This window comes from Sorex fumeus, unplaced genomic scaffold (assembly GCF_029834395.1).
Source record: "Sorex fumeus unplaced genomic scaffold, SorFum_2.1 ptg000079l, whole genome shotgun sequence".
NCBI classification, from domain to species: Eukaryota; Metazoa; Chordata; class Mammalia; order Eulipotyphla; family Soricidae; genus Sorex; species Sorex fumeus.
In genome coordinates this window covers 4950506-5094684 of record NW_026606136.1, presented here as the reverse complement: position 1 = coordinate 5094684, position 144179 = coordinate 4950506, and the positions used below count along the sequence as shown (strand labels likewise).

Here is a 144179-nt window from a genome sequence, read left to right as displayed (position 1 = left end):
CTAGAGAGAGTACAGGAGCTAATAAGCACTTACCTTGTATGTGGCCAACCTAGGCTGAACCCCCCATAACCACAAATGGTCCCCTAAGAATTGCCTGGATTGATCCCTGAGAGCAGAGCTAGGAGTGAGCTAGGGGGGAACAAAAGGAAAAAGAAAAAATCACAGAGACTGAAGAGATAGTATGGGGCTAATGCACTCACATTGCATGCAGCGGATCTGTTCCCAACACACATATGGCTCCCTGAGCACCACCAGAGTGAGCCCTGAGCACTACCAGGTGTGGCCCAAATCACTCTTCCCTAGGAAAGAGACTCTTGGAGCACAGAGTTCTTGGTTCCTTTTGAAGTAATCTTGGTCACAAGGGACAGTTTTAAGGGGCAGACGCCCAGGACTTCTTCTCCCTTGCAAATGCCTCCATAGCAGTTCTGCAGAGTCCCTGGGGACTCTTGTTCCTGGAGTCAGGAGTGGCCAAAAGCCTATTTTTAGATTTGGCTTTGATTCAGGTTCAAGAAAACAAGGCCAGTTTGCATGGTTTAGGCCCAGTTACCGTGGCCTCTTAAGCAGACACATTGGATAACACATTCTCCAGCATTTCCAGCTGCATCCCGTGGCCCCCTGTAAGCCTGCCACACTTGCAACCATCTCCCATGACTGCCTGATCTCTCTTTCCACCTGACCAGGTTTGCTAGATAAGAAACACTGGCAGCTGCTATGGCAAAGCATACATCCAGCAAATTTCAGAGAAAACTGGATGGAAGCCAACAGAAAAATAGTTAGTATCATGTCTGCCTCTTGAGAAAATACCTAGCAAATCTACCAATCTTCTTGGCACCAGAGTGAAAAGCTTGAGACAGAAGCAGGCACGCTGCAAAGATGGTCTGGGTCTGGGTACCTCGGCACACTCAGAGGAGTGTTTTCGTGGCAGCAATAGCATTGGAAACTGCCATGTGCTGAGCCTCCGGGAAGGAGAATCACAGAACAGAGCCGGAAGAAGGAATGACTGCCACACATTAGCCTCTGGGCGTCACTATGCGTGTCCTGCAGACAAGCCCAGGACTTGTGTTCTCACTGCAGGATGTCTTGGCTACCAGCCTATCTGCCAACTATCCTCCTCAGAAACTGCGGGGCTCCAGGGTTTCCCAAGTACGCTGTGTGCGGCGCCAGGCAGGCACAGTGATGGTAGAACTGCATGAATAGAGCGAGGCCAGCGGCTTCTCTGTAGACCTGCCCCACCTACTTCTACTGGCTCCCCCCTGGCTCTGGGCTCTGCTCTGCTCAGCCTGTGCTCCGGAGGCACCAACACAACCGCAGCTGCTCCATGAGGCCCACACGCACCATGACCACAGGACAGGAATCCCTCTTCACAGCAGGCCCTAAGGTCTCCTATTTCCCCAGTAGTTGGCCTCCCTGCTGATGGTAGTGCTTGGGAAAGCACGTTTATTTACCTTGAAGGCAGAACCTAGGTAATTGTTGAGAGAGCTTTGTCACGCTTGACAAGCCTTTACATGAGGCTGAGTCACCAGATAGGCAAACACCGCACGGGGATTCAGATCTGGCACCAGCACTTGGACTTGGTCCGGAAGGAAGCGTTTCTGTGGAATTCTTTGTGGAAGTCGTTTTCCTGAGAATTAGAAAATGGTGAGAACATCACCTTTCAGAGCTGTCCATGTTTTCTTCTCAAGCTAGACAGACTCGTGTGGCACCAAAGTCTATCTCTTCTGTGTGAACATGGGAAGCGGAGGGTTAGAGAGGATAGCTCCTGTGGGAGAGCACACAAGCCCTTCCAGGGCACCACAGGAGGTGTGCCTACTGGCCTAGAACCACACCCCCAGCGCCATGTCACAGGGCCCATCATCTCATCAGTGCCTACAGCCGTCTGAATACCCCAAGTTCTGAAAGTTAAGGCACTTGACTAGAATGGGGCTCTGGCCCGGATCCTGGTTAGAATTCCAGGACCACTGAGCACCGCCAGGCATGGCCTGATAACAGGTGTGGCCTGTTTGTTTGTTGATAACAAACAAACAAAAGGGTGGGCAGTATGTGTGGAAAAGTGAATTTACGTTATGTCAAGCAATTGGTCACAACTGCGGTGTCTCTGGAGTCTCTATAAGGGCTCTTGTTCATGCTAAGATATTTTGAGAGTAAAGGGGGAAGTAATAATAATTGTCTTTGACTAACAGGCATCAGCTGTCACCATGCCAGCCAAACACAGGGGTAGCCTTTACAGAAAAGATCTGTGTGGTGAGTTTGTTTTAAAGAGATGTCAATCGATGAGCAAGAAAACACAAATACCTACCATTCAATCGACAAACTTCCATTGGTTATTCACAAGGTGCAGACAGTCCTTTTTTTGCAAATAATATTTTGCAGATACTCCCTAACTATTTGTTAGGGATTGCTTTTTTACCCACCCAACTTCCTTTCCTTCTGGGTACTATCAACTTGTTCTCGATATTTAAAACTTATTTTGTTTTGTTTTTCATCATTTTCACTTTTCCTAAACCACACTGGAGTGGAACCAGATGGCACTTGTCTTTCTCCCTCTGACTGACTTATCTGTGCAGAGCCCCTGCCTATCCATGTGTGTTGTCATAAACAGACAATTTAAATCTTTCTATGAATGAGCAGTATTCCATTGCGGACATATACCAAATTTACCATAGACATTTTCTCTGTTGAGGAGGAGAATAAGAGGGCATCAAAAATTGCAGCAATGTTTTTTGGAAAGTATTTAGAACAAATATGAAAAAAGAATAAACCATATTATGCGGGTAATCAATACCCTCAACTACGCTTTGGTGGGTGGCCAAAGTGCTAGTACAGTGGGTAGGGTGCTTGCCTTGTATGTGGCCACCGTGGGTTTAATACCTGGCACCACAGATGGTTCCCCAATCTCCACCAGAAGTGATCCCTGAGCACACAGCCAGGAGTAAGACCAAAACAACATCGGGTGTGACCAAAAAAAAAAAATTGTTTTTTAAATTTAGGCACCGTAATTCACAAAGTTAGTCATAGTTGACTTTCAGGCATACAACTTTTTTTTCTTTTTGGGTCACATCCGGCAATGCACAGGGGTTACTCCTGGCTCTGCACTCAGGAATTACTCCTGGCGGTGCTCAGGGGATCATATGGGATGCTGGGAATCGAACCCGGGTTGGCCGCGTGCAAGGCAAACGCCCTACCCGCTGTGCTCCAGCCCCTCAGGCATACAATTTTCTGTCACCTGTGCTGTCACCAGTGTCAACTTCCCTCAACTGATGCCCCCATTTTCTCCGACACCTCCCAGTCTGCCTCCTTGACAGACACATTTTAAAGTGTGGTTATTGTAGTTTGAATTAACTTATCCTAAAATCCTTGAGGTTCACCCATATTGTAGCATATTGCAAAATATCCTTCCTTCTTTTTTCTAGTGGGGGGTGGGTTGGGGCCACCCTTAGGGGCTATACCCAGTGGTGCTCAGGGACCATGTGGTGCCAGGAAACAAATGCTTGCACACAAGGCAAGCGCCTCAGTCACTGGACTCTGTCTCCACCCTCATTCCTTTTTAAGGTTGAATAATATTCCATTGTATGGATAGATCACATTTTTCTTATGAATAGACATGGGCTTGCTTTAAACATTAACTATTGTAAATAATGCTCCTATAAATGCGGGTGTATAAATGTTTCTTCAAGACCATTATTTCAATTACGTTGGATAAATAACCAGTAAAGGAACTGCTGCAGTATGCAATGTTTAAAATTTTACTTTTAGGGTCTGAGAGATAATTAAGCAGGTAGGGCCTTTCCCTCGCATGTCACCAACCTGCGTTTGATTCCTGGCACCCAATATGGTATCCTGTGTACCACCAGGATTAATTCCTGAGTGCAAACCAGGAGTAACCCCCTAATGTCAAAACAATAAAATTTTATTTCCTTAATGAACCACCAAACTGTTTCCTACTGCATTATTATCACTCTACATCCTCACCGTTACGTATGAGTATCTCCAGTTCTCCAACCCTCATCAGCAGTTGATGCTTCAGATTTCTTTTGTTTGTCTTTATAGTGGCCATCTAAATGAGTAGGAAGTAGTGCTTAGAATTTTTATTTCCTTTAATGATTGGAAATTTGAGTATTTTTTCCTGCACTTATTAATCATTTGTATGTTTTTCTGAGAAATATATTTTAAGTATTTTGTTCAGACTTGAATTTGGTTGCTCTATTTTTGTGTTATTGCATTGGAGTGAATTCTATCAACCCTTCATTTGATAGATAACTAACAAGTATCTAGTGGGTACTGTCATTTTATGCACAATTTTAAAACTTTTCATGAAGTCGAACTTGCTTTTTTGTTGTTCTTGTCTCTGCCTTTGGTATCACACCCAAGAAATCAGTCACTTGCAATGCCATGATATTAATTGTATTTATTCTTCTAATAGCTTCATTATCTAGGGAGTTATATTTAAGTTTTGGATAAGTTTAGCATTAATTTTTATGCATAGATTTAGACATTTTTGACATTTTTCTGTGTAGTTTCCCCAGCACAATTGCTAAGACGACTGTTCAGAGCTCCTCCCCTTGCCCATCCATTTAATCTCTGTAAAGACTATCTTGGGATCTTTGTTAAAAAAAAAATTATTCCCACACTCTCTATTCAATCCTCTTGAGTGATGTGTTGTTTTTAATGACTATCCTCCATTCTTTTGATTATTGTAGATAACTCTTCCGCAGTGCTCAGGACCCAATCCAGTTCTCCTGCATGCAAGGCATATATTCAGGCCTTATAAGCCAATTCCCCAGTCCATGATTATTGTAGCTTGTTTTAAGTCTTTTAATCAGAAAGTGTTAGTCATTTAATTTTGTTCATTTTCAAGATCATTTAAGATATTCAAATTTTCTTGAAATTCTATGCCAATTTTTGGTTTCTATTTCTGCAAAAACATCATTGGGATTTTGATAGGGATTTTATGGTGCTTGTACATTACATTTTTAAATAAAATACTTTATTTAAAAATCATGGTTTACCCAGCGATACCACTCCCGGGAATATACCCCAGAGAGGCAAAAATGTGTAGTCGAATTGACATCTGCACTTGTTTGTTCATTGCAGCACTGTTTACAATAGCCAGAAACTGGAAGAAACCTGAGTGCCCAAGAACAGATGACTGGTTAAAGAAACTCTGGTACATCTACACAATGGAGTACTACGTAGCTCTTAGAAAAGATGAAGTCATGAAATTTACATACAAGTGGTACAATATGGAAAGTATCATGCTAAGCGAAATGAGTCAGAAAGAGAGGGATAGACATAGAAAAATTGCATTCATCTGGGGGATATAAAGCAACAAAATATGAGATCAATACCTAAGAATAGCTGAGATCAACACCAGGAGGATTACTCCATAACTTAGAGGTCAGCCGGATATTCTAGGGGAAAGGGCAGTTCAGATAGAGAAGGGAACACCAAATGAAAGGTGTTTGGAGGATCCTCCCAGGAGGGGAAATGCATGTTGAAAGTAGACTATGGACTGAACATGATTGCCACTCAATGCCTCTTTTGCAGACCACAACACCCAAAAGGAGAGAGAGAACAAAGGGGAATGCCCTGCCACAGAGGCAGGGTGGGAGGGGGGGGTGGGGGGAAATGGGCACTGGTGGAGGGATGGGTATTTGATCATTGTATGACCGAAACTCAGGCACAAAGATTTGTAAATCTACAACTGTACCTCATGGTGCTTCACTAATAAAAAAAAAAATTTCATTTAAAAAAAAATCATGGTTTACAAAGTTGTTCATAAGACAGTTACTATGGGCGTTCAGTATTCCAGCACCAATCCTACCGCCAGAGTGACCTTCCCCTCACCACTGTCCCCGTTTTCCCAAAGTCCCCTTAGCAGGCACACAATAAATGATTTCTATAGCTTGTTACAACTAAATGGCTAATGAAATCACCAAAAATACTTCAGTAAAGGGACTGAAGCAATAGCACAGCAGGTAGGGCATTTGCTTTGCACGCAGCTGACCCTGCCAACCCAGGTTCAATTCCTCCACCCCTCTCGGAGAGCCCGGCAAGCCTGGCAAGCTACCCATGATGTATCTGATATGCCAAACACAGTAACAAGTGTCACAATGGAGACGTTACTGAGCCCGCTCGGACAGTGACCTTCTAAAGGATGCCCCAGAGTTTTCAGTTGGGAGATTGGTGTCCACAAAGTTTAGCTGCTTGGCTTGCATCTCCTCACATGAATGGGAAGAGCAGGGTGGACATGGTGACGGCTCTGGGAGGTGGCCCTACTTATGCATTATATTTGATAGTATTGACATTTTCAATTATTTTTTGCTTGTTTTTTGATCATACTCTGGAGTGCTCAGGATTTACTTTTGTGCTCCAGGCTCACAAGATGCTACACTCCAGGATCATTTCTGGCAAGGCTCAGAAGACCATATGGGGTGCTAGGGGTCGAACTCGGGTCACCTCTGCAAGTCCTACTTACTGTTACTATGATTCTCACCCCAAGTATTGTCATTTTACTAACATTTAAATTTCTAACTTGTGACTATGGAATGTGCTTCCTATTATTAATGGTTTTGTTTTCAGCAATGTTTCCAAGTTTTTATTGTATAAGTCTTCACTTGCTTGTTTATATTAATTTCTAAGCATTTTGGGTTTTGATTATATTGTCGATGGTATACTTTTTGTATTTCATTTGATGATTTTTCATTGATAAAGCATAGAAATTCAAAAAATTCAATTTTTTTGACTTTAAAAGGCAAAAAATAATTTTTTTATATATTTTTTTATTAGTGAAACACCATGAGGTACAGTTATAGACTTACACATTTTTGTGCTTGGGTTTCAGTTATACAATGATCAAGTACTCACCCCTCCACCAGCGCCCATTCTCCACCACCACAGGTCCCAGCATCCCTCCCACCCCCCATCCCCCCATCCCACCCTGCCTCTGTGGCAGGGCATTCCTCCTTGTTCTCTCTCTCTCCTTTTGGGTCCTGTGGTTTGCAAGAGAAGCATTGAGTGGCAATTATGTTTGGTCTATACTCTACTTTTGGCGTGCTTCTCCCACCCTGGGAGGATCCTCCCAACACCCTTTATTTGATGCTCTCTTCTCTATCTGAGCTTCCTTTCCCCTTTGTATCCTGAAACTTTGGTGAATTTACTTTCTTCATTCTTACAAGTTTTTGTGTGTATAATATGAAAGGTTTTATGCATTATAGTGTAATATACCCCGCTACAGAAAACATTGTCCTTCTAATTTGGATGTCACTATGTCTTCTTCTAAAATTACTCTGGGGATTAAATCAGTATTCTTGCATGCAAAGCATGCACTCAGCTGTTGAGCTATCCTTCTCACCTAAGTAACTTTGGATAAATGTGTTACTGTAGAGTTTCTGTATCACAAGGTCCAACCATAAACACTTCTTCTCTGATCAAATTATTACAATGATGCCAGAGAGGAAAATATGTCTAAACTTTGTTAGCAGTTGAGCAATAAGAACGATTTTATCCAGACATTTCTCTAGGGAGTTCCACTTTCCAGTAGAATATCTGCTTAATAAATGGAAAGTATGAATTTTGTTTTTGCTTTTTGGGTTTCACCCAGTGTTGCACAGGGGTTATTTCTGGCTGTGCATGCAGGAATTACTCCTCACGTTGCTCGGGGACTATATGAGATGCTGGGAATCGAACCCGGGTTGGCTGCGTGCAAGGTAAATGCCCTAACCCGCCATGCTATCGCTCTAGCCCCGAAAATACGGATTTTTGACCTTTACCAATAAATACAACTGTGTCCTCCTCCTCTGTCATTCTCCTTTACCCCTTTCTTTGAGAAAGGAAGGAGGGAAGGAAGGAAGGTAGGAAGGAAGGAAGGAAAAAGGGAGGGAGGGAAGGAGGGAGGGAGGGAGGGAAGGAGAGAGAGAGGGAGGGGAAGAGAGGGAGGGAAAGAAGGTAAGAGGGAAAGAAGGAGGGAAGGAGGGAAGAAGGGAGGGAAGGAGGGGGGAAAGAAGGAAGGAGAGAAGAAAGGAGGGAAGGAAGGAAAGAAGGAAGGAGGGAAGGAAGGAGGGAAGGGGAGAGGGAAGAGGGAAGGAAGGAAGGAAGTAAAGAAAGGAGGGAGGGAGGGAAGAAGGGAGGGAGGGAAGGAAAGAAGGAGGGAAGGAAGAAGAGAGGGAAGGAGGGAAGGAGGGAGAAGGATGGGAAGGAGGGAGGGAAAGAAGGAAGGAGGGAGGGAAGGAGGGAGGGAGGGAAGGAAGGAAGGAAGGAAGGAAGGAAGGAAGGAAGGAAGGAAGGAAGGACAGACTACCTTCTGTTAACCAGTGGCCGACATACCCCCAAGAGGTAACGTGGTACACAAGTTCCTGTCCTAGTTGTGCTTTCACTCTTGACTGCAGGGCATGGATGGACTAAAGTTCTCCAGGCCTCATCTGGTCTGTGATTGTTGGTCATCGTGAGGGGTGGGGTAGGTGCACGTGTTCAACCGTGCTTAACTTCTTTCAGCCCAGGCACCTGGTGGTGCACCGCCAGCCCCTTTCTGGGCCCACTGGGGCGGGTACTCAAGACGCGTTTCTGAGCACAGAGTCAGATCCAGACGGAACGCAGCCTCCTGACATCCAAACTGCGGAGCCGCCCTGCCCACTGCTCTGAAAGGTCAGCCTGACTTGGCACGGGCTTTAACACAAGAGATAACGTGATCCTTTCGCTGGTTTGCTACTTATTTGCAGTCCTTTGTCCAACTTTGGGGAAGAATTGGAAACATTTCCTCCCTCGCGTCAGCATTCCTAGGCTGCTAAACTGGCACCCACCCCCACCTCTGCTCCTCTGCTGTCTTGGTTACCGAATAAACAGGGACTGGACGGGACGCCCCGCCGGCCCTTCCCAGCCCCCGCCTGCGCGCGGACCCCGGAACCGCCGGCGTCCTCCTGCTCACAGACGTGTCCCTTCCGAGGGACACTCCGCGCCTAGGCAGGGACCGGGAAATGGAAGGAACCCGACGATTCCAGGCACACCGACAGTGCCAGGAATTCAGAGGGGGAGCGAGGCACCCGCGGGCTAGCTAGGGGCGCCTTCCTTGGGCCCCTCCGCCCTCCCCCCGTTCGGAGAAAGTGAGGGGATCCAGGAGGACAAAGGCGGGGGGAGAAGCGCCCTGGCTCGCCAAGTCCGTCTCGCAGCTCCTGGGTCCGGCGGGGACAGCCCAGTCACAGCCGCGCGGTCCCAGTGCCGGGTCCCCGAACACCCCGACGGGGAGGCGAGTGGGGCGGGGACACCGGACAGCGGGGCGGGGACACCTGGCGGGGACACCGGACACCGGGCGGGGACATCGGGAGGCGGCGCCCGAAGCGCAGGGCCGGGCGGACCGCGGCGAGGGCGGGGACCGCGCCCGCGCTCAGACTCCGGACCCGGCGGCGGGTATCGGGGCGCGGCTCCCGGCCTGGCGCGGACTTCGGCCGCGGCTGCCGCTCGGAGCACGTTCCCGCCGGACGCCGAGCCCCGCGGCTGCCCGCAGGATGCGCGCCCTGGCCGCCCCGGACGCCGACGCCGCGGGCCCCCGGGCTCGGGACGCGGAGGCGCCGCCGCGCCGGAGCGCGGCCGAGAGGCTGGCGGCCGACCGCGCCAAGTACGTGCGGGGCCTCGCGCCCGAGGGGCCCGCGGGCGACCCCCACGGCCCCGCACGCGCCCCCGAGCCCGTGGTGCGCAGGGTGATCGCGCGCAAGCCGCTGCGGCCCGACTCGCTGGTCATGTACCGGCAGAAGTGCGACTTCGTCCGCGGGTCCGACGCCGACGCCGCGCGCGCGGGGCTGGCGAAGAGGCGCGTCCCGGGCCCGGGCAGGGACCGGGCCGCGGGCCCCGCCGAGGAGGGGGCGGCAGGGGCGGCGGGCAGGGCCGGCGCCGGGGAGGCCGCTGCCCCCGAGGCCCCTGTGCCCCCGGCCCCCGGCCCGCGCACGGCCGCGCCCCCCGCGCCCCTGGCCCCCGGCCCGCGCCCCGCGGCGTCCCCCGCGGCCCCGGCCCCCGGCCCGCGGACGGCCGCGCCCCCCCGCGCCCCTGGCCCCCGGCCCGCGCTCCGCGGCGCCCCCCGCGCCCCCCGGCCCCCGGCCCGCGGGCAGCTGCGCCCCCGGCCCCCGGCCCGCGCCCCGCGGTCCCCGCGTCCGACCTGGCCCCCAGCAGCGCGGCGGCCGCGCGCGGGGGTCCGGAGCTGCGCGGGGCGCGGCGAGCGGGGCTGCGGCGCTCGCAGTCCGACCTCAGCTCCCGCTTTTCCGTGTCGCTGGCCGAGCTGGACTCCTTCTTCCAGTTCTGCGGCCTGGAGCCCGACGTGGTGGAGGCGCTCGGCCGCGAGAACTTCTCCGCCGACGGCGAGCGCGCGGCGCGCAGGTCCCGCTGCGTGAGCGTCGCCACCTCCGACAGCGGCTTCTCGCGGCGCAGCGACGAGGGGCTGCAGGAGGAGGAGCTGACGGAGCAGGTGCCCAGCACCACGTCGGTGGTGGAGAGGAACGCGCGCATCATCAAGTGGCTGTACACCTGCAGGAAGGCCAAGGAGGCCCCGCGCTCCGCGCCGCAGGGCCCCGTGTGAGCCGCCGGCCGACCCTCACCCAGACCCAGGTGCGCGTCCCGGGAGCCGGAGTCGGCGGGGGCGGGTTGGGGACGCGGGAGGCGGGCGGGAGCGGGTGGGAGCGCGGGAATGGGAGTGGGGGTGCGGGGGCGGGTGGGCGTGCGGGCGCGGGCGGGAGCAGGCCAGGCGCTGGAGTTGGGGGGCGCGTGCAGGCCGCACCTCTGGGATCTCTGCCGGCTCCCTTTGTCGCTTTCAGTCTTTTTGTCGCTTTCACGCTTAAGCTCTCTTTTGGGTGTTTGTGAAACGAGGAGGAATCGGGATTTTTAGGGCTCCACCTGGACGGTCTTGGCCATATGTTGACAGCAAAGGAGCCTTTGGGCCTGTTCTGTGCCTCAGGTGCGGCGCTGCCTGGGGGGAGGGGGCGCAAGGAGTGGGAGGAACTTTTACAGGTCGAGCCCCTCCCGGGCCCCTGAGGCCTTCTCCCCGCACTGTTTTGAGAGCTTTCTAAGGAGAGTAGCTTGCAGGATGCTAGAGGAACTGCTGGGCCGGTGGACCACGCGTGAAACTTACCACGGTGCAGAGAGAGGCGCTTCTCTGAGCACAAGTCTGGTCACTGGCCGCTGAGGAGTGTTTAGCCTTTCTGATCCTCCGGGACCTGGTAGAGTAAGCACAGGGGGGAGGGAAGGGTGCTCCTCCCTCCGCACAGAACGCGAGTGCTGTCTCCTTGTACCTCACAGATACTGTTGGTGTGCCAGGAAGTAAACAGAGGGGGTGCAGCGCCTTCCCCCCCCCCCCAGGAAGGGGCCTCAGATCTGTTTCTGCTCAAGCACCACGTTTTTAAATTTTTTTAAAATTTTATTGGGGAATCACTAGACACCCCTGCCATGGCACAGGGGTAGGGCGTTTGCCTTGCACGGGGCTGATCTGGTTGGCCCAGGTTCGATTCCTCTGCCCCTCTCGGAGAGCCCGGCAAGCTACCGAGAGTATCTCGCCCCCACAGCAAAGCCTGGCAAGCTACCCCTCATGTATTCGATATGCCAAACACAGTAACAATAAGTCTCAAAATGGAGACGTTATTGGGCCTGCTTGAGCAAGTCCATGAACAACAGAAGGACACTGTTTTTTATTTTATTGAATCACCATGCGATACAGTTACAAGCTTTTATGTTTGAGTTACAATCATACAGTGTTCAAACACCCATCCCTCCAACCAGTGCACATTTCCCAGCACCAGGCTCCCCAGTATCCCCCTCCTTTCTCACCCTCCCCCTGCCTCCCTGGCAGACAATTTCCCCCATACTCTCTCACTCTACCTTGGGGCATTGTGGTTTGAAACACAGATACCAAGAGGCCATCACTTTTGGTCCTTTATCTACTTTCAGCACACATCTCCCATCCCGACCTATCCTTCCAGCCATCATCTTCTTAGTGATCCCTTCTCTATTCCAGCTGCCTTCTCCCCCCTGCTCATGAGGCAGGCTTCCAACTATGGAGCAATCTTGCTGGCCCTTGTCGAGCACCACTTTTGAGGAACAAAACACTTCCCACTCTGGGATGAGGGAGGAGTACAGAGGTGATGGCTAACAAAGACATGTCAAATCTATCATTTCTTCTTGCACGTAGAAGGTTCAAGATTTCAGTTCTTCCTTCTAACATGAAGATTCTTCACTTTTTTCCTAGCCCAGTTTCTCATAGAATTTATATGGCATATGGGTAGTTTGGGCTGGAGCGATAGCACAGTGGTAGGTGATTTGCCTTGCATGTTGCTGGCCGGCCGACCCAGGTTCGATTCTTCTGCCCCTCTCAGAGAGCTCAGCAAGATACCGAGAGTATCCCGCTCACACGGCAGAGCCTGGCAAGCTCCCCGTGGCATATTCGATATGCCAAACACAGTAACAACAAGTGTCACAATGGAGACTTTACTGGGCCCGCTTGAGCAAATCGATGAACAATGGGAAGACAGTGCTACAGTGCTATGGGTAGTCCACACTTAAAACAATACCTTAGCTTATATTTCCTGCACGCTGTCTCTTGGAGCTGGGATACATGAACACTGGCAAAGGGGTTCCCAGGCAGCTTCGGGATGGAGGCAGAGGTGTGGGCACGCGGGAGGTGCCAGTGTACAGCCCAGAGTCTGCAGCTGATGCCCTGAAGCCAGCATGTGTCAGCAAGAACATTTCGACTTGCATTTTAGGGTTTGGCTACTCCTGGGCTTAAAATTCACCAGATGGTCTCTTCCCTCTGCACTTTAGGGTCCCGTCCGTCACCTGTGTATCTGTTTCGTGACTGGAATCTGAAGGAGGAAAATAGTGCTATGGGTGGAAGTAGGTAAAAAGTGAGCTTGGGAACTGCTTCTCTGTGTTGCCAGAGTTCCCTGTGTTTCAGATGGCATAGGTGGAAGGGCTGGTGTGACCACTACCCAGGTCACGGGCCTGCACATGGCAGGCCCAGGATTTTCTCCACAAGGAACCCTGTCCACAGTCCTTGCAGGCATCTTGTGTGTTGTTGCTTAACACAGCACAAACCTATAATCTCACAGTACCTCTTAGGGTTGAGTGTATGTAACCCATGTGGTTGGCTAGCCTGGGAGGGCTTACGCTTAAGACAAAAAGTCTTTGAGGGAGAGACTAGCAGCTGGTCTGGGAGCTCCAAAGGGGGATAGATCTCTGCAGATCAGAAGAGCCCAGCTCCCTACTTATCCCACCTACAGCTCACTTTCTTCTGTTCCACATTGGAGCATGTCCCTTGTTTGGGGAGGGACTGCTTCATGTCGTGGCTCTGAGGGGGCACATGACTCACACCTCACCTGGCCATTTTTCTGCAGGTCACCAGCAGTTCGTAGGGACAGGGATATGGTACTCAGACAGGGAGAGGGCCTTCTGGCATGGGGAGATGGTTCACATGGGTATGGAGATGGTCCACAGTGATGGGGAGATGCTCCACAGGGGTGGGTAGATGGTCCACAGGGATGGAGAGGTTGTCCACAGGGATGGGGAGATGGTCCACAGGGATGGGGAAACACTCCACAGGTGTGGGGAGATGGTCCACAGGGATGGGGAAGTGGTCCACAGGGACTGCGAGGAGGTCCATAGGGACAGAAGGGGCCCAAGGGGACAGGGAGAGGAGCCACAGAGACAGGGTCAGGAGAGGTCCACAGGGATGGGAGGGATCCACAGGAATCTAGCATATGGTTTGCATGAAGGAGCCCCAGATTTAGTCCTGGCACTGCATGGTCCCTTAAGCATCACGAGATGTGACACAGAAACAAATGAAAAGCAAGCAGTTACATCACAGTTTATTCCCCTAGACTCAAAACAGAGCTTACTCTACTTTGAATCTTGCTTTCAGGATCCCTCCTGGCAAGCTGCTGGGAGGACTGAGCACATGTGTGTCAGGCTCTTTCCAGCTCAGGTGCTGAGACCATATCTGCACCGGAACCACCATGCTCCTCTTTCCCCCCAAGGATGCCCAGTCATTAGAGCCAGGGGCTAGCACAAGATCTCTGCCAGCACTGGGCAGCCTGGCCGGGCAGCTTGATGAACAGTAGATGATAGGACCTTTCCTCACAGGCCTGCTTGCCTGACATAAGTCCCAGGACTTCTGCAATCTGTGGAAGCCACAGCCTCTCTAGTTTGTAAGGACACATATTTGTGTCCATGTGGGTTTAAATTAGGATTCCTTTGGAAAATCAGAGAACCTGGGATGTTGCTTTTATATAATTTTATTTTAATAGATACAGATATTATAAATTAAAATAAGAGCACCTTGCCTAGAACTAAATAACAAGTTTATAAGTTTTTAATCCATGGAAAATGTCAGAGCTGGAGAGTGGCACTCACAGTCCTATAGGGTTCCCCAAGGAACAGGGGCACTTGCACATGGGCACCTGTGGGTTTCGGTTTCTCCTGGTGTCAGACAGAAACTCTGCTGTTCCATCTGCCTGACTTCAGGTACCCTCCTGTTCCTCAGCTCCCTGAGAGGGAAGACCTGGATGATGCAGGTCTATTGAACACAGTCTAGAAAGGTGCACTTTTATACTGCTGGTAAAGAGTGGAAACTTGTGGATATTCTTTGAGGATATCAGGGATAAACGTTGCTCAGTTTCAAGGCCAAAGGCTCAGCTGTCCCATGCTCTGTTCACATTTCTGGGATCAAGGAGGGCACTGTGAAGGCACCCGGGCAGCTGACAGGTAGACTGAAGAGGGTGAGGCACAGATGGTAATTCGCACCTCCTCCTTCTCTTTGGACCATGCTGAGAAGTGTGTCAGTTACCAGTAAGGAGTCAAATGCTTGAATAACCATAGGAATAAACAGGTAGCTTGAATAACCATAAGGCCACCCTTTCTGTCTCAACTCGGTGCCAAGGTCATTTAGGAGGATGAGTGTACATAAAGGGGCCCGTCTGTCTGCTCCAAGTGCTCATCCGCCCGACTACCTCGTTTTCTATTTCTGGCCAGACCTAGTGATAGGTAGCACTGGTTACAACTGCTCGCAAGACAGTTTACAACATTCAAAGAAATTTGAATGGAGACAAACAAGTTTTTTTTTTTTTTGCTTTTTGGGTCACACCTGGTGATGCACAGGGGTTACTCCTGGCTCTGCACTCAGGAGTTACTCCTGGCGGTGCTCAGGGGACCATATGGGATGCTGGGAATCGAACCTGGGTCGGCCGCGTGCAAGGCAAACGCCCTACCCGTTGTGCTATCTCTCCAGCCCTGACAGACAAGTTTTCTAGTCCAGAAGAAGGCTGCAAGGAAGCAAGTGTTTGTTCTTCCAAGGAAAAAAAAAAAAAACAGATGATAGCTGTCTTTGTTATCAGCTTCTTTTCAAAACTCAAAATTGTAAAGTAAAGTAAGTAAAGGCCCTCCCGTTGATCATCGATTTGCTCGAGCGGGCCCAGTAACGTCTCCATTGGAGACTTTGTTGTTACTGTGTCTGGCATATCGAATACTCTCGGTAGCTTGCCGGGCTCTCCGAGAGGGGCAGAGGAATCGAACTCAGGTCGGCCATGTTGGCTGCATGCAAGGCAGACGCCCTACCCGCTGTGCTATCGCTCCAGGAAAGTGCCTAGGACCAAAGACTCAAGCCCATAGATGCTGTAGGCTGACTGCTATAACTTCATAGCCTTTGTCTAACCCATGTTGCTCACTGCGGTTTCCTCACTCTTCAGGATGCCAGTCTTCTTATGACGGGGCAGTGAAACATGCTGTGGATATTGGGGAACCAGGACCTTGCTCGCTGCCACCAGGTTAGCCAGGGCTCCAGATGAGCATCATTGCTGCTTCCCAGGAAAACAGCCTCCACCAAAGAAGGTCTGAGAAGCTATGCAGAGATGGGTGACGGACTTGGAGGTTCACTGGGACGTAGCCCTCGGACATGGATGCAGCTCTGTGCCTTTCCTTTGAGGAAAATCTTGTTTCCAGCAGCAGAAGAAGACAGGAAAGCTGCTGGTGAAGATTTTCAGGGGAGCCTTTTTAACTGGTTGCTAATGGAGAGGTATGATAATACATGTGATAATATCTAAATCTACTTATAAAAGAAAAATGGCAAAGACGAGAAAAGCCAGCCACGGCAGAGACCTCTTCGACCGTCTTAGACTGTTGCATTTAACTCAGTTCTGTGATCCTGAAAAGTGTCTTCTACTTGAATAGTATTTCCTAACAAACACTGAGCGCACATTCTTACACACACACGCACACACACATGCACAGCGTGTGTGTCACTGCTCTGTTAACTACAGAGAAGCATCACTGCTCTGTTAACTACAGAGAATTCCAAAACTTAATTCCAAAACTCTAGAACCACCTTTATTTACTGATATGCTTCTAAAATCACCTGAGACCTACAAGAACATTCTATTCAGTTCACTCCCATTGGACTGTAGGTGTGTAGAAACGTTAAAAGACATCTCGGAGATGAAACAATGCTAAACAGTCTTTCTCTTCTAATGGAAGTTTCTTCAAGTTAGTAGAGAATCCTGGCGTTTTCTTTTGATAGAACTGGAGCAGCACCCTCCTCCCCAGCTCCTTCTAGAATGGCCTCCCACAGACTTGGTCACAGTTCTCAGGAGATGGGAAAGCCTGTTCCTACAGAAGAGGGGCATATCCTGCTGGGGGCACTGCTCTGCATTGTGAGAATAAGATCCCAAGCTGCATCAGTTCTGTCATGGTGCAAATGGACGTCTGAGGATCTGGGTGTCCTCTGGATGGCCAGGAGACTCTTAACACCCAGTGTTGTGGAAAGTGGCTGAGACCCTGATTCCGTACTGGCCAGTGGGCCCCACAGAAGATGGGTTTCTGGTTTAACACCTTTTGTGAGAATGACACAGCAAAGCAACCTTGCTGTATGCTTCAAGGCCCACTAAGTTTGATGAAAATTGATCTTTTCAGGAATAAAATTATTACAGGAAATGAAAAACGAGTTTCCCAAGAGCAAAATATTTTATAAAGCAATCTATTTTTTACATCCATGTAGAGTGTATTCTATTTTTGTAACTTTTACTGTGAAAGTAGATCTTTGAGTTATTTAAATATTTATTTTACACAGATACTGGTTTTCAACTTGCTGTCCTTTGCTTCATATGGTGTTAATCTTCACCAGTCTAATTAAAAACAGTGCTCTCCTCTTTAGTTTCCTGGATACGTTGTGTAACTGGATTTTTAGCTTCCAATTTTAAGGTCTGTGTTAGACCTTAAACACAGTCTACTGTATTGCTGTTGGTGTCCACTGCTATCTTGACTATTCTTCATGGTCCCGCATCACTGTGGGGAAGGCTCTGTTGGCCCTGGATGTGATTTTCTGATTGTAGACTCTGTTTACAGAAAATATAGTCGCTCCTTTAGGCATTTCTTCAAGGATGTTCCAGCTGATAGTCTGTTGCTTACTGGATTGTATTTAGTTTTAAAGGATGTAATGATGAGAGTTTATTTTTTAATAATTTTTTATACATCCAATTCCATTATATACAGATATCACAGAACTTTAAATAAAATTTTCTACCTTTCTGTGGGTTTTAAATAACTAACTGAAACCTTATTTAAAATGATCTTAGATCAAAATGGTGGAGACTTGCAGCCATATAATAGATGAAAAACAAAAACAAAAAAAGCAGATTAGTGTGTATTTAAAATCTCTAAGATCTTCAAGAAGGTTTCACATTTCACTGGGATTGGTTGAAAGGGAAAAATTCTGCTGAAGGGAACTCAGGAAGTAGAACAGTGATGGTTGTGAAGTACAGGACTGGGAGACAGAAGATGGTGAGAGCCAGGACTGTGAGGTATCGTATTGTGGGATATGAACAGGAGTGTGAGTTATGGGACTGTGAGACATAAAACTGTGAGGTACAGAGCTGAGAGAGTTGGGCAGAGACACAGGACTTTGGGGTACAGAACTGAGAAATTTGGGACAGAGACATAGGACTGTGGGGTACAGAGCTGCAAAGACGGGACTGTGAGGTACGGGACAGTGCAGTACGGGTCCAGCATGTTCTGGGCTACTCCATCAACCTCATGTGAAAATCCACATGTGTGATTAGAAGTGATAGATCTTTCCCTAACTCTGAAATGCTTCCACTTGCTGAACAATTTCAAGAAAACTAAACTTACTAGCTTTAATCTGGATGGAACAGCTCATGGTTGCTTTTCAAGGATGAGTAGAGATTACAGACACAAAATAGTTTCATGAAAGAATCATATAATATAATTGAATACAATAGGAAGAAAAGTAATGGATAAAACAAGGATACTAGCTAGGCAGTATTCTAATTCACTAATACAGAGACATCTGTACCTCAAACTGAAAGATCAATTTATGTAACCGGAAAGTTTCCTCATTATGTACATATGTATCTAGTTCTAAACTACTGTCTCTGAGATGGGAATAAAAGGGTTTTCTTAAACATTGCCCCCTTTTAGGAGGTTCAAGTTCAATGCAACAGTTATATTTGGTAGTGTCCCAAGGTATCAGGCTCAGACAACTGTTTTAGAAGTTTCTAAGAGATTCTTCTGTACATGATTTCCAACTGTAGTGCAACACTTTATATTCTGCACAAAAAATACTTTACCACCTATTAATACTAATTTATGATGTCCAATGTGAAAATAATTGAGGCAAGAATATGCTTATTATACTCATTTACTTTCTTCTATAACTTTATCAGATTATCACTAAAACAAGAAAAACTTGCCAAAACTGGGCCTAGTAGGGTTTTATGCTTCAAATTTTTGCTTCACCATTTTCTAAAGGGTCAGGAACATGTTTCAGTTACAGAATACATGTCTCACACATGTAAGGCTCTGGCTTAGTCCTAAGTGCTGCCAAAAAATAAGTATTCAATACCATTATTGGAAAGGGGCACAGATAAGAGTGAGCACACACTCTGACCTCCCTTTTTTTTTCTTTATGGGTCACACCCAGCGATGCTCAGGGATTATTCCTGGCTCTGCACTCAGGAATTACTCCTGGTGGTACTTGGGGGACCATATGGGATGCCAGGGATCGAATCCAGGTCGGCCGCGTGCAAGGCAAACGCCCTACCCGCTGTGCTATCACTCTGGCCCCAAACCTCCCATGTTTTAACCCCTAATGAAGGCACTTCTGCAAATGCTGGGTCTGCCCTCGCAGCTGCTTGTGCTGGAGGTGGTGGGAGAAAGCTAAGAAGCAAGTCTGAGCTCTCAGTCCTGCACTGAGGGATCCTGTCCTGCTCTTGAAGCAATCAGTGCAAGTCCTCGACAGGCTTTCTCAAGGAACATGAGCACATCAGTCCGTGTTTCTAGGGAGGCAGGGACAAAGCCCAGGGATCCATGGAAGCTGTAACTGCAGAAATGGCCAGAGAGATCGCTTAAAGGACCATACTACATGTCCACATGCAGTGGGTCTGGGCATGTATGGGTGCCTGAGAACTACCAGAAATAGCTGCTGAGCGCCACTGATGTGGTCCCCAAAACAAAAGAGACAGAGAAACTATCCTGTTTTCCTTCTTGGTTTTGTTTAGTTTTTACAGTGTTGCCTTTTTCTTCCTTCAATTAATTAGAATACTTAACTTTTGGTTACACTTTTGAAAATTCTGTAAGACAGGAAGCAATAAAGTGATGCAGTGGCTAGGAATATGAGATTGTTTGCATTTTCAGTGATGAAATAGTTTTATATAACGATGTTTCACGTTGAAAATATTCAACAAGAAGGAGACTGAGCTGACATTCAGAGCTTCTAATTCTGGTAGTAAAAGAACCAGGGAACAGCTGATGGGGAGAAAGGAGAGATGCTTCGGACCCATACCCCTGCCAGAGGGACAGTCCAGAGGTTGAGGCATTTGCTCTGAACGTGGCTACAGCTGCCACACGGGTTCCACTCTCTGCACTGTGTGATGCTCTGAGCATGCCAGGTATGTCCCTAAGCACAGAAGTTGGCTCCTGCCTGGTTATTGTTGTCATCTACGCCCCCAAGGCCTCATATTCTACCATTGCTTGTCATCTTTGTGTTAACACCTTGAAGTTGCCTATAAACGTAGGAAGCTTTCTGGAGAGGAGATGGACTCAGCCACTGATTACTATTCACTGTTAGAATAGAATAGTATTTTTCTTAGGGTTTTTTGTTGTTGTTACTAGTGTTGTTTTTGTAGTACCAGAGATTGAACCCAGGACCTCATGCATGCCTGACAAGTGTTTTACCACCAAGCTACATCCTTAGTTCCAAGTGTTAATTATCTTAGTAATAGAAATAGATAAAGACCTGGGTCTTAGTTTCAGTGGGTCCCGGAGGAAACTTGGTTTTCAGCGTAAGTGGAGTGTGAGTTATAATTGCCAGACATGAAATTGTAGTACCAAACTAAGCCTACAATCAGCTGTCTAGTGGTATTGAAGCAATCTGAGAAATTGTGACTTTAAATAAGGACAATCTATGGGTAAAGAGCAGAAGGGAACCACATGTCACCTACTAAAGAGCTGGATAGTAGCCTAGGCAGTGGCAGAACCCCCAAGCAGCCTGCAATGGAGCATGCATTCTAGAAGAAGGGTCATGTATTTATCAGGGTCAGTAGATTAGAGATAATAATACATAGCAGAAGTAGAACACAAGTAAAAGAAAGGAGTGGGGAAAAAAGAAGGTAAGAAGCAAAGTAAGACAATAGTAATGGCGCTATAACTTTAATTTATAAATTCCACTATAACCCTTTTGGTGTATGTTTTCTATTTGGTGACCAGTTTGTCTGAAACATAAATAGGACCTAAAATCTAAATTATATAGAAAAGAACCAAGAAGCAGAGAAGCAAGACATGCAAATCATAAATGGCATAGTTTTCCCCGAGGTAATTTTAATCTCTGGAGCTCCTTCTTTCTGAAAGTTTAGAGCTTTGAATAATTTTAACTGGATAAAAAGCAGAAACCATTACATATTGTTCTTTGGACAGAGGTTGTTGGTAAGGGACACATTCCTTCCCTTACGCTTAGAGGAAGTCCACTTTTCTAGATCCAGAAGACGATAAGAGACATCAGCACAGCACGTACAGCAAGTCCCTGGTGACTCAGAGCCCCAGCAGGCCAGCTCCCATTAGAGCTGTGTTTGCTGAGTGACCTCTGCCACCCTCTTTAGCATTTGAAAGCAAAACACAGGCTCAGGCCCAGACAGGTGGGGCTGGTATTATCAACTCTCAGGACTATGTTCTGTGCCAAGCTCTTGACAAGGCATGGTGCATACATATCATGAGCACCGCACACTGATCCTGCAGGTAATGGTGAGCTAAGGGCATCTTACATGGTTCTTGCAGGTAAGATACCAGGAGGGGCACCCAGGTGCTGAGGCAGAGAGCATGCAGCAAGGGTCACAAGCTCAGGAAGCAATGCTGAAAGTCAAATGTCTCACTCTCACCTTCTAGAAGGGACTCAAGGCTGAGCTCACACAGCTGCCCTAGCTGTCTGCTGCCCTGAGTCTTACCCACAGGCCCTGTCATGCTCTAGGTCTTGCTCCTAGAGAGCTTTTCCCAACCCTGCAAGGTGACCCAACAACCACACAAGTTCTGCTTAGTGCAGGTTTCCATGTTGGCAAGGAGTCCCCAGCCCTGGGAGAACCTGCAGCCCCAGAAAACTTCGGGCAACTCTTGGGAAGGACTCTGAGTACACACCTGTGTGCCAGGCTTGCCTGCTAGTTCCTGTTCCCGAGAAAATGTCAACTGTGAGGATTGTAAGAGCCTGAGAATGTGGCATCTCTACTCTCCTCCCCAAACAGGGCAGTGTTTGGGGTTTCCTGACTGGGAAGGAGGAAGGTGGAGGAGGCAAGTTTCTCCATCTGAAGGGAATAAGGAATCTGGAGCTGAAAGGACTTGTCCCAAGAAAAACTATGTGGAATCCACACATTGGGAGTGCCCGCGCACCCATTTTCTGAGCCTCTCAGCCACAGGGTATGCCAAAGATTGCTGCTGGCTATCCCACTGAAGTCTCCTGAGGATCTATAAGAGTTGTCACTTTTCTAGGAGGAAGCCAGGAAGAAAGACTTTGAACCCAATGTATCTGGCAGGGAAGGCAGCACACCATTCTTTCTTCACCAGACTATTAAGAGTGATTGCCAACCAGGATGTTTAAGGATTTCGTAACTTCTCAGAGCATAGGCTGATTCAACAGGTCAGAACCTAAGCTGGATTCAGCTGCAGGTGCCACTCCCAAATTACCTGGGTGACCCAGTTCCAACCTGCTGCATGACTCAGTCAGGCGGGGCTCCCTACATCCTTCATACTGAGAAATCTCAAAGTGGTTGGCACGTGCTCACATCCAAGTTCAGGGATGCTGACCATCTTGAATAAGATGTGTTTTCAGAATGAGAATGATGAGATCAGAAGGAAAGCAATCAAACTCCTATCAGAGCTCAGAACAGTGCTGCAGTGGCCTTTGTTTCATTCACTGAAACAAGATGTCTCATTCTCCACCAGGAGAGGTGGCACCAGATGGGCTATGGATCCAGTAAGCAGCATCTGGTACATGGCACATGAGGATGGTTCACAACGCAAGATCTTGGGGGCTGGAGCGATAGCACAGCAGGTAGGGCATTTGCCTTGCACATGGCCAACCTGGGATCAGTTCTCAGCATCCCATATGGTCCCCCGAGCACCACCATTTCTGAGTGTACGAGCCAAGAGTAACCCTTGTGCATCGCCAGGTGGGACCCCTTCCCCCCCAAAAAAAAAGATCTTTCCAACCATATTTGAAGAGTCTGAGACCATCTCAAATGCTATTTGTTGACTTTGAGGTTAATGAGAAATGGCCCAGCATCTGTTTTCAGCTTGTTGGTATATTCGAGGCTTCGGACATGCTGCTCGGCATAGGTGAGAAGGGACCCAAGACAGGACCTCCCCAAGGCAGAAAAAGGCAAAGGACTGAGAGGAATATTTTCTGTTGCCTCTGGGCTGAGAGGATACAAGCCCTGGGACTACTGTGTTCGACTCAGGATGACCGTATTCAAGATCAGCAGCCTGCTGTCTACTGTCCTTCCTGGTCAGGACAGCTGACTTGTCACAACCCAGAATTCCACGACTTCAGGGCCTGTTCTACAGGAGCCTGTTCTAGGAGTTCAATTACAACCATGGAGTCAGGGATCCTATGTGACTGCAGAGCAAGTGGCTATTCATAGAGAAGATTCTTAATTCTTAAGGAAGTCAAGTGCCCGAGGACATAGAGCTCCCACATAAGAATCTGTCTTGGGAGCACTCACTTGGCAAGGAGTCAATTTCACTTAGATTCCTGTCTGTTCCTAGTGACTAAGCTTAGGGCTATGGTTAAAGTTCAAAGGGCTGGAGTGCAGGCTTTGCATGCACGAGGCCCCAGGTTCAGTCCCCAGTATTGCATGAACCTCAAGTACATCTAGGAGTGACCCCAAAGCAACGTGCTGGGACCAACCCCTGAGTACCACTGGGTATGACCGAAACAAAAAGTGACTAAGATGAGAGCATGTGGAACACTATTCCCTATTTTTTTAATAAGGAATGTAAGTCCCTTATATAAATTATAAAAGGTAAAGTAAGGTAAAGGCCCTCCCGTTGATCGTCGATTTGCTCGAGCGGGCCCAGTAACGTCTCCATTGGAGACTTTGTTGTTACTGTGTCTGGCATATCGAATACTCTCGGTAGCTTGCCGGGCTCTCCGAGAGGGGCGGAGGAATCGAACTCGGGTTGGCCATGTTGGCCGCTTGTAAGGCGAACGCCCTACCGCTGTGCTATCGCTCCAGCCCTAATTGGAATAAATTATATTCCAATTATATTGTCTGGGACTGTGGAGGACACAGGTGAAACATTATCTTCGCTACCTGGTGAAATGACCCTAACAGAACTCAGATGACCATTGGTAGCATTGCTGATTGGGGTCTGGCTACTGGATTTTCTGAAGCTCTTCATATTTTTTGTTTTGTTTTATTTCTGTCCATCTTAGAGGGCTGCATATCTACTTCATTCAGTCCAGTGAGCAACCCAATTAAATGTTGACATTCATCCTGTCTCTGAGCTGGAGCAATAGTACAGTGGGTAGAGTACTTGCCTTGTACCCAGTTGATTCAGACTCTATCCCCAGCATCTGGTAGAGTTCCCTAAGCCCACAAAAAGTGATCCTTGAGCACAGAGCCAGGAATAAGCCCTCAGCACTACCAGGTGTGGCAAAAACCCACATTCATTCTTTTCCATGAAGACTTTTGTACCTCAAATGTTATGCACGATGTGATTGCTCTTGTGACTCTTGGGTCACATGCACAGGGAAGTGTGTGTCTCAGACACTCCAAGTCATCACTTCTCAGCCTTTTGGTTAAGTTCAAGTGTAGTATCAGACACACCAGTCACTTTTTGCTCTAAGTCTAGAACCTCTGCCAGATTGCTTAAGGCGAGGCTGTGGTCACATCTGCAGAACACATCACCAGGGTTACCATGAACATTGTTGTCTCACTAGAAACAGGACTGCTAGCCTACGGCACAAGGAGAGTAAAATGAGTACAGAACTTTCAGACAGACTCAGAAATGTGTCACTTCCCATGTGACCCTACACTGATTCTGATCTTCCAAACCCATCCTGTGCCTGCAATTGAGATCCTAGAGTCCTTGCCTGAGTCTCTTTATTCTTCTCAATAACTCATGATTTTTTTTTTTGCTTTTTGGGTCACACCCGGCGATGCACAGGGGTTACTCTTGGCTCTGCACTCAGGAGTTACTCCTGGCGGTGCTCAGGGATCATATAGGATGCTGGGAATTGAACCCGGGTCGGGTGCGTGCAAGGCAAATGCCCTACCCGCTGTGCTATCTCTCCAGCCCCCAACTCATGATTTTTAAATTCACAATTTCTAGATATAAATATAAGGTACATGAATACAAAAATACGATACTTCATGAAAAGAACGCCGAGCCACTGAATCTCCCAGGCAAACTGATCCAGGCTGAGAACTCTGGTGCTTTCTCAGAGTGCAGATTCCCTGCTCCTGCTACCGGAAGGTTCAGCAGCCCACACCCACACCCAACACTTTCTACCATAAAATGGTCCAGCTTAACTGAACCTCATCAAGCCAGCAAGCATATGCAGCTGCACAGCACCTGCAAATTTCATAGTACATAGCAAATTTGATGTGAAAGTTGAGTAGAAGACCACCAAGCTCAATGAGTGAAAACAACAACACAGAAGGCTCAACTATCACCAACCAACTCAATAAATCCTCAAACAATGCTTTTAGTAACACCAAAGCAATTTATAACAATCATCACAAATTGATGTTTATTAATATATTTTATGATAATTCCTTGTTGTAACAAGCAATGTAAAATAAATTATTTTGTGCTGCTAAGGGGGTAGGCTTGGGTGGAGGTGGGGAATCCCTGTGTGTGCAACCAAAATAATGAGCAGTGCAGCTAAGTGTTCTCACACCACAGCTAATGCGTGCCACCTCAGAGAGCCAGCACACATATGACACCTCAGAGGCCCAGTACGCCCGTGCCACCTCAAAGAGCCAGTGTGTATGTGACCTCAGAGACCCCAAATGCATGTGCTACCCTGTCCATCCCAGCAACAACCCCTACTACAAAGAGAATTATTAATGGAAGAGTAATTAGTATTTTAGCGTGTCTGGTAACAAGGAATATAAAATAAACTATTTTGTGCCTGTTAAGAGGCTAGCCTTTTGGGAAAACAATACAGACATCTCTCAAAAAACTAGAATCGAGCTCCCACTTGACCCAGCAATACCACTTCTGGGAATATACCCTGGGGGCCCAAAACACAGCACAAACACCCTCTGCACTCCTATGTTATTGCAGCACTATTCACCATAGCCAGAATCTGAAAACAACCCAAGTGCCTGAGAACAGATGAGTGAATAAAGAAGCTATGGCACATCTACACAATGGAATGTTATGCACTGTCAGGAAAATGAAGTCATGAAATTTGCCTAAAAATGGATGGACGTGAAGAGTATCATGCTGAGTGAAATGAGTCAGAAGGAAAGGAACAGGTATAGAATGACTGCATTCATTTGTAATATATATGTATATATATATAAATATGAAGAATAATATCCATGGCAAGGGTAAACAGGGGTTAGGAGGGCTGGTCAATGGTTGGAACTAACCACAAGTGTGTGGAGGGCTGAGGGTAGGTAAGATATAAAAGAGACTGCTATGGCAATAATAGCTGGAAATCATCACACTGGACAAGATCTGAGGGTTAAAATTAGGTAAGGGATGTTCTTGATAACTTTTCAGTATCAATATTGCAAGCTGCAATGCCCAAAAGTAGAGAGAGAGAGAGAGAGAGAGAGAGAGAGAGAGAGAGAGAGAGAAGCACCTGCCATAGAGGCAGGCAGGGGGTAAGGGGTGAGGGGTGATGGGAGGGAACCTGGGGTCACTGGTGCTGGGAAATGTACACTGGTGGAGGGATGGGTGTTGGAATATTGTATGACTGAACTCCAATTATGAACAACTTTGTAATGCTCTATCCCACAGTGATTCAATAAAAAAGTTGTTTTTTTTTTTTTAAAGAGGGCAGGCTTGGGAGGTGGGCAGGAAACCGGGGACATTGGTGGAAGAAAGGTCACACTGGGAGTGGGATTGGTGTTGGAACATTGGATGCCTGAAACAACTATTATGAACAACTTTGTAAATTGTGGTGTTTAAATAAAGTTTCAAAAATACAACACTCCATAGTGAGGTCAACACTTTGTTCCTGATCTAATATGTCTAATCAGAAATTCATGTTTGCTTGCAGTAGATAAGAACTTTTGAATGTAAAAACGGTTCAAAGACATGTTACTGATTATCCCAAGATTTCTTAATTAGCATGAAAGCTTTCACTCTCTCTGGCCTGGCTACTCTGACGTGTGTGTGTGTGTGTGTGTGTGTGTGTGTGTGTGTGTGTGTGTGTGTATGACCTAAAGCTAAGAGGTTGTGCCCTTCCTGGACTGAAGCATCAGCCAGAGCGAAGGATGCAGGATTAACTATGCAGTTGGACACATCACTGGGCATCACCCAGTCCATTCTTAGTTAAAATTCAGAACCTCCTGATATTTGGGGAAATGCACATGTCATTTATTTATGTGGGCTGGAGTGATAGCATAGCGGGTAGGGCATTTGCCTTGCACGCAGCCAACATGGCCTATCCGAGTTCGATTCCTCCGCCCCGCTTGGAGAGCCCCGCGAGCTACCGACAGTATCTCGCCCGCCTGCACGGCAAAGCCTGGCAAGCTACCCATGATGTATTCGATATGCCAAACGCAGTAATAACAAGTCTCAAAACGGAGACATTACTGGGCCTGCTCGAGCAAATTTATTTATGTTTAAGAGGGTTCTATTGCATGGATTATTTTCTCATGTGGGAAGCCAAGAGCCCTCTCATAAACCTTGGCCGTGGTTCCCATGTTAGGAACTGCTTGGGACAGACATTGGTGACAGTCTCCCAGGACTTCCTGATCTCAGCGGATACCTGATCTATAGCCACACATCAGGCTGACAGCTTGTCTGGCCTTATCTATAGCAACCTCCAGGATGCATCTACTCCCTAAGCCCCTTTGATATACAAATGTAAAGCTCAGGATGCACCTACTGCCACAAGACCCTTTGATGTACAAATGTCTACCTTGAATGTTAGGTAAAGCTCTTGTTGCTGACCTTACCATATATGGTTATATTGCTTCTGCTCCTGACTGAGCTGCTTGGACCCTATATAAACAGCCTGTATCCCTCAGTAAAGCCTGTCCCTTTTTCTCTCTGTTTCTAAACTGTACTCTGTCTCTTGTGTCTCGTGTTCATTCGTTGGTCCCTCCTTGCACCATCGGATCAATTCTCGGGCCACCTCCGCGGGCCTGAGAGTGGTTACCGGGGCCCCCTGCATTCTCACATATTTTGAAGCATATATTTAAACTCAGGACCAGAAAGAGTAGCATAGACAAAAGAGGTGTGAGAAATGACATTTTTTGCAGGAGGTTAGTGATGGGTTTTACCTTTCACATTCTTTAGATGACAAAATCTTGGGAAATAGAATCATTATCTGAGAACGCAAAAACATTAACCAAGAGCAAGTTCCTCTGCCGCAGGACGAGCTCATTTTCAGGCCTGCAATGTGGAGAAGCAAGACCAGCCTCAGGCATGGGGCTGCAGGAGCGTCTTTGGGAAGGAGCTCCACCAAAGCCAGAGGTCTAGAAGAAAAGTCAGATGTTCTGTTTCTTTTCTACTGACACCTGCTAGCTAGCACCTCACAGGCACAGGGTACTAGAATAGCAGACAAGCTATAAAGATCACTGTCTACATCCTCAGTTTACACATGAGACAGGCCCAGAGAGCAAATTGACTTTCTCTTCACTCCTCAGAGCTCACTCAACAACTCTCAGCGTCGCTCCCTGACATGCGCAAATCTACACTTTAGAACTCTACCAGTGACCTAAAGAAAACTTTACATTTCAGAACAAAAGTAGGTTATCTTTAGTGTCAGGGAAACTAAACATCAGGAAATACAAGCGGGGATTATTCCCCAAAGTGCAAGTGTATTTACAACAACCAGTTCCTGCTTAATGTATAACTTAATGGCTGCACTGTGGTTAGTGTCACCTCTGCAGCCTTATACCACCTCCCTTCCTCCATGAGGTCCTTCCCCCTTTGACAGAATACAAGCTTGGATCCCACGCAAGGCCACTGATTCTCTCCTGCTTTCCTTAGACCACCACATTCTCTTCCTTAGTCGGAGCTACTTCCCAGAAGCATGAGTCCAAGCCTGTCCTGGATGAACTAGATTTCCTCTACACACACACACACACACACACACACACACACACACACACACACAAAACACACACACACATCCTTCCTTCCCTGTAATGTTATCTATCTCTGAGAAAGGGAAGTAGAGTAAAGATGTCCAGGCCACAGAGACAGCACACAATAAATTAAATTTTTTGATGTGTTAAAATTTGAGATGTACCTATATAAAATGGTGTTGGTATTTTGTATGGAAACATCTGACGGAAATAATAACCATTGTAAAAGTCAGTGGCTCTCACTGGTGCCACATGTTTTAACAGTCACTTTACATGACCACTGTGATTACCCTCGTGGTCGCTATATCACCTCTCCTAGACATCTTTCCTCAGTTTACTTTATTTCAGGTTTTCTGTATCATCTGTGCCAAGTGAAAACCTTTACATTCGAGAGAGATGTTTTGTCAGAAATCCAAGTATTCCTATCATGTTTCAGGTGGAGAAAGTCTGAAAAAAATATTTGCTTTTGTCAAAGTTTAGCATGACAACAAAAAAATCATTTTCTGTCAGAAACTCTTTCTGTTTGTTTTTTGTGGGCCACCCACAAAGATGCACAGGGCTTCCTCCTGACTCTGAACTCAGAGAGACTCAGGAGACTATGCGGTGCTGAGAATGAAACCCAGCTTGTTTTGGTCCCTCAGCAACTGTTTTTAAGGAGACAGGTGATCGGAACCAGATAGGATGAATGCACAAGGTGGAGCTTGAGTACGTGGCTGGGTAGGGAAACGAACATCCCACCTAGAGGTGTGACACGAGGCCAAGCATGCAAATCCAGAGAGGGTAAGAACAAAAGGACTTATCCTGGGAAACTGAGGTTCTAACCTGAGAAGGAGCCCTGAGCATAAATAGCTCTAGTGGTGGTGGCCCTGAGCTGAGGTCTCTCAGGAGAGTCTCCATCTCACCGGACACCAGTCCCATATGTGGGTCATTCATCTGAAATCATCCGATTAGGGTACAGCTTTATAACCAGCACTGTCTATGCAGAGACTGGCCAGAAACCCACAGGACTTACACTCAACCCTAAGACTTGACTAGGATCTGAAGCATCTATCCAGGCTCGCTGATGATCGAGAACAGCTTACAGAATTCAGGCTCAATTGGAAGAGTGACTAGGCTGGAGCAGATGGAGGGGAGAAATAGTTACAGCTGTCATCAAATTTCTGAAAATTACTTTGACCCTCAAGAATGAGCCACTGTTCGCCCATTACCTTACTCAAGGTAAAGATCTAAGTAGAATATTTGGCCCTAATTAATCCCTGAGCCTTGGCTATATTTGAAACCTGGTGATTCTACCTCCATAAAGAGATAGGAACCCTAACACCAGGAACAGGAGCACTTCATGCTATAAAATAAACAAAAATCCGGGAAAAGAAAGATGGCGGCCGCACGGGAGCCTTGTGGACAGCAGGTTTGAGCTGGGGGTGGTGGGAGCGGCAGGGACCTCATGGGAAGGGGGGCGTTCTGGGCCGTCCTTTACGCCCGACCGAGGTCACCAGCTGCCCCCCACGAGCGGCTCTCCGGCACAGCCATGACTCCAGAGCACAGAAACCAATCTCTTAACTATCCAACTTTTAATAGAAATACTTCCAGGGTCAATAAGTAAAATAGCAGAAATCCAAAACCGCGTGGCCATGACATCATTTTATTCTTAAACCAAGTTGTAGAAAGCAAATCATTTCACAACGCTGTTTCAGCATGTCTGATTGGGGGGGGGGTCGTAAACTCTAAACAATAATTGTGCATCTTCTATCGAAACAATGTATCTAGCCAAAGTAGATAGAGTATTAACTAGAACTCATCTGCCTCACAGGAATTGGGAGGGGTGGGAGGTGGGGTTCTATTGGGGTTCGCGGTTAAAAATAAGTATTGGTAAAGGGAAATGTGTTTGATATTTACATGACTGAGACCTAAACCCGAAAGCTCTGTAACTTTTCCCACAGTGATTCAATAAAGAAATAAATTATAAAAATAAATAAATAAATAAAATAAACAAAAATCCATTAAAGTCAGTGGTGAGTTTCTTTGTTGCCCAGTGACTTCTCTTAAGGAGGGTAGCTATCAGCATGCAACCCATAAAGCAACAGGACTGGAACTAGGGACACCTGGTGATTAAGCGGGTGTTGGCCACGGGAAAGTGAACCTAAGGCAGACTGGGAGCTGGAAGGCCAGCAGGGCTCCTAATCATGTCCTGACTCCAGCTCGGGGTTATGCCAGGTCTATCCCACTGGATACCAACTTCTGAGACTCTTGTGCTGGGATGAGAGTTGGGGGGCAGCTTCTTTCCACCAATACTGGGCCTCAGCCCCTCATGACATGGTCACTCTCCCTTGTTCAACAGTTTCTCTCCTCCGAGTGACCCAGTCATGTCCAATAGTGCTTTAGACAGAATTCTAAGAAGAGACTGGAAGAAGGGCTGGAGCCCATGCTTTGCACCTAACAATCCCACACCATCACTGGGAATAGGCTCTGAGTATCACAGGGTGAGCTCCTCACCCCAATCTCTGCCCCTTTGTAAATAATTGTCAATGGTTGCTAGTTGTTGGTAACTGTTACCTCTTCTTTTAGGGGGCATACCTGGATGCACTCAAGGCTCATTCTTGACTCTGTGCTCAGAGAACACCCCTGTCAGAGCTCAGGGATACCATAAGTGGTGCTGGGGGTCAAAGCTAGTTGAACTACCAGTTGAGCTAGGTGCAAGATAAGCAGCCTACCCACTGTACTATCTTTCCAGTCCTACCTTCTGTTATTATATTTGGGTGGGGAGTCTCTCAGATCTTTTTTCTTAATTTATTGAATCACCATGAGATACATAGCTACAAAGTTGCTCATAACTGGGTTTGGGTCGTACAATTTTCTAATATCCTTATCCTTCCTTTCACCAGTGTGCATTTCCCACCAACAATGTCCCCAGTTTCTCTCTGCTAATGTCTCCCCCGTCAAAACTCTGCCTCTGTGGCAGGCACTTCTCTCTCTCTCTCTCTCTCTCTCTCTCTCTCTCTCTCTCTCATTATCTCTTTCTCTCTCTTTCCTTTAGGGCATTATGGTTTGTAATACAGGTATTGAAATGTTATTATATTTATCCTTTTACCTACTTTCAGCACTCAGTTCTTGTCCAGAGTGATAATTTCCAGCTGTCATTGTCATAGTGGTCCCTTCTCTATCCTAACTGCTCTCTCCCCACCCTTGCTTGTAGTAAGCTTCCAACTGTGGTCCAGTCCCCCTGGCCTTGTTTCTACTGTCCTTGGGTGTTAGTCTCATACTGTTTTGTTTTTATATCCCACAAATGAGTGCAATCATTCTATGTCTGTCCCTCTCCCTCTGATTCCTTTTACTCAGCATGATACTCTCCATCTACATTCATTTATAGGCAAATTTCATGACTTAATTTTTTTCTTTTTTCTTTTTGGGTCACACCCAGCAATGCTCAGGGGTTATTTCTTGTTCTGCACTCAGGAATCACTCCTGGTGGGCTTGGGGAACTATATGGGATGCTGAGGACTGAACACAGGTTGGCCGCATGCAGGGCAAATGCCCTACCCGCTGTACTATCGCTCTGGCTCCTGATGACTTCATTTCTCCTGGTGGCAGCACAGTATTCCATTGTGTAGATATACCATATTTTGTTGACCCAGTCATCTGTTCTCAGGCACTTTGATTGTTTTCAGAGTTGGGCTATTGTGAATAGTGCTGCAATGAACATAGGAGTGCAGATGCATTTTCTGTGGTGTGCTTTTGGGACCCCGGAGTATATTCCAGAAGAGGTATTGCTGGGTAATATGGAAGCTCAATTTCTAGTTTTTTGAGGAATGTCCATATTGTTTTCCAAAAGGGCTGGGCTAGTTGGCATTCCCTTTCTCCCCGCATCCACACCTGCACTGGTTGTTCTTGTTCTTTTTTTTTCTTTCGGTTTTTGGGTCACACCCAGCTATGCACAGGAGTTACTCCTGGCTCATGCACTCAGGAATTACTCCTGGCATGCTCGGGGGACCATATGGGATACTGGGAATTGAACCTGGGTCGATCTCATGCAAGGCAAACACCCTACCTGCTGTGCTATCACTCCAGCCCCTGTTCTTGTTCTTTTTGATGTGTACAGTCTCTGTGGGATATTATCTCAATGTTGCTTTGATTTGCATCTTCCTGATGATTAGAGATGTAGAGAACAAAATTTTTCTAATATCTCATCTTGATTTACCTTTAACAAAACCCTAAACTTGTTTTTCTTGGAAATAGGAACACTTTTTCTACCACCATCTTCTATTGGTTTATAAATGAAATTATGTAACTATCACAAAATGTATGAACAGGTGTGAGGGAAAAATCACAGGACTTTGGTGACTATAAGCCTCATTGTGTCATCTGAAGTGTGCACCAGGGAAAGGAGCTGAGTCTGCATTGTACCTCCACAGGACAACCCAGCACCTCAGCCTGGTTACCTTGCACCCTGCCCGGCTACACTGTACTTCTGCATGGTCTTCACTGCTTCTTGGTCTGGCCCATGCTGAAGTTCCCCTGCAGACTGTACTGCACCTGCAACCATGTAGTTTACCTGGGAAGGAGTATAGACTGCTCTCCAAATCTATCATCGTGGGGCTAGAAAGGGCTCTTCTAGTACTCCATCTTGCCAACAGATACTCCAGTCTTGATTCTGTTCAGCCATTTCTAACATTCCATCTCTGGGTTTGTAGAAGCAATGGTCGCCAATGGTGCTCAGAACTGAAGTGGCTGATGAGCGGCCAACAGAGGTGTTATCTGGCCTTGGGTCTAGATATTTCTTTACAGTGTAAAGGCTGAGACAATGACCAGCTGAACTGGCTAGAGATTGGATTGGGCACTAATCCTTGTCCACCTGATAAGAAGCAAAAGAGAAAGAACCAACTTTGGTTCAGGAAGGAAGTCAGATTCCAAACAGGTAATAGTTAAGGGTATTCACCTACACAGGGGGACACAGTGCTCTCATGCTAGAGGTCAGTGACCACAGCAGCTTTGACCTTCCTGTGGCTACTTTAAGAGACTTTGGTATTTGAACTAACTCCAGCACCACCATATAAACTCTACTACTGACCTTGCTTCAGAGATCCATAAATAAATCTCGAAAGAGATCAAAAGCCGCAGTTAATTTTGGACCCAGCATGGCTGAACTGACCTGGGTAAATTGGAGGAGGGGCGGGTTGGCTTGTACCCACCCAAGCAGTGCCCCTGGCAGCCACTTGTTTCCACGTTCCAAAATCGCTGCCATACCCTTGGCCTGACTCCACCGTCTCAGGACGGACCTCACCAAGATATAATCTGCTGAAAATTCTGGTATGTGGGTTTTGTGACTGAAATCTCCAGGCTTTCTCGAGGTCAGGATGGGCTACCCCCCCCACCTCCCTGTACTTCTGGAAGCCTCAGCAGTCACATCCACACCCCAAAACTGCCACCCAATTGTAAAGCTACTCCAGCCTTACTTACTGTCCTGATAAAAATACTGAATGCCCTGAACAAACACCATGACCTCTTAGCACCTGTATTGCAAACCATGATGCATAAAAGAAAAAGGAGAGAGAGAGCAAGAAGGAAACTGCCTCCCATAGATGGAGGCTGGTAGGAGGTTGGGGTTGGGGAATGGTGGTGGGGCAAGGGGGGAGCATTGGTGGTGGGAAATGGACACTGGTGGGGGGATGGGTGCTGGGTCATTGTATGACTGAAACCCAATTATGAATAGCTTTGTAATGGTCTATCTCACGGGTATCCAATTAAAAAAAGTTTTTTTTTAAAAAGTAATGTGGAGTTCATGCCCAATTCAATCAGCATTAATCAATGACTGGATAAATAGCAGACTCCTACATTAAAAAATAAAAAGAGACTGTGGTGTTATCCTTTGTGCATTCAGAGGGCTCAAACTTGTTAGATTTGGATATAGATGATACTAAGTAGTGGCTATAATAGATTATTTTCTGAATTATATGTCATCTATTATTTCCATAGCTAAAATTATAGATGAGAGCCAGAGAGAAAACACAGAGGATACTATGTGTGCATTATAGTCGATCAGTCCTGGTTCAATATTCAGCACTGCATATGGTCCCCTGAGCCCCACCAGGAGTAACCCTAAGCACAGAACCAAGAATAAACCCCAAACATGATGGGCATGGTCCCCAAACCAAAATTAAATGAAGGAAAATAATAAAATTAGAAATGAGAGACTCCAGGCTATCAGAGTAAGAAAAGGACAGCTGATAGTCCTTTTCCTTCAAGCTACTTATTATTATGTATGTGTCAACAGATGTATGCACCATTAAAATTTTCTTTATTTGACATGTAAGTGCTGCAAACCTTCAGTAGCAATATAAATTGGAACTGTAGTGTTTAATTTCAAAATTAAGATGATCTTAGAGCAGGTAAGACACTTTGCCTTGCTTACTGCTGACCCAGGTTCAATTCCTGGCACCTTATATGGAGCCCAAGACCTGTCAGGAGTGATCTGTAAGCAAAGATCCAGGATTAAACCCTGAATACTGCTGGGTGTGGCCCCCAAAACAAAGCCAAAACACCCTAAGATTATTTTGTTGGCCCAAAGGTTTATTCTTATCTATACCACCCCTTGGCTCTTTGCATACACGGATGGTGTATAGCCACTACTCTTGGTATGTTCATGCTCAATTCTCATGCCTCTAAAAGACATGCAGTTGAAATCTGGATTGTTTCTTTAATATTCAACGACTCTAAAAACAATACCTATGCCATAGTTATCATCACTGTAGCACTGTCCTCCCATTGTTTATCAATTTGCTCGAGTGGGCCCAGTAACGTCTCCATTGTGAGACTTGTTGTCACTGTGTTTGGCATATCGAATACATCATGGGTTGCTTGCCAGGCTTTGCCATGCGGGCGAGATACTCTCGGTAGCTTGCCGGGCTCTCCCTTCGATTCGAACTTGGGTTGGCTGGGTCAGCCACATACAAGGCAAACGCTCTACCCGCTGTGCTATCACTCCAGCATAGTTACAACATACAGCATAGTTAGAGTGATAGCACAGCGGGTAGGGCGTTTGCCTTACACGCGGCCGAACCGGATTTGATTCCTCCGTCTCTCTCGGAGAGTCTGGCAAGCTACCGAGAATATCTCACCTGCACGGCAGAGCCTGGCAAGCTACTTATGATATATTCAATATGCCAAAAACAGTGACAAGTCTCACAATGGAGACGGTTACTGGTGCCCGCTTGAGCAATAGTTATCATCACTCAATACAAAATACAAGATCAGACACCCAGTGCAATAAAGCATTCTTTAATAAATAGTTTAATAAATAGCTTACTCCTATTAACCATCATCTCCAAAGTAAATAAAGGAATTTTTTTTAAAAGAAAGGATGATGTTTTTCTCTATGTTTATGTGTTTTGGGGATACAGTGTTTGGTACTCAGACATCCCTTCACACAGTGTTCAGGGAACCATGTGGTGTCAGGTACTAAACGTGGAACTCTTGTATGCAAATCATGCAACCCATTGACATTTCTCCTTCCCATCTGTGTTTTTATTTAACACTCATGATTCTTAAAAATAAAGTAAAGATATGAAAACACTGTAGCACTGTCCTTCTGTTGTTCATCGATTTCCTCGAGTGGGCACCAGTGAAGTCTCCATTGTGAGATCTGTTGTTACTGTTTTTGGCATATCGAATACGTCATGGGGAGCTTGCCAGACTCTGCCGTGCAGGCAGGATACTCTCGGTAGCTTGCAGGGCTCTCAAGAGGGGCAGAGAAATTGAACCCGGGTCGGCCACATGCAAGGCAAATGCCCTACCTCCTGTGCTATCACTCCAGCCCAAAATATAGGGTAAATGTTTTAAAAGCATTCAGTTTTTGAATTGGTACTTCAGATACCCATTTCTTTTTTTTAAATTGTTACCATTGAGGGAGCTGGGCCATACCCAGAGTGTGTAGGGTCTACTTCTGGCTCTATGCTCAGGGGTTATCCCAAGTGGTACATGGAAGACCATACAGTGCTAGGGAATGGCATTCCAAGTGCATATATTTATTTTTAAGATGACTTTAAGATTATTTCAAGAAGGATAAACAATCAATTCTTTTTTTTTTCTTTTTGGGTCACACCCGGCGATGCTCAGGGGTTACTCCTGGCTCATGCACTCAGGAATTAGTCCTGGCGGTGCTCGGGGGACCATATGGGATGCTGGGAATTGAACCCGGGTCGGCCATGTTGGCTGCATGCAAGGCAAATGCCCTACCTGCTGTGCTATCGCTCCAGCCCCAATCAATCAATTCTCAACTGTCTCTTCTGTATATTGTCCTTCCCTTTCATCTTTTATCCCTCATGAAGTTTGTTTGACATGTTTTGAACATCTAGCTGACATAGCAAATTTCTGTATACCCAAAGCACTCTCATTGTGTTGTTGAGGTTTCTCCTGGAAGGCTTAGGAGAAATGGAGCCAGTCGAGGGCTTTGTGACAAGGATTTGAATCTCTTCTGTGGGCTGGACTAGAATAACTGAAAAGTTCAGAAATAATCTTTCCCAAACAGATCCTCATTAATGCTTGGACAACACAAGGCCAGTGCTGCTTCATAAAGTATATGGGAAATGATTAATCCGCTCTGTACACATCCTAAATTCCTGTTTATTCCTTTTGTTAAAAAAGAAAGGGATTAACTACTTTTGATGACAATTTCTTTCCCTTGAAACAGAGCCAATGCAGTGGTGTTGCTTTGTTATTGTGTTTTATTCTGAAGTGTATTTCAATATAGATCAGAATTGTGTCTCTTTTTCTTAGATGTGTGCATGATTCAGACTATTTTCCTGAACTGACCATGTCCAGCACAACTTTTATTACACTTAGAGGTCTTTGATCACCATAAGAGTTAAACAAGTAAGTTTGCAAACTAGGAAAATCTGAAATTTAACACTTTCCTAAAATGAGGTGCTTATCTTTTATGGTACCCAGAAAGGTGAGTCTCCTTGCCTTGCATCTCCTACTCTCTTTAATGGTCATTGCTTCCATGGTGTCAAGGCAACAATGGGACTGGTATGCAGAGAATCGGGCTCTGTGCCTGGACTGAGTATGAGGTGTTGATTTTGGAGGAGAGACTTGGTGAAAAAGAATCAAGACAGGGGCTGGAGCGATAGCACAGCGGATAGGGCACTTGCCTTACACGAAGCTGACCTGGCAGAAATGATTTCTGAGTGCAGAGCCACCAGTGACCCCTGAGCATCGCCAGTTGTGACCCAAAAAGCAAAATAAATAAATAAATAAATAAAATCAAGACAGGGATCAGGGAGATGATACTCGATTTCCTTTTCGAGAAGACTACTACCAAGATCAAGTAGGAAGAATTTGGGAGAGTTGACACATGACACAGAAGCTCAGAGCTATTCTTTGCTCAGGAGTGACCCCTAGTGGTGCCAAATTGGGGACAGCTATAAGGCAAGTGATTAACCCCTGTATTCCCTCCAGTCCCCTCAATTATAAATAAACCTTTTTCCTGGAAATTTTGTGGGTTGGGCCTTCACCAGGTCTTCTCTTCTTAAGACTTAGTTATGTAGCTTAAAGCCAGTAGGATTTATAAAGTAGAACTGTTTCAGTATTATTAACTTATGATTTCAATTTGCAACCTCTATTTCAGTGTCAAATAAAGCCACAAGCACCAAAGTGTTCTGTCCAAATAAACTGCTGGAAGAATGAAGAATAAAGCTTACTCTGGGCATGAATTTTTGCATCATTTGTGCATGTACACACAGACCTATATGCACAAAGATTATTATAATAAAGTGACAATACCAACCTCTTATTTGCTCTCAGAAATCACAGCAGAAGCAATAGAAGGTCAAGAAAGTAGAAATAGTACAGAAATAGTAAAGATAGTACAATGCTTGTCTTGGTTTGATTTCTGGCACTGCATGTGACCCCTCAGGCACCTCCTGGAATAATTCATGAACACAGAGCCAGGAGTAATCCCTGAGAACCAACAGATGTGCTCCACCCTCCAAAAATAAAGAAATAAGAATAAAATAGCCATTATATTAAAAAGCCCCAATATCTTTATTACCTAATAAACTAACAGTCTTAATGTCAAATTTATCTTGATTCAGCATGATCGACCATATCCACACAGTGATGAAGCTCACTGAGTTTTCTCGAGAGTTCAAGATGCTGCTCTGTCTAACGTTCATCAATTTAAAGAAGGCCTTTGATTCTGTTGAGATGGAAGCAGTCATCAAAGCCCTAGCCAAACAGGGCGTTCAAACTCACTACATCAGGATCCTCCGTGAGCTGAATTACGGATTTACCATCAGGATCTCACCGTTCTACAAGGAAATGATCATCAACGTCAAGAGAGGGGTTCGGCAGGGTGATACCATTTCACCGAAATTCTTCAGTGCCACACTCAAGAACATCATGCGACGACTGGAATGGGAAGAAATGGAAGTGAAGATAGATGGTCGGCAACTACATCACCTCCGCTTCGCTGATGACATCATTCTAATAACACCAAACATTAGCCAAGTGGCACAAATGCTGGCCGACTTCGACCGTGAGTGTGGAAAGATCGAACTGCAGCTGAATCTCACAAGACAATGTTCATGAAAAATGAACTAGTCCCTGATGTTCCATTTGCTCTCAACGGAACGGACATCTCTGAATGAAGCAGCTATGTGTACCTGGGTTGAGAACTCAACATGAGAAATGACTTGGTGCCAGAACTGCGCAAGAGGAAGAGAGCAGCATGTAGCGCCTTCAAGAGTGTGGAAGAGTGCCTTCAAGAGGACGAAGAATCTCCAGCTCCAGGCACATCTTTTTGACTCCACCATTCTTCCTGCACTGACATATGCCTCAGAGACCTGGACCCTATGAAAACAGGACGAAAACACTATTCGGGTATCCCAAAGAGGAATCAAAAGAGCTATGCTTGGAATATCATATTGCACCTTGCCGACCCAGGTTCGATTCCCAGCATCCCATATGGTCCCCTGTGCATCGCCAGGAGTGATTCCTGAGTGTAAAGCCAGGAGTAACCCCTGAGCATCACCAGGTATGACCCAAAAAGCAAAATAAATAAATAAATAAATAAAAAGTGAGAGAAAGAATCTGTAGTTCCGACCTTTGTCGATGAACAAGAATCAGGGACGCTGTCTTGTTTTGCAAGGCGTCAAAAATCAGATGGGTTGGACACGTAATGCGATTTGAAGAGGACCGCTGGACTATAGTTGTTACCGACTGGATTCCACAAGATGTCAAAAGGACACGTGGCTGCCCACCTATGAGATGGTCAGACTTCTTTGTCAAGACCCTAAACAAACGGTTTGAGGCTCTTTGTGTTCTGGAGCGAGCAGATGCCATTGGGCTACACTAGCACGCGACAGGGATGATTGGAGACATTACTGGCGCCTGCTCGAGCAAATCAATGAATAATGGGATAAGTGATACAAGTTATATAAGTGGTTTTGTTTTGCTTTTGTTTTTTTTTTTAGGGGGCCACATCTGGCTGTGCTCAAGACTTGCTCCTGGCTCTGCTCAGGGATCACTCCTGGCAGGTTCAGGGGACCATATATGATGCCAGAGATCAAAACCAGGGTGGCCATGTGCAAGATAAGCACCCAATCCACTATACTGTCGCTCCAGTCCGCATTTCTCATTTCAGTTCTCATTTCTTTCCCCTAACATTATTATAGATACTGAGGAGATACTCTTTTTGTCTACACTTAGTGCCCTGTGCTTGGTGGTGCCCTCTGGTGGTACTCAAGTGATTGAACTAAGCAAGCAAAGAGGCACTTCACTTAATCACTTAATCCCCGTTATTCATCGATTTATTCGAGCGGGTGCCAGTAACGTCTCCATTCATCCCGGTTGCGTGCTAGTGTAGCCCAATGGTATCTGTTCGTTTTAGGAACATGTAGAGCCTCAAACCGATCATTTAGGGTCTTGACGAAGAAGTCTGACCATCTTATAGGTGGGCGTCCACGTGATCTTTTGATGTCTCGTGGAATCCAATCAGTAATGGCTCTAGTCCAGCGGTTGTCTGTAAACCTCATTATGTGTCCAGCCCATCTGATTTTTGATGTCTTGGCAAATGAGACAGCGTCCCTGATTCTTGAGCGTTGACGAAGATCAGAACTCCGGATTCTATCTCTCATTTGAGTGAATCGTGATATTCCAAGCATAGTTCTTTCGATTCCTCTTTGAGAGACCCGAATAGGGTTCTCATCCTGTTTTCGTAGGGTCCAGGTCTCTGAGGCATATTTTAATGCAGGAAGAACGGTGGAATCGAAGAGATGTGCTCGTAGCTGGAGGTTCATTGTCCTCTTAGTTATTTCTTCAATGCTCTTGAAGGCATTCCAAGCCGCTCTCTTCCTCCTGCGCAACTCAGGTGCCAGGTCATTCATCATGTTGATTTCTCGACCTAGGTATATATAACTGTTGCATTCGGAGATGGTGGTTCCGTTGAGAGCGAATGGAGCGTCAGGAACAAGGTTGTTTCTCATAAACATTGTCTTCGTAAGATTCAGCTGTAGTCCGACCTTTCCACATTCACGGTCAAAGTCGTTCAGCATTTGTGCCGCTTGGTTGATGTTTGGTGCAAAGAGGCACATGCCCCATTAATGAGACTGCAGATACAGAACACACACTGGATTTAGGACAAAGTGTACATGGCCCTCAACACAGGACAGAGAGTGTATTCAGTATACACAACCCTGTCACTGTCACTGTCCTCTCATTGTCTCATTGTTCATCGATTTGCTCGAGCGGGCCCAGTAACGTATCCATTGTGACATTTGTTACTGTGTTTGGCATATCAAATACATCACAGGGAGCTTGCCAGGATTTGCCGTGCGGGCGAGATACTCTTGGTAGCTTGCCAACCTCTCCGAGAGGGGTGGAGAAATCAAACCTGGGTCGGCTGGGTCCGCCTTGTGCAAAGCAAACGCCCTACCCACTGTGCTATCGCTCCAGCCCACACACAACCCTAGAAACAGAAAATTCAGGAAATTCAGTTTATTTCATGTACAGGTGTACAGGGAGTACAGAGCGACTGGAAATAGGCCATGCAGTGTATTCAATATATGCAGTGTTTAGGTGGCTAGAGAGAGAACACACAGTGAATTTAGTGTACACAGTGTACACGACCCTTATGGTACACATTGTACATGGTCCCTATAGAAACATGGGTTATTCAGTGTATACAAAGTACACAGAGACAGGACATACAGCATATTCAATGTACACAAGTGTACAGAGACCTACGATACACAGTGTATTCAGTGTACACAGACCCTAGAGACAGGACATGCAGTGTATTCAGTGTAGAGGGTACACAGACCCTATAGATAGGACACTTGATCACTTGATCACTTGACATCCCGTTACTCATTGATTTGCTCGAGCGGGCACCAGTAATGTCTCCATTTGTCCCTGTCACATGCTAATGTAGCCTAATGGCATCTGCTAGCTCCAGGAACACAAAGAGCCTCAAACTGATCGTTAGGGGTCTTGACGAAGAAGTCTGACCATCTCATAGGTGGGCGGTCACACGATCTTTTGACGTCCTGTGGAATCCAGTCAGTAACGGCTCTAGTCCAGCGGTCATCTCCAAATCGCATTACGTGTCCAGCCCATCTGATTTTCAACACCTTGACAAATGAGACAGCGTCCCTGATTCTTGACCATCGATGGAGGTTGGAACTGTGGATTCTTTCTCTCATTTGACTGAAGTGTGATACTCCAAGCATAGCTCTTTTGATTCCTCTTTGGGAGACCCGAATAGCATTCTCATCCTGTTTTTGTAGGGCCCAGATCTCTGAGGTATATGTTAGTGCAGGAAGAATGGTGGAATCAAAGAGATGTGCCTGGAGCCGGAGATTCTTCATCTTCTTAGCTATTTCTTCAACGCTCTTGAAGGCATTCCTTGCCACTCTTTTCCTCCTGTGCAACTCAGGTGCCAGGTCATTTGTCATGTTGAGTTCTCGACCTAGGTACACATAACTGCTGCATTTGGAGATATTCGTTCCATTGAGAGCAAATGGAACATCAGGGATTAGTTCATTTTTCATGAACATTGTCTTGGTGAGATTCAGCTGCAGTCCCACGTTTCCACACTCACTGTCGATGTTGGCCAGCATTTGTGCCGCTTGGCTTATGTTTGGTGTTATTAGAACAATGTCATCAGCAAAGTGGAGGTGGTGTAGTTGCCAACCATCTATCTTCAATCTCATTAATTCCCATTTCAGTCATCACATGACGTTCTCGAGGGTGGCACTGAAGAGTTTCGGTGAAATGGTATCACCATGCCAAACCCCCTCTCTTGACATGGATGATCACTTCCTTGTAGAATGGTGAGATCCTGGTAGTGAATCCGTAATACAGCTCATGGAGAATCCTGATGTATTGAGTTTGAATGCCCTGTTTGGCTAGGGTTTCGATGACCACTTTAGCTTCAACAGAATCAAAAGCCTTCTTTAAATCAATAAACATTGGACAGAGTGGCATCTTGAACTCCCGAGAAACCTCAATGAACGTGGTTATCATGTGGATATGATCAATCATATATATATATCATATATATATTCGAAGACAATAAAATGCCTGTCTTCAAAAACTCTTGAGCTCATTTGCCAACGTGGCTTGGTGCTTGCCTCAGGCAACCACAAGCGAACCCCAGAGCTCAAAAAAGAGTGCAGAGAAGCGATCAAGGAAGACCTCAAAAAGAGAAGAGCAGCAGTGCTGGTAGATGCAGCAGAAGCTGGGAAAAGCATTCGTAATGCCCGCCTGTCCTTCACTAACTACAAGACCAAGATGACTGCCCTCTGACATCCTGATAGATCTATCACATTTTCCAGAATGGCAATGGAGAAGATTATTCGTGACTTCTACTCAGATCTCTTTAATAGCCATATCCACTTGCCCACATACCAAATTCCGCAGGATGGATATGTCGTTCCCAACATTCTCCCTTCTGAAATCCGACACACTATCTCGTCAGTAAAGAAACAAAGAGCATCTGGCTTAGACAAGGTCAGACCTGAACGCCTGAAGTACCTACTCAGTACTCATCAATACACTGGCTTGGCTCTTCACATACCTGTCTGAATGCAAGGTTCCATCCTGCTGGAAAACCAGCAGGACTCTATTACTATACAAGAAAAGAGACATCCACGACATTGGCAACTATCGCCTGATCTGCCTATTGTCTGTCATCTACAAGCTGTTCACTCGAGTCATCCTGAATAGGATTGGTAGAACACCAGATGAAGGACAACCAACCATGTGAGCAAGCCGGGTTCCGAAAAAGTTTAAGCACCGTCGACCATATCCACACAATAACCAAGCTCATTGAGGTTTCTCGGGAGTTCAAGATGCCGCTCTGTCTAACATTCATTGATTTAAAGAAGGCCTTTGATTCTGTTGAGACAGAAACAGTCATCGAAGCCCTAGCCAATCCAGGTGTTCAAACTCAATACATCAGGATCCTCCATCAAATGTATTACGGATTCACTACCAGGATCTCACCATTCTACAAAGAAGTGATCATCGATATCAAGAGAGGGGTTCAGCAGGGTGTTACTATTTCACCGAGATGCTTCAGTGCCACCCTTGAGTACGTCATGTGATGATTAGAATGGGTAGGAATGGGAGTGAAGATAGATGTTTGACAACTACACCACCTCTGCTTTGCTGATGACATCATTCTAATAACACCAAACATCAGCCAAGTGGCACAAATGCTGACCGACTTCGACTGTGAGTGTGGAAAGGTCGGATTATAGCTGAATCTCACAAAGACAATGTTCATGAAAAACAGTCTTGTTCCTGACGTTCCATTCACTCTCAACAGAATGACCATCTCCAAATGCAACAGTTATGTGTACTTAGGTCGAGAAGTCAACATGACGAATGACCTGGCACCTGAGTTGTCAGAAGGAAGAGAGCGGCTTGGAACGCCTTCAAGAGTGTTGAAGAAATAGCTAAGAGGATGAAGAACCTCCAGATCCGAGCACATCTCTTTGATTCTACCATTCTTCCTGCATTAACATACGCCTCAGAGACTTGGGCTCTACGAAAACAGGATGAGAACGCTATTTGGGTCTCTCAAAGAGGAATCGAAAGAGCTATGCTTGGAGTATCACGCTTCACTCAAATGAGAGAAAGAATCCGGAGTTCCGACCTCCGTCAATGCTCAAGAATCAGGGACACTGTCTCGTTTGCTAAGGCATCGAAAATCAGATAGGCTGGACACGTAATGAGATTTAGAGATGACCGATAGACTGGAGCCATTACCAATTGGATTCCGTGGGACGTCAAAAGATCGTGTGACCGCCCACCTACGAGATGGTCAGACTTCTTCGTCAAGACCCTGAATGATTGGTTTGAGGCACTTCATGTTCCTAGAACGAACAGATGCCATTGGGCTATGCTAGCACGCAACAGGGATGAATGGATACATTACTGGCGCCCGCTTGAGCAAATCGATGAGTAGGGATATCAAGTGATCAAGTGATGATTGATTGTGCTGAATCCTTTTCAAAACCTGGCTTGCTTGCATGGTTGTCCTTCATCTAATGTTCTGCTAATCCTATTCAGGATGACTTGAGTGAACAGCTTGTAGACAACAGACAACAGGCAGATAGGGCGACAGTTGCCAGTGTCCTGGATGTCTCCCTTCTTGTATAGTCCTGCTGGTTTTCCACTGGGACGGAACCTTGCATTCAGACAGGTAGCATGTGAAAAGCCGAGCCAGTGTATTGATGAGTACCAACGGCAGATTCTTCAGGTGTTCGGGTCTGACCTTGTCTCAGCCAGGTGCTGTTCGCTTCTTTACCGATGAAATGGTATGTCGGATTTCGGAAGGGAGAATGTTGAAAACGACATATTTATCCTGCGGAATTTGGAATGTGGGCAGGTGGACATGGCTACCTAAGAGATCCGAGTAGAAGTCATGAATAATCTTCTCCATTGCCCTTCTGGAAGATGTGATAGATCCATCAGGACGCTGGAGGGCAGTCTTGTAGTGGTGAAGGACAGGCGGGCATTGCGAATGCTTTTCCTGACTTCTGCCACATCTGCCAGCACTGCTGCTCTTCTCTTTTTTGAGGTCTTTCTTTATCGCTTCTCTGCACTGCTTTTCGAGCTCTGACGTTTGCTTGCGGTTGCCTGAGGCTTGCACCAAGCCATGTTGGCAATGAGCTGGAGAGTTTTCGAAGACAGGCATCTTTTTGTGGCTATCTCTCTCGGCGTTCTGCGCACAATCATGGAGGTGCTGAACCAGTCGATCATATTTTTCGTCAATGTTGTCAACGAAGGCATCTTCCCATGTTGCAGCAATAGTGCCAAAGAGCTCCCTGTTAGTGGTTGTTCTGGGAGTTCTCTTCTTAAACTTTGCAGCCCTTTCTCCCCACTCTGTGAAGTAGAATTTTGCACAAAGGAGATGGTGGTCTGATCCCATTTGGAATTTTGGGACAACATCGACACAGGTCAACAAAACCATCGATTGAATATGATGTCGTCAATTTCATTTTGGAACCGTCCACCGGGAGACTCCCATGTCTGACATTTAGATTCGACCTTCTGGAACTGTGAGTTACCATGGATGGTCTTGGTGGACATGACAAACTCAGTCAGTCTCTCACCCTGTTCGTTCCATTCTAGGCCATAAGTCCCAATGTGGAGTTCTTCGACTGATCTTCTCGGTCCTATCTTGGCATAGACAGGGCACACAGAGTATTAAGTGTACACTGCCTTTAGACACAGAAATTTAATGTGTACACAGTGTACAAATCCCCTAGAGACAAAACACACAATGTATTTAGGACACAGTGTACATGGCCCTAGGTACAGTTCATGCAATGTATTCCATCTTTAATGCCCCTAGACACAGAACACACAGTGTATCTAGTGTACATGGTGTGTCCTGCATACACTTAGAATGAGCAGATGTTAATAAGTTATTTTATGAGGTCTAGTGTTCCTTTTCCTCTCTCAGAGAGCCCGGCAAGCTACCAAGAGTATCTCGCCCACACGGCAAAGCCTGGCAAGCTTCCCGTGATGGGTTCAACATGCCCCAAACAGTAACAACAAGTCTCACAATTTGTTATGAGATGTTACTGGTGCCCACTTGAGCAAATCGATGAACAAACAGGAGGACAGTGCTACAGTGCTTCAGTGTTCCTTTTATGATAGTTGAGTCACTGCTCTTTTGTTTTGTTTTGCTTTGGGACCACACCCAGTGGTGCTCAGGGCTGACTCCTGCCTCTGTGCTCAGGGATCACTACTGGCAGACTTGGGAAGCCATCTGGGGTGCTGGGGATAAAATCTGAGAATAAAACTAGAGCAAGGCAAGTACTCTACCTGCTGTGCTATCACTCTGACCCTGCTCTTTTAAAAACAAACAAACAAACAAAACATAACAAACAAATCAGGTACTTTAAGTAATCTGTTAAAACATTAATAGGGTTTATGTTTCATTGCAAATCTGTATTCATATTTGGCATTTATTTTTTAATGCTATTGCCTGTAGCTTAATTGGACAACCTTGGCTATAAAATGCAAGCTTGTTTATAGGTTGTACTAATAGATTAATTATTAATTTAACTCATTAATTTGTCAGATAGAATGTGGGTTTTTCACCTGATTGCTTTCTTATTGCCTCAGGATCTGACAGCTTTATTCCACTGAAGTTGTTCCTTAGTTTGAGAGGTTTAGTTAAGTGGGCATGTGGCATTATCCCTAAAATATTGGCTTGGAAAGCTTGCAAAGTGTTTTCTTCTACATATTGTGTGTTACAGATATATATTTTTTGGGGGGAGTCACACTCATTGGTGCTCAGGATTTACTCCTGACTCTGCACTCAGGAATGACTCATGGTGGGTTATGGGGTATCCGGATTTAATCCTAGATCAGCTGCTTGTAAGGCAAGTTGCTACTTGTTATACTATCTCACTGGTCCTTATTAACAGATTCTTTTTTGAAGTTCCTTTAATAGAATTTTTAAAAGGTCGTGTCATTTATTGCTAATGTTAATCTTCCTTGTGGGCTCAGATAGTATTGACATCTGGGCTTAGCCATCTTTCATCTCTCCAACTTCCATAGCAGCTCTTGGCATAATGGTTGGCTCTGTGGGATAGTCATTGATCGATCCTGGAACTATTGATTCTCGTGACATCCCTATGAGGTCAATTCTATTAAAAATTTAGGGCTAATACATAAATTGCCCAAAATCAAATGGCGGACTTGGGGAAATGTAACATTGTTTGACTGTCAGAAGTACATTTCAGTTTCATGTGTTTGGTCAGAAGTTTATAAAATGCCTGCCAAGAACAGACAGACAAGATTGTAAATGGAGGGATAAAATCAATAGTACAGTGGGTACGGAGCTAGCCATGTATGTTGCTGACATGGATTTGATCCCTGTCAACACAAATGGTCCTACAAACACTGCCAGGTGGGATCCCTGAGCCAGGAGTAAACCCTGAGCACCATGCAAACAAAAAAAAAGTAAATGGGGACAATTAGCACAAGATCATTTAAATGTTTGACTTTAATCTTCTGTCCTATGTCAGTTATTATCAAAGTTGCATTTCTAGAGCAGTAATATGAGGATCTTGGAATTTGTTAAAAATGTACTATCTGGGCCAGAGTGATAATACAGCAGGTCATGATGTTTACTTATATATTATATCTTACCTTTCAATTGCTCGAGCGGGCCCAGTAACGTCTCCATTGGAGACTTTGTTGTTACTGTGTCTGGCATATCGAATACTCTCGGTAGCTTGCCGGGCTCTCCGAGAGGGGCGGAGGAATCGAACTCGGGTCGGCCATGTTGGCCGCTTGTAAGGCGAACGCCCTACCGCTGTGCTATCCATAGCTATCCATAGCACAGCGGGTAGGGCGTTCGCCTTACAAGCTATCCATAGCTATCCATAGCTATCCATAGCACAGCGGGTAGGGCGTTACTGGGCCTGCTCGAGCAAATCGACGATCAACGGGAGGGCCTTTACCTCTTTACCTTTACCTTTCAATTAAGAAAATAATTCAAGAAAAATTACAGCCAGAATATTTTCACACATTCCTTGACATAGTAAACACAGCCCATTAATTTTTGAAATTTCCGGCTTTATCGGGAGACTTTATGAAAAGTCTGATTCTTTCCTGGAACCGAAATGAAAATTATACAGATGAATCAATCACTGAAAGTCTGAGTTTTGCTTAAACTAGGTTTCTAGTCATAGAATCAAATGTCAATCAAACATTGACACAAATGTAAATTCATGTGAAGCAGACTGAGCAGATTCTGAAAGCTTGGGGCTCTTCTCATACAGATACGTTGCTAAGTCATTAAACCCTACTATTAATATCCCTAAAAGTGTTTGCCATAGAGGCAGGGAAGCCTGTCAGGAGGAAAACTGGGCACACTGGTGGAGGGAAATGTGCACTAATGAAGGGATGGGTGTTGGAACATTGTATGACTGAAACTCAATTATGAACAGCTCTGTAACTGTGTATCTCATGGTGATTCAATAAAATTTTTTTAAAGGAAAAATATCCCTTTGATAATATTAGGTCAACTTTTCTTCATTATGGATGTATTAAAAGACTAAAAGAAAAGTATTAATTGCAAGACCTTTCTTTTAAAAAGTAGACTCATTGCATTAATAAAAAGGACACGAATTAAACAAAATTTCCATTCTCGTTTAGCTTTGAATTGGACACAATGTGGCACAGAGAAGTCAAAGGCTGATGCAGATTTTAGTAGAACTCTCCACCTTCATGTCCCCAAGTTGACTTTCTTGCTATCACCAGGCAAGCTTGAAGTATCCCACATAGATTCATCAAATACTCAGGCTCTTTGAAATACGAGTGTTATGATCGGTGCATTCCAGCTCTGGATGCATGGCATCTCCTTTATAGCACGCCACCCTGATGTTGCCTGTGTCCTTCTTCAGGACACAATTGCCCTTTATGTTGACTTTTTCTTCGCCATCTGTCTTTCCTCTTTTCTCTTCCTTATTTCTCATTCTACCTTCTCCCGTAGATTTAGTATCCCTCCTTAATGAAACTGTCTTTTTAAAAAATGCTAAAATTAGATTTATTTGATAAGATAATTGGAAGCCTGTCTGGTATTCTGTTTTGCATGTCTTCATTTTACTTTGTGAACCAGAAAGAATGTTAGGCCCGTATTTACTTGAACATAACCAACTTTCAGAGCTAATTTCATTCTCTGCTTGGTCAAGAAGTTTGCTCAAATGACTGGATGCAAGGTTGCAGATGCAAGCCCTAGGCTTGATCCTCAGCCCAAGAACGGGGGTGAGTCCCACCAGGTTGGAGCAGTGGGCTGGCACCTTGGGTGTGAGAGCGGGCTCTTCTGCATCCCCACAGCTCTGAAGGTGGAGCAATTTTTTTTTTTTAAGTATGGAGGGTCCTGGGAACCAAGAAGTTTAAAAAGCAGTGCTCTGGTCTAAAGTTAGTTGTGCCATCTCAGCACTGAAATTCTTTCTTTATTTATTTTATTGAATCACAGTGAGATAGTTGCAAAACTTTCATGTTTGAGTTTCAGTCACACAATGATCGAACAACCATCCCTCCACCAGTGCACATTCTCCACCACCAATGTCCCCAGTATACTGCCCCCTCCACCATTCCACCCCTACACCTGCCTCCATGGCAGACAGTTTTCCACATACTCTCTACTTTTGGGCACTATGGTTTGCAATATAGATATCGAAGAATTATCACGTTTGGTCCTTTATCTACTTTCAGCACACATCTCCCATCCCGAGCTATCCTTTCAAGCATCATTGACTTAGTGATCCCTTCTGTATCCCAATTGCCTTCTCCCCCACTGAATTACTTTTTTCTTTTTAAAAAAGGTTTATGGAATCACTGTGAGATAGTTACAAATTTGCATGATTGTGCTTTAGTCAAACTATGCTTGAGCACCCATCCTTCCACTAGTGCACATTTTCCACCACCATTATTCCCAGTGTCCCACCCGCCACCCCCACCCCACCCCACTCCCTGCCTCTGTGGCAGGTACAATCCTTCTTACTCGCTCTCTAGTTTTGGGCATTGTGATTTGAAATACAAATACTAAGAGGTCACTGTGTTTGGTCCTTGGTTTATTTTCAGTACACATCTCCCATCCTGGGCGATACCTCCAGTTATCATTTACTTAGTGGTTCCTTCTCCTTTCCAACTGCCTTTTCCCTCAGCACATAGGGCCAGCTTCCAAACCGTGGTGTGATCCTCCTGGCCCTTATCTCTACTGCTCTTAGTCATTAGTCTTATGTTATGCTATTTTATATTCCACAAATGAGTGCTGTCATTCTATGTCTGTCCTTCTCTTTCTGACTAATTTCACTTAGCATGATACTCTCCATGTCCATTCACTTATATGCAAATTCCATTATTTCATCTCTTCTAACAGCCACATAGTATTCCATTGTGTAGATGTACTAGAGTTTCTTCAACCAGTCATCTGTTCTTGGGCACTCGGGATTTTTCCAGACTCTGGCTATTGCAAACTGTGCTGCAATGAATATATAGGTGCAGATATCACTGTATTTTCTTTCATCTCTGGGAAATATTCTCAGGAGTGGTATTGCTTGGTCATATGGAAGCTCAATTTCTAGTGTTTTGAGGAATGCCCATATTGTTTTCCAAAAAGGCTGGACCAGGGGCTGGAGAGATAGCACAGCGGGTAGGGCGTTTGCCTTACATGTGGCCAACCCGGGTTCGATTCCCAGCATCCCATATGGTCCCCTGAGCACCGCCAGGAGTAATTCCTGAGTGCAGAGTCAGGAGTAACCCCTGTGCATCACCAGGTGTGACCCAAAAAAGAGAAAAAAAAAAGGCTGGACCAGTCGGCATTCCCACCAGCAATGAATTGAGGGAACCTTTCTCCCCACATCTGTGCCAGCACTGATTGTTCTTGTTCTTATTAATGTGTGCTAGATGATACCTCATTGTTATTTTGATTTGCATCTCCCTGACGATTAACGATGTAGAGCATTTTTTCATGTGCCTTTTGGCAATTTGAATTTCTTTTTTGTGGAAGTTTCTGTTCATTTCTTCTCTCCATTTTTTGATGGGGTTAGAGGTTTTTTTCTTATAAAATCCTACCACCATCTTATATATCCTGTATATTAAGCCCCTATCTGATGATTATTGGGTGAGTATTTTTTCCCACTTCCCCACTGATACTCTTATGTGGAGAGGCACCGTATAGCCCCTTTGGCCAATAGACCCCCGCCCCACGCCCAGGCCCCGCCCCACACTCAGGCCCCGCCCCTACCGGTCCGGTTGGCCACGCCCCCGCCTGGCGACGCCCCCTACTGCGCTCCATCTTGCGAGACGTCTGAAGAGAGTTGTGTGAAGCGTTTGTCTGGTGTGCTTATCTGGAGCGCTTGTCTGAGGCGTTTTTTTGTGGTGCGGGTCGTCTGAAGCGTTTTGCTGGAGCGTTTTTCTGGCGTCTGAAGCGTTTTGTCTGGAGCGTTTGTCTGGCGCGGGTCGTCTGAAGCGCTTGTCTGGAGCGCTTGTCTGAGGCGTTTGTCTGAGGTGTTTTTCTGGCGCGGGTCGTCTGAGGCGGGGCTCCCGGGCTTGGGCGCGGACCGTCGAGGCTCCAAGTCCCGACCCAGCTGGGGGCTTCCTCTTGCTTCAGTCGGGCCTGCGGCACGTTGGCGCGGTCGGCCCGCGCGGTAGGTGAGTCAGTGGCTGCCGTTAGCGCCCGCCCCGGGGGCGGCTGAGCCCAGGTCGGCCCGGCGGGGGCCACGCAAGCCCGAGGACGGGCCGGGCGGAGACGCTGGACAACGCCCGGTCCTGCGCGCTCGCTGCCGCCCGGCCCCGCCAGGTGGCTCCCGGCGCGCGCCCCGGCTCCGGCCGCGGGCGAGGGACGCCCCGTCCAGGGGCTGCGCCTGCGGCACCCGCGCCCGTGGCCGCCTCCCCCGACTGGCACCCGCGCCCGTGGCCGCCTCCCCCGACTGCGGCACCCGCGCCCGTGGCCGCCTCCCCCGACTGGCACCCGCGCCCGTGGCCGCCTCCCCCGACTGGCACCCGCGCCCGTGGCCGCCTCCCCCGACTGGCACCCGCGCCCGTGGCCGCCTCCCCCGACTGGCACCCGCGCCCGTGGCCGCCTCCCCCGACTGGCACCCGCGCCCGTGGCCACCTCCCTGCGCCTCTGGGACCCGCGCCGGTGGCCGCCGCCCGCGGCTGTGGTGTGGAACCTGCTGCTGTGGCTCAAACCTCCAGTAGGGGGCGTGCGGCGGCCGGCGCGGGTTCTTCCGACGCTTTTGGAGCCACCCCCGGAAGTGTGGGTGGGGGTTTGAGCGACTATTGGATTCCTGTGCATGTTGGTCAGAACACTCGTGGATGAGCCTTGCTTGCCTGCGCTGGAGACCCGAGTTCAAGGATCTTTAGAAACAGAGAAAAATGGGTGTCCGTAAATGTTTTTCCTTCCTTTTTTTTAAAAAAATAAAATAAAATGTAAAAAGTGAAATGGCATGCTCAACTTCTGTTAATGCCCAGGTTTAACGGGGCCACTCTTCTTTGTCCCTCTTTCCCACCAGTCGGGAACTGGAGTGATGGACATAGAAGCCATTTTGGATCCCAAGAAGACAAGCAAGATAGAAGGTGTTAGGGTTCTTTATTGCATTGAAGTCGCACACCACATAATTTCTTCTTTTTCTTTTCGTTTGCAGTGCCTGGGATGAAACCCAGGGACTTACACAGGTGAGACCTTACCCATGCAACATGTACTGGGCCACACCCCTGGCCGGATTAACACAAAGTGCGCCTATTGGTTTATTTAAGCTGTTGTGTTGCTAACTTGAATGTTTCCTCCTTAACAGAGCCTAATCCTAACTGAATTCATACAGGAGGAGTAAAGGGGCAAGGAGCTATGTCACTATCCCCTACAGTCAGGACTATGTTTTCAGTCATTCCCCTAACATCTCAAATTATTTCAAGAACACATTACAATTTGAAAAACACATTTTCAGGTTGGGCAGATGGTTCAGGGGGCTAGAGCACAGACCTTGCATGCCCTCAAACCACAGGCTCATTCTCCATATGGCACAGTCCTCTGAGCATTGCCAGGTGTAGATCTGCTGGTTTCCAGCGTCCCTGGGCCAGAACTGCACCACATCACCAGGTCTGATCTCTTGATCATCTGGCCCATGCCACCAGGAGCAGTAGTCTCTGGGCTTCTGATCTTAACCGGGGAGTCCCCACCCCATCTCCCACCCCTGAAATAAAATACATATTTGCACTTAGTATCCAGTTTGGTACTTTCAGAATTTGTTAGTCCTTTAGGGCATAGAATATGCCCCTGTTTTAGTGGAGAGTTGAACCTTGAATGATACAATGATTACAGTAGGCATTCATCAAGTTATTGGAGAAGCTAGGATAAAGCTTTCTCTGCACTGAATGTAATGCATGGTCTTAGATTATAAACTTTTATCCACCTGCTTTTGAAGAAACTACTCTATGCTGATAGTTTTATTTGTCTTCTAGCAAAAGGGTCAACTATGGCTCAGAGGCAAGATGAACAGCAGGACATTACAGGCCTTTCAAGAGTATGCAGTAGGAAGTGCTATCTTACCTGCATTACCGGCTGCTTGACCTGCCAATGGAAAGTCTTGGATGAGAGAAGATCTGAACGTGCAATCTGTTGCTGCTCCTGGGTACGATGAGAGGGGAAGAAACGATCACACTTTCTTATTTCTAGGGAGCATTTGGCTGGCCCCTGCTTCCAGTTGGACTCTCTTAGAGTCTCCAGGACTGAGTCACTCCAGGGCTGTCGATATTTCAGAATAGCCATCATCCTGGAGCCAAAACTAACCTGACTGGCACACCCACTTGTTCCTTTGATTTCTTTTTCTTCTGTTTTTCACTTTTATTTTCCCTTGTTACCACTTTTGTGCCATTTATTTACTTATTTACTTTTGCATTTATTCTTTCAGTGAACCTTGAAAAAGTGACATTGAGGTATTAGATCTTTTGGCCTAGGATTACAAAATGATAGACCTTCAATTCTCCTTTCATTGTGAGTTTCACAAAATGAGTAGTTTTACAACTATGCTTGTGAGAGAAAAGAAGGAGAAAATAAGTTTTTAATTTTTTTCATTTATTGATGAAGCTAGCGCTTGGTGTTCACTAGTGAGGAGCTGTTATAACTAGCTATATTGTAGCTAGGCTCACTTAGTGACTCTACCTCATATCATAAGATCCTCTGCTAACTATAATGTGTAAGAGATCAAATCAGTACATTGGTGTATATCTTCATTTATTTTTTAACAGTCCAGGTGGGGTTCAAAACCAACTGGATCACTAATGTTGTATATCTTGAGATGGAGAAACAAGGAAAGTAGAAGAAATAAGAGTGGTGTGGCCTGAGCTGTGTTTTTAAATGATTGTTTAATCATGTGTAATATGTATTTGAAGGGACAAACCTAATGCAGAGAAACATCTTTGCCTGCAAAGAAAAAGCAATGACCTATTCAAGGTAGTCATATGATTACATGGATTAGAGTAGAGCTGGTAGAGATGGAGAAGTGAATTGACTTAACAGGTATTATTAATTAGAGGTGAAGTACTAAGTCATATGAGAGCTAAATGACATAAAGGGAAAGACATTCATTGTTAAGGTGACATTCAAGGCAGTGAGGCATTTTGGAAAAATCTTTAGACCTGAGCTTGGGTCCTAATTCTACCCTGTATCATGTGATATTTCTGGGCCTCACTGCAGTTGGAAACTCAAACTATTTAACTACAAGTTCTTAGATAAATTTCAAAAAAATGTGGACTAAGAATGAGTTCATTGTGTTCTGGGGAAAGATATCACCCATTTATGCCTTCATCACTGACTATTTCAAATTTTGAGCCTGTACCACTGTGAGACCATGTGGGACATTGGGTAAATTACATAATAATCTAATGTTTTTGATTTCTCATTAGCATCACTGTAGCACTGTCCTCCTGTTGTTCATCGATTTGCCCAAGCAGATACCAGTAACATCTCCGTTGTAACTTGTTGTTACTGCTTTTGGCATATCGAATATGCCAGGGGGAGCTTGCCAGGCTCTGCTGTGCTGGTGGGATACTCTCGATAGCTTGCCGGGCTCTCTGAGGGGGGCAGAGGATTTGAACCCGGGTTGGCCACATGCAAGGCAAATGCCCTATCCACTGTGCTATCGCTCCAGCCCTTCTCATTGGAAATAATAATAATAATAAACATCATAAAAACAACTACAAAGTGTTCATTAATAAGGTTTGTTATAAGGATAGAAGAGGTAATGCAGTTAGCCTAAAACTCAGTTTATTAGTCTTATTATGGAATTGGCATACTCCTTAATAAGTTTTAGCTGTTTTACTACAGTTTGGAATCACTGGCTTGTAGGCATGATTGTTGTATATAATGATAGTACAGGGGATTCTGGGTACAGCAGATAAGTTATTAAAAGTCCAGAGACAGAGAAGCATAGAGATGTCTTTAGAAAAAAGTGAATTTCTGATGTTGAACTTAGAGGCAAGTAAGGGAATAAATGGTAGGTGCTACAAGGTTGAAGAGGAATGTTCTGATCAAAATATAAAGCTTCTTTATGTCAAATACAATACATGAATTTTATTTGTCAACATAGGGAGCCCTTAAATTTTTTAATTAGTGATAACAATGGAAGTCAAAATAAGGGAATAGATTTATTCAACACCAAGCTAAGAGTAGCCCCTGACCCTCAACTGGTATAGTTCCAAAACAACTAAAGGTTGATCACATAGGACCTTGTCAACCATGGCAGGCAGTTTGGAATATCTTCTAGTACAATAGGAAACTCTAAGGGGGTTTTGAACAAAGGAATGATACAAATTATTATTATTATTGTCGTTGTTGTTGTTATTGTTTGGGGGCCACACCTGGCACTACTCCGGGCCCTGAGTTCAGGGATCACTCCTGGCAAGGCTCAAGGGGTTATATAGGGTGCAGGGCATCGAACCCGTATCAGGCACATCCGAAGCAATGTATCTGGCCCCTCTGATGTTATTTTTAAAAGTTAACACATGTTTTGAGTAAAGGTTCAGTATTAATATCACAAATGCTGTGGTTGTCTCCCTCCGATCTTAGGAGATAATGTTTTAGTTTCTTGACACTAAAATTCCTCTTTTTTGGGAATGCCTTTTATATGTTTTTCATTTGTTAAATGGAAAAGACTAAAATTTCCTAGTCTTACTCTTCACAATTAGCCCATATTTTAAACAGGTTGTTTATATAAAATGAATTATTATATCCATTTTTTTTTCTTTTTGGGTCACACCCAGTGATGCTCAGGGGTTGCTCCTGGCTCTGCACTCAGGAATTACTCCTGGAAGTGCTTGGGGAACCATATGGTATGCCAGGGATTGAACCCAGATCAGCTGCGTGCAAGGCAAATGCCCTACCCGGTGTACTATCACTCTGGCTCTTATCCAGTTCTGAAAGATTAGCAAATGCCCCTAAAGAGGTGGGATTATAATTCAGATAGCAAATATATCTGAATTATACAACAGATATAATGTTCTGAATTATGCTGCAATTATACTAAATTATACTGCAAATATAGTATTCCTAGGAAGTTTGACTCTTGCTGACTTGTCTGGTTTGTAATATGACTTTCAGAGTTAGGGGTTGTTGCCCTCCAGGCTCAGTTTGAGTTTCCTCCTTGTTTTCGGTTCACAAATCTGTTCATTGGCCCTGCCACTTCTTGGATGTGTGATGTTGAGTCAATTATTTTATTTTTGTGAGTTTTAGTTCAGCAAAATTAGTTATAAATATCTCATTGTAACTATATGAGTAATGGAAGGAATGAGTGAGGTCTAAGTGAGGCCAGAGAGACAGGTGAGGAGCAGGACACTGGCCTTGCAGCTGTTTGACCCTGTTTGATACCCAGCACTACATATGGTCTCTTTAGCACCACCAGGAGTAACCTCTGAGCACAGATTCAGTAGTAAGACCTGAGCACCACTGAGTGTGGTTCCAAAATCAAAAAGGAAATGACAAAAAGTGGGAGGTCATAGCTTTCTTCTCATGTAAAATAGAAAATCAAAAAATCCCTATATTTCTTAATTCACTTTCTTTTTCCAATGTGAGTAAAAAAATGATTAAATGAAATGATGAATGATGAGGAAATGAATGAGTCACTGAACAGACATTTGGCAGGTGGAGAGGTACACAAATTCAATAATAACTTGATGGGTCCCAGAGTGATAGTACAGCAGGTAGAGCACTTATCTTTCATGGGGCCAACCCAAGTTCCATCCCCAGAGTCCTATATGGTCCCCTGAGCTCGAGGAGTGATCCCGGAGCACAGAGCCAGGAGTAACTCCTGGGCATCACTGGATGTGTTCCAAAAACAAAGCTGTGTATTTACCAAAGGGCAGCAATGTTCTGTCTCTCTTGCCGCTTGCATTCAGTGGTCTCCGCTTCCCCCACCCCGGGGAGGCCGATGGCAATGGGTAGGCAAAGGAAGGAAGGAGGATCAGGCTGGTCGGTATCAATTGCAGTTTATTCCAGTCTCCTCTCCGTTCTCCTCTGATTCCCCTTCTGCTTCTCTCTCTGGAGCTCCCTTCATTCTCCTTCTTGCTTGCCCTCATTCTGCTTCCGGATCCCAGCCACTCTTACAGCCTAGTTTATATAGAAATCATGTAGGATGGGGATACAAAGGTGGGTTGAACATTAACGAATCAACAAAGAGAGGTAAGGCCACTCTTCCAGGAGATTAACTCAAGGACAAAATCTCATCCAAGGAAATTACTCCAGGTTACTAGGAGATCTGCTTAAGGATCTGTGTCGCTTTTTTGTTTCTCATTTAGTAATCCACTTAAATAGTTGTAGTAAATCTGCTTCTAATATTTCTAGCAATGTCATTCTGTATGAGCACAGTAAGAGATATGTCAAGCTTAAAGTTTGGTTCTTCCTGAGGACATCTCACTATATATTCGAGACTGCAATCCTCAGGCCAGGTTAGTCTTCCTAACCCCAGCACAGTCCTAATCCTGTTACCTTTGGATCATGACAGCATTTATCTGTGACCATACCCTTAACTTATAGTTAAGTATTATGGCGCTTGGCCTGGCCCATTTCAATGCCAGGATAGCTCACAGCTTGCCCTGGGTCCATTCAGTCCCTTGTTGGGACCCTGCTTTTGGGGTGCTAGGTAACTAAGGGCGACTGAGGCGTAAGTCGAGAAAGCAGATGTCTAGGAGTGAATATTATTCATATTCAGTTAACTCCCAAGTTACAAAAGCTTAATATTAACTGTCTTCCTGTGTCCATACAAAAAGGACATTGCTTTAAAGTAAACTATGCAAAAGATGGGAAAAGCAGTATTTAACTTATAATACAAGTTCAGCATCCTTAGAAGGATCTGATCTTACAAGATAATGGAATCTGATTAGGGAAAAAGGTGATTAACTGGTTGGGGAGGAGAACACAGAGAAGAGTTTATAGAAAAACATAGGGGAATGAAAGTGATTCTGGAGCACTGTGATGGGTGTAACCCTATAAACCTAAGCTCCCTGTGGTAAGGGAGAAAGGACAAACCAATGTTATCCTACACAAAACAAATAAAAATTTGAAAAAGCCAGCTGCATTCAAAGAACTATGCTTGATCTTGACCATACAGAGATGTGTGAGAGATGGTCCTTTTCCTTAAATATTACATCAGATATATATTGTAAATAAACAGTTGCAGTTCAGGGTAATGAATGCTATAAAGAGGCATGTACCTAATTCTCACCTGTAGAGAATGATGCATGGCATTGCATTTATATGGGCCTCAAATGCTACTGAGATAAATGGAGCTAATTTTCACTTTTTTCTCTCCTCAGACAGAGCGATTGTTTTACCTACTTTTGGCTTTTGCATGGATTGTGTCTCTGATTGTTCTGTACATGTGGATAGAATCCTCAAATGAATACTTTGGCTTTGACTGGTGAGTTCCAGTTTTTGTAATTTTAGGCTCTTTGATCTGAAAATTACCTAGGTTGAAAGGATTATCTTGCCAGAGGAGGGAGGGTGGACAAAATTGAGCTTTCCATTGAGGGTGAGTGAAAGTTTTGATGTTGGAGTGGGGTAGTAATGCTCAGTAATTTTGCTTGTTCCATTTACTATTTACAGGTTCTCACTCTCACATTGAAACACAATCTGACTAACGGGTTCTTTCTGTGTGTTTCTAAAATGTAGGTTTAGACAAATAAAGGGTGTTGGGAGGATCCTCCCAGGATGGGAGAAGCATGCTGAAAGTAGACTATAGACCAAACATGATTGCCACTCATTGCCTCTTTTGCAAATCACAACACCCAAAAGGAGAGAGAGAACAAAACGTTCTCACAGAGGCAGGGTGAGATGGGGGGATGGGGGTAGGAGGGATACTGGGATCCGTGGTGGTGGGAAATGGGCACTGGTGGAGGGATGAGTATTTGATCATTGTATAATTGAAACCCAAGCACAAAAATTTGTAAATCTACAACTGTACCTCATGGTGTCTCACTAATAAAAATGAAAAAAAATACTTAACATGTACAATATTAATAATTAACCCTAATGTAAACTTTGGATGGTGATGACACATCAATAAAGGTTGACAGATTGTAAAAAAAATAAATAAAATAAAATGTAGGTTTAGCGATGTTGCTCAGTGGTAGTGGCCATGCAACATAAATGTGAGGTTTTTTTTTTAATTAATGAATCACCGTGAGGTACAGTTACATACTTACAAACTTCCATGCTTATGTTTTAGTCATACAATGATCGAGCACCCATCCCTCCACCAGTGCCCACTCACCACCAATATTCCCAGTATCTCTCCCACCACCCCCACCCCCATCCCCCACCCCTCTCGCCTCTGTCTCACATTCCCTTTCACCCTTTTACTCTCTCTCTCCTTTTGAGTGTTGTGGTTTGCAATACAGGTATTAGTGGCCATCATGTTCAGTCTATAGTTTATTTTCAGCACACATCTCCCATCCTTAGTGGGCCCTCCAAGCATCCTTTACTAGGTGGTCCCTTGTCTATCTGAGCTGCTTTTTTCCCAGCATGTGAGGCCAGCTTTCATGCCATGGAGCAATCCTCCTAGTCCTTATCTCTACTATCTTTGGGTGTTAGTCTCCCATTCTGTTACTCTATATTCCACAAATGAGTGTAATCCTTCTATGTCTGTCCCTCTCTTTCTGATTCATTTCACTTAGCATGATACTCTCCATGTTGATCCACTTATATGCAAATTTCATGACTTCATCTTTTCTAACAGCTGTATAGTATTCCATTGTGTAGATGTACCAAAGTTTCTTTAACCAGTCATCTGTTCCCAGGCACTCGGGTTTTTGCCAGATTCTGGCTATTGTAAACAGTGCTGCAATGAACATACAAGTGCAGACATTATTTCTACTGTACTTTTTTGCATCTCTGGCATATATTCCCAGAAGTGCCCTTCTGGAAAATGTGATAGATCTATCAGGATGTCGGAGGGCAGTCATCTTGATCTTGTAGTTGGCGAAAGATAGGCGGGCGTTGCAAATGCTTTTCCCAGCTTCTGCCGCATCTGCCAGCACTCCTGCTCTTCTCTCTTTGAGGTCTTCCTTTATTGCTTTTCTGTACTGCGTTGTGAGCTTGGGTGTTCGCTTGCGGTTGCCTGAGGCTTGCACCAAGCCACATTTGCAAATGAGCTCGAGAGTGTTTTCGAAGACAGGCATCTTTTTGTGTCTCTTTCTCTCTTGGTGTTACTCGCACAATTATGGAGGTGCTGAACCAGTTGATCATATTCTTCGTAAATGTTGTCAATGAAGGCATCTTCCCATGTTGCGGCAATAGTGCCAAAGAGCTCCTAGCTGGTGGTCGTTCTGGGGGTTCTCTTCTTAAACTTTGCAGCCCTTTCTCCCTGATCTGTGAAGTAGAATTTTGCATGAAGGAGATGGTGGTCCGATCCCGTTTGGAATTTGGGACAACAGTGACATCAGTCCGGCCAAAACGTCAATTGAATATGATGTGGAACCATCCACCGGGAGACTCCCGTGTCCAACGTTTAGATTCGTGGCCTTCTGTACCTGTGAGTTACCATGGATGGTCCTGGTGGACATGATGAACTCAGATAGTCTCTCACCCTGTTCATTCCATTCTAGGCCATGAGTCCCAATGTGGAGTTCTTCAGCTGATCTTCTCGGTCCTGTCTTGGCATTAAGATCACCGACAATGATCTTGTAGAAGGTGTGGTCTTCAGCTATAAACCTCTAGCTCCATGTAGAACTTCTCAATTTCTCCTTCATCATAATTGGATGTTGGTGCGTAGACAACCAAGATAGAAACTGCTGGCTGTGAGCCACATGTATTCAAGTCTAATTGTCCCATTGGGTTGTTAGGCATTTGAATGAATCAATGCTCATGGCCAAGTTCATGTTGACAAGGACACCGACACCACCGACGCCTCTTTTGTCCCATGTTTCGAGGAACAGTTCTTCTCCAGTGTCGAAAACCATGTGATGTGATTGATGCCTTCACGTCTCGGTCAGACCAATGATGTACTTGATCTTTCGTGCTTGTACCGTCAGGTCCTCAATGGATGCATATGATACCAGCATAAGTGCATTGAAAGTACAGTCATTTTTGTCCTTCTTTGTTTTGCAGCCTAGTTTGGCCTTGAGATTTTATCAGCCTCTCCTCCTCATCCTTCTTAATGCTGCTGTATTGGTGGCTCTTTCAGGGTCAGGGGAATGAGACCCATTGTATTTACTGGTTTTGGCATATCGAATACACCACAGATAGCTTGCCAGGCTCTGCCGTGCGGGTGGGATACTGTTGGTAGCTTGCCAGGCTCTCCGAGAGGGATAGAGGCTTTTAGGGCTGCCTCTAATCGCCCTTGCAGGTATTCCCATGATTTAAACCATATTTGAACCCCATCAAATATGGTGCGGTAATCTTGGAAGATGGGCATTAAGTGTCTTATGATGGTCACAGAGTTCCATTTACCTGGTACTGTGAGGCTTCACTCATGCATGAGTCTCGGCCCGAGCATCTGGAAAGTGTCCTGGAGCATGGCGGCAGCTGGGTAGTGGAGGTAGTGGAGGTAGTGGAGGTCTGCCAATGAGGTATTTATCTGGTACCAGTAGGGTGGGTCTTCTGTGTGTAATCCCTGGGTCACCGGAGATTGTTGGAAGCAGACAGGGCAGGGTAGGGTGTGGCTTCTGGATTTAATCTCTGGGTCTTGGAGATTGGTAGGAGCAGGCAGAGGATCTCTGTTCCTGGGTCCTGTTAAGCCTGGAGTCCAAGGTCGCAGAGTTCTGCATACCTGTGGGGCTTCACTCGTGCGTGAGTCTCAGCCTGAGCGTCTGGAAAGTGTCCTGGAGCGTGATGGAGGTTGAGTAGTGGAGATAGTGGAGCCTCCCATAGAAGGGGAATAACTAATGCATGATGGCAAGAGAAATGAAGAACAGAAGTCGTTTTCAGTAGGAAGCTTGCCACTGTGGGGAGGGGGGATAAGTCAGGGAAGAACCATTACGACAAAGATAGAGTCATGTAGTCAGTCTCGATAGGGTCTGGGTGCTGAAAGTGGGTAAATGATACGTATGATCAGTAACCATGTAAACCACTGTGTCTAAAAGGGAAAAGAAAAAGATAAAAGTGCTTGTCATAGAGGTGGCTGGGGGTAAAAGGAAAACTGGGGTATCTGGTGTAAGGAAGTGAACACTGGTGAAAGGATTGATGTTGGAACATTGCACACCTGAAATGTAATCATGAATAATTTTGTAACTTTGTAATTCACAGTGATTCAATACAAAAATTTAAATATAACACGAAGACGTCATAATATACTTTACCTTTTTTTTATTGTTAGGCATCATGACTATTTCCATTTTTCTCTTTTTCCCCTTTATTAAAGAACTGTGATTTACAAAGTTATTGATAGTTGAGTTGTAGGCATGCAATATTTCAATGCCGATCATCATTTTTTTAAACAAAATAATTTTTATAAGTTAAGGATGCATGAGCTGGGGATGTGGCTCAGTGGTAGAGCATCTGCCTTGCATGTGTGAGACTTTGGTGTTGATTCCCAGAATCACAATAATACATTAGAGTGTAGAGCAATTTTTGTATTTTGACTTGTGTTACAATAGACTTCTACAAATGGCATTGATTCAAAGAAGATAATCACTGGTAAAACTCACTTTGTCTGTTGCCCAAATACTTTATCAAAAGGCAGTAGCAATTTCTATTTAAAACTGAAGTATATGAGAGTTTCTCTTTGAGCCTACTATGGGAAACACTTAACTATTGTAATACTGAATAATTTTTGTCATTTTATGGATGGAGTTTTCTGATTTAATCACTGATCAATTTTTATATTTTAATTATTAATTTATTGAGGTAAAATACTATTAAAAGAGTAAATGTTCCTATATTTTAGGGGTACAGTTTTACCACACCACACCCACAACCAAAGTGCTGATAACCCTTTACCACAGTCCATTTTCTAAACATGAGATATGCCTTTATCATTTTTCATTATGACTTTTTGTACAATAACATTATTTAAGTAAACCATCATTGCTTGGTATTTAGATCAATGATTTGAAATACAATATAAATTGAATGTAGAGAGCAAAGTTAATGGAATGGGTAGCTTTTAAAGACTGGGCAATAGTAATTTTTTTAAATCTATGTCTTTATTCTTTTAGTAATTTTTATTTAATTAAAGAACGATGATTTACAAGGTTATTACAAGATTGAGTTTTAGACATATAATATTTCAACACCATTGTCCTCACCAGCATCAACTTCCCTCTACCAGTGTTCCCATACTCCATTTCCCCCAGCTCTAGTACTGAAGTACTAAAAAATCTTAGCTGGGACTGTCGAGGTAGTATAGGGGTTAAGATTTGTGTTTAGCATACAGCTGACCAAGTCTGTTTCCTGCACTGTATACCCCCATTACTGCTAGGTGTAGTTCTGGATGCTTCCCCCCCCCCCCCCCCCGCAACACACACACCTTTGGGTAGCTCATGTAACCCAAGACAGCAGGTCCAGGTGAGTGCAGCATCCTTGAGCTCATGCATTGAATCTCTGACACAGATCACTGAAGTCTCCAGGAACTTCCTGAGACTACCTGAGAACCCCTCCAAAATTTAATTCATATATGATTTGATCTTTATGAATTATAGTTTATAGATCACATACAAGGCAAATTATATTATTTTTCCAAAACAATAGCAATTTTCTCACGGGTATTGATATATATTTTCTTGTATATCTATGTTTTTGTGTTTTTTTAGAGCTTACGACTGATAAAATTGTAACAGGCCTGGGCTTAGGCCAGAGCATTAGTACAGCAGATAGGGTGCTTACCTTGCACACAACTGCCCAGGTTTGATCCCCAGTCCTGCATTTGGTTCCCTAAGTCCACCAGTAGTGATCCTTGAGTGCAGAGCCAGAAGTAAGCCCTTAGTATCACCAGGTATGGCACAAACAAACTAAATCATGACAGACAGGCTGTGTTGGTAAAATTCCAGTTGAAGTCAGTATATTTGCCTGTTTTTTATTTTAATTTAAATTAATTTTTTATTGAATCACCATGAGATTCTTACAAAGCTGTTCGTGATTGGGTTTCAGTCATACAGTATTCCTATACCCATTCCTTCACCAATGAAAGCAGGATAATGAAATCATAACCTGTTAAAGATAATATAGATTGAATCATGGTAACTGTTTTTTAAATATTAAAAAGACCTGACTCCAGATATATTTTTGTCCACTCTATCACTCATCATCATTTAGTTACCAAAAATATGAACACTTAGCTTAAAGCAATAAGTAAAATCAGAAACAGTTTATTAAATGTGAGTTTCAACTAAATGTATTGAAAACTGGACAAAATTTACCACTTGCTGGCAGCTATAAAGTTCTGGGAAGTGGTAAAATTTGAAGTCAGTATATTTGCCTGTTTTTATTTAAATTTTATTTTTAATTTAATTTAATTTTCCAAATGTGCCTATTTAGATATATTTTATAATCTATTTTACTCAGTGCTAAAGTTCCTGGTAAACAAAGGTAATGATTTACCAGCTGTAGGATCACATTGGTTTGTCCTTTCTGCCTTGCCGCAGAGAGCTTGGGTTTATTGGGTTGCTCCCATCACAGTGCTCCCATTCCTCTGTATTTATTTCTAGCGGGTAGGGCGTTTGCCTTGCAAGCGGCCAACATGGCCGACCCGAGTTCAATTCCTCCACCCCTCTCGGAGAGCCCGGCAAGCTACCGAGAGTATTGGATATGCCAGACACAGTAACAACAAAGTCTCCAAAGGAGACGTTACTGGGCCCGCTCGAGCAAATCGACGATCAATGGGAGGGCCTTTACCTTTACCTCTTTCTTTGTGTTCTGTTGACTTATAAGTATTGTTTTTCTCTTCTCCTTAAGTTAAGAGGATGGTCATGGACAAATTCTGTCGTGATCCAAAAAGTAATAAGTAGAGTAGAACCCTGCTAGGATTAGGAATGATTAATCTGGCCTGAGCACTGTAGTCTGAGTCTATGGTGAGATGTTCCCAGGAGAGTCACCCTACAAGCTCAGTTTATCTCTTACTGTGTCCATACAAAATAACTGTCGCTGTCACTGTCACTATCCTCCCGTTGTTCATCGATTTGCTCGAGTGGGCCCAGTAACATCTCCATTGGAGACTTTATTGTTACTGTGTTTGGCATATCGAATACATCACGGGTAGCTTGCCAGGCTCTGCCGTGTGGGCGAGATACTCTTGGTAGCTTGCCAGGCTCTCCAAGAGGGGCAGAGGAATCGAACTCGGGTTGGCCATGTTGGCTGCGTGCAAGGCAAATGCCCTACCACTGTGCTATCGCTCCAGCCCAAAATAACTAATATTAGGAAATAGAATTAAGATGTTACTTAAGTTATTGGACTGAGGAAAGGAGAAAAACACCTCTAAATGGTATTTTGCCCATTAGAAAAGGAAGGGCTTTTATATGTTGATTTTGCTACTGGACTGGGTATGGTGTCTACCCCCAATGCTGGAGTTGGAGAGAGATGAGAGCGTTGGAGAGCGATGAGAGAGAGCAGGGCAGAAGATGGAGCACAGAGAGACTAGCAAGGGGGCCAGAGGGAGAAGAATGTAGACGAAGAATACAGGAGCAGGCATGTGGAGAGAGAGAGCCCAGGCTGCAAGATGGAACATGGAGGGATGAGTGGGAGAGACAGGAGGCCGGAATGAGGGGCATTGTGAGACTAGAATGGGGAGCTTAGTGAGACAGGAACAGGCGCACGGGGAGAATGGAATAACAGCAACTGATCAATCAACTGGCTTGTCGCTCGTTTCCTCCTTTATCCGCCCATGGCATCAATTGTCCTGAGCGGGAAAGCGGCCTGAGACCACTGAATGTGGGAGGGGAGAGGGAGGGCTTCTGGGGCTCTCCCTAGCCGCCCTGGAGATTATACAACCAGCCACCTTGATTAATTCCCAAATGGAGTTGCATGACAGATAAATTTTAAAAGTTTGTGAAACAAATCTACTTCTCCGAGGCAATAAGTTGAATTTTATCAAAACAAAAGCTTATGCATTTGTGGTAGAACTTTCATGAAAAATGAAATTTAGGATGAGGAAGTTCAGCCAATTTTCAAATTTTATCAGCAAAAGAAAAATACAGTGAAGGTTTGTGTATCCTTTGTTGTCAACACATGGAGACTTTCCTTTCTGACTTAATCAGTGATTTGAAAATATTCTTAAAATCAGATTGGGTTTGGGGCCCATTTTCAAGTACAAACACAAGAATTTCCAAAATTTTAAGAAGAACTGATGGAGGTAGTGACAAGTAAGGATTTGAAATTTAAATTTAAAAACAGCTACCCATAGTTCTGGATGTAGAAGATAGTTACACTTTATCTTGCATTATGGTTTTTTATCATACAAAAGTTTTAAAATGCATTTTCTTCACCATATGTTGTGAAATGTGAGTTGATGATAGTCACATACCCGTTTATAGAAAGATAAATGACTGTAACTAATCACATTGATTTAAGAATGCTGTTGAAAGAAATAGATGTGAATGTTACTGTGCTAGCAATACACCACGTTTATCCTTGTCATGTGGATTATTTGTAATATTGCTCATAATTTTTGCTTTAGTATTTTAATTAGCTTAATTTATGTGTAATGAAAATGTTACTGTTTTAATAATTTTATAATTCCAAGTTTCAAGTAACCTCATGTAAAACTTTATTTAAATTTTCCACTGAATTTTTGTTAGTTTAAAGAAAATATATTTCTAGGGAATCATGAAGTAAAGTTTATCTGAAAAGGAGGCAGTAGTCCAAATAAATGTGGAACCTTCTGGGCTCTACCAGATATCTAGGTAACTAGTAGGCTAGACCAGGTAGGTTTGTATGATTATGCTCTAACATTTGCACTATGATGAAATCACTAAAGGGAAATTATTCAAAGCTTGGCACTGTTGTAAAATGAAGCATGGATTTATAGCATTGTTTGGTTCATTTTCTGACATTCCTTACATATTCTGTGATTCCTGTTCATGAGCTCATTTTTGTCACTACACTCTTCACAGTGTCCCAATATCTGGTATAGCTCCTGCATTTGGATAATTGCTTGCCTGTTTATTTTCTTCTTGGTGTGTCTTCTAGCCCCGAGCACAGAGAATATGCTTTCTTAGTTTTAATGTAGGTATATATTAAGTAGTTCACGTATATAAAAGCTGTTTGAATATTAGGGGGGAAAAGAGAAGTTGGCCACACCCAGTGGTGCTCAGGCCTTACTTCTGATTCTGTGCTCAGGAGTTGCTCCTGGTGGGGCTGGAGATCAAATGGGCTGGTCATGTGCGAGGTACGTGCTTTAACTCTGTATGATCTTTTTGGTCCCTGAACAATTTTTTTGGGGGGTGCTGGGATTCAGATCCAGGGTCTCACACACAGAATTTCTGCCAACGAGCTACATTCCTATCCTAGTATACGTTATATTATGAAACTATAATATCTCTCGATTTACATGAAGTGGAAGTAATTTATGTTATCTTGAAATAATAAGTCTGAATTTGATATATAAAAGCACGATCAAGAACAACACATTCTCAGTAAATTAATAGTTTTCTTTCAGAAACTAAAAACAGAACACATGCGAAGACTGTTTTAATGACTATTTTTAATGACTGTTTTTACTGCCCAGCTCTCTAATTTATAATCAATTAAGATGGTGGCTGTGATTGCAATTATGTAAAAAGAATATGTATGCACTTGGACAAACAATTTACCCAAATGGGAAGTATTCTTTTTTATTAGAGTAGAAAACTTACTTCTTTCCTCTTGGAATTATATTGTTTTAGGCTGGAGTGATAGCACAGTGGGTAGAGTGTTTGCCTTGCACGTGGCCAACCTGGGTTCGATTCCTCCATCCCTCTCAGAGAGCCCCGCAAGCTACTGAGAGTATCCCGCCCGCATGGCAAAGCCTGACAAGCTCCCCATGATGTATCAGATATGCCAAAAACAGTAACAACAGGTCTCACAATGGAGACATTTGCTTGGCCCGCTGAAGCAAATTGATAAGCAACAGGAAGATAGTGGACAGTGCTATATTGTTTCATGAAGATGATATAACTTTTGAATATATATTCTAAATAACTTTTTAAAAAATCATACCACTATATGGCACTATGACAACTACTAGGTATGATCCCCAGAAAAATGAAATCATTCCATTTATACTATTCCCCATTAAACTACCCAGTTGCTTAAAGGATAAAGTTGAAACTCAACTAAATTTCCCTAAAATTCTTCACAGATCTGTTCTCATATGCTTCTCTTCTAATTTTATTCTTTTTTCTTAGCTCTCAGCTAGTCTAGGTTTTGTCTCCATTCTTGACATAGTTGTTCCTGATTTCTGCTATATTTTAAAAACTGAAATATTTTTCAGGGTCGTGTTTCTAGGTACAGGATTCTGGTTCTACTGGTCTATATTTTTCCTGAGTTTATATGGGATCATGTTTGCCTACACTTCATTGCTGTTGGTGAGTAATGTTTTCATACTTTATGAGTAGCCTCGTGAGATACGGTTCACAGTCAGAACTGGGAGACATCAGAACTTAAAATCAGTCTTCTCTTAGCCAAATTGGAGTTTGTACCAATTGAGCTTTAACTTTATACTACTTGAATTTTGGACATAAGAGACATGAAACAAACAAAAAATGCTTCTGTTATTACACGATGTGTCCTACTACATTTGACTGACATAGTGGCAGATATCCTTTTACTATCCTGTTTCATAGTGTATTCTATGGTTTACTCAGTACTGTCATTTTAGACACCCACCAGCCTCACATTGCAACACCTTTACACATTGAAACATCCTACCTCATTTTACCTCTTCTGCAGAGAATCGTTCCTTCTGGGCCTTACAAATGCTCCGTTAAACCTTGCTAATGTACAAATGCTAGTTCCCGGCCCAGGTACACAGTTCATCTTGGCAAGTGTTCTGTCAATAGTAACTCTGCCTCTGTTGCTTAACTTAGCAATGGAAATTAAGGCTAGGTAAGAGAAAGGTCTAAAGAAGTGGTGAGCTTATATAAGAGAGAACTTTTAGGCAACTTCAGTTTCTGGTGCTCACTTACATACAGGACATATATATTTTCTCTGGTTTCTAGATTCCTTGACTCCACTGACTTTTATGTCTGATAAAGAAGAGCCCAAAATCAACACATGAAGTGTTTTTTTTTCCCACTTAAAACATCTCATTATAATATGAGTGATAAGTCTTTCTATTTTCACACAGGGTATATTGTATAGAGAGATCTGAGATTTATAATTATAATAGTTCATTAACCCAATGAAATTTAAATCTACAAGGCAACTAAATCATGAACAAAGTAATGAAGTCTGAGCATTGTAATTGTTAGGGCACGGTTCTTGATCTCCACATACGGCGTAAAGAAACTATTCAGAGAATGCAATAGGCAAACGAGGTTTAGAGGCTTATTGTTCTAGCTGGGCTAGGGTCAAGCTCCACCTAGGTCTCGCAAGGCCAGGATTTTGAGCAAGACCCCGAGCCTCTTTAAGGAAGATCTTATATAGGACCTTACCGGCCGTTAGGGTGCAGTACATAACCAATGAATTTGTAACACACAAAGCCCGCGCAGTGCATAGCCAACGAATTTGTATGTAACACACAAAGCCCGCCACGGTACATCACTATTAAGCAAGCCGAAACATGTTGGGAACGTTAAGCCTTGGGTAGTCTTCCTTAACCACCGTATCCTGTGTTATCAGTCACATGAGGCACCTGCATCTAGGTGCCAGGCACCAAGGAGAAAAACAGGTCATTTTAAAAGCATGGGGTTTGGGTAAAAAGGATCCGAGAAAAACAAGTTAAGATCTAAGAAAGAAAAACAAGTTCTTAATCTAAGAAAAACAGGTTAGTTCCTGTAAGTTGGTCAGTGTTCATCTGGTTCAGGGCCTCGTTCTTCACAGTAATTGCCATTAAAGAACCCCCAAGAAAAATTTTGTAAGTTCTAAGAAGGAATAGGGATTTGTACCCAAGAGGATTAACTAAGGCTTCTTGGACAAGGTAGTACTAGAGTGAGATGTATAGGGATGTTGGATTTGAATATATATGTATATATGTGTGTAGGATTGATGTCGGTGGGCCCCACGGGTGACTTATGTGAAGTGGGGAGGAGAAAGACGGCCACTTTCTCCCCACCCTCCTCTGCCACCCGGAACCCTGGGTAGCTAGGACCAGTAAAGTCTGCAGCGAGCACCTGCTCGGCATGGGCCTGAGTCCCGCCAGCCCCACAAGGTGGCCGTCAAGCCACACCTGAAGTCCGCTTGATCTTCTCGGCACGGGAGTTAATCCCCGCCACCCGATTGCTCGGGGAGCCACGGACTCAAGCTGGGGCGAGAATTTGCTCTTTGCAGGAAAGGAGAGACCAGTCCCAAGCCTTACCCGAGGTTTCTGGGGTTCTTGTCTCGCTCGCAGAAAAGAATTTCAGGAGTAGACGAGCAGTGAAGTAACAGGTTTTATTTGGAGGCTTTTGGAGAGGGAGAGAAAGGGATAAGCAGATAAGCGGGGGAATGGAGAGTAAGAGAGAGAGAGTAACGCGTCCAGAGGGAACGCGGGCTTCTCCGAGGGTGGAGAGAGCGCCAAGTGGGCTCTCGAGCTGGTTCTTATAGATCCTTCTGACTCAGAAGGTTCTGGAATCTCCTTGGGGCTTGGTCGCTGGAGTCAACTGGATTGAGAGGGGGTTCGAGAATCATCTGACTTGGAATGTCCTGGAATCTCCTTGGGGCTGGGTCGCTGGAGTTAACCGGATTGAAAAGGGGTTCGAGAATCATCTGACTTGGAATGTCCTGGAATCTCCTTGGGACTGGGTCGCTGGAGTCAACCGGATTGAAAGGGGGTTCTCGGAAAGGAGGAATTTCATGGGGAGGAGGCCCATATCTTCAGGGTCTGGGGATGGTCTTATCAAGTCCTTATTCTCTGTCTCCACAGGGTGGGTTGGTCCTAGAATTCTTCTATGAGACTTTGTTTCATTGCAGAGAGCCTTTCCCTATCTACCTGCCTACATCAGGATAACAATTGATTTGTCCTTTCTCCCTTGCCACAAGGAGCTTAGGTTTATCAGGTCATATCCATCACAGTGCTACCGAGTCACTTCCATTCCTTTGTTTATCTGTAACCACTTCTCTATGCTCTCCTCCCCAAGCAGTTAATCAGCTTTTCCCCTAATCAGAATCTGTTCATTTGTAAGGTCAGATCCTTCTAGGACACTGAACTTGTATTATAAGTTAATACTGCCTTTCTCCTCTCCTTATGTCTTTTGAATAGTTTACTTTAATGCAATGTCTTTTATGTATAGATACAGGAAGACTGTTAATATTATGCTTTGTAATTTAGGATTTAATTGACTTTGAATATTATTCACTCCCGGGCATCTGCTTTCTCAACTAAAGCTTCAAGTTGTGCTCACTTCCTAGTACCCCCCAAAGCAGGGTCCTGATGAGGGACTGGATGGAACCAGGGCAAGCGTTAAGCTATGTGCTACCCTGGCATCAAGTTGCGCCAGGCCAAAGTACAATGATTATTTTTTTTTGGGGGGGTGGTCACATCCGGTGATACACAGGGGTTATTCCTGGCTCTGCACTCGGGAGTTACTCCTGGCAGGGCTCAGGGAACCATATGGGATGCTCGGAATCAAACTCGGGTCAGCCGCATGCAAGGCAAATGCCCTACCCGCTGTGCTATCTCTCCAGCCCCCAAAGTGCCATAATTCTTAACTATAAGTTAAGAGTTTGATCATAGACAAATGCTGTCATGATCCAAAAGTAACGACGAGACTTACTGCTAGGGATAGGAAAGACTATCTGGCCTAAGCACTGTAGTCTGAGATTAAGATGGCCCTAGGAGGGCAATTCTATAAGCTTAAAGTATTTCTTACTGTGTCCATAAAAAATGATTTATATTATGTATGCTTATATGTTTGTTGGACAAGTTGAGGAGAAACACACTCAAGGAATTCCGTTCCAGGGTGAGTCTGATGTCGGTGGGCCCCATAGGTGACTTATGTGAAGCGGGGAGAAGAAAGACCGTCACTTTCTCCCCAACCGCCTCTGCCACCTGGGACCCAGAGTTACTGGTTTCTTGTCTCGCCTTGCAGAAAGGAATTTCAGGAGTAGAGAAGCAGTGAAATAAATAGATTTTATTTTGAGGATTTTTAGGTGTGGAGGGAGAGAGAGTAATGTACTCGAGAGAGCCCCTACACACATCCTAGCATTAGACACAAAAGCATGAAAGTACACATCTCAAGAGGGGAGATGCAGGCGACACAATGTGCTCAGCCCACATGTGCTCAGCCACATGGGCGCAAGCAGTACATGGGCTTAGGCAGCATATGTGCTCCCTTCCTTTGTTCAAGGTGACCTTTATAGGATTTCTCCAACCTGCCCCCAGATGGGCCTTTGCTAAGGAGGTTACCAGGGGGGTTGGGAAAGGTGATGGTCTTCTTTGAAATTCCTTTCCTGGCCTTTTGTTCCTGCAGGAGCTTCTTTGGGTCTGTTGCTGGAGCCAGGTGAGGGTCTTATTAAGCCTTAGTTCCATTTTCCTATTTTCTGCAGGGCTGGCTTTTATTATTGCCTTGGGAGGGGGCCTTCCCTGTCTACCTGCCTACCAAGTCGATCTGCTAAATGAGAATCTGTCCTAGAAGCGGCTTTCCCTGAGAGAAAGAACTCTACCCCTGTTGATTGTGACCACACCTATGTGTAATTGTTACCCCAACCTGTTGGGACTGGATTGAGCTGTCAGGATGAGCCCATGTAGACTGCACCGCACATAATGGGCAGGAACATAGGGACCCAGGAAAATGGGCTAGATTTCGTGTGTCCTGACTAGTTTGGATGAGGCTGAACATTTTTCCCTTTCAAACTGCCTTAAGTAAATAATTTCAGTATATTGTAAGAGGCAGTTTTCCATTTCTCACAGAAACCTGGCTGGTCTTTGACATGCAGATCTCAGGTGCTAGCCAGGCCTGATCTTTGGGATGTAGATTCCAGGCTCTAGACAGACTAATCTTTGGGATGCAAATCCAAGTGCTTGTAGCCCAAAAAAGGTTTCAGTTTTGGTTTTGTTTCTTGCTTCTGGAGGCCAAAATTAACTGGCCTGCAGATGCAAAGAAACAATGTATGTTTTGCTGCCTCAGTGTTCTTTCTGTAACTCCTTTTGATGATGTCACTGCATTGCGTCCTTTTAGAGGTACCCTGATCAATAAAAGAAGATTTCAGGGCTCTCTAGGGGGGAGACAGGTCTGAGAGAACCTGGGCCCTCCATGATATAAATTTCTTTTATGGGATATAATGAGACTGTAAGAGTGTAAGACTGTAAGAGTGGGCTGGGGGAGGGGGAGGCAGAGGAGAGACAGGAGTGAATGGAGAGAGGATTGAAATAAACTGCAACTAAGACCAACCAGCCTGGCCCTCATTTCCTTCCTTTGCCTGCCCATCGCCATTAACCTCCCTGGAGTGGGGAAAACGGCCTGATGCTACCGAATGCGGGCAGCGGGTGAGATAGATCGCTGCTGTCTTTTTGTGTTTAAAAGCATTAATGTGGGTGAGAAAAGCATTACAAGTTTTATTATTATAGTTTAGATAATGGGCTGGAGCGATAGCACAGTGGTAGGGTGTTTGCCTTGCACACAGCCAATATGACCGACCCGAGTTCTATTCCTCTGCCCCTCTCGGAGAGCCCGGCAAGGTACCGAGAGTATCTCGCCCACACGGCAGAGCCTGGCAAGCTACCCGTGACGTATTCAATATGCCAAACACAGTAACAAGTCTCACGATGGAGACGTTACTGGGCCTGCTTGAGCAAATATCGATGAACAACGGGAGGACTGTGACCGTGAGTTTAGATAATATGACTATAATAGCGTTAATGTTTATAATTTGATATATCAAATATATATTACTGCACCTCATCATCTCCAAAGCGAATAAGTCCCTCATCACTATCCCTATATTACTGCCAGTCCCCTCATTCATTTCTACGCACCACTTTTCCCGCTGCTTGGTGAAGCAAGTTTTGTATCAAGGATTTGTCATTGTTTGATACTATCTGTTCCCTTGCTTTGTGAGCATTCAAAGTTTGGGGGGTATCATGATAAAGTAGGCAAGACAGAAAATATGGGTTGTCACCAAGAAAGACCTGTTAGGTTTGCATGAAGTGTAATGGAGAATAGTTGGGAGCATGGCTAAGAAGATAGACTTTTTAATAGTTTTTTTTTTTTCTTTTGGAAAGCCTGGAAAGTAAGGCTAAGACTTTTAGCATAAATGTGATTTCTAGTTTAGAAAAATTATCTTGGAAGTTGTGGTGTGGGGGTGACAATAGGTGGAGACCCAGTTAGAAACTTTGCTTTTTAATAGGGAAAATGCCAGTGAAGTGTGTGCTCTGTGCTAAACACTGACCACTGAATAATATCACTGTAATATTGAATAAGCACCTAAACATACATTTAGCTTCTAGAGAATTTGAGTGAACAGTAAAGCAATAATCTAACAAACTTTCTACTCTTTTATACCTCTCTTCTTCTTTGTGGTGTGAGGTATGGACCCGAGGATTCACACAGGGAAAGAAACCACTCTACCATTCAGCCTCTTTTTGGATACATACAATGAAAAAAACAGTGAACCAGGGAAGATATGGGTTCTATCTCTGGCCTGTCTTTCCATTATTTTATTTATTTCTTGGGAGTGGGGAGTTCTAAGCAGTGGTCAGGGACCCTGAGGGCCACTTCTGGTGACAGGGCTAGTGGGTCAGTTCTAGGTTCTGAGGATATGGTGCTTTTTGGATCTGGCAGTATGGAGGACTTCTCAGGTCCCTTTGGTGGTGCTCAGGAATCAGCAAGAAGGATTACAGCAAGGTGTCAGCTTGATGATACTCCTGAGACCAAGTGGTGCATATTGGGAGGGTTGGCCGCATCCAAGCACCCTGTTGTATTATATCTTACCCCTTCTTGAGGTTATTTTAAACCTTGGTTAAGTCATGTAATGATTTGAAGGCCAGTTTCTTTGCTTTAAAATGTGAATAACAGTGTTAATGATATACATGCGGTTCCCTTTGTTTCTATGCTTTTACAACAAAATGCATGTAGAGTTTTAAATTTTCTTAATATAGACAATGGCCTTTGTATATTTGTTATATCTTTTCTTCTGCTAAAAATTCAAATATTTTGTTTTAAAAAATCAACTGAGCATAATAATACTTAATAAAAATGGTATTATAGGGATGGGTTGGGCTGGAGCTACAGCACAGCGGTAGGGCGTTTGCCTTGTGTGCGGCCGGCCGAGCCAGGTTCGATTCCTCCACAATTCCTCTGCCTCTCTTGGAGAGCCCGGCAAGCTACCGAGAGTATTTCGCCCGCACAGCAAAGCCTGGCAAGGTACCCCTGAAGTATTCGATATGCCAAACACAGTAACAACGAGTCTGACAATGGAGATGTTGCTGGGCCCACTCGAGCAAATTGATGAACAATGGGAGGACAGTGCAGTGCAGTGCTATAGGGATGGGTAAAAAACAAATATAGATTTATACAATCATTTTGATTTTTAAAATAAGATGTGTCTTATACATTAAAGCTCTCATTAATACTCTAAGCATTTGAATAGGCGAGTTTTCAGTGTTTATCTCCACACTGACTGGAAAAGTGGCTCAATTTATATTCAAGTCAAATTAACATTTAAGGCTATTAACAACAGTGGTTAACAATTGTTAATAGCAGAACCAGAGATATAGTACAGGGGGGCAGGGCTCACCACATATGGTCTCTCAAACCTACCAGGAGTGAGCACAGAGCCAGGAATAAGTCCTGAATAACTCTGGGTATGACCCCTAATCAAACAAAAAACAATTGCTAGTACCACTGGTTCCTTTGAAAAGAACATTTAAATGACTTTTGAAGGCCTGGTCCTGCTCTTTTTTCACAAGTGGGTCTTGTCTTCATCATACCAGGAATTTCAGTGTGAAGAAGTGGGAGGAATTCAGGAAGGATATCAGTTTGGTTATTGTTAAGAAATCCCAAAGGAAATGATTGTAAGTGGTAAGTAATTGTAACTTACTACCTGGAGTATAGATTACTAGTGAACTCACTACTTGTAGTTAGTGAAAGTTACAGATAGGAGGTGATACCTGGACTGACTTTTAAATTTCAGTGGCATGGGAGGGAGAGTTCTCCAGGCAGAACAACATCTTGATAAATAGTAAGTTCCCAAAGGCTGGAAAATACCAAGTTTTTAGCAAGAAATGAATGTGAGTCAAACTGAAAAGAATTTTGAATTTTGAACAAGGCTTTGGGCAGCAATTTGGTGGTTTCAGCATAACCTCCTCTGATTTATTTGTTTTCCAGATATTTGGACTTTTGTTCATATGGGAAGGTTTTGAACTCTTCCTGCACTGGAGTAATAAGGTAGGACATCTCCATTTTCACAGGAGACTTAGATGAGTCACTGCCACTTAGTGTTAAGTACTGAGTTGCCCTTTATTCCTTTGTTCCCCTTACATAGAAGGTTTTATTTATATAGTTCTGACTGAAATCCTTGCATTTCTCATACATATGATTTACTGAGGAAACAGAGCCATAACAATCCCATATATACGTGTGTGTGTATAATAGTTTTTTTTTTAATTTTAGACACCATGATTTACAGAGTTGTTTACAGTAGAATTTCAGGTATACAATGTTCCCACCTCCATTCCCACCACCTGTAACCCTATCCCTCCACCAGTGACTCCAGATTCTCCTTGATCCCCCAAACTGACTCCTTGACAAATGTATTTTTAAGTTAAATTATTGTGTAATTTGGGTGCCACACTTTCAGTAGTGTTGCATCTAGTGGTTTAGCTACATACAGATATTTTGCATCCACACCACAGATGAGACCAAAGCCCCCACCTCATGACCCTTACCTCCAGATCATTTCTTGCTGTACCCTCCATTTCTCACCTCCTTTGATATTTTTATTTCTATAATATACAACCAATATTTCCTTTTGTTTCTACAATTCTAGAGTCAGTAGAAGCAGTGGAAATATTTTGATGCCTTCCATTTCTACTACTACTTTTTAACTCACTCTGTGACTCTTTTCCCATTCAAATGAAGTCTTCATTTCTTTCCAAAACTGTTATAATCATAAGAACATTCTCATTTCAGTCATTAAAAACTTAGGTTCCTTTTAATAACTCAAACTCCAACTTTATAAGACTATCATAATCCCCATTTGGGCTTGACCCAAGTCTGGAAAATTGTAGTGGGAAGAACAGCATAGCCCCCTGGTCTCTCTTCCGTCAGAAAAGGAGAAAGGGGGGTATGGTGCTGCCAGCAGGTCAATCTGTAATTGTGAGGTGAGTGCATCAGCAGCCTGATGGCACCTTCAGACTTCTAGATACCCCAAAGTTGCTGCTGTGCCTTTGGCCAGACCCCAACAACTTGGGGTCAAGTTTACCAAGAAAGTAAACGGCCAAAAGTTAGGTATGTGTGAGACACACCCTCACACCACTTCGGGCTCAGCTATATAATTGGAGGCAAGGCCTCTCTGGTTCCTGATCAAACTGCTTAATGGCCATGATCCCAGAGACTCAGAAATAAATCTTGGAATTCAGCGGCTTTTGGCAGAAATGCATTTGGTCCCTCAGTAGGTTACTGGTGCCAGGCCACCCTAGGGGGGAAAGAGTGCTGTCCCTCCACCTGCTCCATCTTGGCAGCTCAGTGGCCGCCATCCTCCAGAGGCCATTGGACATTCAGGTTTGGGCCTGCAGTGATGAGATACATGGGGCCTCACAGGATTGGGATAGAACTGGCCCTTTCCTCCCCACCCCAACGAGACCCTGAGTTGCTGCCCACAATCAGCCTTTCTGGCTCCTGATCAAGCTGCTTAATGGCCATGATCCCAGAGACTCAGGAACAAATCTCGGAACCCAGCAGGTTTTGGCAGAAATCCCTCCAGATTTAATTGTTAAAATTTTGGAATTCCAAAATCGTGCAGCCACTACTGCGGCCACATGACATCATATGTTATTCATAATCAACAATAGAAAACAAATTTTCTACGGTTGCCTTTTCGGCAGATCTGAATGTTGAGGTAAAATCCCAAATAATAATGGTGGGTCTGGTGTCGAAATATTGAATGTTATCAAAGTAGAGAGAGAGTAATGTGGAAATCATTTGCCCCACAGGTAGGGGGAGGGTGTGGGATGTGGGGTATAGTTGGATTTTTGGTGGTGGAAAATGGGACAGGTGTTTCATCATTGTATGACTGAGACTTAAACCTGAAAGCTTTGTAAATGCTCTCACAGTGATTCAATAAATATATTTATAAAAAGGGGGAAAAAAAGTTAGGTGAAGTTCATGCCCAATTCAATCAGCCTAATCAATGGCTGAGTAAATAGCAATACTCCAAATTTAAAAAAATAGGAGAAAAGGAGAAAAGGACAAGATGGAAGAACATAGTCTACAAGAGGGGCAACATGGATGTCTGCGGTTGGTCCCTTCCATAGTACATAAATGCAGTCTTGACTCTACCTCAGGTGCTTTTTATTTTATTTAATTTTTATTAATATTACAGTTTAGGTGACATGGTTACAATATAAATTAATATTGTTTTGATGTACATAGTACCTCACAACCACCAAAGTGTTCAACACCCTCTACGACTGTTTTACTGTTACTTCTTATCTTTTTCTTGATCTCTCTAGGCCCCACTCACAACCAAATGCTTCATTATCTCAGTTTTGTAATATAAGGCTAAGGCTTTGTCAGTATTTGGTACTGTCTGTTCTCTTATTCTGTTTCTCTGTATACCACAGATGAGCAAGATCATCCAATATTTGTCCTCATTTTGATTTATTTTGCTTAACATTATGCCTCCAATTCTATTCAACTTACAATGTCACTGTCCTCCCGTTGTTCATCGATTTGCTCGAGCGGGCCCAGTAACGTCTCCATCGGAGACTTTGTTGTTACTGTGTTTGGCATATCGAATACATCACGGGGAGCTTGCCAGGTTTTGCCGGGCGGGTGAGATACTCTCGGTAGCTTGCTGGGCTCTCCGAGAGGGGCGGAGGAATGGAACTTGGGTCGGCCATGTTGACTGCATGCAAGGCAAATGCCCTACCGCTGTGCTGTCGCTCCTTAAAAAACTAGAGATTGAGCTTCCATGTGACCCCACAATACCACTTCTGGGAATATATCCTGAGGCTGCAAAAAAAGTCTGTAGAAATGACATCTGCACCTGTATGTTCATTGCAGCATTTATCACAATTGCCAGAATCTGGAAACAGCCCAAGTGCCTGAGAATTGATTGGTTAAAGAAACTTTGGTACATCTATACAGTGGAATACTATGAAGACTGTTAGGAGAGATGAAGTCATGAAATTTGCTTTTAAGTGGATGGACCTGGAGAGTATCATGCTAAGTGAGATGAGTCAGAAAGAGAGGATAGACACAGAATGAATATACTCATTTGTGGAATATAAAATAACATAGATTGACACCCAAGGACGGTGGAGACAGGGCCAGGAATATTGCTCCATGGTTGGAAGCCTGCCTCACGAGTTGGGGGAGAAGGCAGCTGGAGTAGAGATGGGATCACTAAGTCAGTGATGGTTGGAGGGACCGTTCAGCATAGGAGATGTGTGCTGAAAGTAGATAAAGGACCAAACATGATAGCCTCTCAGTATCTATATTGCAACCCATGATGACCCAAAGTAGATAGAGAGTATGGGGAAAATTGCCTACCATAGAGGTAGGGACAGGGTTGGGATGGGGGCGGGGGGGGGGGTGATACTGAGGACATTGGTGGTGGAAAATGTGCACTGGTGGAGGGATGGATATTCGATCATAGTATGACTGAAACTCAAACATGAAAGCTTTGTAACTGTATCTCACTGTGACTCAATTTAAAAAAAGATAAAAAGATTAAGTGAAACTTCATCAACAAAAAAGAGTAGCTTCTCTGGAAGGAAGGGCTTTACATATGTCGACTGTGCTATCTCACCAGTGTGTATTTGCTACACCTAACTCTGGGGGATTGGCTCTTAACTAAGGCTGTGAGACTAGGTGCAGAGGGAGACTAGTGTGAGGGACAGTCAGTAGGAGGTGAGAATGAGGGGCAGGGGAAAACTAGAATGGGGCCCACGGTGAGACTCGAATAGGGGCAGGGGGAGAATGGAATAAACAGAAAGACCGAGATTGGCTGTTGATGGCAGCCAGCCGGGGTGAGAGAAGCAACTCCAGACCACCGAACGCAGGCAGCGAGTGCACAAACACTTTTGAACACACACACACAGCATGTACTATTGTCAGCATTCAGAATTCTGGTGCTGCAACTTGTTATTGTATTCTTAAGCTTCTTCAACTCCATTTTATGAATTTTTCATCGTCATTTCTCTCCTATTGATTGCTTAATTTCCATTGCCATTGCATTGAGTGTTGATTTAAGGTCATTTTCATCCAGGCTCCAGAGTTTTTATGAACTTGAAGACTTGCCTGGATTTCTGTCCCTGTCTGCTAGCATAGCTAAAAATTCTCTTGCTTCCCTCTTGTTCCTAAAGCTTTGGGGGTGCTGGCAGTGAAATTTTGGCTTCCTGATTAAGTGGCGACCATATTAATTACTTTATACTAATAGGCTATTGCTTATGTCTCTGTTATTCTCATTCTTCCATTAGCATTTAATGGTATTTCAGCAGGATAGGCGGGTCGTTCCATTTTTGAGTTTATGGGCACTCAATTGTGTTATTACATGGAAAATAATCTATTTGCACTGGAGAAGACTATGTCTCTGGCTTTTGGAGGTTGGAGAATTCTGTGTGTGTTTATTAGTCCCAGTTCTTCTAATTCAAGATCCTTCCTTCCTTCCTTCCTTCCTTCCTTCCTTCCTTCCTTCCTTCCTTCCTTCCTGATTTACAAAGCTATTCATGATTGAGTTCAAGGCATACAGTGTTCCAACAACAATCCCATCATCACTGTCAATTTTCCTCTACCAATATTCCTAGTTTCCATCCTACCCACGCCCAACCACATCTTTTTTATGATCACTTGATCACTTGACATCCCATTACTCATCGATTTGCTCAAGCGGGCACCAGTAACGTCTTCATTCATTCCTGTCGCGTGCTAATGTAACCCAATGGCACCTGCTCATTCTAGGAATACAAAGAGCCTCAAACTGATCGTTCAGGGTCTTGACGAAGAAGTCTGACCATCTCATAGGTGGGTGGCCATGCGATCTTTTGACGCCCCGTGGAATACAGTCGGTAATGGCTCTAGTCCAGCAGTCGTCTCCAAATCGCATTTCATGTCCAGCCTATCTCATTTTCCATGCCTTGGCGAATGAGACAGTGTCCCTGATTCTTGACCGTCGACAAAGGTCGGAACTCCAGATTCTTTCTCTCATTTGAGTGAAGCCTGATACTCCAAGCATTGCTCTTTTGATTCCTCTTTGAGAGACCTGAATAGCATTCTCATCCTGCTTTCTTAAGGCCCAGGTATCTGAGGTGTATGTTAATGCAGGAAGAACAGTGGAATTGAAGAGATTTGTCCAGAGCCGGAGGTTCTTTGTCCTTTTAGCTATTTCTTCGATGTTCTTGAAGGTATTCCAAGCTGCTCTCTTCCTCCTGCGCAACTCAGGTGCCAGGTCATTCGTCCTGTTCACTTCTCGACCTAGGTACACATAACTGTTGCATTCGGAGATGTTCATCCCATTGAAAGTGAGTGGAACGTCAGGAACGAGACCATTTGTCATAAACATTGTCTTCGTTAGATTCAGCTGTAATCCGACCTTTCTACACTCACACTCGAAGTTGGCCACCATTTGTGCCGCTTGGCTGATGTTTGGTGTTACAAGAACGGTGTCATCAGTAAAGCAGAGGTGGTTTAGTTGCTGACCATCTATCTTCACTCCCATTCCTTCCCATTCCAGTTGTCACATGACGTTCTCGAGGGTGGCACTGAAGAGTTTTAGTGAAATGGTATGACCCTAACATACACCTTTCTTGACATGGATGATCATTTCCTTGTAGAATGGTGAGATCCTGGTAGTGAATCTGTAATACAGCTCATAGAGGATCCTGATGTATTGAGTTTGAATGCCCTGTTTGGGTAGGGCTTTGATGACCGCTTCCATCTCAACAGAATCAAAGGCCTTCTTTAAATCAATGAACATTAGAGCAGCATCTTGAACTCCCGAGAAACCTCAATGAGCTTGGTTATCATGTGGATATGGTCAATGGTGCTGAATCCTTTTCAGAACCTGGCTTGCTCGCATGATTGTTTTTCATCTAGTGTTCTTCCAATCGTATTCAGGATGACTCCAGTGAACAGCTTGTAGATGACAGACAGCAGGCAGATCGGGCTATAGTTGCCAATGTCGTGGATGTCTCCCTTCTTGTACAGTAGTACAGTCCTGCTGGTTTTCCATTGCGACGGAACCTTGCATTCAAACAGATAGCTTGTAAAGAGCCGAGCCAGTGTATTGATGAGTACTGATGACAGGTTCTTCAGGTGTTCAGGTCTGACCTTGTCTCAGCCAGGTGCTGTTTGCTTCTTTACCAACGAAATGGTGTGTCGGATTTCGGAAGGGAGAATTTTGGGAACGACATATCCATCCTGTAGAATTTGGTATGTGGGCAGGTGGACTTGGCTATCAAAGATATCCAAGTTGAAGTCATGGATAATCTTCTCCATTGCCCTTCTGGAAGATGTGATAGATCCATCAGGACGTCAGAGGGCAGTCATCTTGGTCTTGTAGTTGGCAAAGGACAGGTGGGTGTTGCGAATGCTTTTCCTAGCTTCTGCCGCATCTGCCAGCACTGCTACTCTTTTCTTTTTGAGGTCTTCCTTTATCGCTTCTCTGCACTGCTTTGCGAGCTCAGATGTTTGCTTGCGGTTGCCTGAGGCTTGCGCCAAGCCACCTTGGCGAATGAGCTCAAGAGTTTTCGAAGACAGGCATCTTTTTGTGGCTATCTCTCTCCCCCCCACAATCATGGAGGTGCTGAACCAGTCGATAGTATTCCTCATCAATGTTGTCAATGAGGGCATCTTCCCATGTTTCTACAATAGTGCCAAAGAGCTCCCAGTTGGTGGTCGTTCTGGGAGTTCTCTTCTTAAACTTTGCAGCCCTTTCTCCCCGCTCTGTGAAGTAGAATTTTGCATGAAGGATATGGTGGTCTGATCTCGTTTGGAATTTTGGGACAACAGCGACATCAGTAAGGCAAAACTGTTGATTGAATATGATGTAGTCAATTTCATTTTGGAACCGTCCACCGGGAGACTACCATGTCCAACATTTAGACTCGGCCTTCTGGAATTGTGAGTTACCATGGATGGTCTTGGTTGACATGATGAACTTGGACAGTCTCTCACCCTGTTCATTCCATTCTAGGCCATGGGTCCTGATGTGGGGCTCTTCGGCTAATCTTCTCAGTCCTATCTTGGCATTAAAATCACCAACAATGATCTTGTAGAAGGCACTTATGATAGGCACTTTTTTCGTTTTAGGCTCTGTGGTTTATATTCCTATTACTGATAGGGTTTCATGCATAAAACGTTACCACCTTACAGCACCACCTTCATATCTAGAGTGACCAACTTCTTTCAGTCTAGCAAACTTTAAACTCTAAGATAAATTGGAAACACCTAGTACAAAAGATCCTTAAAAGGTCAATTTGAGGCCTATACCCACTGTGTCAGAAAAAGATAGGAGCTAACAGTATACAACACAGAGAGAGTTCAGTTGTCCCTAGGCAACAGCAGGAAACAACCATTCCTGAGAAAGTGACTGGAAGCTTCCATCCCTGAGGTACAACAACCTGTAGACACTCAGGCGGCGACCCCTCTCATGAGGCTGTGATTCCGAACAGCAGTCTCCAAACTGGAGCTAGCAAATGCACAGATACTTCCCGGTGTGGCAAAGATCAACTTGCTGAACAGCTGCAATTGTTTCAGGTGTATGTCCCAGCCCCCTACCCCTATCTCTTTCCACCAAAAAAAGAGACCACTGTCCATAACCACTCCCTAGTTCAGTTGGACTGGCTATAATACCTTGTTTCTGAAGCAAGAGAGCAGGAACTGAGAACCCTGGGTAGAGTCCAGGCCAACTAGACCTTGGTGCTATAGCATAATTCAAGGGCTCCTGAATAATATATTCATATACATAAAAATCAGAGCCACAGGAATCAGACTGAAGAGACAATTAAAATATTTACTTGTAATTGTATTGAGTCATACATGAAAGTAGGGAAGATTTGGAATGTTCTTTTTTTAAACTGAGAGATTAAAAGTATTGAAAGTATTGGCGAGAGTGGAGAAGATATAATAATCTTATGATATAATCTTAACAAAGGTATTCTTTCTCTCTCTCACATACACACACATGCACAGATACGCACACATGCACACACACACTTTTTTTGGAAAACCTCCCCTGAAGTTCTCAGCAATCAGTCCCAACTTTACTCCTGCATTATGAGCCTGATGGAGTTTGTGCTCAGACCCAGTGATGTCAAGCTTAGAACCTCATACAATATACATGTCAAACATGTGATCCAGCCCTTTGAACTCTCTCCCTATCCCTAGCTCTGTACCTTTTTTCAGCCATATTAATACTGCAAATTCACCTTTTGTAACAAAGAAGGTAAATTATAGCATCTGTGCAAAATTGGTCATTTGCAGAATGATCAGATAATCATTGTATCACTGTCATCCCACTGATCTTGGAATTATGTGAGCAGGTGCCAGTAACATCTCTAGTCATACCAGCCCTGAGATTTTAGCAGCCTCTTCTTACTCGTCTTTTCCCAACGATTGGAGGCTCTTTAAGAGTCAGGGGAATGAGACCTATTGAGATTAGATAATTGTATGAGGAATTGAGTTCCCTGGTATTTTGGAGACTCATAAATTTCCAAGAAAATTTCTAATCCAAACCTAGCGCTTGATGCAAGTCTAGTGTCTGGATGTAAGGTTTTTATTTCTGTTTTCACAGGTGCTGCTCTGTCTCCTTGTTGCATTTTACACCTTTTTGTTTTGGGCTTTATTTACTTACTGGGAGGACAGGTGGCTGACAGTTGGGCTGTCACTGCAGGTAAGCATCATCCCATGGGTCTAACACTCTACCTAAAAGTGTTCAACCTGATGTTTTTTACTTTCTCCCAGGTCTTTTGTCCCTTCATACAATTGACCAGCATACCTCTGATGACTCTCCTCTCCTGGCTTCTGTTCACATATTTGTTCTACTTGGAAGGAGAAGGTATGTCAATGGATACAATTTTGATCCTTTCAGTTCTGTAGTACGTAGTCTGCATACTCCACTCCATCAGAGGACCTCTGTATCTTGTTGCATCTCAAACCCGTGCCACCACTATTTATCACTCAGACATATTTCTTATGTCAAAATTACAATTCTGCCTAGCCTATTATTGTATTTATCTCACTGAACAGGCCTTCTTCTAGAGAAGTGTTCTAGAAAACTGAAAGTGTTCTCTATGTTGTAATATCTTGACTTCTGGGACTTGGCTTTCATATATGTCGGAGCCATTTAAGTATGTTTTATCAGCGTGATGGTACCAGCCACAGTTCATTCTTTTGGGGTGCATTCAGATATTTCCAGTTTCAATTGATGACTTTATGCTAACCCATATATCCCTGGTTACTTCCAAATTAACACAAAACGCTCTTCAATGAATGTCTGTCACACTTAGAGACAGCATATAGAAGTGTCTAGGATGCCAGATAGATTGTACAGGGATTAAGGCACTTGCCTTGCGTGCAGTCAATTGAGGTTCAATCCCTGTTACTATATATGGTTGCCTGAACACTGCCAAGAGTAATCCCTGAGCACAGAGCCAGGGGTAAGCCAAGAAAAAAAAAAACTGCCAGGTGTGTCCCAATGCCCTACCTCTACCTTTTCTCATCAAAAAAGGGAACTATCTCTGCCATAGTTTCTCCTTCATATTTTGATGTAAAATGGAAGCAGAGGAGAACCAGATATATGCACTGAATTACTGTGAGAATGGACTCTTCTCTCAGCATCTTTTCTCCATATCTCTCTTGCTGCTCTTGGTTCAAGAAGAAGTGTTTGATTTTTGGTTTCTGGGAGGATGCAGGCTAGTGAAAACTTGAATTGGTAGTATTTGTGTACATGTGTATGTGTAAGGGAAGGGGAAAATTTAGCAAAAGTTCCTGGAGAAAGAGCTAAAAAGGAACAATAATAAGCTACTTTCTTTTTCACTTCCTAAATTTTAGTTAAAGCCAGAAGAGCAGAGAGGCTGCGTGAGCAGAGAAAACTAGACAAGAAATGTGATGCACTCGTAAAGTTAAGAGGTTAGAGCTGGAAATATAGATTTGAAAATGATTAAGACATAGTTGCCCCCTTTAACAAAATGAATGAGTAGAATATTCAAAAGTCTACGAAAGGGGCTGGAGCAATAGCATAGCGGGTAGTACATTTGCCTTGCATGTGGCTGATCCGGGTTTGATTCCCAGCATCCCATATGGTCCTCCAACATCACCAGGAGTGATTCTGAATGCAGAGTCAGGAGTAACCTCTGAGCATTGCCGAGTGTGACGCAAAAAGCAAAAAAAAAAAAAAAGTCTAGTAAAGTGTTGGGAAACTCTGAACCAATATAACATGTACTATGGATAGGCTGTGTGCAAATATGTGTATATGTGTGCATGCGTGTGAGTACCTGTCACTGTCACTGTCCTCCCGTTGCTCATCGATTTGCTCGAGCGGGTCCACTAACGTCTCCATTTTGAGACTCGTTGTTACTGTGTTTGGCATATCGTATACACCACGGGTAGCTTGCCAGGCTCTGCCATGCGGCGAGATATTCTCGGTAGCTTGCCAGACTCTCCGAGAGGGGTGGAGGAATCAAACTTGGATCAGCCATGTTGGCTGCGTGCAAGGCAAACACCCTACCCACTCTGCTATTATGAGAAAAAACTGACATAACAACTCTTTGAGGTAGATTTTAGCAGTAGGCTAGTTCTGTTTTATGGAAGGACATTAAAACCTAAAGAAATTAAGCTAAAGCATATCAAATACATTATTAGGTAGAATATGACTTTGAGCCCAAACTTTTGTCAAAAAGTACTGTTCTTTTCACTGTCCTGCATGATCTTAAATATATTGGCATTTTGGGTTGATTTTTTTCCCAACTCTCAGGGCTTTTTGAGAAGCAGGTCAACTCTTCTTCCCAAGAAAGTTTTCCGTAGCATCACCCCATTATCTTTTCACTCCTATACAATTTATTCCTTTGTAAATTTATAGTTCCAATAATTTGACTTAATAGTAAAGCTACACTAGGTAGCCCTGTACCTTCAAATTCATACAAATAATTGTAATGTAACAGAAATAGAGAGTAAATATGACACTCTGCAGAATGAATGAAATCCATGGATTGGGTATTTATTTACATTTGCAGCTTTCTGGTAGTTGTTTGTGAGCGTTTTCTGGTTTTTTTTTTTTTTTGGTCTCTTTTTTTCTCAATTTCCTCTTCTTTTTTTTTACAGCTATACAAATTTCTGTTGGTGTTCCCTTTGTAATTATCCTTTTGTGTCTCTATTTTGTGCCAATTGGACATTATTCTCCTTGTGTTAAGGATAAGAATACATTGGGACCCAAGCCATTGCTCATTGCACATAGAGGTGCACCCATGGTAGGTGTAAACATAATAGATATAAGTGAGTACAGATGTGTATGCATGGTGTATGCATATGATAAAGTGATCTCAGACCCTGGGAACACCTGGAGAGGAAGAGGTATTGGCTTAAAATTGACATGAAGTGCTCGCTTCAGCAGCACATATACTAAAATTGGAACAATACAGAGAAGATTAGCATGGCCCCTGCGCAAGGATGACACGCAAATTTGTGAAGCGTTCCATATTTTTAAAATAAAAAGAAAATAAAAATGACATGAAGAAGAAATTAACTGTAGAGGTTGGTCTTGTACCCAGGTCTTCTAGCTTTTAACCATTTTTCTTTTTATACCCAGTGATAATTGCCTTAGAAGAGTAGAGTAGCAGCATAGGGAATAGAAGAAAATGTAGTTATGCTCCTGTTATAAACAGCCAACGAAGCCAAGCCAGCTCCCTAAATCCTTTAATACTAGGTTTCATTCCTGTCATAAAAGAGATGTTAGGGGGAGAGACTCTGAGGCATAAAGCCTGCTGTCCTTTTCTTCCATAGTTGGGGCCTGAGAATACCCAGATGTCCTTTGAGAAAGCTGTTGAACATGAATCCTTTGGGTTGGAGACTGACATATACTTAAGGTAGGAAAGCAGGGCTGAAGTGGGGAAGCAGTAAGGGCAGTGCCACGGAGAATGACCAGTCTGGCCAGGTTTCTAGAGAGAAAAGTGCTGTGTCCCTATTACACATAAACACAGCTCACACACAAACCACTTCTCCTTTACAAATCATGGCAGCTGTACATCTGAATTCCCCAGTCAGAGGCTTATAAATCATACACACGTTATATAATATAGTAGACTATAGACCAAACATGATTGCCACTCAATGCCTCTTTTGCAAACCACAACACCCAAAAGGAGAGAGAGAACAAAAGCGAATGCCCTGCCACAGAGGCAGGGTGGGGTGGGGGGATGGGGGGTCAGAGGGATACTGGGACCTGTGGTGGTGGAGGGTGGGCACTGATGGAGGGATGGGTGTTTGATCGTTGTATGATTGAAACTCAAGCACAAAAATTTGTAAGTCTACAACTGTACCTCATGGTGTTTCACTAATAAAAATAAAAAATATAAAAATAAAATCCCTACTACCTACTATATTCCAGACCATCTTCTTAGTTCTTGGGATATGCAAATGAGTAAGATATATATATCTATATATAAGTATATATAGATATATATATCAGCTTGTAAAGATATTTCCAGCTAGTAAAGAAAATAAATATATGCATTTACAAATAACCACAGTATAAGAGTTTTTATGGTGAACTTATTCTAGAGAAGAATAAATAAAATCTTAACATTACTTGCAACACTAACTGTTCCATGCAGAATATTTGAATCAGAACTCCTGAGTTCATTCATTGTTATGCCTGGTGTCATGGTATATTGTGGTAAAGGTTCTGAGTCTGTGAACCACTTTTTTTCTCTTATGTTATCTCAGATTTGATGTAGGTGACCCATATAATCCCTTAATTTTTCCACTTGCTGACTTCATTTCCACTTATCATCTCCTCCATATACTCCACCATTTTGATTAACAGCCATACCTTGGCATGGGAGTGGGAAAGAGGACTTTCATTCATTACTAGTGGAAATGTAGACTGTTCAAACATTTTTGAAAAACAATATGGATATTGCTTAAAATCTAGGAATTGAACTTCCAAATACCCCAACAATTCCACTCCTTCAAACCCCAAGGTCCCAAAAACATGCTCAGAATAGACATTTGTACTCCTGTGAACATTTCAGCGCTGTTCACAATAGTCAAAATCTGTAAACATCCCACTTGCCCTAGAACAGATGACTGAATAAAGAAACTATGGTATACATACACGATGGAATACTACATGCCACAAGAAAAGATGAAGTTATGCAAATTGCTGCTACTTAGATAGATCTAGAGAGTGTCGTGCTGAATAAAGTTAGGCAGAGGGAAAGGGACAGACACAATGATCTTTTTGATATGCTGTGTATAAAGAAACATAGTTTGGGAATAACAAGTGCCCAGAGGCAATAGAAATGAGAGCAGAGTTGGTCTTCAGTAAGAAACTTGCCACAGGGTTGTTGTTTGTCAGTCAATGAGGGGAACAATACCATAATTGTGAACAGAAGTGGTCACTCTGAAGGAGGACATAGTGCTGAAAGGAGTTAAAACAGTGTGCATGATACCCTATATCAGCAACAGTGTTGTAAACCACATTGTTAAAAGGGAAGATAAAAAAGGAGAGTTTCTGTCTTAGAGGTAGATTACTCTTGACACCAGAGTTTAGAGAGGAGGACAAAGAAGGAAGGGAATCAAGGGGGGAAGAAGAAGAATAGAAAGGAAAGTAATGGGAAATGGCTTGAGACTTCAGTTTTAATGGTGATGTAGAAGAATGGTATAGCCATATATCCAAAACACAGACTTAACAACAATGAAAACATAAAATCTAAGCTACAACCACTGGAACTTTTTAATGTTCCTTTCATGGAACATGGCAGGGTAGGGGTTGGGTGTAGGGTGTGGGGACAAAATATGGAAACTTTGGTGGAGGGAAGTTGACCCTGTTTGGGGGATTGGTGTTAAATATTATATTAATAAAATTAACTGCTAATAACTTTGTAAATCATGGTTCTTTAAGTCAATAAAATTATTTTTAAAATGAAAAATCCAATGATCCCATCCACAAATGGGGCAAGGAGATGAACAGACATTTTCCAAAAAAGACACATGAATTGCCAACAGTCATACGAAAAAGTGCTCATTGTCACTAGTGATTAGGGAAATGCAAATAAAAGCAAACTGATACATCATTTCACACAAGTGGCAATATTACATATCAAAAAGTCTGGAAACAGTCATTGTTGGGTGGAGTTGTGGTGAGAAAGGAACCCTCACCTGTTGTTAGTAGGAATGCCTTTTGGTTCAGCCTGTATGGAAAGCAATATAGAGATCTCTCAAAATAATAATAGGACTACAACTCCCATGCAGTCTAGTGATACCACTTCTCAATATATCTCCTCCAAACACAAAGACATTCATTTGAAAGGAAAAGTGCTCACCTATGTGCTTTGTCGCACTTAGTACAGTAGCCAAGATACGGAAACAACCCAAGTGCCCATTTACAGATGAATGGATACAGAGGTTGTGGTTTAAGCTGCACTCCTATATTTTTTAGAGCATTATTCACAATAGCCAAAATCTTGAAATAACCCAAGTGCCCAAGACAGATGACTAGATAAAGAAACTATGGTATACAATAGACTGCTACTCAGCCATAAGGAAAGATAAAGTCATACGATTTGGTGCTATGTGGAGCATCTGGAGAGTATCGTGCTGAGGGAAGTTAGTCCAAGGGAGAGGAAAATTCACAGAATATTCCTTCAAATGTGGAATATAAAGAAACATAGTTGGGGAATAACAAATGCCCAAAGGAAATAGAAACAAGGAGATGAGAGCTGGTTTCCAATAGGAATTAAAAAGCTTTTTTCACTTGGTGTGAGGTGGGAATAGGTTAGAGAAGGGTAGAGTATGACACCAGTGGAGGGAAGTGGGTACTCTGGAGGAGAACAGAATGCTAAAAGTAGGTATAAAATGCTTGCAGTAGAGGCAGGCTCGGGGGGGGGGGGGGGAACTGGGGACAATGGTGAAGGAACTGATATTGGAACAGGGTATGCCTGAAACCCAATCATTTGTAATTCATGGTGACTGAATAATAAAATTAAGTTTTAACAAAGAAGTTGTGATATAATATATATTGTTATATATTATGAATGAATGAATGAATGAATGAATGGGAGTGAAGATAGATGGTTGGCAATTACACCACCTCCGCTTTGCTGATGACATTGTTTTAATAACACCAAACATCAGCCAAGCAGCACAAATGCTGGCCGACTTTGACCGTGAGTGTGGAAAGGTAGGACTACAGCTGAATCTTACGAAGACAATGTTTATGAGAAACAGCCTCGTTCCTGATGCCCCATTCGCTTTCAACGTAACGACCATCTCCGAATGCAACAGCTATGTGTACCTAGGTCGAGAAGTCAACATGACAAATGACCTGGCACCCAAACTGCGCAGGAGGAAGAGAGCGGCTTGGAATGCCTTCAAGAACGTCGAAGAAATAGCTAAGAGGATGAAGAACCTCCGGCTCCAGGCACATCTCTTTGATTCCACTGTTCTTCCTGCATTAACATATGCCTCAGAGACCTGGAACCTATGTAAACAGGATGAGAATGCTATTCAGGTCTCCCAAAGAGAAATTGAAAGCTATGCTTGGAATATCATGTTTCACTCAAATGAGAGAAAGAATCCGGAGTTCCGACATCCGCCAAGAGATCAAGAATCAGGGACGCTATGTCATTTGCCAAGGTGTCAAAAATCAGATGGGCTGGTCACGTAATGAGATTTAAAGATGACCGCTGGACTAGAGCTGTTACTGACTGGATTCCACGGGATGTCAAAAGACCGCGTGGCCGTCCACCTACCAGATGGTCAGACTTCTTCCTTAAGATCATGAACGATCGGTTTGAGGCTCTTCATGTTCCCAGAGCGAACAGATGCCATTGGGCTACACTAGCACATGACAGGGACAAATGGAGACGTTACTGGCGCCCGCTCAAGCAAATCGCCGACTAACGGGAAGTTAAGTGATTAAGTGATATATGTTGCAATTTCTTTGTTAGTATTATATACAATATATCATGGAATATATTATATCTTATAGTATGTATAATATAGTGGAATACTACACAGCTCTACAAAAGAACAAGATCATACAGTTTACATCAACATGGATGCAACTGGAGGATACGCTTACTGAAGTCATAAAGAAACCGCTGATAGAAACAGAATGATCTCTCTCATGTGTGGGACTTAAAGATATACAGCAAGATAGAAACAAAGGATCAAAGAAACACAATGGGAGAACTGATGCACACAGTTGAGTTGGTGGTGTGGTGGAGTTTGAAAGGGAGGGGTGTTTGGGACCTTAGGGAAGAGAAGGGGGTACATTTCTGATGGATTAGGTGTTGGAAATATGTGCATGATAAACCATCATTAACAGTACTGTAGATCATAGAACCTCCATTTAAAATATCGTTAAGACTTCCTATAATTTTCTTTTTTTTTACTTGGAGTTTGTTCTTGATACAATTGCTAAAATTTTACATTCTACATGGATCAGTGGCTAAGTATCCATCCACTCAATGATCTCTGTGCAAGTTTTCATGGAACTCTTTTAACTTTGTAAAGTTTTTTATTGTTGATTTCATAAAACTTTATGGGTATTAAAATTTAAAGTTCATACAATTTCCACTTATTAAACATTATATTTTGTATGTTTCTTACATCATGTATAAAATGTAAAAACTGTTATTAGCTCACAGGTATATAGTGGGCATACTTGGGTCTGAGTCATATTTGCTGGCCATGTTCTAGATACATCTGATCTCGTGTGTCTTAGAAATGTAAAACTTGGAATGTATCACCCAGTTGATTTTAGGATCCTTCTTCTAACCACTTATTGAGATTATTGTGTTACTTTTATTTGTGGAAATATGACAAATGATTAGAAAAACTTGTTCTAAGAATGTTTTGTGATGACTTTAGGAAAGCTTGTTAAAATCCAAACCATTATAAGGTATAATAACTTTTTTTAACTTAGAAAAAAATTTTTAATTGGGGCAGGAGAGAAAGTACAGTGGATAGGTCACTTTCATTGCCTGTGGCAGACCCAAGTTCAATCCCCAGAATCCCATATAGTTCTGTGAGCCCTGCCAGTAGTGATCCCTCAGTAGAGTCAGGAGTACGCCCTGCCATATGTGATACAAAAAGCAACAATAAAAACATTTAAACAATTAAAAATGTATTTATTTATTGGCTTTTTGGGTCACACCTGGTGATGCACAGGGGTTACTCCTGGCTCTGCACTCAGGAATTACTCCTGGCAGTAGCTCAGGAGACCATATGGGATGCTGGGAATTGAACCCGGGTTGGCCACGTGCAAGGCAAACGCCCTACCCGTTGTGCTATCGCTCCAGCCCCTAAAAATTAAAAAAGTATTAAGGCATCAATACTTTTGGCAAAGCTATTCATAGCTATTCAAAGCTATTCAGATACCCAGTATTCCAAAACCAGTTCCACAACCAGTGTCAATTTTCCTCCACTTTGTCCCTAGATCCCCTTCCAACTCCCAGCCTGCCTCCTTGACAGGCATGTTGTAAAGTTTGGTTGTCGTAGTTTGGATCTCCTACATACAGTGTTGTTGGCTCTTGTGGTTTAGATATATACTTTTTTAAAATTAGTAAATCACCTTGAGGTACTGTTACATACTTAAAGAAACTTTTGTGTTTGTGTTTCAGTCATACAATGATTAGGTACCCATCTCTCCACCAGTGCCCATTCAACACCACCAATGATCTCAGTATCCCTCCCACATATTAGGATCCTTCTTCTAACCACTCCTAACCCCACCCTATGCCCCTCTCTACCCTGCCTCTGTGCCAGGGCATTCCCTTTTGTTCTCTCTCTCCTTTTGGGTATTGTGGTTTGCAATAGCGGTATTGAGTGGCCATCGTGTTCACTTTTTAGTCTATTTTTGGCAGCTCTCAACTCGAATGAGTCCTCCCAGGACCCTTTATTTTTTTCCCTTCTCTGTCTGAGCTGCCTTTTCCCCCAGCTGTGAGGCTGGCTTCCAAGATGTAGCGCAAACCACCTGGTCCTTATTTCTACTACTCTTGGGTGTTAGTCTCCTATTCTGTTACTTTATATTCCATAGATGAGTGCAATCTTTCTATGTCTGTCCCTCTCTTTCTGACTCATTTCACTTAACATGATACTTTCCATGTTGATTCACTTATATGCAAATTTCATGATTCATCTTTTCTAACAGCTGCATAGTATTCCATTGTGTGGATGTACCAAAGTTTCTTTAACCAGCCATCTGTTCTTGGACATTCTGTTTTTTCCAGATTCTGGCTATTGTAAACAGTGCTGCAATGAACATATAAGTGCAGACATCATTTCTACTGTACTTTTTTGCATCTCCGGCATATATTCCCAGAAGTGGTATTGCTGGGTCAAGTGGGAGATCAGTTTCTAATTTTTTGAGAAGCCTCCATACTGTTTCCCAAAGGGGCTGAACCAGCCGGCATTCCCACCAGCTGTGAAGGAGAGTCCCTTTCTCCCCACATCCACGCCAACATCAGTTGCTTTTGTTCTTTTGGATGTAGTCCAGTCTCTGTGGTGTGAGATGATATCTCATTGTTGTTTTGATCTGCATCTCCCTGATGATTAGTGATGTATAGCATTTTCTCATGTGCCTTTTAGCCATTCTGATTTCTTTGAGAAAGTTTCTGTTCATTTCATCGCCCCATTTTCTGATGGGGTTGGATGTTTTCTTTTTGTGGAGTTCAACCAGTGCCTTGTATTAGATATATACTTAAACAACACTCTACACCACTCATGTTCCCAAGGCCCCTGACCCCTGCCAGTGTTAACTTCTGGCTGCCTCTTCTTACTTTCCTTTTCAATTTTTGTCCTTCCCTGTCCTCATATCTATAATCTAGGTTTTTGTTTGATTTTTTCGTTTTTGGGTCACATCCAGCAATGCACAGGGGTTACTCCTGGCTTTGCACTCAGGAATTACTCCTGGTGGTGCTCGGGGGACCATATGGGATGCTGGGAATTGAACCCGATAGGCCAGTGTGCAAGGCAAATGCCCCACCCACAGTACTTCCGCTCCAGCCCCTATAATCTAGGGTTAAGTTAACTTACATATCCACCCATTTGATACCTTGCATTCCCTCATTCTGTTATTCTAATACTATAGGTGAGATCATCCTGTATTTGTCCTTCTGATTTACTTCACTTATCGATATATCCTCTAGTTCCATTTTATCCTCAAGTTACAGTGAATTAAATGATTTTATCATTCTTTGTGGCTATGTAGTATTCCATGGGTTATATATGCCACACCTTCAATATCCACTCATCTGTTACCTGGGTTGATTCCCTAACCTAGTTGTTTGCTAAATGCCTCAGTGAATAATGGTATGCATATGTACCTTTGCATGAAAGAGTTTGTGTCCTGGGAGTTGATACTACTAAGAAATGGAATCGCTATGGCACCTCTGTTCTTTCTTTTCTGAGAAATCTTCATACTGTTTTCCATAGGGGTTGAACCAGACAACATTACCACCAGCAGTGTATTAGAGTTCCTTTTTAATCACATCCCCACCAACACATTGATTCTAGTTATTTTTTATATGTGCCATTCTCTTTGGTGTGAGCTAATATCTCATTGTCCTCTTGATTTAGATTTCCCTGGTAGTAAGCAATGATGGCCTGGAGCGATAGCAGAGCGGTAGGGCATTTGCCTTGCACGCAGCTGGCCCAGCTGAGCTGGGTTCGATTCCTCCGCCCCTTTCAGAGAGCCCCGAAAGCTATAGAGAGTATCTCGCCCGCACGGCAGAGCCTGGCAAGCTCACCGTGAAGTATTCAATATGCCAAACACAGTAACAACAAAGTCTCCAATGGAGACGTTACTGGGCTCGCTCGAGCAAATCGATGATCAACGGGAGGGCCTTTACCTTACCTTTACTCTAAGTGTTATTATTTCCTTTCTTCTATTTTGGGGCTCCTTTTGTTAGACTTTTCTAGCCACTTGAGCTGTGCTATTAGTTTATTTATGTGGGCCTTTTCTTGCTTAATAATTAATGCTTTCATTGCTAGTAACTTTCCTACTAGGACCACTTTGATTGTGTCCCATATATTCTGGTAACTTGAATCTTCGTTCTCATTTGTTTCCAGGAATCTTTTGATTTCCTCTGATTCCCTCTTCAGCTCTCTGTTTACTTTCCAAGAATTTGAGTGTTAAAAACAATGTACATTGTGAAGAATGAGTCAGCCAGATCAACAAATAACTGCTCTGTTTGGCTTAGATATGTCACAGTGTAACAAATAGCAGTGTTTGGGAATTGTTTTTCGGTGCAGTGTTAATCTATTTGTCACGTAGTAAGGATCAGTGAGGTTACCACTGGTAACCGTAGAAAGAGGAGAAACGCTACATCTACTCTGACACCTTTGGGGAATAAGTCTATTGTAATTTACAGTAAGACAAAAATAAATGTTGTGAGGTGACTTGTAGCTTGATGAATGACTAGGGCTTGCACCTTTTCATGATAACACAAGAAGGATTCATCTAGTACCGTCCCCTTGTGTTATCACATGATAAGGTTTAAGCTCTAATGTATGTAGCTTTAGTGTGCCTTTACACACTTCCCTAACAACCATCCTATCCTTACAATGCCACAATCACATATACACACAAATACACACACACGCACACATCTACCCACCTCAAAAACACAGCACTCATTTCAAGATTTTCATCTGGTCTGTTGAAAATTCAAGATAGCTTATTAAAGAACGTAGAGTTAATTTTCAGTACTTAGCAAACCATTATGGCAGAGCCTGGCAAGCTCCCTGTGGCGTATTCAATATGCCAAAAACAGTAACAACAAGTCTCACAATGGAGACGTTACTGGTACCCGCTCAAGCAAATTGATGAACAACGGAACGACAGTGCTACAGTGCAGTGAGTTTCACCCATTTCTGTTTATGTTTGTTTTGTATTTTCAAAGATTCATGGTTAAGAGGATGGTTGGTATGATTTCTAGCGTCTTTAATTTATGATGGTATGATTTGTGCCCTGGTATTTGCTTTCTTGGAGAAAATAAATTTGTGCACTTGAGAAGAATATCTTCTCAACTTTTGGTGGGTATAGAGATCTGTATATGTCTTCTAGGCCCATATCTTCTGTTTTATTTTTTTCAGGGCAATTGTTTTATTGGGAGTTTTTTTTCTAGATGATATATCCAGAGATAAGGGAGGAGTATTAAATTTTCTTTGTTGTGTTACTGCCAGTCTTCTTTCATATTTATTAGAAGCTATTTTGATGGTCCATCACTGGGAGTATATATGTTTAGGAGAGTGAATTCTTTTCTATGTTTTGATCCCTTGACCATTAAGAAATGGCCAATTCTGGGGCCGGGGAGAGGGTACAATGGATAGGATGTGTTTGCCTAGTACACAGCCGACCCAGTTTCAATCCCCCGGCATTCCATATGGTTCCCCCAAACACCACCAGGAGTAATTCCTGAGGGTGGAGCCAGGAGTAACCCCTGAGCATCACTGGGTGGAGCCCAAAAAGCAAAAAAAAAAAAAAAGAGAGAGAGAGAGAGATGGCCAATTCTGTTCCTCACACACAATGTTCCATCACTGATCCTGCATCCAGTGTCAGGTTTCCTTCCCTCCCCTATCCCCCTCATCCCCAATCTGCCATCTTGAGAGATTCCTTTTTAAGTTTGGTTAGCAAAGTTTGGATCTCATGATTTCAGTGCTGTTAGCGCTATCATTCCTTAGTGCCATCATCTGCTTGAGTCTTCTTCACTCCTTCCCCTGTTGTTTCTCATATAGTTCTTCTCCCCTTCCCCTTCACTCTGTTTCTTTCCTTCTCACTATCCTCTGGGGACAAGGGTGATCTAGGCATCCCCACTTTAAACTACTTGCATTTCTTCACGCAGTAACTCTAAATACCACATATAAGTGATAGCATCCTGTTTTTATTCTCCTTCTGCCTTACTTCATTTAACATAATAACTTCCATGTTGCAGCCTTGTCCATCTTTGACTTCAGTATTCCTTACACACCTTCATAGTATTCCATTGTGTATATATATCACATCATCATTATCCACTGAACTGTTGTTGGACATCTAGGGTGATTACAAGCCTTAGCTATTGTATTGAGTGCTCCAATGAGTGTTCCTTTTTAAAATATCTCCACCAACACAGATTGTTTCCAGTATTTTATAATATTATTTTGGTTTACTGATACGACTCTCAGCATTCAGAATTCTTTTGTATTTGAATTATGAATTGCTATTGTACTTTTTAGGTTCAGTACCATTTGTGGAGCGATAGCACAGCGGTAGGGCGTTCGCCTTACAAGCGGCCAACATGGCCGACCCGAGTTCGATTCCTCCGCCCCTCTCGGAGAGCCCGGCAAGCTACCGAGAGTATTCGATATGCCAGACACAGTAACAACAAAGTCTCCAATGGAGACGTTACTGGGCCCGCTCGAGCAAATCGATGATCAACAGGAGGGCCTTTACTTTACTTTTACCATTTGTGTAGATTTTTCACACTTGAATCAATTCTTTTTGAGTTGAACTCAAAAAGTTTGTCTTCACTAAGTGTAAAAAACTATGCACGCAGAAGGTTGTGTGTTCGTGGGCTCTCTGGACGGCTCTATCTCACCGCCCGTGTTCGGTGCCCTAGAGCCGCTGTGTGTGGCCTGCATCGGGACGGCTGTTGGCCAAGGACAGATGAAGGAAGAGATGAGGGCCAGGCCGGTTGATCTCAGTGGCAGTTTATTACAAGGAAGTTTATCCCATAGAAGAACTTATGTTGTGGAGGGCCTAGGTTCTCTCAAGCACATGTTCCCCTTGCTAGTCTCTCCGTAGTCCATCTTTCAGCCCTGCTCTCTCCTTCTCCAGCTCCCTTCTAGTCTGGGCTGACACTCCACCCAGTCAGGTTGCCAAATCAACATAAGAAAGCCCTTCCTGAGGACCCATCTAAAAGGTAATTCTAAAGCCCTTCCTGACTGCCCCAAGGGCAAACTACCTCTAAAGGAACTATCAAATATCAACTATTCCTGAGGTTATGCAGGAAGGACAGAACAGTGTTCTCTTACAACTAAGTACATAATTTCCATTTTTACCTTTGCATAGTTTTAAAAAAATGAATCATCATGAATTACAGTTTCAAAGTAATTTATGATTTATTTTCATGTTTACAAAATTCCAGTACCAGTCTCTTCACCAGTATCTACTTCTCTCCACAACCGTCCCCATTTTCCCTCCCACCCCTCAGCCTTATTGGCAAGCACTTTTTTCCTTTTTCTTTAGGCACTATGATTTACAATACTGTTACTGATAGAGTATCATATATATCTTTATACCTCCTTTTAGCACCCAGTCCTCATCAAGAGTGACTGCTTTCCTCTGTTATTGTCATAGTGTTCCCTTCCCTGACCTATCTCCCCTCTCCTCCAGTGGCAAACTTCATACTGAGGACCAGTTCTTCTGCTCTTTGTATCTTTTGTCTTTGGACACTAATTATTGCACTAGTTTTCTTTATATCCTGTACTTGAGTGAGATCTTTTGTATCTGTTCCTCTCTTTTAACTCATTTCACTCAATATGATACTCTCCAGATCCAGCCATTCCGTAGAGCTGACCTGCAACTCTATGAAGACATACAATATAAAAAATAATGAACAACACAAAAGCTTGCTTGGTGGAGATTGGTATTCCTGGTTATCTGAGTACTGACTTGATTCATGTTTTATACTAGCAGACTATTACTTATGCCTCTTTTAGTCTGACTTTCCATTACACAATCATTTCCAAATGTGTATTGGCATTTCACAGGCCAGGACAGGCAGTTGCGGACCTAGATCCTCCCTTTTAAGTTCCCAGGGCATTTATGGGGGCCAATAACACTGAATTATGACCCTGTAGTTTCCCACCTACCCTTAGGGTGTGTGAGGTGGGTGAAGTACAGCAGTCACGCTGACACTAAGATGTTCTGATGAACAGCTTATTCCTGGGGCTGGGCTGAAGTCTCCTCAGAGTACAACAGGAAGGTGGGAGCCCAGGTCCTATCAGTACACATAGTCTGGGGGATTTTAAATTGGCAGCAGCTGGTGTGAGTCCAGAAGGCTATGCAGCAGGTAAACATAGGTACAGACAGACCTATGTTTCTGGCTCTATCTTTATAAACTCTAAGTAAAAAATTCTATCTTTCTTGGACTCTCTTTAATCCAAATTTCTGTCTTTGTTCTGCATGACAACTGAATCTATGCCATGGCTTAGCAATAACTTGCAAAAAAAAAAGCACCTGCTTAATTTGCCTTTTTTAAAAACAATCATTCTTTAGTCTGTTGCCCATAGACTTTGGTATTTACCTTATTTTTGTCTTAAATTTGATTTTTACAGGAAGGAGACTAAGTCTCAACCCTGTTAGTCCCAAATGATTATTACAAGATTTTGTTTTATATGCATTTTAATGAGAAGGAAGATTTTCATAGAAAATCTGTACAATTCTTTAGAGTAGAATCAGATTTTTCTTTAAATCCTTTTTAATTTTCTTCATCACTTGATCACTTGACATCCTGTTACTCATCGATTTGTTCAGGCAGGCACCAGTAACATCTCCATTTATCTCTGTTGCGTGCTAGTGTACCCTAATGGCGTCTGCTCGCTCCAGGAACACAAAGAGCCTCAAACCATTTGTTCAGGGTCTTGACGAAAAAGTCTGACCATCTCGTAGGTGGGCGGCCACACAATCTTTTGACATCCTGTGGAATCCAGTCGGAAATGGCTCTAGTCCAGTGGTCGTCTCCAAATCGCATTACATGTCCAGCCCGATTTTCGACACCTTGGCAAACAAGACAGAGTCCCTGATTCTCGATCGTCAATGGAGATTGGAACTCGGATTCCTTCTCTCAGTTGAGTGAAGCATGATACTCCAAGCACAACTCTTTCAATTCCTCTTTGGGAGACCCGAATAGCGTTCTCATCCTGTTTTCATAGGGCCCAGGTCTCTGAGGCGTATGTTAATGAAGGAAGAATGGTGGCGTCAAAGAGATGTGCCTGGAGCCGGAGGGTCTTCGTCCTCTTAGCTATGTCTTCAACACTCTTGAAGGCTTTCCATGCTGCTCTCTTCCTCCTGAGCAACTCAGATGCCAAGTCATTCTTCATGTTGAGTGGAGTCAAAGAGAAGTGCCTGGAGCCGGAGGGTCTTCATCCTCTTAGCTATTTCTTCGACACTTTTGAAGGCTTTCCATGCTGCTCTCTTCCTCCTGCGCAACTCAGATGCCAAGTCATTCTTCATGTTGAGTTCTCAACATAGGTTAAGAACTGTTGAGAACTGCTGCATTCTGAGATGTTCATTCTGTTGAGAGTGAATGGAATGTCAGGAACGAGTCCATTTCTCATAAATGTTGTCTTCGTGAGATTCAGCTGCAGTCTGACCTTTCCACACTCATGGATGAAGTTGGCCAGCATTTGTGCTGCTTGGCTGATGTTTGGTGTTATTAGAATGATGTCATCAGCAAAGCGGAGGTGGTGTAGTTGCCAACCATCTATCTTCACTCCCACTCCTTCCCATTCCAGTCGTTGCATGACATTCTCGAGGGTGGCACTGAAGAATTTTGGTGAAATGGTATCACCCTGCTGAACCCCTCTTTTGACATGGATGATAATTCCTTGTAGAATGGTGAGATCCTGCTGGTGAATTCGTAATACAGCTCATGGAGGATCCTGATGTACTGAGTTTGAGCACCCTGTTTGGCTAGGTCTTTGATGACCACTTTAGTCTCAGCAGAATCAAATGCCTTCTTTAAATCAATGAACATTAGACATAGTGGCATCTTGAAATCCCGAGAAACCTCAGTGAGCTTGGTTACCATGTGCATATAGCCAATGGTGCTGAATCCTTTTTGAATCCTGGCTTGCTCCCATGCTTGTCCTTCATCTAGTGTTCTGCCAAACCTACTCAGGATGACTCAAGTGAACGGCTTGTAGATGACAGACAACAGGCAGATCGGGCGATAGTTGCCAATGTCGTGGATGTCTCCCTCCCCGTACAGTAGAATGGTACTGCTGTTTTTCCACTGCGATGGAAACTTGCATTCAGACAAGTAGTGTGTGAAGAGCCGAGCCAGTGTATTTATGAGTACTGACGGCAGATTCTTCAGGTGCTCAGGTCTGACTTTGTCTGGGGTGGGTGCTGTTTGCTTCTTTACTAAATGACGTGTTGGATTTTAGAAGGGAGAATGTTGGGAATGACATATCCATCCTGTGGAATTTGGTATGTGGGCAGGTAGACATGTCTATTGAAGAGATCTGAGTAGAAGTTATGGATAATCTTCTCCATTGCCCTTCTGGAAGATGTGATAGACCCATCAGGACGTCAGAGGGCAGTCATCTTGGTCTTGTGGTTGGTGAAGACAGGCAGGCATTTCAAATACTTTTCCCGGCTTCTGCCGCATTGGCCAGCCCTGCTGCTCTTCTCTCTTTGAGGTCTTCCTTGATCACTTCTCTGCACTGCTTTGTGAGCTTGGACATTAGCCTGTGGTTGCCTGAGGCTTGCACCCAGCCACTCTTACTAAATTTTACATTTTACATTTTAAGGATTTATCTATTTAGTGTAAATTTTAAAATGTATTAGCAGAGAATTATTTATAAGATTATTTTTTAAAATCTACCTGTAAATACTGGGCTGGAGTGATAGCACAGCAGGTAGGGTGTTTGCCTTGCATGCAGCCGACCCAGGTTCGATTTCTTCACCCCTCTCGGAGAGCCCAGCAAGCTACTGAGAGTATCTCATCCGCACAGTAGAGCCTGGCAAGCTACCCATGACATATTCAATATGCTGAACACAGTAACAACAAGTCTCACAATGGAAATGTTACTGGGTCTGCTCAAGCAAGTCAATGAACAACAGGAAGACAGTACTACAGTGCTTCCTGTAAATTAAAGGTATATTTTTGAAAAAAAATTATCATTGATATGCAATTTTATGGGTTGGAGCGATAGCACAGCAGGTAGGGTGTTTGCCTTGCATGCGACCGACCTGGGTTCGATTCCTCCACCCCTCTTGGAGAACCCGGCAAGCTACCGAGAGTATCTCGCCTGCACAGCAAAGTCTGGCAAGCTACCTGTGATGTATTTTATATGCCAAAAACAGTAACACTGGTGCCCGCTCGAACAAATTGATGAACAACGGGAGGACAATGACATGACAGTGATGCAATTTTATGGAATTCCAGGAGATGAGCTTTATCCATCTATATGTGTTTGGTCATCACCACTTCCACAATAACAGAGAGCTATCTCTCATATATGAGATTAAAAGCAGGTAACATAGAAGGGTGGAACAAATTGTCAAAATCACTAGAACTGATACATGGATGAATCGGGAGAATTTCATGCTGAATAAAGATAGAGGGAAAGGAAAGACACAGAATGAGCTCTCTCATGTGTGGGACATAAAGAAACTGCATATGACAATAACAAATGCCCAAAAGCAATATATACAAAGAGAAGGAGAATTGTCCTTCAACAGGAAGTTTGCCACTGGGGTAGGTGTGGTGGGATAAATAAGGAAAGGGAACACTATGGAAGGGGAAAACGTGCCTGCATAGAGGCAGCCTAGGGGGTGGGGCAGAAACTGGTGCCTCAATGAAAATGGGTTTAAATTTAAAGAGTAGAAAGAAAGAGTAGAGAAGAGGATTTCACATTTTCTAATGTGAAAAAGTCATCTAATGTGAAAATAGTAATCTGTTGTGAAATGTGTGAACCAGAAATACAGCAGGTTTCTAGCTTGTGACCCTATTTGCGGGACAGCTGACTTCAAGGTATCCACCCTTTTGACTCTTTAACTTTCTGCCCACAGCAAAGATGGGATACCCTATTGCATGCATGACTCTACTCTGAGAAGAACAACCAATATCAGGGATATCCAGCCAAATGCCACTAATCAACATTCTAGTAACTTCACGTGGGAGTTTCTGTCAACTCTGAATGCAGGCCAGTGGTTTATAAATCATCCGGTAAGAACTATTATTTTGCTCAACAACCTTGTGTTGAATCACTTTTCTGTATAAGGAGATGAGGAGTCACTCTTCTGCTTCTGGAGATGAAGGCTTTATATAAAGCTAGCAAATGTCTACATAATTTTACTCAAGTTTGATAGTATGGTTGTAGCATTGTCAGGGGGTGTTTCTTGTAAAGCTGTAAAATTGTTGCTTTCTATATTCAATAGAATTCTGAATAAAATGTTTTAAACTTACTCAGATCATTCTATACCCTTTACTCAAGATTTCATGAACATATACAGTTCCTCCCATGTACATAGACTATTCTTGGGTATATTGGGTAGGTCACAATAGATGAGGCAGACTAGAAAAAAACTTTACTTTAAAAATAAATGAATCACCATGCTGAGTGAAATGAGTAAGAAGGAGAGGAATAGACATAGAATGATTGGACTAACTTGTCAGATTAAAAAAAACAACAACCATAATTTGAGACCAATGCCCAAGGACAGTAGAAACAAGGCCAGGAGGATTGGTTCATGGTTGGAAGCCTCCCTCAAGTGCTGGGGAGAAGGCAGTTGGGATAGAGAAGGGACCACCATGACAAACATTTTTGTTTTTAAATATTCTTTTGTGGAGGTTCATGCATCAAACTCAGGGCTTCAGACAATCAAAGCACATGCTGTACACTGAGCTACAGAAATGTTTGCCTGAGGTACTGGAGCAATAGTATAGCGGATAGGCCTTGCCACAGATGACCCAGGTTCAAACCATGTGATCCCCTGAGCCCTCCAGGAGTAATCCATGAGTGCAGTTCCAGGAGTAAGCCCTGAGTACCACCAGGTTTGCTCCCACCCCCACAAAAAAACCCAAAAATACCCTGATTTCTTCATGCTATTCAAAATGGTCATTGGCGACATATTTTATTTATTTATTTATTTATTTATTTATTGCTTTTTGGGTCACACCCAGCGATGCGCAGGGGTTACTCCTGGATCTGCACTCAGGAATTACCCCTGGCAGTGCTCAGGGGACCATATGGGATGCTGGGAATCGAACCTGGGTCGGCCGAGTGCAAGGCAAACGCCCTACCCGCTGTGCTATTGCTCCAGCCCCAGGCTACATATTTTATACACATCAGAGAAAATACATTTGTGATGAAATGTAGACATAGCCCTAATGGAATGTACAGAATAGTATAAGAAACAATTACAGTATATTGTGATAAATACTGTTCACACTGTCACTGTCCTCCTGTTGTACATCGATTTGCTCGAGTGGGCCAAGTAATGTCTCCATTTTGAGACTTGTTGTTACAGTGTTTGGCATATTGATACTCTCGGTAGCTTGCCGGGCTCTCCGAGAGGGGTGGAGGAATCGAACTGGGTTTGGCCAGGCCGGCTGCGCGCAAGGCAAATGCCCTACTGCTTTGCTATCGCTCCAGCCAATAAATGGGAATTAATTTTAGTTTTCCCAGGAGCACACAAGAATAAATTCTGTTTTTTTGTTTTGTTTTTATTAACATATGAGTTACACAGTTGTTCATAGTTGAGTTTTATTACTCCGGTCTCTGTGCTCACTCATTTCAGGCCCACTTGGGGGACCACACGCAATGCTGGGGGATTAAATCTTCATCAGCCACATGCAAGGCTAATGCCCTCCCTGCTGTACTATCACTCCGGCCCATAGTTGAGTTTTAGCCATACTATGTTCCAGCACCAATCCCCCACCAGTGTCAACTTCCCTTCACTAGTACCCCAGGCAGCCTCCAACCTGCCTCACTTACAGGCACATTTTGAAATTTGGTTGTTGTGGTTTGGATCTCCTGCTTTCATTGTTACTGACTTCGTGGTTTCAATATATAACTAGACCAACCACTACATCACCAAAGTACCTGAAGTCCTTGGCCCCTGCCTCCATTACTTCCCAGCCACCTCTTATTCACCCCTCGATATCTTTCTTTCTCTGTCCTTTCCTCCTCCCTATATTCTGGAGTCAGAGATGGACTGGGCATCCCCCCTTTACTACACTGGAGTCAGGGATGGACTGGGCATCCCCCCTTTACTATTCCCTATCCTCTCACTGTGGTCTTTCTGTCTTCTTTGACTTTTCTTAAACCCTGAGGTCATGCCACACACACTGCTTATTGTTTGGAAGCTCCTGAGGCAAAATCTTCCCAGAACTATTTACTGGTTTCTGTCAGACTCTTCCTCAGTGGGGCTGCTCACTGCATTCTTTGGTCATTTTTATGTTTTGCATTTTGGACTCACTATGATTCACTGGGAATGTTTCTCTTTTCTTGACCCCCACTTCCTTCTTTTTGAGGGTTTTTATCATAAAAGAAAGAAGGATATCAACAAATACCTTTTATTTTTGCTTCTATAATGATTGTATAATTATTGACCTTTTTGTAGATGTTGTCCATCACAGTTTCTGATTTGTGTATTGTGAACCATTCTTGTATCTCTGAGTAAATCCCAGTTAATCATAGTGCATGATTCATCTAAGGTATTGTTGAATTCTGTTTTCTAGAATATTGTTTACTGGTTTTACCTCTATATTTGTAGGGTATTGGTCTATAGCTAAATTTTTGTGACATCACTATTTGTTTTGTGAATTAGTGTAATATATGCTTCACAGAATGTACTTTTTAACCTTATGGACAAGTTTAAGAGAAGGGCTGATATTCTTCTTTGAAAATCTAGTAGAATTCACTAGTCCTGGGCTTTTATATGGGGCAGGGAATAGGGAAAGCTTTTGATTATTATTTGAAATTTTTACTCATGTAATCTCGATTCAGTTTTTTAAATTTTTTCCTGATTTAGTCTTAAAATTGTATCACTAGATCACTTGATATCCCGTTACTCATTGATCTGCTCGAGCAGGCACCAGTAATGTCTCCAATCATCCCTCTCGCGTGCTAGTGTAGCCCAGTGGCATCTGCTTGCTTCAGGAACACGAAGAACCTCAGACCGTTTGTTCAGGGTCTTGATGAAGAAGTCTGACCATCTTGTAGGTGGGCGGCAACATGATTTTTTGAGTCCCATGGAATCCAGTCAGTAACAGCTCTAGTCCAGCAGTTGTCTTCAAATTGCATTAAGTGTCCAGACCATTTGATTTTCGATGCCTTGGCAAATAAGACAGCATCCCTAATTCTTGATCATCCATGGAGGTTGAAACTCCGGATTCCTTCTCTCACTTGAGTGAAGCGTGATACTCCAAGCATAAGTCTTTCGGTTCCTCTTTGGGTGACCCAAATAGCGTTCTCATCCTGTTTTCATCAGGCCCAGATCTCTGAAGCATATGTTAGTACAGGGAGAATGGTGGAGTCGAAGAGATGGGCCCAGAGCCATAGGGTCTTTGTTCTCTTAGTTATTTCTTCGATGCTCTTGAAGACATTCCACTCTGCTCTCTTCCTCCTGCGCAGCTCAGGTGCCAGGTTCGTCATGTTGAGTTCTTGACCTAGGTACAAATATCTGCTGCATTTGGAGATGTTCATTCCGTTGAGAGCAAATGAAACATCAGGAACGAGTCCATTTTTCATAAACATTGTCTTTGTGATATTCAGCTGTAGTCTGATCTTTCCACACTCACGGTCAAAGTTGGCCAGTATTTGTGCCGCTTGGCTAATGTTTGGTGTACTTAGAATGATGTCACCAGTGAAGCAGAGGTGGTATAGTTGCCATTCCTTCCCATTCCAGTTGTTGCATGACGTTCTCGAGGGTGGCACTGAAGAATTTCGCTGAAATGGTATTGCCCTGCCGAACCTCTCTCTTTATGTTGATGATCACGTCCTTGTAGGATGGTGAGATCCTGGTGGTGAATCAGTAATACAGCTCATAATACTGATGTACTGAGTTCAAATGCCCTGTTTGGCTAGGGTTTCAATGACTGTTTCAGTCTCAACAGAATCAAAGGCCTTCTTTAAATCAATGAACATTAGAGCGGCATCTTGAACTTGCGAGAAACCTCACTGAGCTTGGTCACCACGTGGATATGGTTGATCATGCTGAATGCTTTTCGGAACCTGGCTTGCTCGCATGGTTGTCCTTCATCTAGTGTTCTGCCAATCCTATTCAGGATGACTCAAGTGAATGGCTTGTAGACAATGGACAACAGGCAGATCAGGCGATGGTTGTCAATGTTTTGGATGCCTCCCTTCTTGTACAGTAGAACGGTCCTGCTGGTGTTCCATTGGGACGGAACCTTGCATTCAGACAGGTAGCGTGTGAAGAGCCAAGCCAGTGTATTGACGAGTACTGACGGCAGATTCTTCAGGTGTTCGGGTCTGACCTTGTCTAGGCTGGGTGCTGTTCGCTTCTTTACCGACAAAAATGGCATGTTAGATTTCAGAAGGTTGAATGTTGGGAACAACATATCCATCCTGCGGAATTTGGTATGTGGGCAGGTGGACATGGCTATCGAAGAGGTCCGAGTAGAAGTCATGGATAATCTTCTCCATTGCCCTTCTGGAAGATGTGACAGATCCATCAGGACATCGGAGGGCAGTCATCTTGGACTTGTAGTTGGCGAAGGACAGGCAAGTGTTTTGAATACTTTTCCCAACTTCTGCTGCATTGGCCATCACTGCTACTCTTCTCTTTGAGGTCTTCTTTTATTGCTTCTCTGCACTGCTTTTTGAGCTTGGATGTTAGCTTGTGGTTGCTTGAGGCTCGTACCAAGCCACATTGGCGAATGAGCTTGAGAGTTTCTGAAGACAGGTGTCTTTTTTGTGGCTTCCTCTCTCTCAGTGTTCCTCGCACAGTCATGGAGGTGCTGAATCAGTTGATCGTATTCCTCGTCAATGTTGTCAATGATGGCATCTTCCCATGTTGCCGCAATAGTGCCAAAGAGCTCCCAGTTGGTGGTCGTTCTGGGAGTTCTCTTCTTAAACTTTGCAGCCTTTTCTCCCCTCTTCATGAAGTAGAATTTTACATGAAGGAGACAGTGGTCTTATCCCATTTGGAATTTTGGAACAACAGTGACATCAGTCAGGCGTAACTATCAATTGAATATGATGTGGTCAATTTCGTTGTGGAAATGTCGGCTGGGAGACTCTGATGTCCAACATTTAGACTCAGCGTTCTGGAACTGTGATTTACCATGGATGGTTTTGGTCGACATCATTAACTCAGACATCCTGTTCGTTCCATTCTAGGCCATGGGTCCTCATGTGGAGTTCTTCGGGCAATCATCTTGGATCTTCTTGGTCCTATCTTGGCATTAAAATCACTGACAATGATTTTGTAGAAGGTTTGGTCTTCTTTATAAAACTTTTCTAGCTCCATGTAGAATTTCTCAATTTCTTCTTCATTGTAGTTGGATGTTGGTGCGTAGACGATGAAGATAGAAATTGCTGGCAGTGAGCCACATTTATTCAGTCATAAGCATCCAATTCGAGATGTTAGGCATTTGAATGAATCAATGCTCATGGCCAAGTTTTGTTGATGAGGACACTGACACCGCCAACAACTCTTTTGTCACATGTTCCGAGGAACAGTTCTTCTCCAGTGTCAAAAGTGGCATGATGTGTTGATGCCTTCTCGTCTCAGTCAGACCAATGATGTACTTGATCTTCTGTGCTTGCACCACCAGGTCCTCGATGGATGCTTCTAATGCCAGCATACGTGCATAGAAAGTACAGGCAGTCATTTTAGTCCTTCTTCATTTTGGCAGCCTAGTTCGACCCTGAGATTTTATCAATCTCTCCTTGCTCATCCTTCTTAATGCTGACATATTGGGGGATCTTTCAGTGTCAGGGGAATGAGGCCCATTGTTTTTTACTGTTTTTGGCATATCGAATATGCCACGGGTAGTTTGCCAGGCTCTGCCTTGCGGGCAGACGTGATATTCTCAGTAGCTTGCCGGGCTCTCCGAGAGGGATGGAGGCTTTTAGGGTGGCCTCTAGTTGCCCTTATAGGTGTTCCCATGGTTCAAATCATATTTGAACCCCAACAAATATGGTGAGGTAATCTTGGAAGATGGGTATTAAGTGTCTTATGATTGCTCAAAGCACCGTGCAGTCTGGAAAGTGGCCTGGAGCGTGGTGGCAGCTGGGTAGTGGAGGTAGTAGAGGTAGTGGAGGTTGGCTGATGAGGTATTTATCTGGTACTGGCAGGGTGGGGCTTCTGGGTGTGATCCCTGGGTCAATTGTATATTTCTAAGAATTTCTGCACTTTTTCCAGGCTGTAACTTTTTTTCCATATAGGTATTTGCAACACTCTCTTTTGACCCTTTGTATTTTATTATTATTATTATTATTATTGCTTTTTGGGTCACACCCGGCATTGCACAGGGGTTACTCTTGGCTCATGCACTCAGAAATCACTCCTGGCGGTGCTCAGGGGACCATATGGGATGCTGGGAATTGAACCCCAGTCAGCCACATGCAAGGCAAATGCCTTACCCTCTGTGCTATTGCTCCAGCCCCTGACCCTTTGTATTTTATACATGTGCCTTTCTTCTTTTCACTTCTGATGTTATTTATTTGTGCTTTTATTTTTAGTGAGTTTGGTGAATTGTTTATTTCTGTTCATATTTTCATATTTTGTATTTGTCATTTGAATTCTTTTAAATTTATATTTTGCTATTTTGTTTTATTTGTTTTAACTGGCATGCTCTCTGATTATCAGTTTCATATCATCTAATTTATTATTTAAGTTCAAATTTTTCTTGCTGATTTTTTTGACCTTTGTTGTCAGTGTAGTGTTAATGTTCTTGACTATTGTTACTGTTAATGTTTGCCTTTAAGTCTTTTATTATTTTCTTTATATATTGTACTGATCCTATGTTAGGTATATACATATTTATGTATGTTTATGTGTATGTGTGTAATTATGACTTCCTGTTTATTGATCCCTTCTTCACTATTTAATTTCCATCCATTTTTTCTGTCCAGAGTTTAGATATAAGTATGTCACAATTCTTCTCTTTCTTTCAGTTTTCCATTGGCTTAGAGTGCCAGTTTCCCTTCCTTAAAGTTCTTTTTTATAGCTTACATGTCTCATATAAACAGCATATAAATAGCTTGCATTTTTTAATTCACTTGAGTATTTTGTGTCTTTTGACTTATGAATTTATGTCAGTAATCATTAGGGGATCTTGGTGGAGGAGACCAAGTCCCAATCCAAGCATGCTTGGAGATCTCAGCCACGGGTCCCTGATACCTGGGTTCCTCTACTGATCCCTTCATGCGTGAGGCTCATCCAAGCATGTGAAGAGTGGCCTTGAGCATGGCTGTGGCTGGGTTCTGGAAGTTTTCGGCTGCCGGGGTTCTGCTTGGGGTGGGGAGGGAAACTCAAAACTTGGCAGTCACACCCACAAACTGCCCCCAGCACCATGTAATCTCATCAATGGCCAAGATCCAGAGACTATAAAACAAAACTCCCAGAAGATATTGACGCAGCATTTCCTGGAGTACATGGCCGCATTTGCAGCTGCGCAGCCTCTTATAATCTAGCCCACTGATGTACCTAAAGAAGTACATATGTTTGGTTTTAACATACTTGCTTGTATTCTCCATCCTTCTTCAAGAGCCCGGCAAGCTACGAGAGTATTCCGCCCTCACTCATGGCAGAGCCTGGCAAGCTCCCCATGGTGTATTCAGTATGGCAGAAACAGTAACAATAACAGGCCTCATTTCCCTGAACCTGAAAGAGCCTCCAATACAGCAGCGTTGGGAAAGGTGAGTAAGAAGAGGCTGCTAAAATCTCAGTGCTGGGACGAATGAGATGTTACTGGCATGCGCATGAGTAAATCAGTGGACAACGGGATGGCAGTGATACAGTGAATCATTAGGGTGATTATTCACATACAAAGGCTTGCAGCTATATAATGACTTTAATATTCTGCTTAAGTCCTTTAAGTACAGTAAGTGTTGGAACATTGTCTGACTGAAATATGTGTGTCTGTTTCTCCCCTCCCTCATTCCTTCTCTCCCTCTCTCCCTCTTCTTTTGGGCATTATTGTTTGCAATACTAAGAGGTCATCATGTTTGTTCCTTTACCTACTTTCATCATGAGGCTCATATCCAGAGTGACCATTTCCAACTATCATTGCCATAGTGTTTCCTTCTATATCCCAACTGCCTTCTACCCGAGCATCTGAGGCAAACTTCTAACCATGGATCAATCCTGACCTGTGTTTCTACAGTCCTTACGGGTTTTTTATGTCCTACAAATGAGTGCAATCATTCTATGTCTGTCCCTTTCCTGACTCAATTCACTCAGCATTATATTCTTCATGTCCCCCCATTTGTAAGCGAATTTCATGACTTTAGTTTTCCTAATAGCTGCATGGTATTCCATTGTAGTTTCTTTATCCAGTCATCTGTTCTTGGTCACTCAGGTTGTTTCCATATTATGGCTATTGTGAATAGTGCTGTAATGAACATAGAAGTGCAGATGACTTTTCTGCTGTGAGTTTTTGTGCCCCCACAATGTATTTTCCAGAAGTGATATTTCTGGGTCATATGGAAATTCACTTTCTAGTTTTTTGAGGAATGTCCATATTGTTTTCCAAAAAGGATGGACCATTTGACATTCCACCAACAATGAATGAGAGCCCCTTTATCCCCACATTCATATCAACATTGGTTCATTCTTTTTGATGGTGGTGCCAGTCCCTGTGGTGTGAGATGATATCTCATTGTTGTTTTAATTTTCATTTCTTTGATGATTAGTGATGTAGAGCCATTTGGCCTTTTGGCCATTTGTATTTCTTTTTTTAAGGAAGTTTCTCTTCATTTCTTTGCTCCATTCTTTGATGGGGTTGGATGTTTTTTTCTTGTAAAGTTCTACAAATGCCTTATATATCTTGGATATTAACCCCTTTCTGATGGGTATTGGGTAAAATAAGTTTTCTATTCTATGGGATCTCTGTAATTTGGCCACCTTTTCTTTTGAAGTGCAGAAGCTTCTTAGTTTGATGTAGTCCCATTTTATTTATCTTTGCTTCTCCTTGCTTGGTCAATGATGTTTCATCTTTGAATATTTTTTTAGCTTCATTGTCATGAGAGTTCTGCCTATATTTTCCTCCATGCACCTTATGGATTCAGGTATGATATTGAGTTCTTTAATCCATTTTTATCTGACTTTTGTGCCCGATGTTAGAGATCTGAGTTCATTTTTTTGCATGGAGCTATCCAGTTTTCCCAAAACAACTTGTTCCATTTCACATCTCTTGTTCCTTTATCAAAGATTAAGTGGTCATATATTTGATGGTCTGTTTCAGAATATTCAACTTTATTCCATTGGTTTGTGGGTCATTAGTCCAGCACCATACCATTTTAATTACTACTGCTTTGTAGTACATTTTGAAGTTTGGGAAGGTGATACTTCCCATCTTCTTTTTCCCAAGAATTGCTCTACCTATTTTGGGGGGTTTATTGTTCCATATGAATTTCAGGAGTGTTTGATCTATTTCTTTGAAAATGTTATGGGTAACCTTATAGGGACTACATTGAATCTGTATAATGATTTGGGGAGTATTGCCATTCTGACACTGTCAATCCTCTCAATCCATGAGCAGGGATTGTCTCCATTTCGTTTCCTCATGTCCTCTTATTTCTTGAAGTAGTGTTTTGTAGTTTTCTTTGTATAGGTTCTTCACCTCTTTAGTTAAGCTGATACAGAGGTGCTTGATTTTCTGAGGCACAATTGTGAACTGTATTGTATTTTTAATTTCTCTTTCTTCTCTTTCATTATTTATATATAGGAAAGCCATGGACTTTTGGGCATTGATTTTGTAGCCTGCCACTCTTTTTCATTTATGCAGGAAAGAGGAGTTTCTTCCACCTTTTTTTTAGGGGGTGGGCGGGGCCAGAGAAGCAGACCTGCCAGTGTTGTTCAAGGCTTACTCCTGATAGGGATCAGGGGATCAATAGGATTCCTGTACTATTTCACATGAAAGGCAAGTGCCTTCTCCCCCATACTGTGGCTCTGGCCCCTCTTTCACCATTTTTTTCTAGGAGAGATCTGGTGTTGTCAAATTCCTTTAACTTGTTTGTGTCAGCAAAGGCCTTTATTTCTTCTTTGCAATTGAGAAAGCCTTGCAGAATATAGACTTATTGTTTGGCAAGTATTATCTTTGAGAATTTTTCATGTATCTTTACTCTCTCTCCTGAGTATCTGCTGAGAAGTCTGATGAAAGCTAATAGGAGTGTTTCTATTTTTCCCTTTTTTCCACCCTAGCTGCCTCCTTTTTTTCATTTTTTTCTTTTAAATCTGATAGTTTTTCCATTCTGTGTCTTTGTGTAAGTCTATTTTAATTTAAATAATAGTGGTCTGAATGAAAGTACAGTGGGAAGGGTGTTAGCTTTGCACATGGCCTAGTTAGATTTGCTCCCCAGCACCCCATATGATTCCCGGTCCCCTGAGTACTGCCAGGAGTGATCCCTGAATGCAGAGCCAGGAGTAAGCCCTGAGCACTTCCAAGTGTGCCCCCCCCCAAGTTAAAGTAAATATCAAAATGTTTTATTAGTTTCACAGATGTATTTTTTCAGTTCCTTCCTGGGTTTGGGATGTCTTCCATTATTATTTCTTTTGTTAAGTTTTCTGTTCTTTTTTTCTCTCTCTCTCTTACCCATCTGGGATACCTATCAACCTTATGTTACTATTCTTTATGAAGTCTGTGGTTTGTGTAGTCTTTCTTCATTTCAGTGACTATAGGCCACTCTTGGTAATTGGCTTGCCAGCATGAGCCAAAACATCTTGGTACTAGGCCAAACAGTATGGTGCTATTCAAACCCAACAGTACTAAGGATCATCAGAACCCCCGTAGTGGTGATTAGACAACACCAGGACTACACTCTGCGGTGCCTGGGAAATTTTGTGGTACCAGATATTGCACTCAGAGCCTTGTACATGTAAAACATGCACTATACCTTTTAGAGACATATTCCCCAGCTCTCTCTAAGTTTTCCTTATCTCTTTCCAACTGATTTATTTTTCCATTACTATCTTCAAGCTCACTGAATCTGTGTACATTTCATTTACTGTGTACTTTTGATCTCATTTATTGTTTTCACGTTCTGAGTTATTTATTTATTTATTTATTTTTTAATTTTTCTTTTTGGGTCACACCCGGCAATGCTCAGGGGTTACTCCTAGCTTTGCACTCAGGAATTACCCCTGGTGGTGCTCAAGGGACCATATGGGGTGCTGAGAATCAAACCCGGGTCAGCCATGTGCAAAGCAAACGCCCTACCCGCTGTGCTATTACTCCAGCCCCTGAATTTGTTTTTTTTTTTTCAAACTTTAATTTTTAATCTCGTATTGTTCGCAAGGTACTCTCGAGTAGTCGTTAGGGCTCCTTGGGGTCATTCCAAGCAATACTCAACCAACCAGGCCTAATGGTTCCATGCTAAAACATGTGAGTGAAGTTAAAAATGAGGGAACTCATAAGAACTGTACACTTTCGTGTGTACCAGACACACGCCTAGAGCCTAAATAAGTGCCCCTCTTCTTTATTTATTTTTGTTTTTTGAGTTTGGGGACCATACCTGGAATTGTTCTTGTACAATTCCTGGTTCTGTGCTCAGGGGATTATACATTGTATTGAGGGTTAAACCAGAAACAGCAGGATGCAAGTCCAGAACCTTACCTCCTATATAGTTTCTCTGGCCTATTTTTAGTTTGGGCAATGAAGACTTGAAGAATTTTAACTAACTTAAAATTTTTAGCCCCCCCTTCACTTTGTTGTTGATGTTTCAATGACAGGGTGTTTCATATATGTTTGACTATAGTATTCAAATGTGTACAGCTATGATGCTCCCTGGGGGGGCGTGGTCACACATCTAATTACACTGCTGACTTTGAGAGTTTAAATAAGTTGAACAAGGTTACCAGATGAGATGCGTATGAAGTCAAGATCTGAATTTTGTCTAAGATACATACAACTAATTCAGGAAAGAAAAATGAAGCATATAACAACAGAAACATAAAAATGGCCATTTGGTATTTAATGCCATTGAATTCTCTTCTATTCAAGAATATTCATGGAGCTGGAGTGATAGTATAGCGGGCAGGATGTTTGCCTTGCACACAGTTGACCTGGGATAAATTCTGAGCATTTGTATGGTCCCCCAAACACTGCCAGGAGTAATTTCTGAGTGCGGAGTCAGGAGTAACCCCTGAGCATCGCTGGGTATGACACAAAAAGGAAAAAAAGAATAAAATTCATGAAGGAGATAGTATTTGAACTGGACTTTGAAGGTTGATGGTAGAATTATCATTATTATTATTATTTGCTTTCTGGGTCACACTCAGCGATGCTCAGGGGTTACTTCTGGCTCTGCACTCAGGAACCACTCCTGGCGGTGCTCAGGGTACCATATGGGGTGCTGGCATTCGAACCCGGGTCGGCCGCATGCAAGGCAAACGCCCTACCCACTGTGCTATTGCTCCATCCACAATGGTAGAATTTTTGCAGGTGAATGTAGGAGATCAGGCAATAATCTATAGCTGAGGTTAAAATTAATTCTGTCTGAAGCCCAAACCTATTTTTCTTTCTGTAAGAAAAAACAGAATCAATAAGAGCAAATGTAGGAAGACAGTATGACTGAAAAAGACTATATTATTTTGGTTATAGAAAAAACACTGAAAAGGAAATTTAAGAAAACAAAGACTTGGAACTGGAGCAATAGCACAGCGGGTAGGGTGTTTGCCTTGCACTCAGCCAACCCAGGTTTGATTCCCAGCATCCCATATGGTCCCCTGAGCACCGCCAGAAGTAATTCCTGAGTTGCAAAACCAGGAGTAACCCCTGTGCATCGCCAGGTGTGATCCAAAAAGGAAAAAAAAGAAAGAAAACAAAGACTCTTCAGAATAAATACAACAGTTTCTATAATATATAAAAACTCTTTTCCAATACCAAAATTACCTATGAAGGATGCTTTATCTTCTTGGTAATTCATCTTAAAATCAGTATTTAAGAGGACTTGGTGGGGTAAATTATAATAGGTTTATATGGTGATAGAGCTGGGTATAGAGTTTTATAACAAGAAATTTGAAAAATATTTTTTACAGAGACAGTCACTGATATGCTTATTTCTAGCCATTTTTCAATATGGAACTCCCCAAAGGGGCTGATCTTGAAAAAGCCAGAAGTCAGAAGATTCCATTGCTAGCTGATTTTTTGAAAATTGCAAAGAGTAAAAACAGACATGTAATATTTGACCTGAATAGACCTCCAAAATATCATCCTTACAGATACCTATTTGTCCATAAAACTGTAGAGGTGATCCTTGCATCAAAAATTGAGCAACATCTGGTATGTGTAATTGTTTTTTATGGTTTAGGTTGGGAGGTAGTTAACAGTGCCTAAGAATCTGACCTAACTTCTAGGTCTTGCTACCTATAGAAACTTTTATCTTTACAGAAATGTGGATTTTAATTATATAGCTACATGTGCTATCTGCCAGTGACTTAGTTAAATTTCATTCATTCATTCATTCATCATCCTGTTATTCGTCGATTGCCTCGAGCAGGCCCCAGTAACGTCTCTTTCATCCTAGCCCTGAGATTATATTCAAGGCTCTTTAGGAGAATGAGACCCATCATTGTTACTGGTATTTGGCATATTTGGTACGCCACGGGGAGTTTGCCAGACTCTGCCCTGTGGGCAGGCTACATTCGATAGCCTGCAAATTTGTCCAAAGTAGGAATGAGAAAATAAATTTAGTTAAATTTATGTCGATGGAAATAGACATTGAAGATATTTGCTATTCTAAACCAAGTGATATATCAACACTCTGTAAAAATATAGTGTGATAGTGATTGTTTGACATGACTCACTTTATCATCAGCACACATTTTTTAAAGGGTCAATATAACACTAAGGCTTTGAGAATTTGTTCTAAATTAATTCTGTAGAAAGGGGAGTGGGTTCTTATTTGAGCAGAAATGTATTATGTTTTTCAGAAAAAAACTCTGGCAGATGAGTGTCCATTGAAGAACCTCATGTTTTTTCCTTACAGGTTTATTGGTTGCAAGATTTTAACAGGGCCTATGTCAAGTTAGTCGCTCCTGGCTTTCACCAAATGGGAAGGCTTCGCACAATTGAAACCCTGTCAAGGGAAAATATAAACATAATAAATGTTGACTTTAAGTCATTATTTGCCAATGGGTTAAGGTAAATGTCTGACTATACTTCTCTTGGCCTAAACTGCCATTCTTTATTCTAACCAAGCTATATGACTTCCCCCTTTGCTCTGAATTCCGTATCATTTTGGAGTCCTTTACTTTTCCCCTTCTTCCATTCTCTGCTTTTATATTATTTATCTATATATTTATCTATATGTTCATTTTTACGGGCCTTTTAAGTAGTGCTCAGGAGGTCCTGGGCCCCAACATTGCTTCTTGGCTAACTGGACTGTTGGCTCAGAAAATCTCAATGTGATGCTGCTCATACACTCAGTACCTGGGATACCTGGGTCAGCCAGTTGGCCTTGGGGCCTCCATGTCTGCACCCTGAAATCCTATTGATAACAGACTCTTGCCAAGTGAAATTTTTGCCGTAGAACAGTATTCAGTCTCTTTAACTTTGTGCTCTGATCTTTCATAATTCAACACACTTTATATGCTTGAGATTTTTGTTGTTATATAAATAGTACTGAAAAGTCAAAAATCAAAGAGTTGTTTATTTCTTCCTACCATTACCAGATATATTTCAGTACCTTATAAATAGTTTTAATTACCTAGATGCCAGAATTCTTATTTTTTTATCCCAATCTTTCAGCTTTTATTTTTACTTAACAAAAAATTTTCCCTCTCTTTCTTTGTTATCGCTGCTGCAATGACAAGAGGTTATTACTTATACTTGGTTATGGCATAGCATTTGCCAAGGGTCATGCATTGGTTTTCTTCTAATGAGAAAAAGGTTAGAGAGCTGTGTATCACACCAATGTTAGTATAGTTGAACAAATGAGCATTGCAAGGTGTGACCCCAAAACCAAAATAAATAGTTATTGGACATAGTTATGTGGGCATAGTTTTAAGTAGTGCCTCTGTTATTTATTTCTTTGGGGGCCACATATGTCAGCCCCCAGGGCTGTATGCAAGACTGTACTATTTCCCTGATTTCTCAAGTAGTATATTTTTAAGAAAAAGCATATCATGATTCTGGTTTTTGTTTGTTTTAGTTTTTTTATTTAAATACTGTGTTTTACAAAGTTGTTCATAATATCGTTGTTGTTTCAACACCAATTCAATCACCACCGTGACCTTCCCTCCACCATTGTCTCCAGTTTGCCACCTACTCCCAAGCTTGCCTCTTTAGCAGGCACAAAATAATTTATTTTATATTGCTTGTTACAACAAAATGGTAAGTGGGATTACACTTCAGTGAAAGAAAATTTGTGAAAACTATTCTATCTTGCCATGGGGTCATTAAAGTCATTGTTTGCAGGCTTACCAAACTGTTTGTTGTTAAGTAAGACTTTTTTGGCCTTTATTCTATTTTCCCAATCTAATTTTATATGCTCCTATTGGACTGTGAGTATTGTGGAATTTGGAGGTGTTGTGCTGCCTTGTGTGCAGGTGGCAAACTCCAGCATTTCAATGATCAGCAGAGCTTGGCTGATGAGTTTGGGTGGCTTGGTTTAGCTTGCATCTCTTCTGAGATTAGTGGTGAAGCTGTAGAGCGAGGCCATTACTTACATGGCTACAGCTGTGGGTGTGGGTGTGGCTTCTGGAGGTTTGGGGAGTAGGAAGGGGTAGGGCAGGCTGCTGGTCCCCACTCTGAGACAACCCCAGAATTCTCAGTACTGAAAACAGTGTTCCTGGAATTTACTTGGCTTGACATCTCTGCATAGATTAGTCATAGAGCATTAAAGTTAGACCATTTTCATGATTTACATGGTGGGGTCTGTGAGGTATGGGTGTGACTGCTGGAGGTTTTGCCCCTCCTGAGGGGGGCCCCAGTGTTTTCAGCCAGAAGACCAGTGTACCCATGAGTTTTAGCAGCTTGACTTCTAAATGAAGTCTTCGGGATGAATCGATGAATAACGGGAGGACCGTGACCATGATTTGGTCAGTTTATGATCTTTTGGATGTAATGTTAGGGACAGTTTGCTATATTTTGTTAAGGATCTTTGCTTCTGTATTCATCCAGGATTTTGGACTACAGTTTTATTTTTGTGATGTCTCTTTCTGCTTCTGGTGTCAGGGTAGTTTGCATCATAAAATTGTTGGGCGTTTTCCTGTTCTTTGAATTTATGGAAGAGCTTGTAAAGGACTAGGAGTAGGTTTCCTCTAAAGGTTTGGAAGAATTTTCCAGTAAACCCATCTGAGCCAGGGATTTTGTTTTTAGGAAAACTGAATTACCATTTAGAATTCCTTAATAGTAATTAGTTCGTTCAAGAGCTCTGTTTTCTCTTGGTTTGGTTTTAGGAGCTTACAAGAATTCAATATAACTGTTTCTAAGTTCTCTAATTTTATGGCATAAATATTTTTAACTTTTATTTAAGCATCATTATTTATGTAGTTACTCGTAGTTGAATTTTAGACATACCATGTTCTAGCACATCCAACCAACAGTGTCAAATTACTCCACCAGAATTCTCAGGTTTCCTCCCATTGCTCACCATCCCCAGCCTGCCCCCTTGACCTTTTTAACTTGGGCTCTTATAGTTTGGGTCTCATGAGTTCAGTGGTGTTGACTCTGTGGTTTGAATATCGGCTCTATCATTCCTTAACATCACCGATGTGCCATAATCCCCTTGACCTGTTTCCCCGCCTTTGCTTCTCATTTGTCTCTTCTCCCCCACCCCCATTCACTCTATTTCTTGTCGTCTTCTCCCTATATGTTGGCAAAGGGTGAACTGGTATCCCCCCCCACACACTTTAAACCATTGCATTCCCTCATCCAGTTAGTCAAAATACCACATGTAAGTGATGTCATCCTGTGTTTATCTTTCTTCTTTAGGCTTATTTCATTTACCGTGATGTCTTTCAGTTCCAACCATGTTTTTGAGTTATATGATTTTGTCATTCCTTACATCTATGTGGTATTATATACATTCATAGATAGATATAGAAATAGACATAGATATTCTTATATATATATCACTGTCACTGTCCATCCATTGTTCATTAATTTGCTCCAGCGGGCCCAGTAACATTGTCAAACTTGTTGTTTCTGTGTTTGGCATATCGAATACGTCACAGGTAGCTTGCCAGGCTTTGCCATGCGGGCGAGATACTCTTGGTAGTTGCTGGGCTCTCCAAGAGGGCCGGAGGAATTGAAGGCGGAGGAATCGCCCTACCCACTGTGCTATCACTCCAGCCCTTATATATATCATGAAGATATAGATATAGTATCATGTACATATATATGTCTCTCTCTCTCTCTCTATATATATATATATATACTATATCTTCTTGATACACTTATGAGTCATTGGACATCTAGGTTGATTTCAAATCTTAGCTATTATACTGAGTTCTGCAATGACTAATGGCGTTTATATATTCTTTTGAATAAATGCTTTTCTGTCCTAGGGATAGGTACTTAAAAGTGGGATTACTTGTTCATATGGGAGCTCAGTTCTGAGCTTATTGAGAACCATTCATAGTGTTTTCCATAGGAGTTAGACCAGACAACATTTCCACCAGCAGTAGACTTTTTCACCACATCCCCGCCAACAGAGAATGTTACAAGTATTTTTGCTGTGTACCATTCTCACTCGTGTAAGATGGTATCTCATGGTTATCTTTATTTGGATTTCCCTAATAATAAGTGATAATAAGCATTCTTTCATGTGCCTGTTGGTCATCTGTTGGTCTTCCTCAAAGAAGTCCCTGTTCATTTCCTCTCCCCATTTTTTGGAGTTTTTAGATTCTTTGCTGTTGTTGATCTTTATGAGTACTTTCTATATCTTGGATATCAACCTTTTATCTGATATGCAAATATTTTTTCCTACTCTGCTGTTGTTTAGTTTTAGCATATGTTTCTTTTGCCATACAGAAACTTTGAAGTTTGATATAGTCCCCCATTTGTTTAGTTTTTATTCTGTAGCCTTTGCCAGTGTCATCATATCATTGAAGACTCCTTCAAAGTGTAGGCCTAGGAATGTCCTGCTTATATTTTCCTCAGTGTACTTTATAGATTCAGGTCTGATCTCAAGGACTTTGGTCTACTTTGAGTTAACTTCTGCGTAATGTTTAAGAAATGAACCCAGCTTTAATTTCTTGCATATGGTTATCTAATTCTTCCAACACCTTTTGTTTAAAATTCTGACTTTATTCCATTTCATACTCTCAACTCCTTTGTCAAAAATTAACTGAACATATATGTGGGATTTTGTCCTTGGATATTATTTTCTGATCCAGTGATCAAAGAGTCTTTCTTTATTCCAGTACCATGTTGTTTTGATCACAGTGGTTTTACAGTATAGATTCATGTTAAGTAGTGAGATGCCTCCCAGTTTTTTGTTTTTCAATATAGTTTTGGTTATGTGGGGTATTTAATGGTTCCTCACAAACTCTATCATTGACAGTTCTAAGTCCTTGAAGAATATTCTAGAATGTTGTCTGAATTTGGGTAGGGATTGCGTTGAATCTATATAGTAGTTTAGATAAGACGATCATTTAACAATGTTGATTTTTCCGATTCATGAATATGGAATGTTTTTCCATTTCCTAAGATTTTCATTTTCCTTCTTGAGTGTTTTGAAGTTTTCATGGTATATGTCTCACTCTTTTATTAAGTTGATTCCTAGGTATTTGTTATTTTTGGACACTATTTTAAATGGGGCTGACTCTTTGATTGCTTTCTCCTCTGATTCATTATTTGTATATAGGCATGCAACTGATTTTTACATATTGACTTTGTAGCCAACCACTTTGCTATATTGGTTTATTGTTTCTAGGAGATTTTTAGTGGACTTTTTAGGGTCTTCAATGTATATCATCATGTCATCCACAGTTAGAGGAAGTTTCCTCTTTTCTGATTTGTATCCCTTTGCCTGATTGCTGTTGCTAAAACTTCTAACATGATGTGGGGACAGTGGATATCCTTGCCTTGCACCTAATTTTAGTGGGAATGCTTTCAATTTTTACCATTAATAGTAGGTATGGGATTTTTATAGCTAGCAGCTACTAACTTGAGGAAGGTTCCTTCCACTCTTATTTTATTAAGAGTTTTATTATAAATGGGTGTTGGACCTTGTTGAAAGTTTTCTTGCATCTCTACATCGATTGATAGGATCATATGATGTGTAAACACACAAAAAAGGACGGGCAAGGGGACGGCAACGGCCTATCTCTCCCGCTGCCCGCGTTCAGTAGTCTCAGGCCGTTTCCCCACTCCAGGGATGTCGACGGCGATGCTCAGGCGAAGGAAGGAGCGAGGGCCAAGCTTGTTGGTCTTAGTAGCAGTTTATTACATGGAAGAAGTGTATGTCATGGAGGCCCCAGGATCTCTCAAGCACGTGCGCCTTTGTCCTCTCAGCTTCTGTCCTCAGCCCCATCTTCCCAGGTTCTCTGATGCACATGTCCCCCAGAGAGCCCTGAAATCTCCCTTATATAGATCATAGTACCTCTTAAGGGTGCAATATATTGTGATGTCTATAGTGATGTCATCAAAAGGAGTTACAGAAAGAACATTGAGGCAGCAAAACATACATTGTTTCTTTACATCCACCGGCCAGTAAACTTGGCCTCACCTTTTACAAGCTACAAACACTTGGATTAACAGAACAAACATCAGTCTGCTAGAGCTTGGAATCTATATCTCCAAGATCAGCCTGCCTGGAGCCAGGCATCTATAGTCCCAAGATCAGGCCTGGCTTAGCACCTGGGATCTCCATACCTAAGATCAGCTAGGTTCCTGTGAGATAAGGGAAACTGCCTCAATATACTGAAATCATTTACTGAAGGCAGTTTGAGGGGGAGAAAAGTTCAGTCTCATCCAAGCTAGTCAGGACACACGGGAAAATAGTTTCTAGGGCATATTCTCATTTAGCAGATCAACCCACCCTAGAACAGGTTTCCCTGGATGTGTTTCTCCTCTCCTTGTCTGACCAACATATAAGCATACATAATATAAATCATTTTGTATGGACACAGTAAGAAATACCTTAAGCTTATAGAATTGCTCTCCTAGGGCCATCTCGATCTCAGACTACAGTGCTCAGGCCAGATATCTTTCCTATACATAGTAGCAGGGTCCTAGTCTCGTCATTACTTTTAGATCACGACAGCATTTGTCTATGATCAAACTCTTATAGTTAAGAATCGTGGCACCTTGGCCTGGCCCATCGTGATGCCAGGGTAGCACACAACTTACTGGCTTGCCCTGGTTCCATCCAGTCCCACGTCGGGACCCTGCCCTTGGGGTGCTAGGAAGTGAGGGGCAACTGAGGCTTAAGTTGAGAAAGCAGATGCCCGGGAGTGAATAATATTCAAAGCCAATTAAGTCCTAAGATAAGGTAAGGTAAGGTAAAGGCCCTCCCGTTGATCGTCGATTTGCTCGAGCGGGCCCAGTAACGTCTCCATTGGAGACTTTTGTTGTTACTGTGTCTGGCATATCGAATACTCTCGGTAGCTTGCCGGGCTCTCCGAGAGGGGCGGAGGAATCGAACTCGGGTCGGCCATGTTGGCCGCTTGTAAGGCGAACGCCCTACCCGCTGTGCTATCGCTCCAGCAAGATATAAAGCATAATATTAATTGTCTTCCTGTATTTATACAAAAAGGCCATTGTATTAAAGTAAACTATTCAAAAGACATAAGGAGAGGAGAAAGGCAATATTAACTTACAATACAGCTTCAGTGTCTAAGAAGGATGAGACCTTACAAATTGGTTGGGCAAAAGAGCACAAGGAAGTAGTTACAGACAAACGTAGTAATGGGAATGACTCGGGAGCACTATGATGGGTGCAACCTGATAAACTTAAGCTCCTTGTACTCCAACAATATGATTTCTACCTTTCATTTTACTTTATGTTATTTTGTTTGCATAAATTGAGCCCATCTTATATCCCTCGTGTGAATCCCACTTGATCATGCATGGTGTTTTTTTTTTTTTTGATAAGCTGGTTGAATTCAGTTTGATAAGATTTTGTTGAGGATATTTGTATTGATGTTCAGCAAGGAAATTGGTCTGAAATTTTCAGTTTTGGTAATATCTCTATCAGCTTTGGGTATCAGTGTAATGTTAGCCTCATAGAAGGTGCTGGGAAAAATACCTGTTTCTTCAATATTTGAAAAAGCTTAGTGATCAGTGGCAATAAGTCCTCTCTGAAGGTTTGCTAAAACTCACTGTAAACCCTTTAGGGGCAGGATTTTTTTTCCAGAAACCCACTTATTTTCCATCCTTATTTTCATTTCCCGCTTGAGTATAGAAGAACAGCTTACGACCACTCGGTGGTGGTTCCAACCCATTCAGTCACCTGAGAAGTGGGAGCTGTAGACCCGTCTTCTGTGGCAGGCTGTGAAATTCCCTCATGTGGAGTTGTGTAAACTCGTTTGCTCGGGGATTACACATTAAAGGATGTTCACGGGCTCTCTCGGCGGCTCTCTTTTGCTGCCCGCATTTGGTGCTCTCAAGCCACATACCCATCCAAGACGGCCATTGCCTTGGATGTACGAAGGAAGAATGAGGGCCAAGCTGGTTGCTGATTAGTTGCTATTTATTAAATCTTTTGTCTTTCCCAGCTCTCACCAACCCTCTCTCTAGCTCGCTCTACAACTCTCTTCGTGACTCCTCTCCAATTTCCCCAGCCAATCTTACTCAAAGCTCTCAGCCTTCTCTCTAACTTGCAACCTTCTCCTCAAATTCTGTGTCTCTTCTCTCCGTCTCTGTCTCTGTCTCTTCCTCAATCTCCCTCGAACTCTCTGTCTCACTCAATCTACTCCTCTTTCTGTCTCTCTGTATGTCTCCATAACCATCCCTTCTCTTCCCCCAGTCGCTCCTTTTCTTCTCTCTCCACGCCTCCCCAACCACGCCACCCCACGGGAAGAGCAATCAAAATGTTTCTCTAGTCTTCCCCACCACCTGCAGCCCACTAGGGCATATCAGCCCTTAAGGTGTGTTTCTCCTCTCCTTAGACCTGCAACTTGTTTAACATTTTTAATTCTCCTTCCTAATATTTACCATTTTGTAAGGACTTAGTAATAGACACTTTCAGGCTTGCAGAGTGACTCTCCTGGGGACATCTCACTACATGCTCAGACTGCAGTGCTCAGGCCGGATCAATCATTCCTAACACCAGCAGGATCTAAATCTAGGTATTACTTTTTGGATCATGACAGAATTTGTCCATGACCAAGCTCTTATAGTTAAGCATTATGGCACTGCTTTCACTGTTTACCTGTAAAAACAGTACAAAAGTTAACAGGCATAAATTAGCTTTTCAGGGTTGGGTTTTCATAAAAAGGATTTTTTTTTATTTTGCTTTTTGGATCACACCCGGCGATGCTCAGAGGTTACCCCTGGCTCATGCACTCAAGAATTGCTCCTGGCAGTGCTCAGGGGACCATATGGGATGCTGGGAATCAAACCTGTGTCGGCCATGTTGGCTGCAAGCAAAGCAAACGCCCTGCCCGCTGTGCTATCGCTCCAGCCCCCATAAAAAGGATTTTTAAGTCCTTGATACCCATCACAGCAGTCGTCTGATTTGCTTTCTGTCAGAGTCTTATCACTGGATTTTATGGGTGAAGCTGGTTTCATCCTGAAGAAATGACTCTAACCAGAAATGGCATTAAATTTTACAGCATGGAGGTGCTTACGATAACTTGATAAGGCCACTTCCATTCACAGTAGTTGGATTAGAACAGAATCCAGAGTTCCAGGTTTTTGGTAAGACCTAAATACCAGGCTGAATTTGATTGAATTCATTCTCTATTTGGGTGAGGTAAAACATTATTTCCATATACTTGAATTCCCTGCTGCACCTGTCCTAAGTGAATATCATACTTAGTTCATTTTAAACTGCATCCAATAAGTTTTTTTTTTTAAATGGCCTAACATTTTTTTTTAAATGGCCTAACAATAGCTCAAACGGATTGAACTGAAATTTTGCCTTAGGGGCTATTTTGTATCTGAGGAGCACTCTGGGTAAGAGTGAGAGCCTAGAATCAAAAATTTCTTGGTATAATCTTCCCAATACTTTTTTAGAGTATGACTGAATTTCTCCACTTTCCCTAACAATTGAGGGTGCCAGGATTCATGGAGCTGATAATTTATTTTTAAAGCAGAAGCTAAATCTCGGATATCTTTAGAAGTGAAAGAAGTACCATTGTCTCTCTATAGTGACCTGCAAGCCAAATCTAGGAATTATTTTAAGTAACACTTTAGACACTTCTGTGACTTTCTCAGCGTAGATGGGGACCACTTCTACTCATCCAGTGAAGGTGTCCATAAAAGACAAAAAATATCAGTAGCCTAAGCATTTAGGCATTTGTGTGAAGTCAAGCTGCCATCTCTCCCTGGGTGGATTCCTCAGTGCTGAACAGGTGGCCAGAAGAGGAGGCCAAAGACTCCCACTAGGTTCACCAACACACTGCACAAAGCGGATTGTTCTTACTGTTCTATTTAGTTGCTTCCCATGGAAGACAGTGTTTATTAATGTAAAACATCTTTTCCTAAGTGGAAAGTGTCATGTAATCCTTTTACTTTTTCCACTGCATCGGACCAGGAATAAGTATTTTCCTATTTTCTCTTGTTTAATAAACTATTAGTTAACTTTTGAAAACTTGATTGCAATGCTCATTGCTTTTCTTCTTCAGGGAATTCTGGGTAAGTGGAAACTTTCTCTGGATGGGGTTTAAGTCTTAAAATTGAATAAGAATTAAGAGCATTCTTCTAGCTATGACATCTACTATGCTATTTCTCTTAATTATTTCAGTACCGCTTTTCTTTATGGCCCTTACAGTGTATAGCTACTCCTTCACTGTTTCCAGTAACTTTCTCCATACTTTATTGAACCATTTTTGTCTATTAGATATCCCCTTTTCTTCCATATTGCAGCATGAGCATGTGATATGTAGAATCAGTATAAATGTTTATTCTAAATCCCTCAGCCAATTGACAGCCTCAAGTAAGAGCAATTGATTTTGCTGAATTGTGCTGAATTTCTGTCTAGCCAAACTCTAGCTTCCACTATCCTGGTCAGACTCAAAACAGCATATGCAGATTTTTCAAGCCCCTTCATGAACTAGGTTACTACCATTAGCAAATTCCAAGTTTTGTCTGGAATATCCAGGGAGTGAGCCTACTAGAATATATTTGTTTGATCATCTCTTTACGTATGTGATTTGTACTTTGACGGATTTCCTCAGGGATATAAATAGGATTTACTGGATTAAGTGTCTGACAAGTCCTTTACATATTGATTCTTCATCAAATTCTCTTTGCTATTCTTCAGGAACTCATTATATTGTTATATATTGTTATATATTATATTGTTATATATTATATTGTTTTATTATATTGTTTCTCTTGAATTCATCCCATAGTTCTCCAATATGCTGTTAATTTCTTTTTAGACTTTCTTTCTTTCTTTTTTTCTTTCTTTCTAATTAAATCACCTTGAGATAGACCACCACAAAGCTATTCATAACTGGGTTTTAGTCATACAATTTTTCAATACCCATCCCTCCACCAGTGTACATTTTCCTCTAATATCCCCAGTTTCCCTCCCACCCCCTTCACACACCCCCACCCCCACCACCCTGTCTGCCCCTATGACAGGCACCTTTCTTATTGCTCTCTCTCTCTCTCTCTCTCTCTCTCTCTCTCTGCATTATTGTTTGCAACTGAAGGTGGCTTGGGGTTGTGGATGTGGCTGCTTGGGCTTTTAGAAGCATGGCGAGGTGAGGGGGAAGTAGTCTATCCCTCCCCCAAGAAAGCCTGGAGATTTTAGTCACAAAAAAAATGCATACCTGAATTTTCAGCAAATTAATATCTTGTTGAGGTTTGCCCGAGACAGTGGAATCTGGCCGGGAAGGGGGGTAAGATAGCAATTTTGGATTGAGGGAGCAAGTAGTTGCTGGGGGCTGTGCTTGGATGGGCACTTGCTGAGCAGGAAGTGACTTTTGGGCATGGCTCCTAAATACCTAACTTTGGGCAGTTTAATTTCTCGGAAACTTGGTCTTGAGTTATTGAAGTCTGACCAGAGAAACATGGGTGATTTGGGGTTATCAGGAAGCCTAAGGGAACCATCAAGCTGACGATGCACTCGCCCCTCCAGTCCAGGTTGACCTACTGGCAGTTCCATGCCATTTGAGCCCTAGTAGCAACAGCAACAGAGGCCCCAGGAGAGACCAGGATCTGGTCCAGGGTTGCTACAGTACAAAGCTTGGGCACACTGGACAGGCTGCAGTCACCAGTCTAGTAGAACCTGACCAGGGAGCACAGGTCTCCAGCAGTCTCCAGTTGGCACTCACGGAGAATTTCCTCTATAATATGCTTCGGGAAAAACAGGTTGATCCAGGGAGGAAATGGCAGCAGGTCTGCCACGCCAGCAGGACCTCATGATGGGAACCCAGAGTACCTCCTCAACTCTGGGACCTTAACACCTGTGCTCCACAGTGGTGCCAAGTTCGACCCAAAGAACCCTATTCAGACCCATTAAAATTCTCCCACCTCCGAATGCCGACTGGTTCAGCTCTGTTGGAAAACAGTATGGACGATTCTCCAATAATTGGAAATTGAGCTCCCATTTGACCCAGCAATATCACTCCTGGGAATATATCCCAGAGAGGCAAAAAAAGTATAGTCAAAGTGACATCTGCACTTGTTTGTTCATTGCAGCACTCTTTACAATAGCCAGAATCTGGAAAAAACCTGAGTGCCCGAGAACAGATGACTGGTTGAAGAAACTTTGGTACATCTACACAGTGGAGTACTATGTAGCTGTTAGAAAAGATGAAGTCATGAAATTTACATACAAGTGGTACTACATGGAAAGTATCATGCTAAACGAAATGAGTCAGAAAGACAGGGATAGACATAGAAAGATTGCATTCATCTGGGGAACATAAAGTAACAAAATAGGAGACTAACACCCAAGAATAGCCGAGATAAGTACCAGGAGGTTTACTCCATGGCTTGGAGGCCAGCCGCACACTCTAGGGGAAAAGGCAGCTCAGATAGAGAAGGGAGCACCAAATAAAGGGTGTTGGGAGGATCCTCCCAGGATGGGAGAAGCATGCTGAAAGTAGACTATAGAATGAACATGATTGCTGCTCTTTTGCAAACCACAGCACCCAAAAGGAGAGAGAGAACAAAAGGGAATGCCCTGCCACAGAGGCAGGGTGGGATGGGGGGGTGTTGGGTGGGATACTGGGACCCATGGTGGTGGAAAATGGGCACTGGTGGAGGGATGGGTATTTGATCATTGTATAATTGAAACCCACTTAATCACTTAATCACATAACTTCCCGTATAATTAAAACCCAAGCACAAAAATTTATAAGTCTACAACTGTACCTCATGGTGTTTCACTAATAAAAATTTAAAAACAACAACAACAACAACAACAAAAAAAACCCTCTCCCACCTCCCACAGCACCCAGAGCTGAGGGATCTCTGTCAGCTGGTGTCCTGCAGCCACCATCCTCATGTGTCCCACTCGGGATGGTGCTCTGCAGTGAGAGACCAGCTGGTTTCATTTAATGGCACTCTCCCTAAGCCAGAATATCCAACGGGCACCCACATTCACTCATGAAGAAATTTTGTGGCCCCATAATCTGTTCAGAGCGCTGAGAGCTGCCGTCCCTCCGGTGCTTGATGCTGGACCACCACAATCTTGACTGGAACTCCTCCCAGACTTTCTTTTTCTCTGCTATTTTCTAGTGGTTTCCTCCATCTTGTCTTGTAGCACCTTGACCTTTTTCCTCAACTGCTATTATTCTTTCACTCGGACCATCTGTTGATATATTTATATTATCTACCATGCTCTGTTTCTGCCTGTACTTTTCTCATTTTGGCTCTCATATTTTCTTGTTCTTTGCTAACTACCTGTGCCATTGTTTTTTTTTTATATCATTACCATTCTTACCATGGTGTCATTAAGGTCATTTTCTGGGGGTTTACAGAGCTTATCTGTGCTAGTAGAGCTTTCTGTGTTGTTTTTACTCACTGAACATGGCCGACTTCTATGCATCTTCCCCACTGGATTTGCTCTGCTTCTGCTGTGCTAAGGATAAATCGTTACAGTTAGCTCTCATGGGAGTCTCTGAGGGACTAAGGGTATAAGTTGCTCCTTTTTCTTCTTTGGCCATCTTCACCCAGTGACAGAAAGTATAACTTTGAGCAGTATAAATTTATGAGTAGAACTGTCACATGGCTGTATAAGCATCCACCCTGTTCAGATGTGGAGGTGAACCTACTGATATGGCAGTGCAAGTCAGGTGTAAGACTGCCCAGACTGAGCCAGAAGGGAGGGTAAATCCGTCTATCTCAGGTTCCAACAATACCTGGGAAATGTCATCTGGGAGATTAATTTGGCCTGTCTGCTGGTATGTGCAGGGGTGGGTGAAGGAGCAAGCAGAGGTTCCATGACTGTTTCCCTTTTATATGATGAGTGTAAGGTTGTGTCTTAACCCCCTGTCATTTCTGTTTCTGTTACAGAGAGTATAAAAACAATAACATCACCATCAATATATATGTTGTCAATACTCTTTGGCTCTTCTCATTGGCTTGGTGCTCCAAGATTAACTCAGTGACCACAGACATGGTTCATGAACTAAGAAAGATAAATTACCCTTCCTACTTCATGGTGAGATGGTTGTTCAAATAATTCTTCCAAGTCAGGGATAACTCGACTCTTTGTATCCCACCTCACCCCTTCAGTGCCCACTGTGAAAGACCTTGAGGAACTACTTAGAGAGTTACTTACCATCTCTAAGATGTTGGATATGTGGTGGGTTTTCTCCCTTCTCACACAGATCCTTTAGGGATTTTCAGGAGTAAATCAGTGTTAGAATTGATGTTTCCTAATCCTCATTATATTCTTTCTATCCATTATATAATTTGTCTTTGATTTAGGCCGTATTTTTGTCACCCTGAGGAAAGTAAATTTCAAAGATATTAAAATTCTTTTGCATGGTCACAGGATGGCAGGCTCATAAAGAGATCTCCCTCCAGAGTTCCGTTCTTGCAGTCGCATCTTCTTAGAGGCATAGCAGCAGTGACTGGGTGGGGAGTGGGGAGAGAGACAAATGAACTTGAGCACGAAGTGAAAACTGTATGTCCTTAGTGAAGTGCTTTAGAAGAAGAGACAAGTTTCTTGTCTCCTTGCTTGAATTATTTTCTGATCCTACTACTGGTCATGCCAGAGTCTCTGGGACCAGAAGACCTAGGCTACAATCCTAACTAAATTCTGTCATTTAATGTTTGGAGGGAGCCTCAGATAACAAGCCAACTACATACAAAGGCTGCTTTTTAATTTCAAAACATAGTATATCCTTTTAAAAAATAGCTAGAAAATCTTTGACAAGGTAGTTCATGAAGCCAATTAGGTTTTGTGGCATATATTTTCACCCTATTGTCTCAAAAGTTACTGCCTGAATGGAGCTACTCAGTCACTTTAATTATACATTTATAATAAACTTAGCAATTTGTTAATGTTCTGAGTAAAGATTCATTCACATTTCTCTCCTATGGGTGACCTTTTAATAAACTTTTAAATTTTATTTCTTTGGCCACACCCAGCAGTACTTGGGGCTTACGCCTGGCGTTGTGTTCTGGGATGACTCCTGGTGATGCTCAGGGTTGGACTGGCATCAATCAAGGCTGACAGGCTACTTTTACTTTCAGTGTACACCCGGTTGACCAAGTGGGATGTGGTAAGGTATAAGAGAAAATAGCTGCGAAGGAACAGTACACTATTTTCTAGATAAACACCAGCTCAGGAACTTCATAGACTCAAAACCAAACCTAAAGCAAGGGCTAAAGGGGCTACTATAATACAAGACAAACCCTACAAGCACAACACACCCTTACAGAAAGATGACACAAAACCCCATAACAGTAATCTCTCTCAACGTCAGTGGTCTAAATTCACCAATTAAGAGACACAGAATGGCAAAATGGATTCAGAGACAGAACCCAACATTCTGCTGCCTACAAGAAACTCATCTCAACAGCCAGAGCAAACACAGACTCAAAGTTAAAGGATGGAAAACAATCCTGCAAACGAACAGCTCCCTCAAAAAAGCTGGGGCGGCCATACTAGTATTCGACAACATTAATTTCAGGTTGAAAAAGATTAGAAGGGACAGCGAAGGCTATTTTATCTTCATCAAGGGATACGTACAACAGGAAGAAATAAAACTCTTAAATGTATACACACCTAATGAGGGAACAGCTAAATACTTAAAACAACTACTAGCAGATTTTAAGGAGGACATTGCTAGCAACACAATAGTAGCCGGAGACTTCAACATCGCCTATCACCTCTGGGTAGATCAATAACAAAACTCAGCAAGGAAACATTGGCTTTGAAAGAAGAAATAGAAGAGAAAGGGCTTATAGACCTATACAGGGCTTTACACCCCAAAAAGAAAGAATACACATTCTTCTCCAGTGCGCACAGAACATTTTCCAAAATAAACCATGTGCTAGGCCACAAAACATACCTCAATAGAATCAGGAAGATAGAAATAGTATTAACAATCTTTTCAGACCATGATGCACTGAAAATAGAAGTGAATCACACACAGACATGGAGAACTAAATCAAACACCTGGAAGTTAAAGAGAAAATAGCTTGATTTCTATTTCTATTGCTATTTATAAAGGAACGTTTGAGGAACAGTTGAAGAATTACTACTTTAATTGCTACTTAATCTTTCTCCGTTGACTTTTTTTAAATTTTATTAAAAAATTTTTTAATAGTGAGACATCATGAGGCACAGTTGCAGACTTACACACTTTTGTGCTTGGGTTTCAGTTATACAATGATCAAATACCCATCCCTCCACCGGTGCCCATTTCCCACCACCACGGATCCCAGTATCCCTCCCCCCCCATCCCCCCCCCCCCCCCCCCCCCGTCCCACCCTGCCTCTGTGGCAGGGCATTCCCTTTTGTTCTCTCTCTCTTACTGGGTATTTTGGTTTGCAAAAGAGGCAACATGATTGTCACCCATTGCCTCCATTGACTTTTAAGGTTTTTTGTGAACTGATTTCTGACCCTAAATAAAATCTTTCTCAAGCCCCATAGCTTTGGTTATGGTGATACTCTCAGATAATTTTACAAGGGTAACTCCCAAGTAGTATCCAGTGTCCTAGGGAAAACTTCTGGCAATACTATTTGACCAATAGAAAAGTCAAAGCTCAGTCATGTGACACAGTGATGGTAGGGTCCATCATGCTACAGGATAGCGTCCAGCAGTGTTTCTGGCAACCAGAGCTAATTTTGGAGATGCCTGGAGCCCGTGTAATTGTTGAGGATGAACTCAGAGCCTTGTGCATGCCAGGCATGGGCCCGGCCCTGTAAGCTATCTCCCTGGCCATTCAATTTTTTTAAACTTTTAGTCATCAAAAAGCCTCAATTCCAAATAAGAATTCCCAGGTAACAGTAACAATCCAAATCCAAGACTTCCTAGAGAATTAAAGCGCTAGGTAGAGAATTCTAAATGAGAAATCTCAATGTTTCTGCTTATCTCCTCTGCTTCTCCAGCCCTGCTAGGAATTCATGTTCGCTTGTTCAGGTCAGGACCAGGAGGAAGGGAATCAGAGCCAAGGATTCAATATTGCAGATGGCCTTCTGTGAAATTTCCAACCCCCTCTTTACTTGAGTGGCAGAGAAACTCTTGGAGATGGACCCTCAAGGGAGTCTTGGATGATAGTGATAGTCCCTTGGCACAAGTGAAGCCTCTCCACTTATTTTTCCTCATATGATTTCCTATCATGCAAGCACAGTATTTTTTTTGTAATTTTTTTTAAAAGAATTTGTTACAAAGGTAAAGTTCTTCATTATATAAAATTCAGCCATTACTAAGGATGATAAGGTTAAGAAGCGGAGGTATCACTGTACCACTGTCATCCTGTTGTTCGATTGTCTGGAGCAGTCCCCAATAACGTCTCCTTCGTTCTAGCCCTGAGATTTTCAAAAGTGTCACATTCGAGGCTCTTTCAGGGTCAGGAGAATGAGACTCATCATTGTTACTGGTTTTTGGCATATTGAATACGTCACGGGGAGTTTGCCAGACTCTGCCATGTGGGCAGGATACTTTTGGTAGCCTGCCAGGTTCTCCAGAGTAAGAACTACTACTATAGTGTTTTCTAATTTATTTATCATTGTGACTTAAAATATACATACATATTAATGTCTGTATTACAGTATATATATATACATATGTACACTACAAATGTACATTGCTAAATCGTAACTATAAACAAATTAGAAAACACTATACCCCTTCTTAACTTTATCCTCCTTAGTTATGTCTCAGAGCTGCCCCTTTGGATATATAAAATAAAACTATAAAACCTGCAATGTCTTTTATAGGTGCCATCCCCAGCAGTGCGGTAATTCCAGTGGTCTCTCCTAGCAGTGCTCAGCTTGGAGGAGCACTGGAGGTGCTGGAGTCCTCGGCTGCTTCCAGCAATATCTGGGTACAGGGGAGGGCACTCAGTGCTGGACCAAATTCAGAGCCTTGTTCTTAGAAGCTTGTACTCTACAACCTGGGCTCTCTTCCTGACCATAGATAAAGATATAGGTTTTATTTTGTTTCATTTTATTTTTGGTTTTGGAGTCACACTGGTTATTCTGGTATTCCGAGTCACATCTTGTGGTACTGGAGGAAAACAAGGTGTCAGGGATCAAACCTGGGCGTCCTGCACACAAAGTTTGGGTTCTAGCCTGTTGAGCTATCATCCCAGCTTCAACCTTTATATTTTAGAACTGAAAATTATGAAATTGAATTGCTAATAAATTCAGGAATCTAAGTATAAAAATTCCTTTTCTAACTAGCTCAGGCTAGTTTAAAGAACCCTTTTGGGCCTCTTTGTTTAAAGGGTTAGCACCATTATCCCAACTAAGCAATTCATGGTCTGGAAGGAGTCCAAGTTTGTAGCTTAAAGACATTCATACTGTGCTCGCTTTGGCAGCACATAGACTAAAATTGGAACAATACAGAGAAGATTAGCATGGCCCCTGCACAAGGATGACACGCAAATTCGTGAAGCATTACATATTTTTGGGATGGGGGGTGGGAGGGATACTGGGACTCGTGGTGGTGGAAAATGGGCACTGGTGGAGGGATGGGTATTTGATTATTGTATAACTGAAACCCAAGCACAAAAATTTGTAAGTCTACAACTGTGCCTCATGGTGTTTCACTAATAAAAATTTAAAAAATTTTAAAAAAATGTAGGGAGGTTCTCATGGTGTTTCACAATCACGATCACGATCATCCTGTTGTTCATCGATTTCCTCAAGCAGGCATCAGTAATGTCTCCTTCTTCCTAATCCTGAGATTTTAAAAGAGCCATTTCAATGCTCTTTCAGGATTAGGAGAATGAGACCCATCATTGTTACTGGTATTTGGCATATTGAGTACGACACGGGAAGTTTGCCAGACTCTGCCATACGGACAGGATACTTTTGGTAGCCTGCCAGGTTCTCCAAAGGAAAAATAAGATAAGATGTTGCGCTGGTGCTAGTGGCAGCTGGTGGGTGTGGCGCCTACCTACTGGAAGATGGGGGGTCTGGGTGGAGAAGGCCCAGTCCCAATCCGAGTAGGCTTGGAGACCTCAGCCCCAGGACACGCATGCCTGGGTTCCTCTGCCACTTCTTTCATGCATGAGGCCTTGTCTGGATGTGTGGAGAGTGGTCCCAGCATGGCTGTGGCTGGCTCCGGAGGTCCTCAGCTGCTGAGGCTCTGCTCGGGGTGGGGCGGGGGGTAGAGAAACTCAACCCTCCCCCCTCCAAGGGGCCCCGGTGAGGACAGCCAGGCGCAGGGGCAGGAGACTGTGCCCTGTGGTGTTTCACTAATAAAAATTTTTTAAAAAATAAATAAATTTTTTGGAGCTGGAGCAATAGCACAGCGGGTAGGGCGTTTGCCTTGCACGCAGCCAACATGGCCAACACAGGTTCGATTCCCAGCATCCCATATGGTCCCCTGAGCACCACCAGGAGCAATTCCTGAGTGCATGAGCCAGGAGTAACCCCTGAGCATCGCTGGGTGTGACCCAAAAAGCAAATAAATAAATAAATAAATAATTAAAAAAAATGTAGGGAACAGGCTTTTAAACACCTAAGGATTACCTGTGTGGAATGGTCAGGGTGAGCAAGCTTGGGCTTTGTTGTCTAGAATCAGGCTTCATTACATTAGGGGTTAGTGGGGAAAATCTGAGCCATTTATTTATTTATGTATTTTTCTGGCCTTAAAATACTTTTTTGAAAGGAAGGAGAAAGAGAAAGTGCGAGAGAGTAGAGAGTAATGCACTCAAGAGAGAGCAAGAGCTTCCCCAAAGGCTCAGAGAGAGGCCCAACAAATATCTCAGCATTAGACAGGAAAGTACACATCTCAACAGGGGAGATGTGGGCGACCAATGTGCTTGGGCATCACATGTGCTCGGCCATGTGGGCACAAGCAGCACAAGCACCTGAGCAATTTATTAATTTTTTTAGACATCATTTTTTTCTCAAATTGACCATGATATTTATGCTTTTCTGTAAAAATTTAATTTATTCAGCAATTTTATTCAACACTGCATGACACTGATTCTTTACATGTTGGGAACAAAGGAAAAATACTTCCTCTTATAGCGCTTATGTTCACGTGTGTGTACAGTAGCACTCTAGTTCGTTGATTTGCTCAAGCGTACACCATTGTGAGACTTGTTGTTACTGTTTTTGGCATATTGAATATGTCATGGGTAGTTTGCTAGGCTTTGCCATGTGGGCGGGATACTTTCAGTAGCTTGCCGGGCTCTCCGAGAGGGGCAGAGGACTCAAACCTGGGTTGGCCGTGTGCACGACAAATGCCCTACCTGCTGTGCTATCGCTCCAGCCCATGTACACAGTAAATTAATAAATAAGTATGGATGTACTTATGAATGGTTAAAAAAAATGTGTTCACCATAATCTGATCTGATAAGTTTTATAGAGTAGCTACTCAGTATCACCTAGGGTGGGTGGGGGCTGCCTCTTAAAAATGCAGAAATCCTGTTTCCTAATTTGTGGTGAGATACAGGAAAGCCGATATTTTTTTTCCATTTTTTTTATAATTTTATTTATTGAATCATTGTGAGAGCAGTTACAAAGCTTTCGGGTCTAAGTCTCGGTCATACAATGAAACACCCGTACCTTCACCAGTGCCCATTCTCTACCACCAAAAACCCCAGTATACCCCCATCCCACTCCCTCCCTCTACCTGTGGGGCAGATGATTTCCACATTACTCTCTCTCTACTTTGATCACATTCAATATTTCGACACCAGACCCACCATTATTATTTGAGATTTACCCCAACACTCAGATCTGCTTAAAAGGCAACAGTAGACAATTTGTGTTTTATTGCTGGTTATGAATAATATATGATGTCGCGTGGCTGCAGTAGGGCCATGTGATTTTGAAATTCTGAAATTTTAACACTTAAATCTGGAGGGATTTCTGCCACAAGCCGCTGGGCTTCTAGATTTTTTTCTGAGTCTCTGGGATCGTGGCCATTAAGCAGCTTGATCAGGAGCCAGAGAGGCCGTTCTTGGGCAATGACTTGGGGTCTCGTTGGGGTGGGGAGGACAGGCCCGGCTCCTCCCCCATCCCGTGAGGCCCAAAATGTCTTGTTACTGTGGGCCCAGACCTAACTGTCCAATGGCCTCTGGAGGATGACGGCCACTGAGCCACCAAGGGGGAGCAGGCGGAGGGACAACACCCTTTCCCCCCTGGGGTGGCCCGGCGACAGTAACCTACTGCGGGGTCCGGACGCATTTCTGCCAAAAGCCGCTGGGTTTTGAAATTTGTTTTTGAGTCTCTGGAAAGCCTATATTATTGAAAGGTGGATTTCAGCTGTGTTTGAAAAGCCACACTGTGAAAAATGGAGCAAAAAGCTAACAGTCAAGAGCTGGACCATAGTCTTAGGTCTGTAACCAACTTACTATGTGACTTCTCTAGAACTACCTCTATCCACTGGCTGAATCTAAAGTGTTTTATACCTTGAAAATCCTCCCTCCACTCATACGGGCCTCGTGTGCCTGAGACTATGAATTTAACTGAACTTCCTCCAGTTGTTCTACCTCCCTCCCGGGTCTCCCCACCCTATCATCTCTGGTGTCAGAGCAAGGGATTTGTCCTATGTGCTCTTAAGTGCCTTCCTGGCTCAAAGTATCTATTATAATAGTATTCTAATAGATACTGGAGCTGGAGCCATAGCACAGCGGGTAGGGCGTTTGCCTTGCACGTGTCCAACCCGGGTTCGTTTTCTCCATCCCTCTCAGAGAGCCCAGCAAGCTCTGAGAGTCTCCTGCCCGCACTACAGAGCCTGGCAACTCCCTGTGATGTATTTGATATGCCAAAAACAAACAAACGAACAAAAAACCAGTAACAACCAGTCTCACAATGGAGATGTTACTGGTGCCCGCTCGAGCAAATTGGTGAACAACGGGAGGACAGTGCTACAGTGCTTCATAAGCCTTTGCATGCTGAATCAGCTGAATCAGCTATTATAAAAGGAATATGTTTGTAGCCACAAAATCTACTTTATTTTTTTTAAGATTGAATAAAAACCATAAGCTAGTTGCTTAAAAACAAAATTGGTATGACCAGGTGTGTGGGTCACTTCTTTGTAGTGAAGTACACTTCTTGCTTTCATGAAATCTGAGTTCTGTCTCTAGAACGTCAATAGAATTAAAAAAATTAAAAAATTGGTATTTAGACCTAGTAAGTATTTTAATCATTTTGAAATAGTTATGTAAATTAGGTTGCTTTGTCAATAAAATTTGGGAAGAGAAGAAAAAAATAAATGAATAAATGTAAGTAAAAAACATTTCTGTAAATTTCTTTAATTGTACTTACAGTTCTTTAACTGTTTCTGCAGACAACAAATTCCTATATGTTCTGGTGGTTTTTACTGGATTTCCTGTCTGTAATTTTTATTGGTGCCATATTTTATTTCCATTGGTAAGTACATATTTATATATAATTTTAAATCAGTATTTTACCAAATCAAGATATCAATGGTATTTATAGAAAGTTGAGATAAAAAGAGGTCTGGAGCCATAGTACAGTGGATAAGGCTCTTGTCTTTCACATGACCAACAGGTTCTATGCCCAGCATCCCATATGGTTCCCAAAGCTCATCAACAATGGCTCAAGAGCCAAGTGTAACCCATGAGTATTTCTGGGTATAGGCCAAAAGCAAAAAAAGTAGTTTTGTTTTGTTTTTTACCGTAATCCCTTATGGTACATACCTGGGGAAACTAGGTTCATAATTTGAATTCCCCATTTCTTCTAATGCTGCCTGTACTTCTATACAACTTTTTGACTCTCACAAAAACTGAGTCAGTGTCTGCTACTGCATGTTCATTGTGGATCATAACCAAAAGTGGTTCATAACCAAATGCCTGTGACTTCAACCTCAAAAAAAAAAAACCTAGATATAAGATACTGTGCAAAAAAGACATTTCTAGGGAGCCTGCATTTTAGCCCTGACTTTCTGGGAGATGGAAATCACTACCTCTTTCCAGGTCATAGTTTTTTCACCTGTTTGAGAAATACACTGTGAGAATCCTTGTTGTGCAAATAATAGGTTGCAAGATTCAAAGGAGAGGGCAACGGGGAGAACTGTAGCTAGAGATTAAGGTATCTTTAGAGCTCACACCTGGAAAACACACAAAGTAATGGCAATTATTATTATGTGTGTTTTCCTTTAAAAGGGGAAAGTATAATACTTGTACTTAAGTGAGACTTTAAATAATGGTGGGTTTATTTTTTCTGGTCACTACCCTGAATTATTGTCCATTTATTTATTTATTTATTTATTTATTTATTTATTTATTTTGCGGAGGCATGTATGAGAGTGGAGGGCAAAGAGTGAATGAGACTCATGGATAATCTGCTTCCTTCTAGGTGGAAAATTCAGTAATAGGAGGCGCCTGTACATTACCTAAGGTAAAGTCTCTTTTTCACTGTATCCAAGGCACAGAATATGCTTCTCATATTTCGGACAATAACTGTCTGGAAAATTTAGAGACACTACTAGAGAGCAGTATATACTAAACATAATCTGGAGGGCCCTGATATCAGGCTTCATTTTAGACTTCACTCTGTAACTCGTGAGAGTCCGTGGTAGGTTTTGAGCACGTGTATGTTGTTTTGTTCATTTAGTCGTACATTTGCTCAACACAGTTTTGAGTAATTCTCTTTGTGTCAGGCAATGTTGCCTTTGGAGATAATTTAAGATGGAGGGGGAATTACTCAGGGAAAAAAAAAAGCAAAGAGGAAGCATCGGAAGTGTAGCAGTTGACACCATTGGACCAGTTGCCTAGATATAGGACATGATCACTGCCATCCCCTTTCAGGCTGAAGTGCCCATTCTGGCTTCATTTATGGGAGATGAATATAGGAAGATGAAAGAATAAAACTGCAGAGATCGTAGGACACTAGATTAGACTCTAGGCTCTGATTAGAAGCAGAAGTGGCAAATGAATTGTGATCAAAGGAATGTCATGCTTGGGTTTCTCTGTCAAGGGAAAGTGGGGAAATGCTTCTTTGGCAGAATGACTTAGGCTCTGGGGCAATAAAATAGATTCAGTAATGGGAAGGGCAGCTAGAATTTAATTTTCAGGAGGCAGTGATTTACAGGGAATTACTGGTCAGGGAAGTCAGTGCATTGTCAGAGGAAAAGAAATAAAAGGCAGAGGAGTGTTCAGGACCTTCCTTAGCTCCTGGAGCCTTAAGAAAAGCTGGTATAGTTTCAGTCATGAGTTAAATTGTAGATGAGTGAATAGTTTTTTTATAAAAATCTTTTAAAGTAGGTGTCTTCCATTTTGTTATATCTCCTCTTCTATTTGTAATACATATTTTTTCCTAGGTGGTTCTTAAGATTAAGATTTCTCCTTGTGAGAGAGAACAAAAGGGAGTGCCATGCCACAGAGGCAGGGTGGGATGGGGGGATAAGGGGGGTGGGAGAGGTACTGGGATCAGTGGTGGTGGAAAATGGGCACTGGTGGAGGGATGGGTACTCGATCATTGTACAACGGAAACCCAAGCACAAAAATTTGTAAGTCTACAACTGTACCTCACAGTGTTTCACTAATAAAAAAAAATTAAAAAAAAAAAGATTTCTCCTTGTACAATGAAGTCATGAAATTTGCTTATAAGTGGATGATCATGGAGAGTATCATGCTAAGTGAAACGAGTCAGAAAGAGAGGGACAGACATAGAAGGATTGCACTCATTTGTGGAATATAAAATAACATAATATGAGACTGATACCCAAGGACAGTAGAGACAAGGGCCAGGAATATTGCCCCGTGGTTGGTAGCCAGCCTCCTTAGCTCAGGGAGAAGGCAGCTGGAATAGAGAAGGGATCACTAAGTCAATGATAGTTGG

General features: G+C 43.2%; 2 protein-coding genes and 2 non-coding genes across 4 annotated transcripts; all 4 read left to right on the top strand.

Annotated features, from left to right (window-relative positions):
- The first annotated feature begins 1029 nt into the window (after positions 1-1029).
- On the top strand, positions 1030-15832 carry FAM110C (family with sequence similarity 110 member C). The gene is made up of 4 exons (XM_056130561.1): positions 1030-1143; positions 9318-9930; positions 10095-10587; positions 15708-15832. The coding sequence occupies exons 1-3, from the start codon at positions 1030-1032 to the stop codon at positions 10556-10558; spliced, it is 1191 nt and encodes a 396-aa protein (XP_055986536.1). The 3' UTR covers positions 10559-10587; positions 15708-15832.
- Positions 15833-54298: 38466 nt separating this feature from the next.
- Positions 54299-141750, top strand: GDPD4 (glycerophosphodiester phosphodiesterase domain containing 4). Its single transcript, XM_056130560.1, has 14 exons — positions 54299-54454; positions 59631-59734; positions 69716-69809; positions 77688-77747; positions 86317-86415; positions 86487-86580; positions 87576-87653; positions 88845-88990; positions 89523-89605; positions 105532-105688; positions 118727-118942; positions 119649-119803; positions 133247-133394; positions 141664-141750. Exons 1-14 carry the CDS (start codon positions 54299-54301, stop codon positions 141748-141750), a joined length of 1677 nt encoding a protein of 558 aa, XP_055986535.1.
- Positions 89118-89224, top strand: LOC130038807 (U6 spliceosomal RNA). The gene has a single exon (XR_008794793.1). It is a non-coding gene; the product is annotated as a U6 spliceosomal RNA (small nuclear RNA).
- Positions 137716-137822, top strand: LOC130038794 (U6 spliceosomal RNA). Its single transcript, XR_008794783.1, has one exon. It is a non-coding gene; the product is annotated as a U6 spliceosomal RNA (small nuclear RNA).
- Positions 141751-144179: the final 2429 nt, after the last annotated feature.

What these genes read in the sequence shown, in the direction of transcription:
- FAM110C (XM_056130561.1), top strand. Translation starts at nt 1,030, where the DNA reads ATGCGTGTCCTGCAGACAAGCCCAGGACTTGTGTTCTCACTGCAGGAT. An exon ending in GGGGCTCCAGGGTTTCCCAA is followed by an intron (nt 1,144 to 9,317) that starts GTACGCTGTGTG and finishes GGACATCGGGAG; the next exon opens with GCGGCGCCCGAAGCGCAGGG. An exon ending in GCCCCCGGCCCCCGGCCCGC is followed by an intron (nt 9,931 to 10,094) that starts GCACGGCCGCGC and finishes GCCCGCGGGCAG; the next exon opens with CTGCGCCCCCGGCCCCCGGC.
- GDPD4 (XM_056130560.1), top strand. Translation starts at nt 54,299, where the DNA reads ATGGCTCAGAGGCAAGATGAACAGCAGGACATTACAGGCCTTTCAAGA. An exon ending in CAAAAATTGAGCAACATCTG is followed by an intron (nt 118,943 to 119,648) that starts GTATGTGTAATT and finishes TTTTCCTTACAG; the next exon opens with GTTTATTGGTTGCAAGATTT. An exon ending in TTATTTGCCAATGGGTTAAG is followed by an intron (nt 119,804 to 133,246) that starts GTAAATGTCTGA and finishes TTTCTGTTACAG; the next exon opens with AGAGTATAAAAACAATAACA.